The 144,179-nt window shown below is 31.4% G+C and overlaps 1 protein-coding gene and 1 long non-coding RNA gene across 3 annotated transcripts; one reads left to right on the forward strand and one right to left on the reverse strand.

Moving 5' to 3' along the window:
* Positions 1-27,096: 27,096 nt before the first annotated feature.
* swm (Zinc finger protein swm) lies at positions 27,097-112,555 on the reverse strand. Of its 2 annotated transcripts, XM_085822661.1 has the most exons (21): positions 112,181-112,554; positions 106,393-106,511; positions 103,642-103,850; positions 98,673-98,797; positions 93,985-94,301; positions 91,820-92,002; positions 84,038-84,151; positions 82,794-82,931; positions 80,757-81,014; positions 74,937-75,223; positions 72,272-72,568; positions 69,458-69,586; positions 61,694-61,768; positions 57,983-58,042; positions 54,768-54,887; positions 50,103-50,207; positions 44,195-44,386; positions 39,288-39,371; positions 29,999-30,118; positions 28,925-29,049; positions 27,097-27,357 (listed from the first exon to the last, which is right to left on the reverse strand). In XM_085822661.1, exons 1-20 carry the CDS (start codon positions 112,237-112,239, stop codon positions 28,966-28,968), a joined length of 3,075 nt encoding a protein of 1,024 aa, XP_085678787.1. In that variant the 5' UTR covers positions 112,240-112,554; the 3' UTR covers positions 27,097-27,357; positions 28,925-28,965. The 2 variants fall into 2 exon arrangements, with proteins under 2 accessions (XP_085678787.1, XP_085678788.1); XM_085822662.1 differs by lacking the exon at positions 50,103-50,207 and having other exon boundaries at positions 112,181-112,555.
* Positions 112,556-136,250: 23,695 nt separating this feature from the next.
* Positions 136,251-140,829, forward strand: LOC146996013 (uncharacterized). Its single transcript, XR_015042777.1, has 2 exons — positions 136,251-138,454; positions 138,542-140,829. It is a non-coding gene; the product is annotated as an uncharacterized LOC146996013 (long non-coding RNA).
* The last annotated feature ends 3,350 nt before the right edge of the window (positions 140,830-144,179 follow it).

The raw sequence follows: 144,179 nt of genomic DNA on the forward strand, positions 1-144,179 counted from the left end.
TATTTTCGGTTTTTTAATACTCAAGTCTCCTTTTTCAGTAAAAATTTAATACTAATTCAAAAATATGAAATACAAAGGTAAAATTATTTCTCATTCCGTCCTGTACTCCTAGATTTTTACGCGAATATGCATTTAAAATTTGTAAAGTCAGGAGGAAGCACATGTCTTCAGTGTTATTATCATGCAATGATTTGTAAGTGCTTTTCTTACCACAATATTTTTATAATTGTAATTTAAGACTGCAAAGCTTTCGCATCCGCGTTTATTCTCTACAATGATGTTTTATGCAACAATATTTTAGAATCGCAGTGTTTTCTCCTAGCTTTCTTTTCTCTCAAATTGTTATGTACGACAACATTTCTCGCTTGCGCTGTTTACACCGGACATTTTCACATGAGATGTTTCCGCCTGTAAGTGTAATATTTTGCTCTCCGAAAAAAATAAATTATTATTCATCTAATTTAAAGTACAAAAATGTAATTTTTTACAAAATACATTCCATATGTTGTAGAGACATCAGGTTATTTTTTTAAAGCAGGTGAGATGTAAAATGAGCAACACCCTCGCCGGGAATCGAACCACGGACCTCTGGAATACGCGCCCATCGTGCAGACCACTGCATTACGAAGGCATGCTAAGAAGGCGGGAGAAATACCTTATATACTTCCCCTTTTAAAAGGCGACTGGGGTTTCTAAGGGACCCAATCGCCAAATGGGTGTGGAGAATCATCATCCACCATCCGTTTTGTTCGAACTCCACTGTTCAGTCATTAGGTTAATAATCCATTAGGTTATTTCGAATCAGAAGAGATGAAAAATGAGCAACGCTCTCGCCGGGATTCGAACACCGGACCTCTGGAATACGCGCCCAGCGTGCGGACTACTACACTAGGAAAGCATGCTAAGAAGGCGGGAGAAATGCCTTATAATGTAAAAGAAATCTATTTTTAACTTCTATCTGCTATAGCATTTACGTACATATTCTATTCAAATGTTCTTTAGCATCTCTTTTTAATTCTTAAAATAAATTTTTTAAGAGTTTATAGTCAAGCTCATCAGTCATCTAACGCACATCTAACGCACATCTAACGCCATCTAACGCACATCTTCTGTTCTGTTAAAAATTAAAAACGAAGACCATAAAATGGAAGAAAAATAAACTGCGGAACAAAAAACGAAAGCTAGAAAACATTCTAGTGACTTTCATTTAAACAAAAATTCGTGTAGTAATGCGTCTTCCCTTTCCTTTAACTTTCCAAAGGAATGAACCATTTATTTCTTGAAAATTAAAAATAAAGTGTTTCTTTCATTTCTGACTTACTTCCTTTCCTAATAAATAAATTTGTTTCTTAAAATGTTTATTAAATTATTATGTAAAAGATACTACCTAATTTGCAAACAGCACAGCAAAAATTAAAAATACTGTGTTTAAGATTATAGATGAGATCTTTAATTTTAAAACTGTACAAAAATAAATAAAATCGTGATGTTACTTATAATGGTTGTTTGAAATCAAATCTAAGTAAGGAAATTCAATTGAATTTATAAGGTATGTTTTCCCTCCTTTCTGAATGCCTTCGTAATGTAATGGTAGCACACTTAGCGCGTATTCGAGAGATCCAAGTTCGAGTCCCGACGAGAGCAATGCTCATTTTTCATGTTACCTATTTCAAAAATCCTAATGCCTCCACAGTGGCGCAAGATCCAAAAGGTGGTGGATGATGATTATTCACCAATAGGATTTGGTGACTAAGCCCCCTAATCCCCAGTCACCCTTTAAAAAGGAGAGTATGTAAAGCATTTTTCCCTTGTTTCTGCATGCCTTCGTGGTGTAACGGTAACCCTCTTCAACGCGTATTTGCGAGGTCCAGGTTGGAACCCCAACGAGGGCATTGTTCATTTTTCATATACTCCTACTTTAAAAAATACCTAATATCTCTAGAAATTAAATGCGCAAGTAATTTCTATATTGTTGTTTATGTATAGTTCTTTTCTGCTTTTTGTGAATTTTGTAAATGATCTAGTGCAGTTACTTGTGAGCTTCGGGATTTCATTTTAATTGCATATGACGAAGATGATTATGATAGTTACCTTTTATAGTGTAATTTTAAAAAAGTATTTTTTACTTGTTAATAGAAGGCAGAAAAGTAATGAAGAAGGACAATTACTTCCTCTGAACGTAGAAAAAGTATTCCTAATAAGAGAAAAAAAGGGGAATGTATTGACGTCATTTTTGTTTTTCTTTTTCCTTCTCCGATCTATTCAAAGTCTTTCGATTCATCCGCTGACGTAAAACTTCATTTTAATTTCTATTTAATTATGAAGAATTTGATCCTTTCATCATTTCAAATAATGGAATTATTGGCAATGAACAATTAAATGTATTAGTTTTAAAAAATTTTCAACATAAGCAACTGCAAAGTATTTAAAAAAATAGTGTGCTTTTTAAAAATCGTCAAAAATTCGCCATATTGCATTAAAAATTTCGAAAACATTTATTTGAACAATAATGCATTGATATATCCGATGATATTATGACTAAATTTCTGTGACTGATGAGCTTGACTGCTAAAAAGAATATGCGGAAAGAAGTGCAGCACTAATAATAAAATTTCGTCAAATTTTGAAAACCATCCTACGAAATATCGTATTGTGGAGAGAATCGTGTCGGTAGTAGGGAGTCAAAAAATTTATTACAAGATTTGACGTAAATCAACCTCGAATTAAACAGCGTTCTCAACCTTAGGTCAGCGGTTCTCAACCTTTTGACTAACACGTACCATCTAAACAAAAATCGAAAAATATTACTACCACCACTACGCTTATCAATGATTATTTCTCTCTTTCTCAATAGAAATGTTAAAAATATATATTTTGCCATTTGCACAGCCTATTGGGTATTTGTAGGAAAATATACTCATATATTTGATTAAAAATTATTAATTATTAAATTAAAAAATATTTGATAATAAAAATTAAGTAAAAAATATTTGATTAAAAATTGTTGCCGTTTTAATTATAGAATTTTAAATTCTAATACTTTAATTCTAAAATGTAGTGTGAAATTTGGACGTGTTTAAGATGGATCAATTTCTTTATTTCTGGTCTTATTTAGTTTCAACCGTAAATTACGGTCCACTTTTAATTTTCTGCATTTATTTTTCAAATATAACATGGAAGAAAATCCTTGTTCATACAACTGGGTTGCGCAAAAAAGCAAGAAAACTTTCACATCTTTATTTGAAATGCCTTTAAATTCTTTTTTTCTGTTTAACCAAAAGTTAACCAATGTGTTATTTTTGAAATCTTCAGTTAGAGTTCGATCACAGGAAATTTCTAACAATTTTTCTTTTTATTCACAAGATTTTTAAATTTAATAATAAAAAAATAATTTGTTCCTATGCATACCACCTATTTTTCTCTTGCGTACCAACGGTTGATAATCCCTCGTTAGGTTAAGTTAATTGATTAAAGCAAAGCAACTCGAACGAGGAAAGCGCGAGGGTTATACGCCTACAGAAAGAGGTTCTTTCAGGTGGTGTGTGTGTGTGTGTGTGTGTGTGATTATGGCAAAGCCTCGAGGGCTATCTGCCTAAGGGGAGGGATGCCTTCGTGGAGGACTTTCTAAGGGAAACTGGCTCGTATACACGTTACACATGGGGAAAACCACGAAAACGCCCATGCAGCCAGCCCGTTCGCGGGACTCGAACCTCAGACCGAACTACCAGTGTTCAGCGACTTTACCGCTCGGCCGCTGATGGGCTGGTTCGTTCGATAGAGAGCTGTTTAAGAAAAAATGACGGTTAATCTTCAGATTATGATAACTTGGCGATTTTTTGACGAAAATTTGGCGACCAACGCTGCTACAGCAACCTGCTAGTTTTTGTTTGGACGCCATTTTGTTTTCACGAAGTAAAGGCATGTTTTTTTTTTTTTTTTTTTTTTTTTTACTCAACATTTTTTTTTCAACAATCTGTTAGCCGAATTACGCTTATGCTAGAACTTTTATGGAACAAAAGTGCTTAATCATGATGAAGATTAGGTGCGAAATTGGGAGAAAGTGCAGAACCGCCCACTGCTTGCCGCGTTTTTAAGAATTGCACATACACGGTATCCATGTACACGTCGACCTATTTTCACTTAAAAAAAACATCCCAGAATTTCACAAAAACGGCATTGCGCACATTCTTGACTTTATCCATGTACACTGCTAAAGTCCTAGCTAGTAACCTTTACCGCCTTACCAAAATGTCGCCAAACTACCTGTTACCATATTCCAGAGATTTGCCAAAATAACTTCCCTCCACGTTTCCACGTTACACGTGCGGAAAGCCACGAAACCCTCACGCTGCTAGCCCATTCTTCTTTACGTTCAACAACTCTACCGCTGGGCCTAACATACAGATAAATAAATCAAAAATCTGAAAGCTTTCAGATTTTATATTACGCCCAAAGGGGCATTTTTAACGTTTACTGGATTACCTTTGTTTATTAAATATAATGTTCTTCACACTTAAACCACATAAAATTCAATTCATCAACAATATCAAAATATTTAAAAATTGCATATCTTTAGAATTTCCGATAGACAGTCTCACGCGCTGGAGAAAATTTGTTCTTCCATACTGTATTGCCATTCCTCGCTTTCAAATCGTTTCGAGTTTGTTATTCAAAAATTCATTGAAGTTTTACAAAATATGAAACAGATAATAAAACTAATTAGGGCATCCAGGTGCCCATATTCGGGTGGAGGATTACGTTATTCGAAATTTGATGACTCTAACGTACCGTCGTTTTTCTACAATGCGAAAAACATACATTCTCGTTTATAATAATCATCAAGATAAGCGAAATCTCCACTTAAAGCTATGGGAAAAAAACATAAGTAGCATTTTTTTCTCAGAAGTCTAACATCATGTTAGCGAAAGGAAGAAAATTCTTAAGTACAGATTTTTAATTAGGGCTTTTATAACGAAGCTTTTCTCGTTTTTTTTAGGCAGAATGAATGAAAAAAAAAAAGAAATTTGGAGACCATTAAAAGAAACCACTAAAACTTTCTTCGGATTTTTCGTGACTTTTCTTACAAGCTTAAAGCATTAAATAAAAAGAAAAGTTGAAAAAAAAAAGCACCTGAATTAACTGAATTAAACAGAAGTTGAAAGAAAAGAAAGAAAATAATGGGCGATTTCTTTTGGTAAACGATGGCTAAAATGTAACAGAAAGAAACGAGAAATAACACAAAATGTGATAGGAAAGAAATTGTAAGACAAGGGGATTCAATGAATTTGGGAAGAAAAAAAAACTCAGAAAATAATGAATACGGCCCCAAGCAAAAAAAAAAGAAAGGAAACAGTAATTGCTTTGTTTTATTATCGCCTTATAAACTATTTACAAAAATTTCTAATGTGCCGTAACTGTCTAATTATTAACAAATCCGAAATGTTGTTTAAAACTATCCTCAGAGTCCTATTCCGATGAGCTTCATACAGAATAAAAGTACACTTTTTCCAAAAATAATACACAATTAAATTTTTTTTAGTCCCAAGGGGCTTTATCCCTGAAGGACTATTGTTTTCGCTTTGCGATTTTGCGTTCGTTCACTATAAATGTCCGTTTCACTTTTCAAAATGTTGCCTCCAAATGTTAGAGTCCTGGGTTATATTTGAAGAAATTAAATAATGAATAATCTGCATAAATGTATGTATATTTCTCGCATCGTGATAAAACAACGGTACATAGAACCATTGAATGACGTAATCCTACTGCGAATATGTGCATGTGGAAGACCAAATTTGAAATTTGGAATTTGTTTTATTATCGATTTCATATTTTGTAAAACTTTAACGAATTTTTGATTAACAAACTCAAGGATTTCAAAGCGAGCAATGGCAACGTTGTACAGAAAAAAACATTTTTAATTCCAACACGTGAGACTGCGTATCAGAAACTCTAAAGATATGCTCAATTTAAAACTATTTTGAGATACTGCTCTTTAAATGAATTTTATAACTTAAGGGTAATAAATAAAGGTAACAGACAAAATGTTAAAAAACGCCCCTTTGGAAGTAATTTAAAATCTGAAACCTTTCAAATTTTTTTAATTATTTATTTTTGATGGGTATTTCTTTTAATACGTACACCACCAGTACACATTAAATATTTGGATTACATGTGAAAATATCGCGATAAGGCGAAATCGTCTAGGAAAAAACAACGTAAAGGGAAACAATGCAGCGGACACCAAATGTTTTCAGTAAACGAACTTTATTCTGCTTAAAAATACAATAACTGAAAAAAATCTGATATTTGGCTAGATTGCTCAACTTTTTAAATAAAAACTATGATTTCTAAGCACTTTAAATAAAAGCTTAATTGAATTTGTTTGCATACATCTCCAAATGTTTAATTATATAATATTAAATTTTTATATAGAACTTGTTTTCGAATTAAAATTTCTGTCTCCAGTAATAATCTTAATTATATGATATCTTACTTAGTACCTATATAATTAAATGATTCAGTAGCTTTAATAATTTTATACAACTTATTATTTTCATGCTATTCTTCTCATTTTATGTGCAGGGATTTCTACTGAAACAAAATTGCTCCTTCAACATGCTCGTTACTTTCTAATGCCGGCTAATTCTTTATTTTTATTACATAGCAAAACTACGCTTATATTACTGGAATTAATGCTATTCGCAAAGTTAAGTTAAAAATATTCTTGCTTAGTATTCAAGTTTGACTTTTCTATCAATATCTGTGCTTTAGACAGATTCTGAATTTCATTCGACACGGCAGGCGACATAACAGGGATAACATTTAAAATTATTTTCATTATTAAACCACTTAACCACCACCGTTTAAATATTTAGTGAGGATGATGTGCGGATGAGGATAATGATGATGAGGAGGAGAAGGATCGCGAGGGTGACGAGAATGAGTACGATAATAATGAGGATAATGAGATTGATGATGAGGTGTCGATGAAGGATAACAAGGATGAGTAGAGGAGATGAAGAATGTATTACAGTACTGTAGCATTAGAAGTATGGATGAGGATTATAAGGAAAATGATGAGAATGAGTATGAGAGTGCGTGAAGATGAGGATATGAATGTGTAATGATGATGATGTAATGGATAAGAAGGATTATTAGGATGAACACGAGGATAAGGATTATGAAAACGAAGATTATATTAAAAATAAGGAGGAGGGAAGTAAGCATGATGAGGATTATGATTACAAATGATGATAATGGTGATGAGGAGCAGAAAGAGTATGGGGATGAAGATGAGGAGTATGAGGAGCATATGTTAAGAAGAAGAATGATAAAGATGGCCGAAGATGAGGAAATTGAGCATAAAACGTATGAGGATTAGAAGAATGAGAAATATCAAGATGAGGATCAGGAAGATGATGAGAACTAAAAGTTTGAGGAGGAGGATGAAAAATTTGAGGAAGTGAGTGCTACTCTGGAATATAAGGATAAGTTCAGAATGAGTATGAAGACGCACATGAGAAGGATAAGAATGATGAAAACGCGAAGGACTTTTAGGAAATTGGTAATGAGAAGGGTGCTTATGATGAGGACATGTATGATGAGGATGAGCGTGACTGTAAGGGGGTGGATGAGAATGATGAGAATGAGAAATATTTTAGGCATTGGATAACAAGCAAGACGATGGTGAGAATGAGGATGATGATGAAGAGGAAAAGGGGGAGAAACACGGAGCTGTAGAGCAGAGGTGAGCAGAAGCCACCCTGGGGGTAGAATGATGCCCTTTTTAATTGTTTAATTCTGACCGTTATGAAATTCTGTGCAACAATACTCATTTTTTTAATTTTTACTATTAATTTCATACATTTTTATTTTCCCTGATTCTGTAAGCAGCACGAGCCGATATCAGCAGCACGAGTGAACATTCATAGCTGCAGTGTATGTGCGCATATGTAAGCATAACCGATCAACCTGCACTGAAACACTAGACATGTTAGAAAGCATGGAGATCCATCGAAGAATACAGTTCTGTCATCTTAGCAGCTTTTATTTAGGAATTAGATAATGAAATATGAATATTTGTTAGACAGAAAGGCCAATCAGAAAAAGGCAGCTTAGAGAAAAAACCTTTTATCCCTTGTAGAGACATTAGGTTAACTTTTGAAGCAGAAGACACGAAAAAGCAATGTCTTCGCCGGGACTCGAACCTGAACCTCTCGAATACGCACCGAGTGTGCTAACCGTTACACCACGAAGGCATGCCGGAAAGAAGGGCAAAATACCTTATTATTATAATACCTTACATACTCCCCCTAGGATGTATTATTAGATACAGGCCATTAGCAAAATTTAAAAGATTTTAATGTTCCTTCTCAGATATTGAAAATTTCAATGTGCCAGCGTGGCTCATAGAATAGCTGAACTGCGACATATTTTATCTTGATGTTATGATGTAAGAAGAGTCAATTGATTAAATGAAGTCAAATTCAAAACACATGGGTACGCTAAAATTCGGCATTTTAAAAAATTCCAAAAGGATTCCAAAATATTCTTTTTGGATTGTTAAAGAACCACCATTATTGATTTTTTCCCTCTTCTCACCTAGTAGAAGCAGGTTTTAGTCAAGTCAGTACTTTACTACGGAAAATAAGGAAGAAGTTGACTGTTTTTGAACTAGGAAATTTAAAAATCAAATCCGGTAATTTTACGCCACATATTAAAAACATTGCACCAGTATGTAAAGCATAGCCATCCGGTTAATTTAAATCGATCGTATGTGCAATTAGCCTCTATGATTTTTGCTTTTAAAAACTCGCTTATATTTGTAAAATCAGAAATAATAATGCGAAAATATCTAAAGATAAATGTAATGAACATTTTTTCAAACTTTTGCTCACATTCTCAGTGTCATTGTTATATTCAATTTATTCATACTCAGATCTTTATATGATTTTATTATGTACTGTATGTTATAGAGAAAAATGGAAAGCAAATCCCTGAAGAAAACAAAACTGTTCTTTTAAAAGGGGTCGGTGTAAGATAAAGGTTGGGAATCCCTGCACTAAGACATTGTAACTGAGAGCACAATGTAGGAAGTTACAGATTAAGCAAAATAAATGGTGTTATTATGAAGACGATGATGATAAACAGAAGGAGCACTGAGTGGAAAATTAGTAAGAAATATACTGTATGATTGAGGATGAGATGATGAGGTTGAGAAGGAGATGGATGAGCATTATGAAATGCGATTGAGGAGGATGACATTAATGAAGACGCTCGTGTGAAGTGTGAAGAAAATGACATATAGGATGGTGACTTGTAGGATGGGGAATATGAGAATAAGGATGAAGAAGAGAACTATGAGGAGGATGATGAGCATGAATGTGTGTTTAGATCATAAGAGAAGGACGAGCATTTGGTGCGAATGAAAGTAAAGATGGTGAGAACTAAGATGAGTTTGAAAATAAGAATGACAATGCGTAGAATGGGGATGGTGACGATGAAGATGAATGTGAAGATGATGATGAGGATAAGGAAGAGCAGGATGAGAATGAGGACGGTCAGAGGACGGTCAGAAAGTTGAGGAAAACGAGTTTAAGGAAGATGAAAATTAGAATAATGAAAAATGGTGAGGAGGATAAATAAAATATGGATGAGGAGGCTGATGCTGAGGATGAAGAAGAAGATGAAAATGAGATAAAATAATTTTTTAAAAAGTTTCAATAACGAAGTAGAAAACCTTTTCTTGATATTCATGATATAATTTACAAAGCAAACAATCAATAACAACACCAAACTATTCTAAGCTCACAATGTCAAGACTTACAAATTTAGTAAAAAGAACAGTGCTGCAGATAAATATAAATGTGGGAAGGGATCTGATGTACAGATCAATGAATTTGATGACGCATATTCCATTTTGGATATTCTCATTAGTGATAAAAAATCTTTGAGTTCCACATGCAAGTGTTTTTCAAAGTATCAATGAATTAAAATGATCTATTATACGTTTTTTATTGAACATTAAATGCATTGTTAAACAATATTCTTCGCATTCTCTTTAACCCAAGAAAGCTGAGGATGAGGATGATCAAGATAAAGATAGGAAAGTCGAAGAGAATAAAAATAAGCAGAAAGGGGAATGTGATAATAAATATGATGAGGATTAGTCGGAATAGATTAGAGGGAAAATGAGGCTGATGGCGGATTAGGAAGAGGATGACAAAGAACAGAAGGGTGAAAATTATGAAGAAGGTGAGAATGAGCATGAAGAAGAGAATTAAGTTTTGAACTGGGAGGAGAATGCAAATCATAGCAAAGCCTTTAATACATAAAGCAGGATACGTTCCATGTCGGTCGAACATAAGGACGCACACCATGACTACACTCTTGGCTTCAACGACACCTTTTCTCGTGCTTCAAGAAACAGCAGGTAACGTTGACCTTATCAATCCCACTGCGTTTTGGCAAAACGATCCAAGAAACAACCACATGGTATTTTATATTAAGATAGACCAGCAGTGCTGATTGGTATATACGGGGTCTCCAAATCCAAATGTCGGCTCCAGCTCTAAACCTAAAACTCCTAAAACTCTTCGAAACCAAAGCCCTGAAATGACGCAGAGGTACACGAACGTCTCCTGTGATTCGCTAAAGATCTGGCGAGCAAGAGAGGCCGCAAACTTCAACTGACTGGCTGAGCTTAAATTAGGCTTAATGACGTCATTTTTCAACCCCGCGTAAATGGAGATGCAATGTAAATTTCTGGCAGTCTTCCCAGTTAAGTATATACAGTAATATATCGCAACATCTTGTCGTACCCAATAATGATTTTCATTCTCTTAGAGTAAGACACTGAACTCCTAGACAGTTCCTTGATAGTTCTCAGCGTCCACGGTTCTCTCAAATGACAGAGACCCGAATATTTGTCACCTTATATAGCGTGCCAAACGTCGATTTTTGCAAAATGCAAAGCGGCCTCAGTTAAAGGGTATAGATTGTAAGGATTATGTTAATTTTATTAACAGTTAAATTTTAAGTTCCTTTCCTATCGATTCTTAACTTCAACTTACACTTTCGCCCAGAACGTAGTTTTAGAATAACGTCTGAATACATAATGAGGAAGAGCGGTATTTAACCGCGAAGTTCTTCGGTCTTAGGAAGAGACATACCAGGTATTCTGGCTGCACGTGTCCGCCTTTTTAGGCTACTCTCTCGTAAGCTATTATGACGCTCGGCCGTACTTTAGGCCCTTGATAGTTTCGCAGTCTATTAACGTTAAAAGGCCAACTCTAACGTTAAAAGGGAACGCAGTTGACAAATCCAGGCAGTAATGAATTATCGTCCTTACGTTTTTAGTTCAGGCGGCACTTGTAGAGTCTTTGAGAATTTTTCGATGTCAGAAACCGGAAGAAATCCGCAGTGCCCTCGCCGGAATTCGAACTTCGCACTTCCCGAATACGTGTCAAGCGCACTTCCGGTGGCCCCACGAAGGATGCGGAAGGAGGGAGAAAATGCCTTATACAACTTTTTTCAGAAACGCTTACGATAAATTTTAATGGTTGTTAGTCTAAACTAAGCTGTTAGTCCGAGTCACGTTGACCGCAAAATCAGCTGGACGCTAAAGCCTATATGCATTTTCAGTTGCTTTCTCTGGAATTTAATTTCGATAGTATGTTTCAATATTTAGTCAGATATACATTTCATATATGAATACCCTATAATTATTATGCAGATGTCATACTCGATTTTTTTTTTTTTTTTTTTTTTTTTTTTTTTCAGAATGAAACGTCACCCCAGATGGTTAAATTTTTTTCTTGAAACTACAATTTTATTAATTTACGACTTCAGCATTGAGGGGACGACGTTGCTTTAATACAAATCAAAGTATGGTACCCTTAAGAATGTGATACACATTAAAGACCTCCCAGAGTGGAAATCTCATTTAAGGGCCCGTAAAAGACATAATATCTTGAGATTTCCATTAAAGACTACTATCGAAAATATTTTCATTTTATCTGATTTAAAAATAAAATTCTTCACCTATTATACTAAACTTTCATTTAACAGAAACTTATTGTTTTTAAAATTTTGAATGGGTACTAAAGCGTATTGTTATGTTCGTAATGGACTGAATGCACGCAGAACTGATGATAGCATGATAAAATTTGTTTCCCCGAAAGGAACAATTTACAGTTCTGGAACTTTTCACAAAAAAGGAACGCGTGCAGCTCGCACAGCCCTTCTCAATATCACAGAGCACAATCGGTAACTACACATTAAATTACTAAGAACGTTAAACACAATCCAGTGCATTTGATATCTAAAAGGCGAAGCTCACACCGAGATTGCTCAATACTCCAACCTCAACTGTGAGCCGAAAAGCTGAGAACTGATTCTTTTTCAGTTCTCATATAATTTTCCTCCGTTTGTCAAGAAATTCCCAGTACCTTGGATTTCTCAAAATTGCTGGAAGGCATATACAGTTGCAGTTTTATACAAGGGTGGATATATTCACAGTTACATAGGAATTAGGCGAATTACAGTTATACAGGGATAAAACCACAATGTCGCCAAATGGTCACCAAGTTTGCGACTTTTTTGGGGAAATAGCTATTTATCTTAATGTTAACTGAACCTGCCCCTGTAAATCTTATTTTTCTGGCAGATCTTCGGTTTATTGAGATATTTCATGTTACATTATACAAGAGATACTACGATTTTACGTGTGATTTCACTAAAATTATTTGCATATGTGCAAAATTCGTAATACTATGTAAAAAGGTTGAAAGTGTTATCGTCGCGTGTGGTACAGTGCTTGTCACATATTATTGTGATGTGTGTAATGTAATGTAAATAAGATAACAAGTATGTAAAATAAAATTCTAACTTTAATTAGCAATAGCCTCTTAACTCTTCATTTCAACTTGAATATTTACCTTTTCTGTTCTAAAAACAATAGTTTCTTATATTATTTGAATAACATTTTCTGTTCTTTCTGAAACTCATTTTTTCTTTATGTTCTAAAAATAATATCTGCTTATATTATTTGAATAGCATTTATTTCAAAAGAATACTTTGTCCTCCAGAATTTGGCACGATGCGTTTAAAAATTACATTCTGCATTAAAAGAGAAAATACCGTATACCACAAAACCACGGTGAATACATCTTTCAATGGACCATTCAGAAAATATATATAAATTTAATAGTATACATGACAGAGTTGTCTTATTTACAGTTTAATTTAGAATAATGTGCATACAAATAATTTCCCAAGTTTATCACTATGCTATTGCTTTACACAGTTTTATCAATTTACATTCATTTTGTTAAAATAATATCTCTATTTCTGATTAAGTTGAAATTTTTCATTTTTTAAATCGCAAAATCAAATAGCATAACACGAAAAAGACTAAATTTTATGTAAATAAATAAACATTTTATTTCCTTAATGTCTTAAATTCTTCTTAATGACTTATTGCCTCAACAAACCTTAATGCCTTAATGGTTTTCTTGAGACATTATAGAGATGTATCCATAGTTATATCCTAACTTTTTTATTCGCTAAATACCATACTCATTTCTGAAACAACTTGTTTCTTGTGGCATTCTTGATAGTTTAAAAACTAAGACGTTAACAAATCCCTGGGTGCCTTAGAATATTATAAAGCTTTAAATATGTGCATATAAAGTAGTTGTCAAATAGTAAATTAGAATCTGTAGGGATGATATTATAATTGGAAGCTGGAGTTAAAATCCTGCAGATCCTATTAGACAGATAGCGAATTATTCCTAGTTCATGACCAACTCACAAAATATAGAAGGTTAAAAAACATTTTTATTTTACTCTGAATTTTAACATAATGTCACAATGTGTACTAGAGATGAATTTCCAAACTTGTGAATATTTTGTCAATTAAATTCGAATGTTATGATGTAGTTTAAGACTGCACATTAAATATGGCTCATATATTTTACCGGCACGTATTTACAGCATCGGCTAACAAGAATGCTAAAGCCGAAATATGATTTTGAAACAGAGCTAGCTAAAATTGCTAACACCAAAACGCAATTGCCAGATGCTCCCTCAACTAAAGATTCAAAACCCTCAGCTTAAATACACATAAACCAAATTTGCATTCTAGTGAAGAAGACGAAAAGGAGAAGTTATAGTAAGGACTTGAATCATAATAACTGGTTAACTAACGTAAAATACATTACAAATCTAGTAATCTGGCTCTTTATTTAAGCTGTCCTACGGTTAAAGACTGCTGACAGTTTACCCCAAAACCCAATCCAGACAAAAGAGCTGGGTGCATGATTTCCATGAATTTCCCCGACTGCAACCCGAATACGAGCCATTTTTTCTTAGAAAAGTCCTCCATGAAGGCATTCGTTCCCTTAGGCAGACAATCTCCATGTGCTCTGTCATATTTAAATAACCAACCAATCTAATTTATGTTCGATTTCTAAACGCGGACTTCTAAACTAAGAAAATCAGAACTAGCCTAAGTGTAATGGAAATTTCCAGTCGGAAGGAATATGATAGATACAGTATCAATGGCTGAACTACCAGTGTCACTCCGCTTTCACAGAGTTGACAGAAAGAGTAGAATTTCAGGTGTCAAAATTTTAATTGCTATAAATTTATCAATATATCCACAAAGAAGAAGTTCTTAAATTTTTGATAAATTTTAATACAATAGAAAACGTTATTAGAAATAATAATGACTGTAAAATAAATGTAACAGAAAACATTTATTATATTATTAAAAGTTTTAAATGAAGTGGAATGTTTCCCAAAGTGTTCAATCCACCTATATGTATTTATTTACATTTGCACCGTGTTGAAGGATGCAAGCAAATAAAAGAACAGTTAAAAGCTGGTGATATTTACTATCATATTCCGCTGTTTGAGTTTACAAAATGCATATTAATTAATACTTTTCAGTCACATTTGATAGAAATGCAGTCTTTCCGAAGAAAAGTGGTATGAACGTATACCTTTATGAACGTATCTTTGCGCAAAATTCTTTTCAACAATTATTTTTATCCTCTTTAAAAAAAAAAACTACCCATTTTAAAGGAAGTAAATGTATTGTTCTTTTGTACATACTATAAAAATTTTAACATTTACGTAATCTTTTGTTCTTTCCAGTATTCTGGAAATGTATTCGAGTTAATCGAAAAAGAGTTAATTCGAGCGTGAAATAGAAACAACCTTTTCTGCTTGAAGCCAATCAAAAAGCCGTGTTCTGCAGACCGTCGAAGATCAAGCAGCTTAGTTTAAATTTTCTCGCTAGTCTCAGATTTCATGCTGAAAAGAAATACGTAAGATAAGTAAATCACTGACGCTGTCGGCTATTGGCTAGGAATTTACGCATAATTCCCTGCCAAAATCCTTCCACAAATGATGCTGTGCTTGACATCACATCTAAAAAAAAAATAATAATAATAATAATAATAGGCGGACCTTTCTTTTTTCCTCTTATCTTTGTATTCGTATCATTTCCATGTAAGTGTGCGGCATATGAATTCGCGATCGAGACAGACAAAAGGAAAAAATTTGACAGGATGGGAAAGTCTTTAACGCGTGCAAACAGCGCCATCTATACGTCTTGATTTATGTTACTAAAAGTGTGAATGGTATCAAATGAAATTAGATGTTTTTCTAACATGCTATTACTGTACAGAGTAGGCCATAATTTTTTGTAAACAGCTATTGTGTTTTTTGGCAAAAACCATTTGAAAGGAAGCTGCATAAGTGGAATTAGCGATATGTCAGTTGTGGAAATTTTAGTCACTATGGAATGTAAGTAATCAATAAATTAGATTAGTAAGCTTAATTTATACTGGCAACCCCGGCAGTCTTTCATTTTACTGGCTTTGATCTGTACCTTGGTCGTCTAGCCAGGGGATAAAAACACGAGTCTGACGTTTTCAATTGCCCAGATAACAGATACCTTGAGACGAAACTTCATTGGCCGAGTCTGGGTGGGTTGGTCCACTCTGTTAGTCCCAGTGCGAGCATCAGGCATCCCGTGTAGTACTGGCAGCAAAGGAGTAACTAGGGTTTTCAGCGCCTGGGGACAACTGAAGATTTCGCACCCCTTTCGCTGTGCCAAGAACGGAAAACATTTCATTCTAATATTTCGTAACATTAATTCGGCGCCCCCTGAATGCTGCGCCAGGGGACAAATGTTCCCCTTTGCCTCACCCTAGCTACGCCACTGACTGGCAGGTAGCATTTAGACAAGAAAGTTCTAACCTCCTCGCCCCGCCACTGTGGACCTTGGGAACCGGAAGTGGTGACACCGCGCGCTCGGGGAATACAGTGGTTATAAAGAAAAACTTTTAGTCTGCCATCTCGGACTGGGCACCCTTGGCGGTAGTATGATTAGCGTACTATTTACCTCTTTGGGAACTTTGACTGGTGATCCATCTCCTGGCCTAATGTGGGTTCTTCTCACCTGGGACCAGTCCGTGTGGTGCCGAATAGGCGAAGCACGTAAGAAAAACATATTAATTATTGATACAGGCGCCAAATTTCAACGGATCAAGCGTTGTATGAGGTTATAAGTGAAGTCTGGCAGAAACATAAAGGCATGTGGCCCTGGTCTCGTTTTATGTTCGGAGTGCCTTTGATTCAGTTAAATGGAGCTCCCTTCTTGGTGCATTGGAATATTTGATAATCTACTTGAGATAATAAGGAATTATTTTAAAAATAGATGGATCCTAGTTACGGATGAAAATGAATAAGTACTGACTAAACGTCAATTGTGCAAGGGATGACCACAGGGCTCTTGTTCTGAGGGTTCATCGCCAATATGTTAATATACAATATTGACTTGGAAAATGTAGATTTTGTTTTTATGCTGATGACTTTTTTTCTATGGTATGAAAAATCGCTTGAGAAATTGGAAAATTTATTTAGTGATTTGGTGGAGCTATTGGAAAATTGGAGCTCGCAAGAAGAGATAGAATTTAATTTAGAAAACACCTAATGCAATAAGGAGAGAATGTTTTTCCGGCAGGGTGGTATAGTTACTCGCCCTCCCCAAGGTTGAAATATAATGCTAAACGATTGTTTATTTTTAAAAATGTAGTAATTCCAATTGTTTTATGTTGTGTTGGCGCATGGGGTTGCAGAGCTTATGTGTGTCGGAATATCAAATAACTAATTAGATATTTTTAGTTTTATTTATATATGTGTACTAACTTTTATATATATATATACCTTTAACGTTCTTTTAGGCTATTAAAAGAATACCAGCAGAAATTAGAAATGTATTTTTTTGCTTTACTTTTGCGTTAAGACGACTTCCTGTTTATGAGTGGAATAAGCATATACACATCTCAGAAAACAGTAGACATCACTGTACGAACACCGGACATATTTGTCACCGAAATTTCTTAACAGATTTGAATCCTGCGTCGTAGATGGATTTGCCTATACATGATTATACTGCAACTGCTTTGACTGATTAAATTGCGATCAATAGAAAAACACAAAAACCATAAGCATTGTTTTCTTTCAGAAAGAAATAACGAAAACAAGAAGCGAAAGTTACCCTTACTTAGCCTGATTGGACTAGTTGCGCAGAAGTGCATTTTTTAACCTTTACGAAAACACATGTACTCGTACAGTATCTACTTAGAGTAACAATAGCAACTGATAAAGATAAATTACTGCAATTTAACATTTCGATGAAGGAAATTTGAAAAGCACGTTAAAAAATTACATATTAAAATACAGATAAACTTAAATTTTAGGCCAAAAAGATAAGTTTACTTAAATACACAAATAGGAAGAATTTAAAATCCATAACCCTTTTTTACTCAACAGCTTTTATCATGCAAATTTTCAGTGTACATAAAAAATGTCACTACTGATCTTAACAGTCCTGAATATTTTGCTGGTTTCTCAATGTGAATTATAAATATGAGCAGTTTCCTTCAAAAAGAATGTTACAAAAATGTTGTCCACCAAAGGCACAGCAGTTAAAAATCTCTGAACACTGATAGTTTGACATGAGTACAAAACCTGATGAACGGAATAAATGCATGAAGGTTTCTAGTTTCCCGGATGTGTAACTTCAAATATGAACCTGTTTCCCATAGAAAGTCCTCCCTCCATTTAAGACAGATAGCCTTCGCGTGTTCTGTCGTAGCTTAAATTATACAAACCCCGCAAAAATGACACTTTCACAGCAGATAGCCCTTGAGTGCTTTGTATTTGGATTAGTTAAGTTATAAACCACTCGCTAACTAAAATAAATACGAGGCAGTTGGCCGTAGGGAATCTTCCACAAAAGCATTTCTCACGATATGTGTCGTTATACCATAAATTACCTGTTTACTTTTTTCCCACATTAGTAAAAGTGGCAAACACGGTTTTCAATACAAAAGAAAGGTTTAGTCTGTTTCTAAAGTAACTTTTTACATTCAATTCAAATATGCATACAGAATTTATTCTACTACCCACAACGTTTGTAGAGTTACATTTTTTTATATATTGCTATTTTAGAAATTTAGGTATCTATACAAATACTGAAAACTCACTGTCGAATTTTTTTAACCAATACAATTACTTCCCTAACCTATGTTAGTAAGTTAGAATGAAGGTAAGAACAGAAAGATAGCTATTTAATATTTTAACGCAATAAAATTTGCTTTTTAAGCAACGAACATTTTGCACTTTTCACCTGTTTCTACCTTTTCTGCTAGCTTTCGCTTGTAGAGATACGGTACAATTTAGTTCAAGTTTTTACATGTTTAATATTGCGTTAAATATTACTATAAGAGTTAAATATGTTTTAAGATTTAATGAATTCCATCAATTTTGCATTACGAACCTACATATATAAATACCCTTTGCTAAGCCATCATTCAGAGCTGCAAATTCATTTGTTTTACATTAAATCCTATGGGAAAAATTGTTTCATTTACGAATACTTCAGGTCAATATTTAATATCAACTATTTTTAAGAATTTCAAGAATTCAACTATTTTGAAGAACGCCTTTAATTTGTAAACCAAGCTTTCCTTTAAAATGAAATATATATATTAATATAATGGTGAGTGTTAGAGGAATTGCAGTCTTCCAGTCATGTAACAGTGTCCCGCGAGTGTTTGTAAACACCTTCTCGAGATGTGAATTACAAGGACTGTGCAAATTATGATGTGAACTATTCGTTTACTATGCTACCTACTATAGGTTGCCGACAACCATATTAACCTTATATTTTACCAGCTTTCATATCATCATAGTAGTTTAGTAATAAAGTAGTGTAGTTTACACTTCACTTTCGTCTCGTGCTCAAGTCATCCATATAACTCCACATATACATACATGTGTGTGTGTTATAATAATAAATTGGCCCAAGGAGAGAATTTAGTAGAACCATTCCCTAATAATCATAGCTCGAAATTGCTGCATTGTAGATAAATGGAAATGGTGGACATACTGGTGGCATCTTACTAGATGAACTTTGAAAATCTTTGATAATTCGGATATATCTTTATTATTTGTTGATTAGTCTATTCACGTGCATCTTATGGCATGGCACATCACAATGGGAACAGTCACCCCACAGTTTTAATTACGATGCACTACATGTCTAATGGCGTTACATGAATTGAATGTACACAGAACATGATAGAATTTATTTCCTTAAAAGACACATTTTACAGTTCTGGAAGTTTACACAAAAGTACTCGTACTGCTCTTCTTCGCATGACAGAGCACAATCAGTAGTTACCACTTCAAGCTACTAAGAAAGCTAAACACGACGCACAGAAAAGCTCATGTAAAGGGCAAAGCTTGCACGAAGTTCTCTGAAGTCTACTCAGAACTGAAAAACTGCAAACTGATGCTCTCTTCGGGCTTATATAGTTTCCCCCAGAAGCCAGCAAATTTCCAGTAATTTTCATTCTTCGAAATTACTGGAAGGCATGTACGACTGCAGTTACATATAGAGATCAACTATATGTAACTGTACATATAGTTGATCTCTATATGTAATTGTAATGTACATATAGAGATTAACTATATGTAATTCAATTACAATACCAATTATTAGTTATAGAGGGTTCAGATCAAAATGGTCACTAAGTTTAGTGACTTTTGTCAATTTCTCGCTACATTTCCTGATTAAAAAAGAAGTAGACAAAACCATCCCCATCTTCGCGATATCTCGCCAATTTAGTAAGATAGCCTTTCACCTCAATATTAGGTTTATTGAGGCCTATCGCATGTTAGGTTCAGACCTTTTACCTCAATGTGAGGATTATTAGTTTATACATACCATGGCCATAGTAAGGTGCTACCCTGTGATAATGACGATTTTAGGCTAAGAATTTGATGATTTATGGATTCGAACTATGACATCGTTTAGAACTGTGTAAAGATCGTACCAGGATGACTGCAGTTTAACAAATTCTTTTCTATCGAATCAGATTCCATAACCACACCTTCTCATCTTCACTGAATTGATCTCTTATAGCTCTTGTGTCGTACTGCATATTCTATGACTTGCTTCCATAATGTTATTTTTCCTTTAGAGCTTCATTTTTCGAGGCGCTTCATGTTAAATTACAGAAGAGGTACTATAATTTTACATATGTACAAAAATTCATAACATTGCCCTCCTCCAAGGACTGCACGATCTGTGCAGTAAAATCTCTGTACAGGAAGCCATACTTCTAACGAAGGAAAAATCAATGCCATAATAATTTCATTCACAAGTGAGCATTCCACAAATCAAATAGTAAATCAACAATTAAATCCATGAATTTACAAATTCATATATAAATAGGACCATAGTCTTAGTTTATTACTTAAATTATGGGATTACATACCATGGCCATAGTACCATGCCCTGTGATAATGGCGATTTTAGGCTAAGAATTTGATGATTTACCGATTCGAAATATGTCATCGTTTAGAACTGTGTAAGGATCGTACCAGGATGACTGCAGTTTAACAGAAAGTCTTTTCTATCGAATCAAATTCCATAACCACACCTTCTCATCTTCACTGAATCAATCTCTTATAGCTCTCGTGTCGTACTGAGTTATCATATTCTATGCCGCCAAACTGACTCGCTCTTGGACAAATTTGTGCATCCCGATCCTCAAGATCATCCGTGCCTAAGATCTTTAATGCGTGCCTCTGGCAATAAAGGCGTATCCGAAGGGCGACAAAACAACAGATCAGAAGGCAGACAAAGGTCATGATCAAAGAACATCTCGGATAGGGAATAGTCGATAGTCTCATGGACAGCACTGCGTAAGGCTATAAGAATAACAGTTACTTCTGATCACAGTCCTGTTGGTTCCTGGAAACCATCAGCGAGAGGTTGTTAAGAATGGTTAGATTAAGCTTCTTTACCATGCCATCTAATTGTGGATGTAATGGTGTTGTTTATGTTTTGTCTATACTGAGTAGTTTGCAAAGTTCTTTAATTCCAGCCAAGCTAAAATTTTTTTCTTCATCGGAATGTAACTGAAGAGGCACTTCATCTCTGGAAATCTAAAGTTGAATCACCATGACAGCCTCGTGATCAAAGATAAGATTCAGCCCACTTTGTGATGTAATCAATGACAATGAAGATGTATTTGTTGCCATCAGCAGTTCGTAGCAGAGGTGTGAGCTTGCCAAAGGCATGCATTCAAAAAGCGCTCCTACATTATAACGTTGCAGCATCCCTTGGCTGCATTTCTTAGGCCCTTTCCGGCCCGTGCATACACTGCAAGATTGGCACAAATTTTGTACCACAACCCATCTATTATTCCATTAGAAGCGCCTCTGGAACACTCCATTATTCTGGCATGGCCTCTATCGGACTGGTACGTAGTTCTTTAAGGACGTCCTGGATCCGGGATTTTGGAATTACCAGATGTAATCGCAATGGCTTTGCATCATCCAATTCGAACTTCAGGTACAAAACGGCGTTTGGAATATGGAATGAGTCACAGAAAGACCAATAATGATTTGTCGTAGAAATATAGATCGAAATATCCTATCAGGTAGATTTCGTACTTGAAGATTCCTTTAAATCAAGCATGGGTCTAATGTTGCCGTCTTCCAACTGGGCTTTCCTACCTTCTTCAACACTCCATGGGTGTCGATCAGCCGATATTGACGTCGTAATTTAGTGTGACCGGGTTAATCAGCTTGTGTTTCACTTCGACTCTGGCATAATATCGGCAGCTTTCTGGGCATAGTCTTCTAGACAGGGCGTTCGTGTGATGATCCTTTCCTATGACAGACACTTGCTCTAGTATGTTACGACACGTTCTTGGCGGTTTATTTCTTGGAACAAAATGACACTCTCATTGCTCGCATTGCTCCTTGTCAAGAATATTGACAGGTTTTGCGAGCTAAGGATGCGTTACGTCTGTAGCAAATGTTAAAGCCTTCTTGGGTGTATTGAATGCATCCTCACATTCTTTTGTAAACAAGAACTTTTGCTTGCTCTCTGTCAGTTCGTGAAGGAGTCTTGCGATGGAGGTAAAGTCTTTCACAAATCTTCTTTATTACGTGTAAAATCCAGGAAACCTCTTAGCTGGTGGGCATTTTCGAGGCGTCTCCAATCTTTAATCTAAACCTTTTCTGGATTCGGCAAAGATGACATGTTCGAGGTAAGTCACTTTCTGTCGGAACAATTTACATTTGGCGGGACATAATTTTAGATTGGATTCCTTCAGTTTCTGAAGCAGCTTCCTGATATTTTCCAAATGTTCTTCAAAGCTTTTCCCAACGATGATGTCATCGAAGTATATCAGACAGGCTTCATAGGAAAGAGCATGATCTCCTAAGACATTTGAATCTTGCTGGTGTATACATTCTTAATTACATTCCTCATAATCAGTTTTACTGTAATTATGCAATTTCTAAAATTATTAATATTTTAATATTAATTATATTCATTACAATAATATTCAATGTCAAATATTAAATATTTTCTACAATAATACTCAAAAATCACTATTTTTTTAGCATAATCTATACCAATTTTTCAAATTTCTTCATTCATTTAAAAATTCTTATCAACAATTCAAAATTTCCAACTAGATTTAAAAATTTTCAACATAAATCCAAAAATGTAATTATTTATCTTAACCTTTCCTAAAAATAATTTAAATTTCTTAAAATTCATTATTTAAATTTATCAAACATAATTACAAAAAGTTAAATCTTTTATTCTGTAGCATTACGTATGATTATTTTTTCAATCACTGGTAAAATACTGCAGCAGAGTGATGAAAGATTCCTTTTTCCCCTTTTCATTACACCATCGAAGATCTGAAGATATGTTAGATTTTTTCCATTGGAGTTTAACACAGGAAAGGGGGCTGTAATTTATAATTGTGATATTTCAGTGTAGATGACTTGATGATAGTATAGATACAAGGATAACATTATCAGACAGTCATGGAGCAGTGAAGACAGCGATAGCATATACTGTCATACATGAAATGTTACAATAATAAATTGGTCACAGGAGAGAGTTAAGTAGAACTATTCACTAATAGTCATAGCTGGAAGTTGCTCTTCTAGATAAGTGGAAATGGCAGACATACTAGTGGCATCTTACTGGACGTAACATTTCAAGCATCACAAAATCTTGATAATCCAAACGTACCTTTATTACATAATAATTACTCTGTTCATGCACATCTTATGGCATGACACATAACAAAGGGAAAATCTGCACCCCATAGTTTTAGTTATGACGTATTACATTTTTAATACTGAATAGAAACAGCTAAGAAAGAGACATCCTTTAGTTTACGAGCGCAAGCAGCAAAAGAGAGTGCGTGCATCGTGAAAAGAGTATTTATAATCTCATAACGCTTTGTTTTAATCCTGTACAGTGAATGGGAAAGTTTTCGCATTACGATTACTGCAGTGAAATGGAATAATGGCATAGCTCAGAAAACTATAGCACTAACTCATCAAGAGATATTTAACTAAACATCTCACTTGATTGGAGTGCTTTCATGATTGAGCTGCATACATGCAGAATTTTGGCTATTACAGCCTATTAGAAAATAGGCAGTAAAAAATTATAAAAGCATAGTTATTAGAAATAAAAATATCTGCAACTGCTGACACTCTCTCATCCATACTATTATCCTTCAATGAATACAAGTATGAACACAAATTTTAACTGTTTCAGCAGGCTTCACATTAATTTCTTGAAACATGAATAACATAAAATTACATTCATGAATCAGATCTATTATACAGTGTTCTCTCAGTTAGCTGGGTTAATATCAAGGCAGCAGGTCATGGATAACTGATAAATGCAGATAATCCAAACTATCAATTTTTGCATATTATGTGTTTATTTCTTTAAAAAGTCAGCAATTTAAATTGTTTTTGAGAACATTTAAATATTTGTTAAATTTTATTGCATTTTTTGGAAGTGCTATTTTATTACTGTATTCGAGTCCCCGTGTAATGCAACTGGCAGTAGCTTTTTTCATTTGTATTACCAATATCACTCTCTGCCCTTTCTTTCTTACGACATTTGAAACACTACCCACATAACTCAAGTACTGATAGCTAGGCTCAGTCGAATCATCACTGAACCATTACTCAATCAACATTTTCAATTTTTTGGTATACAACCTCAACTATTGCTTTGACTTTTTCATAATTAAATAAATTTGTGATTTCTACAGTAGTAGGAAGCTTTCTCCATAACCGAGACAGTATTATTGGTTCTACTTTAGACAAAGTTTTATGTGGCCTCAAACACAGTCAACGTTTTCAACAAAGAACTTCATTAAAATTACAATCTTCCTCAGCAAAAACTATAAGAAGACAAGAATGGTAAAGTCATATGACTGATGATGTTGGCATGGGCCCACTGCTATTAACATTTAGCAGTAATCATTGAAACTAAACCTAAAGATACAAATCAGTTTTTAGAACATGCTCAGACTCTCATGTGTTTGTTTTTTTACATACTCTCGCACACAGTGTAAGTGAAATGTTAAAGTTTGCAGATTATTCATGCATGGGCATCACCATGCATGAATAATCTGCAAACCAGATAATCAACAGCATTCTGTACTTGACGACTTACTCCAAATGCCACACCTGATCTAAGAAGCAAAGGAAAACAATATCCACTCATAGTACAGACTGGAAAAGGTGAACCCTGCCCCATTGCTTCAGATGTAGAAGCAGTATCGATAACTACTTCTATCTATGCCTTCTAACAATAGATTCAACGCAGAATTTATGTGCTACTGCAAAAGATTTTTAGATTCTTATGCAAATATTTGAATCTTCTATGAGAAAACACCAATATTTGTTACTATTTAAACATCCAATTTTCATTTGTTGAGGTTTAATGCATATCCCTGTAACAGAGGTTGAAACTTATACCTAATGTAATACAATAGTTGTCTTTTATGAAGTACAGGAAGTTTTTAGAAGTAAAGTATTTCTAAAAGTCCTTTATTCGAGGTTTAGACTTGGTGCATGAAGGTGCAGGTGCCCCTCGCTCTCTATTTTTTACTTCACTAATTTTTTGGGGTTTTAGTCTATGTGCTATATGTTTGATCAGATAGCCTGGCTCAGTAAAAGTAGGCGGCCAGTGTAACTCTGATTCGAAATCCGGTTATGACCACGTGCAGTGCTGATAACGACCACGTGTTTCTGAGACTCCTTTGCCAATGCTTTATTTTTCTTCTTTTTTCCCTTTTCTAGTAATTTCATTCTCCTGATGAGGAGGGACCTTTAGCTGCCCTCAAAATCGATTGTTTTAATATATGTACACTAAATACAATGTTATTGCAATTTTGATTGTCATATTGGCGTGTTTCTCTTCTATTCTATTCCAAGTAAAGTATTTGTTTCTTGATTTTCAGCAGAAGTAGACACAAAATTTCATAATGATGATGGATTTTGGAATTGCCAGTCTGCAATCAGTGCACAGACACAGATTTAAAGCATAATAATATTGCTCTTGAGTATCATTCTAACTTCAGTATATGCGATTTCAACAGCGATAAAGTTAATATACTTATTCTACATCATCCAGACACTTATTAACATAACATAATTCAAATCTAATTTTTTGTAATAATCAGTGCGATTTACAAGGATTGAATAAAAAGTAATGGCCACAGGTAAATATTTCCGAAAAGAATTTATTACCATACATAAAACATTTATCCAATTGTCTGCAAAATTAGTGGAAGGCTTTGTACATCATTAGCATATCTGCTTCTATAGATGCTATGCACTGATTATCCTAAACCCTTGCAGTGGTTCTTCACAGTCACATGGACTCCTATATAGGTGAACATGGCAAGTGTTCCAGTACTTCCCATTGCTACTGTTGTAGATCCATGACAGCACTTATATTATGACACCTTGAACTGTTAAAGAATGCTATTCAACTCTTGCATATTTGCTTTCTATAATCAACTAATGCTTTCTATAATCAATGCTGCTTATTTCACAATGTGCACAGCAAAAATATTTGCTCCTGAATATCCAAAACGGAATGCTTTGGATGTTGTTAAGAACTGGAATTTATCAACCTCATAAGAATTATACATGTTTACATATATTATAACATAAAAAAATTATATACTACATAAATTTATAAATTATATTAGCATTACTTCAACAAATTAGCTTTTTTTTTTTTTCCTATAAATGCTGATGTCGTAGACAGAGAAACCTGAGAAACACGGTATAGTTTAATCTATTTATTTTATTAAAAAGCAAATGTGTGATATATCAATATTAAAACAGAAACATAAAAACAATAACAGCATTTTGTCACATAACATACTTTTGTTTTCAAAAAATAAAGTTGCTTATATAATGCTAAATTTGAAAAATATACTAGTTTAACTGATAATGGCAAAGGACAAAAGTGCTATGTATTTTGGAAAAGAAACCTTTCCATACACAGTCATCTTAAAGACTGTGTATGGAAAGGTTTTAGATACATTTCACATGATGAGGCCTAAGAATACCTCCATTTACAATCACCTTCTGTTCAGAAACAATTCAACATAAAACAAAAGTTGGCCTTTTTTTCCATAAATCAGTCATAAAACCACCAGAAAATGAGTTTATTTCAAACTTTACACTTAAAAATTTACAAATTTGGCAACTGATGGTAGTTACATGGATAAAATTAATTATCACCAGTGCACCATGCCTTAAAAGCAGATATGACAGTTTTTGTTTTATGAAGTGTTAGGTGAAGCACATGATTGATAGTTCTGCTCTTCACAGTCTTTTCTGAAGCTGGAACTTTGATCATAGGTGCAATAATTCACCCAATATTTATCACTGAATTATACACAGGTGCTCCTAAAAAGCAAAAATAATTTGTTAAAAAATAAAAGAAGATTCAAAATTAATAAGTGAAATTAAATTATTTTCACAGATAATTCAAAAATTTTTATATTATATCTGACACTCAGTTATTTGCTTATTCTCTTGGGCATTTATGTTCTTATTCATGATCATGTATAGTTGAATTGCTTATGTATTATTAAAAGTTCACTTTCCCATAAATTATTTTATGTAATTTAACTGCACAAGATAGCTTACAGTTTCATGTGTTAGCCGGATATACAGTATATTCAGGTGTATAACGCACAGTTATAATTTCAAACTATGTATATTAATTTTTATGTATATTCACCATACAGTGTGCACTCTTTTCTTTAAAAAGAAACCTAAAAAATAAATGCGTGTTGCTCTTATCTTCTGAAGTCATTCATTCGAAGACTTTTCCCAGGCATTTGAACAATGTATACTGAATTGACAAACAATATGGGGAACAATACATGTCGAGGAGAGGAAATGCCTGAGGGAGTAAATAATTCTGGCAAGATGGTGGGTTGTATTCAACGTAAGTGTGCACAAGAATGTTATTCTAGGGTTTTGAGAAAAAAGGGGACAGAATTTGAGGCAAAAATGCCCTTTCAACTCGAATGAGTTGGCTGAGTTAGGAGTCTAATGTTTTCTCTTTTTGAAGCCATTTGAAGCTGTGATTTTGAAGTGAACATACCTTTAATAAATCACCATTTGCTTTAGTTGAAATACAGTTGATATAGTGTTTCTTATAATAGTAAATGTGGTTTCTACCAAATGAAATAACACAGTGCTGCTTTCAAATGCAAACTCATTAGTAGTTCAAAGAAAATGGGAATCATGCTAGAGCAAAGATGTTTGGTGTTGATGAAACAGATAACGATTATTTATTTAGAATCAGAGGAACAATGAAGGTGAAGATAGAGCAAAATTCTATGATGTGTTTGAAGATATAATGGAAGATGAACAGGACAAACTTTTTGCGTTATCATGCTTATTTGTTTCTTATTTTTACTCTAACATTTTTATACCTGGCGTATAATGTGCACTCATAAATTTCGGTCTTATTTTTTGTATTAAACGTGTGTCGGAATATACGGTAATTAAAGTCTTCCAAATTTCAAAAAATGAAAAAGGAATTTAGACAATGACTTTAATTTCGTGACTCGCTCCTGACTTTCATATTTTAATATGCGAGTCAGGAGAAATATGTTGCATATCAGGTTGACAGGAGTATGGTCTGAAATCAGGAGTCTCTGCCTTTAAACCCAGAGAGATGGCAATTCTGTGATATGCTTTCACGGTTCAACATATGAAAAGGTCATTAAAATAAACATTGACATATAGTCCAATACTAAGCCATGCACAGGATATTTTGGTCAAGCAATATATAAATGCATGGAAAAACTTTTCCTATGTTTAGAATTTAAAGATGATGAAACTAATACAGTTAGTAAAGAGGCATACATTGCAATATTTCATTTTGTTCTTAGAAGTTCTTAACAACTAGGATTCTAATTGAAATATATTCAAAAGATATATGAATATTAAGAATTACCCTAATAGCTGTACAAAACATTTTTGAAATTTAGGTTTTTATCATCGTCGCCAAGAACGAGCTTCACTATCTTCCTCTTCATCATCTTCTTCATCCTCTTCAGCATCCATTAATTCTGAATGCTCCTAAAAAAAGTAAAGAAATTGTTCATTTATCTAACTATCACCCAACATTTAATAATGTAATGAAATTAAACAAATAATGTAAATAACCATAAGCATTTTAATGCTAAAGATGGACAATTACTGTAACCTGATCTTTGACCTAGCAACTTTTACAAATAACTCGATTACAATAAAAAAAGGTTACTTGAATGAATTCAATTATGATTGTAACTCATGATTTAGATGTTAATACTTATTAGAATTTGTTAAGTTTTCAATGTAAACTGACATTTAAAGCCTTACACTGACATATTCCCATTAATGTTTTAAAATTACTACCTAGGACTGATTAGTTCTTATTCAAAGCTTTAAATGAGATAATACAATTTCATTTATGCCTTGGAAAATTACTCACAGTAGCTTTTACAATAGTTGCATACCCGGAATTATTCTTTCTAGCGAGTTTACAAATACAAATGTAACTATATTAAAAAAAGAATCAAATATACTAAAAATTAATAAACTAATAATTAAATATAATTTACTTATTAAAGGTAGGTAATGGAAGATTAGAGGGCAAAAAAAAAAACACTATTCAGATGAACAGTTGGTTAAAAATTTTAACATACAAAGCGAAACCTCAAGAGATTAACACATAATTCTATATTAATGACTCAAATCCATTCAGATAACAAGTCAAAATTTTCAATGCATAAATCAAGGAATGAGAAACAACATTGCAATAGTAAAACTTTTCTTTTTTCAAAGCCACTCAAATATTACTGGACACGCTTGAGTTCCAAAGGGATATAACTATAACATAAAAATATACACAGAAAATATTCACTATAGGAATTTTTTCCACACCAGTTCCATTAGAATTTTCAAGCATTCAAAAAGGCTAAAAAAACTGAAAAATATCCAGAAAATGTTTTATGTTACATTAAAATTTCTAAAGTATAAAACTTACAGATTTTAAAGTAGCTGAATCAGAATGGCGACGTAAATTTTCCCCAGCCGCCATTTGTGAATCTTGCAGCCATGCAAGAGATAAATCTACATCTCCAAATTTTGTGCCATATAAGTAAGCCTAGAATATGAAATTTAATACTTTTAATTACTATACTACTAAAACAAAAAGGACAAGAACAAATTAAGGAAGGTATTATAATATATTTATAAAACTGACGAAAGGTACAAATCAAATTGATATACACTACAAAGTTTGCAATCCGCAACTGCCAGTTCAGTGATTCCGGATTTTACATCATCGGTTTAAATCTAGTAACATAACATGGAGAAATTATAAAATTAAAAATATATATAAAAAGATGAAGCATTTATGACCTTAATGGAATCAAAATTTACAAAAAGTTCAAGTTTTAGTAAACATTAAATTTCTTGTAAGTGGTTTCCTTTTTTGTATTAATATTTCCTCTTTAATTTGACACATAGGCATAATTTCTTAGTCAGTTACAAAGTTCAATCATTCAAGTCCTGCAATGTTGTGTTGAAAATTTTCACTAAACTGTCAATCGAAATTTTTTTATTTTGAAAACTCTCTTTGTCTCTTTTGTCACATTTTCTCCTTTTGTAACATTTTCTCCTTTTGTAACATTTTCTTTCACATCTCTTTTGTCATATTTTCATATTTGTCTTTTGTTACATTTGGAGCAATATTTTCTACATTTAAAACAATACTACAGATTTTGCCATCCATTAGCTAATTGCTGATAGGAGCACTGTTATTACAATGGAAAATTTCTGTTATATCATATTCACTTTTTATCACTTCTCCACATTTCTTCAAAAATTCCATTACCTTTAAATGTACCAATAAAAGTTAAGAATGTGGTCTTTTTTTAATCTTTATTTTAAATGAAAAGTGTAGTAGATGTATTCTCTTTTATTACTATCATGAAAAAAAAATTCTTTAATGTATTTATTCGCATGCATGGAAATAATTTAGTTAATTTAATTTAGCATACATGAGTTAACTCGGTTAAGTGCATTATGAGGATAACTGGAAAATTTTGCCTTCTATAGCACTCAAAATCTACAGCGAAATAAGGCTGCTGTTTTGCCTAATTTTGATATTGCACTTTCTAAACCTTTAATTGTACCAACATCATTTTCTCACACCAACTCGCTACAGAAGGCAAGAGCTAAATGTGCTTTCTCTTCAGAGATCCTGCTACAGCTCAAATTAGAAAGTTTTTTTTTACTTTTCAGTTTTTAATTTAGATAAGATAGATGTAATAGTGATAGTCTGCAAAAAATAATAAGCTGGATTAAATTAATTAAGGAAGAACACAATTTATGTTAGCTGAGCTTCATTTCTTTTGAATTTAATTCTTTCTCTCTTCCCGCTGTTATACCAATAAAAGGAAACCAATATTAGCAACAGCATACTCCAAATAAATATGTCTCAGGTCTTCATTTACTGTTTAGGTCAGATAATAGGAAACATATTATTCCCTTAGCCACTCAAGTGACAAAAGTGTAATCATCCTATAGTCAGTAGCAGTTTGTGTAATTCCCCTACAGTTTTTTAAAGAGGCACACAAAAATTTCTGTCTGTTAGTCTGGAGGAATGGCTCACCTGCTGTTTTTGCTTTGTTATATTCGCCATTCCTACATTTTGTGAAACAAAATAAAAAATTGGTATGTACAGCCCAAATGGGTCTTTACAGCAGTAAAATCACACTTTAATGAACAAGTTTTTCTGGAGGATGGTTTTCCAGCGAAGGCAGGTAGCTCTATCAACTGTTCAATTAAAGGTACCTTTATTCCAACAAGAATTTAATTACTTTAGCCTTTAATTCATTCCTGCAAGAAGCTTCTTGAATTCTTGGAAAAGATTCACAGATAGTTGGTAGTTCAAGAGCTTCTATTTGACATGAATAAGGGCTCTGCACATTTTTTAGTGCTTACTTCTAAATTATGATTATGTTTTTCTTTTGACATACCTTCTCCTAATATTATATGTGTTAAGTTTTCAGATACTATAGGTTTCAATTTTAATTGATCAACCTTTAAAGATAAACAAATGCTGAAATCATCAATAAGTGCCCTAGTGGTTCGCTTTCTTCCATTATCATTGACCATTAAACTTTGATGATACACTGTATCATTTGCTTCTGTACTATACAATCAGCTACAGAAACATTGTTTTTCATCACTTAATTTTACTTCCCCTTTCTTGATTTATAGTTAGTTCTCAACACATAACAACCTTATGACTTTTAGAACAGATTATATATTGGACACTTGCTTTGAAATGTTTCGCTTTTTCTCCCACTTTAAAATAAATGCAGCAAACTCTTTTGTTCTTTTTATTTTTGACTTAATGTATTTTTAGAGCCCTAAAACGATCTTTATTGTCACGCTATTTTCTGCAAAAAAAGAGAAATTTTATGTTCATTAAACTTTACGGGTCATTTTTTGAACAAAAATAAATTATTTGCTATAGGGATCAAATCTTCATTTTGATTTTTTCTGTCTCTTTGAGAAGCAGATTAAAAATTTTTAAAATCTGATTTTGAAAGTGAAATTCATTGCTTTCCTTCATTTCTTAAAAAATAACAATTGCTTTAACTTTTCACAATAGGAGCCCTCAGTGTTATTTACAGAAGAGTGATTCCTTAGCCAAACTCTTAAGATGTCTTTAGGAATACACAATTCAACCCAAAGGAACAACACAACAGCATATTCATTGCATCATTCCAACTGACTCTAAAGCTCAAGATTCCAATCCACTGTACAACACTGCAATATTAATTTTTCTCTCATTCTCAGTAGAATTTTTTATAACTAGGGTTAACAACTCATGAACATAAAATTCCATTTATAGTCCTTCCCTTCCAAACTCAGTCTTGAGATATTCTATGACCTTTTCATAATTTCCTGCGTGTATGAAACAACTCTTTACAGTGTCCTGAGCTCGGCCTTTTATCATTCCTTGAAATAAGTACTGAATTTATCTTCTTTTTTCATTAATTTTTCTTCAAGAATCCTTTTAAACTGATTCCAGAATGTGATCCAGTCATTCCAAAAAATTCTAAACCTCTTCTTTTAGAAGCAAAACATTCCATATGTGTTTCCAATTTGAGAACCTTAATACCAAAATTAAATTACTGACACAGGAAAATAAAAATACTGCATGTTTTATGCAACAGTCATAATTTGACCTCTACATATGCTCTTTAAATTTTAGATCCACCTGCTTTGCATGTACAGCAGAACCACTTTTCTTCCTATCTTACCATTAAGGAAAGGGGGGGAATCAATCATATAATATGAGAAGTATGTTTAAACTAAAAACAGCATATTTTTAGAATTTCCTATAGACAGTCTCACATGGTGGATATAAAATATTTTATTCCATACAGTGTTGCCACTGCTCGCTTTGAAAGCATAGAGTTTGTTAATCAAAAAATCAATAAACGTTTTCTAGAATATGAAATAGATAATAAAACAAATTCAAAATTCAAGCTTTCAGGTGAATCCACAAAATTTTGAGGATTACGTTATTCAAAATTTGATGGCTTTACATATCATTGTTTTCTCATAATGCAAGAGACATACATACATTCATGTGAATTCTTCATTATTTAATTTATTCAGTTTATTCAGAGCAATAATATTTGGTGGCAAGAATTTGAAAAGTGATGCATAGTTTATTTTGACTCAACCCAAAATACCATTTCAAGACTAATATCCCATTTGGGACTAATGTCTCTTTTTGGACTGAAAGTAATCTTACAGTGAAAGAATATAAATTGCATCATATTTTGGCTTTACATGTCATTGTTTTTCATAATGTGGGAGACATATATACATTCATGTGAATTCTTCATTATTTAATTTATTCAGTTTATTCAGAGCAATAATATTCGGTGGCAAGAATTTGAAAAGTGATGCATAGTTTATTGTGATTCAACCCAGAATACCATTTCAAGACTAATATCCCATTTGGGATTAATGTCTCTTTTGGGCTGAAAGCAATCTTACAGTGAAGAATATAAGTGCAATGCAAATTATTTAAAATTTTGTGTTAATAACATTAGAATTATAGAATACTATAAACATAAAAAGTCAACACCATGCCCAAATCTTGAACACGAATATTTTGCTGTAAAATGTTCTACATTGTTTTTTTCTATTCTAAAAATTCTACATTGTTTTTCAATTTTCTGTCACATCAAAAGAAGGGGAAAACATTTTTCAAGCATACAACAAACATATATAGACATACATAAGACTTCATATGTAAAACATAGGACTTGATTTCTTTAGTATCAAAATTTAATGCATTTTTTTAAACAAACATTTTTTTTTTTCCATAATGCAAATGAAAATTAATTAAAAACAATATTATGAATTAATTCAAAATACAAACAACAACAAAAATTTCAACTTTTTTAAATCTAGCAAAAATTACATCTTTCTGAAATACAGCAAAAATTACATCTTTCTGAAATACAGCGAAAATTACATCTTTCTGAAATACAGCAAAAATTATCTTCAGATCCAATCCTATACTTTGCTCATGGCTTTGAGCCACACAAACCTTAATTCTGTAGATTTAAAAATCTTTTTAAGTGAGATTCCTAAAAATCACTGCATACATAAATGCATGGATATTCACATATACACACACATAAAAGAATTTCACTGACCTATAACTAAGCCCATATTTTCTTAGTCCCCATGTAAATCTCACTAATTTCATAATCACTTTTAATAATTTAAAAAATAGATTATCTTGCTGACACTTATAAAACTGGTATATAACCTAACACAATTTGATTTAAAATCAATTGTAAATTTTAGACTTCAGAATCAAATTGCTGAATTACAAAATGAAAAACTGATTTAAGAAGAGAAATTTTCTGAAAAGGAAAACTTAAATTGACAAATTTCAATGAAAATACCTCTGGGATAATTGTATCCAAACTGCACAGAAAGCAAAAACAGAGAAATTTATGAAATAATTAAAAAATAAGGGATAAAATTAAAGGGTTCGTACACATTTCCTTACATGAAAATTAAGGACTTTTAAGGACCATCAAAGAAAAAATTAAGGACCTATCAGCAAACAAAAAAATGAATAGAATAAAGCAATTATCCATACAACCGACTTCATGCTTGTAATTTCACTTTAAGAAACTAACAGAAGTGTGTATTATGCACTATTATTAAATTCAATTTAACACTTACCATAAAACAATTTTGAAAATTAAACTAACTCCCTACAAGTTATGAAGTAGATAACATTATATTAGGAACATAATTTCTTGAAAAACATGTATAAGTGTATTTTACACTAATAACAGTCACTATTTTAGAGATTTACATGATTATTATTTAACTTATTTAATATTTATTTAAACACAGTCAACTACTATTATAATCACAATGTAAGAATATTTTGCAGATTAAAATAACTGATTTGTAAACATACAATTTATATCCTTGGTTTTTTGAAAGATACTAGAATAATAAACTGTACAATAAAAGATATAAAACATTTGTGCTTTTTTTAAATCTGAAATCTTTTTAGCTATTTTAACATCTAATTTATTTATGTCTATTTTCTTTTCTTTAACTATTCTTCTAAGTTCATTTGCTTTGATAAACAAATCAATGTTCCTGCTGGTCTCAGCTTCATCTGCTAAAGCATCTACTTCTTCATTAATATCTTTAATGTCCCTTTGAAGAAATTTCTTCTTCTGCTTCATATAATCAATTTCTTCCTCAATAATATTTCTTTTCCTCTTTGAATTTTCAGATTTAGTTAAAGATTTTCTTCTAATACTTCTTCTAAATACTGAACGTTCTTCTAAATACTGAACTTCTAAATAACGAACTCCACTTCTTGCAGAAGCTGCTGCTGATCTCATTTCTTTATTAATTTTGATATTAAGAAACACCTCCAGAAAATTTTATATAATCAAATACTGTGCGTTGAAAAATGTATGATGAGTCACTTAAATTTTCAATTGCTTTATTTACAGAGAAGCCCCTTTCCACAGAGGCCTGTTCATGTGACAAGATAAGAATACTTGTCACAGTGAATACTTGAATAGTGAAAATATACATTTTTTACTATATATATATATAATTTATTTCCTAAACAATATTGATTAATTGATTATATTATATCCTAAGTTTAATTAAAGTAGAATTATTTTAAAAGAGTGAATCCATACTGGTAAGTTATATTTTGAAAGATATATATATATATATATATATACAGTACAAAGTCCGAGATCCGGACATCCAATATCTGAAATGATATAAAATCCGGACCTCAAAGCCACCACCAACCAATTTTTTAAGCCTTTTTTGAAGGGAAGGGGTATGCTTTACACACGCGCATTAGATTTTTTTCCTCATCATAAAAAAACATGTTGGAAATCCCGATTCTTAATCTCAGTTTGGCGCTAAATAAAATATCTCATTATTGAAGAAATAATTATTTTAGCATAAATTTGTGTAATTAGTAACTTGACTCCATAGCTGCGTATCTGCTTGGCATAATCTCAAACCGAAACATTTGTTAATTTTACACCAACTAATATTTTATATCCTTGATGCCAAAATCGCGAATCATTATTTATTGTATTTTGCTTTCATCACCGCATGTTTATCAACGGATGACAACTTGAGTGATAAATCATGCAGCGACGCCAAATAACAGAGTATTATCCGATTACAGATTTAAGTTTAATGCGCTAAAATGTTGACAAGGGGAGATTTAGCAGAAATTTCTTTCCTTATGCTAAAAATAGATTTTGTTAATGATACTCATAGGACAAACGATTATATTTAGTGCTATTTGAATTAAGAATAACTGATTTGTTATTCACATAAAGCCAGAACCAGCACCAGAGCTCGCATGGCCGCACCAGGCGGCAGAATTTAGCGAAGTTAAACAGAAATTTTTCATTGTGATGACAATGCCCAATCATCAATCAATTAACGGAGGGTGAAATCCGTACTATGGTTCTAAATCCAGAAAATACAGCTACCGATAGTGAAGAAAGTAACAGAGAGGTTACTGAACGAGAAAAAATTTTGATTGACAAGTTATTCAGAATTCTCGACACAGCAATTACAGGACTTGAACAATATAACTTAATAACTGAACAAGAAATTATATGTCTATAGTATTAGTCTGAAGTATTAGCAGAGAAAACAAATCAGACAACTTACATTGAAAGAAATGTTTAATAAAGTAAACATATAAATATTAAGCTCTTTTCTTTTGTAAATTTTGATACCCTTTAAATCATAAATGCTTCATTATTTCATAAATCACGATTTCATATTTTCAATTTTATAATTTCTACGTGCTATCTTAGTAGATTTAAAATTATCTAATATCAGGAAAAATCTCAAATCTGGGATCGCCGAAGTACTGACCTCGGACTTTAAACTGTATAAATATATATATAATACAGAATGTATATTTTCAGTTAAGCTTCTACTCAATAACTTTAGTAATTCATGAAAGTTAATTTTGCGTCTAGTTAATTCAGGAAAATTAGTTTCAATTAGTTGTTTTCAGCTTTCAAAATATTAAAAAAATTTTAATTAGTTATTTTCAACTAATAATTGTATCGCTATTAGCAAAAATTATGCATTACTATCATCAACATAGGTTTAAACCAAATACTTAACTGTCTATTGAAGCTTCAAAACGTATTTCCGAACTTCACTTTTTCTCGGCTAGCATTACCGAATGTGCCCTTGGCGACCTAAAATCAAAATGGAGCCAACAGATTTCCCGCGAAATCGATAACAGACCCTCTGCAGAAATAAACTCATAATCCCGATATCCCATACATATAGTATGTGCAAAAGAGAATAAACTCCGTAGAAAGTGATAAAAAATTAATTTATGGCTTTAAAAAAACAAAGAAATTAAGCTAAAAAACACAGAAATTAAGCTAAGCAAAACCGTGTAAAAACAAATTGAAATGATAAAACGAAATTTAATTTTCATGTGAATTTTCAGCGCTGACTCTCCCATTCTAGAAATTTCAATTTGTTTCAGACAAAGACCACATTTAAGGATTGCCATCCATCAATATCCAGTCTTTGTAGTCAACTTGATGAAGCCACAATTTATTGAAGATGCACTTTCCAGGCATCTCGTTCCTATTGGCGTCGGAAGGGTTGTGGCCTTCCAGGTTGGGATTGCTCTAATTTTGGCAAATATTTTTAGAATCCCCCGCCCTTTTCTTTTCTCGAGCACCTTCATCATCAATTTCGCCTCTTAAAGAACTTCCGGCTTCGCAATTTCGTCACAATCTGCCTAAATTTATGGATAACACCTGTTTCGAAAGATTGGGTGAATAGCCAATCAGACACCGATACTTTCGTTCGAGTAGCTAATTGTTTTTTTTTTTATCGTTTGCAACGCAAATCCGCCAACAGATTGGTTAAGAGCCATGCAATTTTAATTCCATATTCATGAGAAATCGTAATTCACACTTAGAATGGCAATCATTAGAAATGTCAAATGAGCAAAATTAAGGACCATTTATTTATTTTGGACAAAATTAAGGACTTTTAAGGACCAAAAATCATTTTTGAAAAAATTAAGGACTTTTAAGGACCGTACGAACCCTGAATTATAAATGTTGCTAAATAGGAAACTTGTCAGTGATAATGATAAAGACTTTTCCTACAAATTTAAGTCGCTGCATTGCTTGCTTGAATGCAGATAAAAATAATAATAAAAACATAAGCTCATTTTTATATTAACTTTGCTAAGCAATTACAAGGGCCCACCAGTGCCAAGCAATAAAAAGTTGCTGAACATTGATAGTTTGGTCTGAGGTTTGAATCCTGCAAACGGGTGGCTGCATAGGCATTTTAATGATTTTCACAATGCGCAAAGTGAATACAAACCAGTTTCTCTTAGAAAATCATCCACAAAGGCATCTCTTCCCTTAGACAGCCCTCGAGTTTTTTGCCGTAATAACATAAACCAAAACAATCTAAGCAATTTACAAACAACCAATGTGGGGAACATACAATAAAAAAGGAAAGAAATACCTTATTACTTGATTTTAATAAAAATTTTCAAATTATTTTTAGACAACATTTTTCACATGATCAAATAAAAAGTATATAGCACAGAGTATTATTCTCACAAACAGTAAAAGTGCATTTATATTTTTTCATATTATGATCATAACTATTTGCCTCAATGCAGAAAAATATACAAGTAATTATCCACTAACCTTTTCTGCTGAAACTCTTGTTCGGAATTTCACGACAAAATACTTTCCTAATTCACCTTCCATCTTCTCAACTTCACCAAAATGCTGAAAAATATTATAAATTTTACGAAAATAATTTCCTCTTTACATAAGTAAGAATACATGATAAGAATACTGCATGATTTATGCAACAGTTACAATTTGACCTTAGCATATGCTCTTTAAATTTTAAATCCACCTGCTTGTTGTATACAGAAGAGCCACAGGCTTTTTAATTTACTTTTAATTACTTTATTTTGAATACATACACAGGGTTATTCAAAAAGAAAGTGCAGATTGCAAACATGTATTTCTTCCAAACTACAGAAGATAGAAACATCATTCTAACGTTAATGGATAAAGAAAAGTGTACAATTTAGTATGGGTAAAAGTTCCAATCATGGCCGCATTGGCGCTGTTCTGGTATTATTTGTCAGTTGGTAGTCTGCAGTGAAATGGCGGCGACATCACAGCAGAAGTCTTTTTGTGTTCTACAATTGGCAAAACTAGAGTCCATTGTTGCAGTTCAGCAAGCATTTCGCCGTCAATTTAATAAACAACCACTGCGTGCGTTATAAGCAAATTTACGAGTGGCATAGAAAATTCGTAGAAGATGGTTGCATCTGCAAAGGAAAAAACACAGGACGTCCACGCACATCGAATGAGAATGTCGACCGTATTCGTACACTTTACGAAAGGAGCCCAAAGAAATCCACATCGCGAGCAAGCAAAGAACTTAAAAAATTCCTCAACTAACTGCATGGCGAGTTCTGAAACATCATCTGCACATGAAGCCATACAAACTGCAGTTATTGAATGCATATATTGAATGCATACCATAATTGTAAACTTTTCTCTATCCATTAACTTTAGAATCATGTTTCTATCTTTTGTAGTTTGGAAGAAATAAATGTTTGAAATCTGCTCTTTCTTATTGAATAACCCTGTACATACTATATACACACATAAGAAACATAATGATAGACTAAAAATTAAAAACAAATTTTTTAAAACTGTCCTGCACTACATCTGCAGGAGTGAAGTAAAATACATTTAAAGCATCCAAAGGCTTAAAGCACCTATTAACTTTAGATACTTTAAGTCTCTCTCTCTATATATATATACATATATGTATATACTCAGTTATGTAACAGAAGTATGCTTACAAGGTACTTTTAAGAAGTTTACAAAAAATCATTTTTCATGCACTCAAATTCGATATTTACTTACTTCAATTATTAATATAAGAACCACCCTTTTTTATCATTTTGATACTGAAGTACCATTTTGACACTGAAGTTACCAATTTATCATGTTCAGGAACCAGGAAAATGAATAAAAAGAAGTCTTCCTTGAAACATTTTAGAATTTACGATTTTGTAATCTGTAAACGGCAACTGATTTAAAATATGTAAAATAAAATGTACTTTAAAATTTAAATTAACTTTTGCATTATATATTAAAATTCTGTATTATGTATATATATACAAGTTTTGTTAGTTGAACTGTATAATTTGTTGAATAATGTTAGTACAACATTATTTTATATGGTATCATGAGTGGGCATATGTAAAATAGAGTAAACTAACTGAATTACATATGAATTAACTGAAGACAGGTTAAAACTTGATCTCTGAAATGGAACTGCTGCTCTGACTAAAAGGTTTTAAAAAATTATGTTCAGACAGAAAAATAACTTTTAGTAACTGGACATTTTTTTAATGAATTGGATGTTCTAAATTTCATACATATATATATATTTATATATATATAATGATTTGGAAATGATTCAGATAGATGTTGAGTAAAATACAGATAGACAGAGTAAACCCAGAATGAAAAAGAAACTTGGAAGTCACATAGATGCAATAAGATGCAGTCATAGCAGATTTTTAGTTTTAGAAGTTTTGTTAGTTGAACTGTATAATTTGTTGAATAATGTTAGTACAACATTATTTTATATGGTATCATGAGTGGGCATATGTAAAATAGAGTAAACTAACTGAATTACATATGAATTAACTGAAGACAGGTTAAAACTTGATCTCTGAAATGGAACTGCTGCTCTGACTAAAAGTTTTTAAAAAATTATGTTCAGACAGAAAAATAACTTTTAGTAACTGGACATTTTTTTAATGAATTGGATGTTCTAAATTTCATACATATATATATATTTATATATATATAATGATTTGGAAATGATTCAGATAGATGTTGAGTAAAATACAGATAGACTGAGTAAACCCAGAATGAAAAAGAAACTTGGAAGTCACATAGATGGAATAAGATGCAGTCATAGCAGATTTAAATCACATTTCTTTCATCATAACTAAATACTTTGCAGCCACAGTTCACTAGGCACACTATTTGTGCCTATTTCTAAACAGTTACATTTTAGATATTGTTGCTATAGGGAAGAAAAGTATCAAGCAGCATCTTATCAAGAACAGAGGTAGAAGCAAAGAGTGCAGTTATCTAATATGGCAGTTTATTAAGAGGAACTTCTGGTTTAAGTTCTGAATTAGCTACATCAGCATTATTAAGTCATGTGCAAGGATTGATCTAGAAATTAAAAAGTCCTGAAAAAGTTATTACAATTTTTAGAATAGAGAGGGGATGTACCCATATTAGAAAGAGGAATTAAGGGCTATTGCTAATTTAAATTTATAGTTACATATTTCCCCATGAAAGAGAAAAATGCTTAACAATAGAAGCATTAAAGCAGAAGCAAATGAAGAGAAATATAATTTTAGAGTCCCCATAATCACCCATTAATTATTTTGAATAACCACAACAAATTTTCATTATTATAACTAGCATTTTAACATGATAGATTTTATAACAGTATTAATGAAATTAAAGTTTTTAGAGTTATTATTGCATTTTTAATTTTCTTATTTTACACAAAACTAGAAGACCCAACAGCTTTCTCTAAATATTAACATACCCATCTTATGGACAAATACACTTGAACTAATTGGTGTGTTTATTCTGCATCAGTGGCCAAGGGATGCTACAGTTACTTTTAAAAGACCTCCATTCCTTGTTTAAAGACAACTAGCCTTTTTTAACTGTGCTAAAACATTTCATTTTATATACATACAATAAATAAATAAAAAATAAATTTCACTCCATTATAAAAATAACTATATAAATAAACTCAAAATATTTTGGAAATAATGAATCATTTTTTGAACAATATTTTTTACTTTATTAAATCAAACAATCAAATTTTGGGAATGTTTCACAAAAATAAAATGCAGAATTTAAAATCCATAGCATCATTTTCATTCTTGCACCACTGAAAACAATGCAATTTAATTTAGCCGGTAAAATAGCTGAAGTGTAATAAAGATTAAAACAAAAATCAATAACCTTATTTCCTGTGTGTTGCAAACGAAAGTAGACAATACATCTACATAAGGACTTTGAATCACTAGTTAACATATTATGTTTTTTTTTTTTTTTTCTGACAACTTAAATTATCGCTAGTTTTAAAGCAGAGGTAGGTTGTAAATTTAAGTACTAGAATGCCACTGCAAATACTCCCCCCCTCCTTTCTTGATATCTTCTTCCATCTCACAAAGAGAAAATGCTGGTACACTTGAGATTAGAGTCTGCAGTTTTATATGAATTTTACAGTCCTTAATAAAAAATTGTGGAAATCTTTTTACAGTTTTTGATCTCAAATGGACCAGAAGAACGAAACATATTTTTGAAACATATTAATCGACTTTTATGAAGCTTTAATTCATTTTCCCCTGATGAGTTCTGAATTGGAGTTTCAATAAATGGTGATTAATTTTTATTTGTATAATTTTGTATATTTTCCCTTTTGCATTTTTATTTTTTGAGTTTGTTCCACTATGAATTTGGATTTGTTTTGATATTGTGTTAAACCTCTTATACACAGTTGCAAATATTATATTTTAAAGGAACAGCCTTGCTTTTATTCCAATTTAATAATAAATTTAGATGCTTTATATATATGTGTGTGTGTGTGTGTGTAAAATATAAAATAAATCTCTAATAAATTTAAGAAAATAGATCTCTGATAAATTACTACCTTAATTAGAAATAGCTCTTTAAATTTCTTCTTTATGTTTTTATATGTCCCATTCCTAGCATCTGCAATGCACTGAAATTTCTCTGTGTCATTTCTAAATCAGTCCATACATATGGCTTAATAATGTTGATCATGTAACTAATTTGGAACTTAAATTGAAACCTTCTCCAGACCAACCTTCCATACTGGATAATTGCATACTTTTGCTTCTACTTACATTCTTGTTAAGACCTTTCTCTCTTCCTATCGCAACAGTATCAAAAATATAAATGTTCAAATAGGCACAATTTGAATGACAAGTGAATTATAGCTGTGAATGCCAATTGAAATAGAGATGAATATTTAATATGCCTCGACTGCCAAGTTTATTGTTCATTATGGATTCAGCATTCCACATTCTAGACTTTCTACATTACTACATCACCAACTATTTCTACAATATCATTACTTTTTTTTTAAATTTATTTATTTATTTATTTATTTACTTTTTTACAATGAGTCAACAGGGGATCACTTTAGGGGAATGTGACGTTTCACTGCAAATTTGTGCCATAGCTATTAATATGTATTTCTGCATTCATAATCAAATCCCATAATCAATCCAAAATACATATATGTTTGCATACCTCAAATTTAGGAATAAAGAATTATCTTTATGGAAGTTTTCTTAAAAAGCCTTTGTTTATTTGTTAAAACACTTGGAATAAAAAGTGATTGTTTTTGTTCTGCTAGAAAATTAATAATGAAAATAATAAGTTACTATTATAGATTGGAATACTAATGCAGCACAACAGCAATATAAATTCAAGTAAATTTAACTAACCGAGAAATGCTTTAGTAGCCCATCTCTGTCAGAAGAACCTGTTACAATTATTGACCTTGGCCGATGATCAACACTGCGAGACAAAGGTACTGGAGGACAGCTTCTGTTTGGAAATCTAGAATTTTTCTGCCTTGATCCCTTTACAGAATCTCCGCGGAATGTATTATTGTCGAGAAGACCTAAGGCTTTTGCCTATAAGAAAGTAAACATTATCATAGGAGCCATAAATGTTCTAATTATTTTTAATGCATTTGACTTGAAAAAACAGACAATTAAAAATAAAACATACATTTTCATATGCCAAATGATAAATTTTTTTGAAGCTTCTCCATTCAATAATTGTTCATTTATGTAACCATTTTACTACAGTGTACAAATATAATAAAGCTTAACATAAAAAATGTATTACAAAAAAGAGATCTCAAACTGGCAGGCCCTAAATACATTTCTATCACATATTGTTGCAAAGATTTTAATTATTTAAAGTCAGAGTTCACATTATTTTTATTTCCATTAAAAACACAAACAACATATCAGAAAATTCATAAATTGACCCAACCAACACACAATTTATATATGATTAATACTGTTTCAAATTGCCTAGCTGCAATAAGATAGCTTCCCCACAAGACAGGTTTGGGGTTGCCAGAAAATGACAAGAGAAGGCTGAGTTGCCATATTTGCCATGAAACTACCCAATTGGTGATAAAATGGGCAATATGCCATGGACAGAGAGAGAACATTCTAGAACGAATTCTTATTGGTTTACCCCAGAATGTTCTTGAAGGCAGATCAAAAGCTATATAAACCCTGCATGTACACAGAGTAGTAATGTATCGCTGAGTTTCATCTTGAGTGTGTCCAGGTCGAAAAGTGATCGACCGAGTCGAAAGCTGCACTTTTGTGTTTTGCCGTGAAGCTGTCTTCACCGTTATAGCCTGATAGCCTGTGTTGCTGATTGTTTTAACGTGTTTGTCGTAGTTTTTCGATGACTGTAGATTTTTGGAACTTAATAGTAACCTGAGTAATATGGGTTACGCAAATTGTGTTTTGATTCTTCATCGAGTGTTCAAATCCACGTACCTGCAGAATCCCACAATATATAATATATAAGGATCAAAGATTTGATGACAGAAAATTGGTTTACTTTCTTTTGTACTAGTAAAAAAGTAAGCATGCTCAGTTATGAATTTTTGCACTAAAAATAATCGCTTTGTGCCCCCACCACAGATGGTGGGCTCTAGCTGATAATCCTTAGAATCACTTTGTTTGGAAATACAGTCAAATATCAAAAATCCGCCAACCTGAAATCCGCAATGCCTCTCAAAATATAAACATTTAGTTTATAGGTTCCAGAAATCGCAACATGGAGTATGAAATATCGAAGAAAAAATACTTACTGGATAATGACGTCATAATTACCAAATAAAAATGAGTCATAACAGAAATACCAAATTATTGATATCATGAAAAGAGTTTTTCCCCCTCCAATCTGCATCAAGGTAAGAAAGCAGACGATTAACTCAACTCTTCTTTCAAGTTCATGCTTCACGTTGTTGTACTTTCTGAGCTTTGTTATTTCACGAGATTGTTTAGTGATGTCATTTTACAGGGTTCACAGCCACATTTTAGTTAAAAAAGTAAGCACCTATAAGCACTTTTCAAGCACATTTTAAGAAAAAAAATAAGCACCTGTCTAATTACATCATACACAACTGCATAACCTTAAAAATTAGACTTGTAATTTAAAATATGAGAAATGAAGTACTTATTAAGAGAGAATAAGCATTACCTCAACCATGGAAAATAATTACTTTTTTTTTTTTGTTTTTAATTTTAAATAATAGTTCAATTTACAGAACTAGTTTACAATGAGAGAAAAAAAAACTATGAAGAACTAAACTATATTACAAGATTTAATGATGAAATTTCAGTTCAAAATAGAGAAAATAAATAATAATAAGGCATATTTATTGTATTCACATGGAACCTAATAATAAACACAATTTATTTTTCCACTCATATTGATATTTAAATAATTTAAATCTAAATTCTGAACATTTTCTAAATTTTCATTGTATATCAGTTTTCTCTTAAGAGATATTGCAAGCAAAGTAACTTAAGTAAAAAAGAGGAACATTTCTGAAATCAGAAGATAGAAGTTTGCTTCATCTTTAACAGTAAAAGCTTAACTAACCCGCATACTTGGAAACTGGCGAATATTCGGACAGTCGAGCGTAACTTGAAGAAGCGGGGGGGGGGGGTAGACTTTAGCCGCTCTTTAGATTTTTCCGCTAAATAAATGATTTTGGCATTTCAATATGTGCATCATATAAAAATAAACCAACGGAACTAAAAAATATTCTGCTTAGCAAGTACAGTAAAACTCTTTTAAGTGTTCATAAACAAATCTCGGACCGAACATCAAAATTAATTATCTCTGCAAAATATCGCAAACGTTATTGCGCAATACGTGGGCCGTAATTCTTCCCTACGTGATATTACGCAATCGGAATCAACAACTGCCGGTATTCGGAGAATAAAGAACTAAATAACTGTTTTTCATTCTAATTTTCAACAGACGGCGTTAAATTTCCGGAATAGAATCATTCTTCACTTGGGTTGGTAGACTGCAGAACTTTTAATCCTATTCAATCCAGATTGGAAAGTGACCCCCTCCCCCCCCCAAAAAAAGTCCGTTGCTTGTTTTGCAGCGAACTGTAACAGTTTCAATATTCAAGATTTTGCGGAGAAAGGGGAATCTTTCGCTTTTGCAATTCTTTGACCAATAGAACGACGGGCACCTGTCTGTACTCTTCGTGCACACCAAAGGTTATGTTAATGCAGAGAAAGGGGGAAAAGCTATTTCCGGGAGTATGACTCACCATCTCACATTCCATATTAGGAAGAAAAGTTGTTTATTTAGTTTCGGCTTTGGTACGGGGGAAAAATAGCGCGTTCATTAAAAAAAAAAAAAAAAAAGCACTAAAAGCAAAAAATAAGCACTAAAAACAAAAAAATAAGGGCTTTAAATAAAAAGTAAGCACCTATAAGGGCCTTTATATTTTATTTTCAAATATAAGGACTTATGAGCACTTATAAGGACCGCTACGAACCCTGTTTTATTTTATACAGCTATTTTTGGGATAAATTAAGTATATTTTAAATTTCAGCGTTTTTTAATACAATGACAGATAAGAAATGCACTCGTGATTTTACTGCTTGCAACGGTGAAAAACATAAACACGTTGCACTGACGGTAATGAAAAAAGTGGAAATTTTGCTAAAGATGGAAATAGGTGCTTCTGCTCAGTTTATAACAAAATCATATGAAATTGCCACATGGACTGTGCATAATATACGGAACAATACAGAAAAGCTGTTGAAATTTTATAGTAACAGTGATTCTAACACTGAAATCCGAAATCGGAAATCTTTACACGAGGCGAAATCGGCAAACCTCGATGCTGTCTCGTACGAGTGGTTATGGCAGTGGCAGAGTGATGGGTTACCTATTTCAGGACTACTCCTGAGAGAAAAGGGGAAGCAGATTCATGCTAATTTAAAAATAGAGAAGCCTAATGTCAATGAACAATATAATATAATCAGTTTATATATGTAATAATAATTTAATGCATATAATTAATTTGTATTAATGTATATAATAATTTAATTAAATGTATCTAATATGCCTTATTTACTAATTCAGAAGATCTGTGAAAATTTTGTAAATATAACGCTGATTTTTGTTGTTTGACTTCTGAATTAGTATTTATTCGGCGTGTTATTGTGTCTTAACTATGCCTTATTTATTTTGCACTTTTAGTCTGAATATTATTTTTCCTATCCTGAAATCCGCAAAATCCTAAAATCCGCACAACCTCTGGTCCCAAGCGTTGCGGATTTCTGGACTTCTACTGTATATGTAAAATATGAAAAAATACGATGACTGCTAAAATATCCCATTTATTTATATGCAAACAACTGTTTTTCACAGAAAATTAACAGGAGAAAAACCTAATTGACCAATGAGCATTTACTATCCATGATGAAGAGAATTTCTAATAAGTTTTTTTCACTGCATGGACACTATAAATAAATTTTGTATCTGCATATAAAATTTATAATAATTTACATACAAACATATCTTTTTATGTATCAATGAAAAATTTAATAAATAAGAGGAAAAGATTAGGGTTTCATTAAATATTCTTAAGTTTTGTCCCACTCAGAAAGCTTTATCTTAGTAAGTTCCCATAATTTGTTTATTTTTGTTTAAATGAAAGTCACTTAATGTTTAATTAAAGATATTAGAACTATTTGAAATAAATGTCAGTCTAAAATATTAATATATTTAACTGCCATGTATGTTTGAATTCCAAGTGTAACTAACAATTTCTTGCGGGTATCAAACTTTAGATTTCAGTTAGAAAATAAATATAAATTTGAATTTTTTATTTTGCATTATCATTATTATTGTTTATGTATTTAGCAAGCAGCATCTAAAATTTAGTTAACCCACGAGCAACTGGGTCCAAAAGACCTAGTTCTTGTTTTTTGAAGAAAATGTTGTGAATATTCAGAAACAATGTGACATTTATGTCAATAATAAATTTTATGATAAAATTTTTAAAAATATGCAAGTTAACATTTTTAATTTCTCCAAATGCTTTTACGAAACAAAATTTCTTAAAGGAATAGAAAATCTAATTAATTATTAGCACAGGAAAAAAAAATAGTACTGTATCGATACTCTTTACTCTTTGTCAATTCTCATTTTCTTTATTAGCACTATAGAAATAGATGAAAATGCAACAACAAACGTGAGCAGTATATTGAAGAAAGTGTTTTCATGTGTTCCAAATACAAATATTTTTCATATTCAGCGAAACCCGTTTTCGTTTTTTTGTACTTTTTTGCTGGACAAACAATGCAATCTCTTTTTTTTTTCCCCCTTCCGGTAATTTTTTCCCCTCAAAAAAATTTGTGTCTTTCTCACACTCGTTTTCAGAATCTATATCACTGTCTGAATCAGAATCAAGTCAAATAAAAATTCATGATCACATCCATCCTCATTTTCTTCAATACATTCTTTGCCAATTGATACCTCTGATAACTTTTGCAACATTTCTTCGTTGTATAATAAATAACGTGACATTTTTGCTGCTTTTTATACTATCACAAATCAACTATGAAATAGTAACACGAATAGGCACGCTGGGTCTAAAAGACTTGTTCGCATCAAAATCAGGACTCCGAATAAAATCCCAATGAAAAATCTTCGAAAACATAAAGAGGTTGACCTAAGACATGACTACACTGGACCTCAACAACTTGCGTAAAATACGTGCACTTTGAGAAAGGTTTATTTAATCGCGCAAGTCCTTTGGACCCAGTGCACGCGCTCGTGGGTTTTTTTATTTGTTTGTTTGTTAACTAAAAAAATTTATTTTGTTAAGATACAAAAAAAATCTGGCCTGTCACAGCTGTTTACAGATTGTGCATTCGGCCCGTGTGCAATTTCAGTTTGAGATTACTGTGCTAAAGCATTGAAATCTAATTACCACACATACTAAAATTAAAAAGGAGTTAAAATGAATGTTCCTCACAATAAAAACCTGTACATTCAGTACCTCCAAAAATTAGTAATATTCTTATTCAGAAACTTTACTAAATATAACTGACACTCATATTTTTTAAAGCAATTACTCCCAAATAAAATCAAATTGTTTGGAAGCATGGATAGTCCTATGGACTTTCATGCATTTGCAAAATTACAAAGAGAAACATAACTAAATCAACAGAACAAACAATCTAAAATTCATGGACAGCTGCATTTCATACCACTCATCAAGGAGATGAAATAAGAATAAAAACACAACAAAGGAAATGTGAACTTATGTTTTACCTTTTGCTTTAATTCATTAACTCTAGATAGTAATTCAGCTGTGTCGTCGCCCCGTAGTTGCTTATTGTACAAATCCATTTCAGCATCAAGTAACTCTTTCTTAGTCTGAAAATGTGATACAATTAAGAAACTGATATTATGTTTCAAAAGGAAAAATAAAAATTTAGTTCCTTTGCAAAAGTTTCAAAGAAAGGAAAGAACCAGAAAATAACTATATTAAGTCATTTGCTAGCAGTGCCAAGTTTACGTGCTTCTCTCATAAAAATACTTCAAACAGTATAATTTGATAAAGTAATACATCTTAAAAATAGAATAGGATTAAATGAAATTTAAACCTTTTTTATTAACTTTTATGAAGTAAAAGCGTCCGATTCTTAATTTCACTTCGACAGTAAACAAAATACCTTGTTATTGAAGAAACAATCATTTTAGCATAAATTTGTATGATCAGTAATTTGGCTCCGTTGCTGCGCATCTGTTTGGCATACATCTCAAACTGAAACACTCCAAACAGATACATCATTGATCTGATACCAACCTGGCGAACAATTATTTATTATAGTTTCCTTTCATCACCGCATGTTTGCCAAAACATGACAAATTGAGGAATGACTTGTGTAGCAATGCCTAAACAATTTTTTTTACGTTAGTAATTGAATAAAAGAGTGTGATAACCTTTTATGTTGACATTAAGCTTGGCAATGATTACAGATTAAACATTTTGTTTTGATTTAGCATTGCGTTGTGATATAAATCACAACGCAATGCTAAAAGTTAGGTTAGATTTTAGGTAAATTTAATTTGTTAATAAGTTAAATGCCCTAAAAAATGTTGAGGAGGAAAAATTTACCAAGCATTTCTTTCCATATGCTAAAAATAGATTTTGTTGATGATACTCATGGACCCAAAGATTACATTTAGGGCTATTTGAATTAAGAATAACTGATTTGTTATTCACATACACCCAGAACCAGCGCCAAGGCTTTGTATGGCCACGTCGAGTCGCAGAATTTAGGACCCACAGAGGCCATAAGATATCTAGCACTGGCCCTCAATAAGGCTTAAGAATATGGTGGGAATTTATTTATTCAGGACTCTGATAAGCCTTAAGCATATGCAAGAAATAGACATTAATAAATAACTAATACAATTCAAGCTTAATTGTCTCAGTGTGCGATAGAAGCAAGATGAAATTTAATGGAACAACTTGTCGTTAGTCGCCAAGCTCATCATGCAAAGCCAAATATGTATAGTGAAGAAGAGCTAAATTTGATGATGATAGCCGCTAATTGAAATCGAATTTTCCAATTAATGGATTTTGTAAAAAAATGTGGAGAAGCGGTAATAAATGAAGATGATATAAAAGAAGTTTTTCATTGTGATTGCAATGCTTCTTAATCATCAATCAATTAATGAATCGCGAAATCTGTAGTATGGTTCTAGATCCATAAAATACCACTACCGATAGTGAAGAAATGACAGAGAAGTTACTGAAAACGAGAAAATTTCGATTGACAAGTTAGTTGGAATTCTCGAAATAGCAGATGCTGGACTTCAACAATGTAACTAAACAAGAGATTATGGTCTGTCTACAGAATTAGAGAGAAAGTATTAGCACAAAAAACGAAGCAACTTACACAACTTACATTAAAAGAAATGTTTAATAAGGTAAACAAATAGATGTTAAGCTTTTTTTTGTAAATTTTAATACCCTTTAGATCATAAATACTTCATTATTCAGGGTTGCCACTCAAACAGGAGAATGAAATTCCCGGACTTTTCCAGGTTTTCCAGGTATGTTTCGAGAAAATTCCAGTCTATCCGCGTAATGTATGTTAGCTGTGCTAAGAGGTAAATTAATTATGGTATTACTTGTACTGTGTAGCAAATTCACTTAATTATTCAATAAATCCCAGAGGACATTTATTCTTAATTATTCTTGGTACACTTTGTTTGATAATTTTGTTTACTTTTCCGCTTAAAAAACTTAATAAAATTTAAGATATATACATTGGATAATCAACTGTACATTTTATTTAATTATTACTCATGATCATCTCCAGTTCAACACGAGGCTAATCCGGTTCTTATAAATCACAACGCAATGCTAAAAGTTAGGTTAGATTTTAGGTAAATTTAATTTGTGTGAGGTGTATTTTACACAAATTACACTTATCACACTTAAAATCACACACAAATCACACTTATCACACAATCACACAAATCACACTTAAAAGGCACCTTAACACTTGAAAACACAAATATAATTATAATAGGAGTTGTTTTCTCTACTGAAGATTGAGATTAGAATCTGCCCAATCTGGAATAAAATAAGGCATTTTTTTAAAACATTCTGCAGCTAAACAAAAGAAAGAAATCTATTTAATGATATTTTTTTACTAAATTAGGGTATTTTATATTTATTTCGCAGCACACATAAGGAAAAAATATGTGCATTAAATTTCGTGATGTTATCATACTGCTAGAATTAATTTCAGGATTATGCCAGAGAAAATTTCCTGAAATTTGGAAATATTATTTACTAATGATACATAAATTTAGAGGGAAGAAGCAACATTAAATGATATGAATAACATAAAAATAAAGATAATTACTTAAAAATTTAATTAGAATAATCAACGATATTTTAGCGAATATAGTTATATTACATGATTATCCTAGATGATTGATTACTATTTTTTTATTTTACTGCAAAACGACAAGGTATTTATTAAAAAGAAAAGAAAAGAAAAAAAAAAAAGATTTTGCGGTAAAATCCTAGTATACGATATGGCCTTCACATGATTTTGAAAATTGTCACCAAAGAAACGTTCTTTGACAAAAAAGAAAACCGCGAAAATCCGTTTTTAAATTATTGCGGAAAATCCAAGAAGAAACGTTTTATCAAAGAATGTTTTTTCTTGGATTTTTCACAATAATATTAAAAACAGATTTTCGTAGATTCCCCCCCTCAAAATAACTAATCCATGAATTAATTTACTTGCGCCAAAAAAATATTTTCTTTTCCATGAGAGTTTAAAGACATTTTAAACGATATTCATTTTATGAACTCTTGATAATGTGACCTTCGAACTTCGACACCGGTTTCGAGCTTTGGCGACACATATATCGCGCATGCACAGCTGTTTCCCGCTATGATGGAACCGAGCCACGTCTGTTGCAGAGAGGTTTTCCTTCTTTACAATACATATTTCTTTAATTCTAACCTTCATGGTACCGTATACTAGGATTAAACCCATTTTGTTTAAATAAACAGCATTTAGTCATATGCAGAAACCTAGAAATCTAATTTCTCTACACTCTTCTTTTCCTAATTTTTAAATGCATCTTTTTTAATCTGGTGTATAATGTGCACCCATAAATTTCAATTTTATTTTTTGTATTAAAAGTGTGCATTATACACCAGTATATATATATATATATATATATTTATACATATATAATTTAATCATTATAAGAGATTATCCCCTTGGAAAAAGAAGTAACTATTGTAGTTATAGTATTACTGAATTAATATGAATAAATCAATTATATGGAAATATTTATTTAGTTATACTGGATTGAATTTCATTCAAATATGCAAGAAGGACGGAACACAATCAGATCTCAACAACTGGTGATTCTATCAAGAAGGACTAATTCTCTTTGAACAAGTAGCCTGTTTCTGTAGAATCAGCAATAATTAAAATGTTTTTATAATTTTTCTTAAATAAAGTGTTAAATGAGTTAAATGACAATTAATACTGAGTTTTATAAATACAATAGTTTAAACCCACAATTTTCTAGGAATTTATTCTTCGTTAAATTTTATTATACAATAAATTACATTCTTCTTTTCCCAAAGGGAAAATCTCTTTTTGAATAATTCAATTAAAAATTAATAATCTTAAGTGCTAAACTTGGGCTTTGAAAGTTTATTTTAACCTTTTTTTTACTTAATATGATATAAATACACAATTTTCATACTGAATGGACTTTTTTATATGAGATTCTTTACACTTGAAATGGTTATAAAATTATGCATCCTGTTTGGATAGCTCCTTATAACTTTTTCGTTCATGTAACAGCAAAGCTTTGTGGCTTTGTGTTTACTATGAATATTACTATTTATTTTGTATCTGAAAATATAAGTTCCATTAATTTATTTATTATTATTATTGCATAAAAGTTTTCTTAGAAAGAGAAAACACATTTACATATGCGATTTTAAAGCAGATAACATTTAACTATTTTGGAAAATATTTCAAAATACTATTTTTCATCAAACTATTCTAACAGTATAAAACAAGATCTAGTTACTGAACTATTTATTTGGATTATACAGAATATACTTTACATTATACAGTAAAGTATATTCTTTTTCCAAAGGATAATCTCTTTCAATTTCATCCAAGTTTTGTGCTTAAATTATAGCTTTTCAGCTCAAAACATGGATGGAAGTCAATGTATCAAAACAAAAAAAAAAAAAAAAAAACTTCAACATAACATTTAAGCATATGTAAAATACATGTACATTTCCCATATTGCATCTTTTCCTATTTCTGAAAATAAATGCACAACTAAATGTACATATAATTCAACACATTTAATATGGAAAGTATGTACAACTAGAATAAAAGTTAAAAACAGATGCATATAGCTCACCTCAGTTTTGTTGACATGAACTTGAACATTAACTGTCTTAAAAAGATTCTTCAAGTCTTCGGAATCTTTCTTAACATCTGCTTGTAAACTTGCTATCTTTGTAGTCATATTCTTAATAGTCTGTAAAATAATATAGTTCTATAAATCACTAGAAAATTTTATGAATCCTTTTCAATATGTCAAGTAGATCTTTACAGTATGCCATGTTATCAGAGATTGATACATCAAGTATTTGTGAAATACTGAGAAAAAATTTAAGGAGTCTCTCTTTCAGTAAAATAAAATTGCATGGTTTACTTGTGATGAATTTTTAAATATTTCATCAAACTATTAAAATCTCGATGTAATAAAATCATACATTTCTAAATAAGTTATACAATTTAGAAATTAATCATTTTGGAGTTAATATCAAATTAATAAAAATATGGACTGACTATATAAAATTCTTTAGCTTATTCTTTCGTTAATCAACAGCATCATTTCATTTTAGTAAACAAGATTGAAATTGCTCTAATAACAGCTCATCTTCAAGAAGATTTCATTATTATAATTACAATAGTAAAAAATAAATTTTATAATTATTGAGAAAAAGATAAATTAAATTTCTGTAAGCTGTTGTTATTTCAAATGGGAATTGGCAACTTAATGTATTCGTCAGGAATAGCCAATACTTATCGGTCATTTAACTCTCAAATGTGCTCCAATTCAGGATGTCCAGTTTTATACCTATGATAATGAGGAAGTCCCATCCCAATTTTGATAGAAAACACATCCAAGGGTCTTCCACCCTTTTTCCCTTACCACTAAATTTCTCAAAAGACCAGTATTTTAAATGCCCTATGCATACACATACATCTAAGCCTTCTCTGGAATTTGAACGCTGGCCCAACAATAGCCAGCAGCACTAAATACAGAGGAGCTGTAAGTTAATCTTATTGTAAAACTCTGACTTTCATTAATTTGAAGAATATTTCTGGAACTGACAGAAGACATGTTTATTACTACGATGCACACTACATATACTATAAAGCACACTACTATAAAACACTATATAGACTACTGGGTAAAACAATAATTTTATTCATAACGATTAGCCTGTATTTTTAAATTTAGAGACAAAATTGAGTTTTAAGCTGACACAGTGTATAATATTCTTGCAGAAATTAAATTAAAGTTGAGTTCAACAATTAATTAAAGTTGAGTTCAACAAATTTTTTTTAAAGTTATATATATTCAATTTAATTTTACAAAACATTGTTTCTCATTCAGACTTTACATGTCAGCTCTACCCTTAGAGTGTGCCTTCTTTAAAAAAATAATGGATACTAGAGACAAAATCATTGATGTATATAAGGTGATTTCATCAATTGTTAGCATACACAAAATGGTTTGTGATGCATCTTTTTAAAAATTTCTTACCCTTTTCTTTTTACCCTACAAATTATTAACAACCACTAATTACCCCATTTAACATGATTAATTCTGCAAAAGGAGAAAAATTTCCCCTTTTTAAAATCAAAATCTTTTCAAATAAATGAATAACATTTTAGACAAAATTATGTATAAAATAACATAATGTACTTTTTAATTAAATTATTTTTTTTCAATCTCAGCACTTTTTTTTTTAATAATGCTTAGTATGAATTCAGTTACTGGATTTATTTATAAGCTAAATTATAATCATATTTATCAAAGAAAGCATGTTCTAATCTATTAGCATAAAAATCTTTGGAATTTTTACACAAGAGGGGGAAAAAAACCTTACAAAATTTTTTAAATACTGTTTACATAAATAAATACAAGTATAGTATTGTTGCATGCATATAGGTTCAAAATGGACTGAATGCAATTACATTTAAGCCTTAGAACTTTCCACAAAAGAACATTAGAACTTTCTACGAAAGTATTCATACAGCTTTTGCCAGTACAGCAAAGCACAATTCAGTAGTTACCACTTCAAACTACTAAGAATGCTTAACACAACATAATACAAATTGCATCCAAAGGGCGAAGCTTGTACGAAGCTGAACAGAAAAACTGCAAATTGAGGCTCTCTCTAAATTTATACAGTTTTCCACTGGCAACGGGGAAATTTCCAGTACTTTGGTTTTCTCAAAATTACTGGATGGCATATATGGTTAGAGTTACATATATGGATCAACTACAGTTATTCAGTTACAGTTGCAAATACTGTTATAGAGAAACCGGAGCAAAAGATTGCAAAATTGTCTCCAGATTTGTCGACAAAATCATCCCCTTAGCTATATCTTGCCAATTTAGGGAGATAGCCTTTTACCTCAATGTTACACTTGCCCTTGTAATCTTATTTTCCTCGCACAGCTTCACTCTCTTCAGACTTTTTATGTTCCATTATATAATAGATACTACAATTTCACACATAATTTCGTTAAAATTATTTAACTATATACAAAATTTATAACACCTTTTGTGGTGTAGTGGTCGAAACCAGTACACAAACCCTGAGTTGTAATACAGGGTTGAAATGAACTTCTAATTCAAGTTATAACAATAACACAAATTTTAATAAACTAAAAACATTAACAGTTGCAATTTTTGACAGTATGGGACATGGATATATTTAATCCCATAATTTCAGAATATTTTTAACAGAACAAAATGTTCTATTGCATTATTGAGGATAGTTCTAATGGGCCAACATGCCCTTAGTTCCAGCATGAAAAGTTAGTCCCCTATTCTCAGGAAATCACCTTTTATATCTCACGTGTTTAATTGAGCTGAATTTCCAGAGAGGGAAGATTCCTTCACTCGTACATAACAAAAGGTCTATCTCCTGACCCTGATGAAAAGACTTCTTTTATCTCTTTTATCCCTTGGAGTGACCTTCGAGGCTGCAACCGGAATCATTAACAAAGGTATCCCATTACAAAAAGGTTTTCACCTATGAACTGAAAACTATTGCACTCTGAAAACATTCATCCCAGACAAAGAACCTCTATGCGACCTTATCACATCTTTTTATAACACTTAGTTTGAATTCAATTAGAGGATTCATTTATAAGCCTAAATTATAATTTTCAGATAATATTTATATTTGTCAGAGAAAACCTAATTTAATCTATTACCATAAAAATCTGTACAATTTTTTTAACACAAATACACATACTCTTAAAATTTTTGCAAAACACTATATTAATATGAGAACATCATGTAGAAACAAAAGTGTTATTAATTACCTCTTTCAAAAATTCCCTTTCCTTTTCAATCTTGGATTTACTAAGTTTATCTAAGATCATCTGGAAAAATATGAAAATTACATCATTTATAACTATTTGGAGGGGGAAACTAAGCTAGCATTAGTGAGAAGGCACAAAGGGGGCACAGATGTAAATTTAGCAAACATTTAAATACACATTACATGCAACAAAATATTTTGAACAAATAAAATACATAGGTGTATCACTTTTTATTCAATTTTATGAAAAATCTATAGTTAATCGTTAATGTAAATACTCATTAATAATTTATCCACCCAAAGAATGAGCAAAATACTTAAGAACTGAACACAAAGAAAATTAAATTCATTTATATATTAAACAGTTCATAATAATTAAGGTTAAGACACTGAATTTAATGAGTTAAATATAACTAGGAAACATTCAAAAAACATAAACAAAAATTTTGCGTTAATAAATAAATAATTTTATGAAAATTACAGCTGGCAAATGCCTGTTTCAATTCTGATTTATGAAAAAATAGGCAAAATTCCCCCATCATTACAGCACAAAGGACTAAAATATCTTACACCTTCTTACTGATATCCTTTGAAAGTTAAGAGCTTTAGTATATTTATCAATCCTTATTTTATAGATTTATGACTATGCAAGATAACATTCAAAAAGAAATACACAACTCTCAAATGAATTGAAAATGACATACATACTTCAAGTTAAAAATATCTATATAACAACCAAATTTTCTACATAGAAAGATTTAAAAATATGTTCAAGTATTAAAAATTTCTATAAAGACCTTTTTTTTTTTACTTCATCTAATGAAAAATTTCATATAACTACTCAATAACATAGCCTCTTACTTTCACAAATCTCTATGGCTAGTACTTGCTATCAAAGAGCACTTAAATATTTAATCATCATTAATATTTAAATTTTAGAGCTTTTTAAAACATGAAAAATTCAAGGACATTGTTACTTTCCTGTTATTTTATACTGTCATAGTGAACCTCCAAGTGTATGAGACCTGGATAACAAGAACTTTCTTTCACAGAAACTTTTTTATATTTTTCCTAGAATTTCTCCAAGTTTTAATGAAAAAACTCCTAACCCTTAAAGTCAGTTACGTTTAGGAGGTTACAATTTTTATCCCATCCACACTCCACATCCCTTCCCTAAAGGAAAACACCTTGGCATTACTTTTCTTGTATTTTCTTCCCACTTTTCTTGAAGTCCTAAACAAAGGCTACGAAAGACAGGTGTGAAAGCCAACTCTATGAACATATCTTGGGAACCATATGGTGTACATGACCACTAAACCGAAAAACATTAATGGATTCTCTGATTCCATTCAAATTTTTTGAACGAACTTCAGACAGACCTTTATTCACAGCTGAGGTGATAATAGAAAAGAGAAGATGGTGAATGACAGTTTGCAGTTTTACAATTGATTCTTCTTTTAGGAAATATTTTTTTTTTTTTTTAATCCTTATTGGTTTTGTTTGAATATAAATGTTCTTCAAGTTCTATCCTCTGAAAAGTAGATTTGCATTCTTTCATTCTTTTGCAAAACATAACATTTTTTTGTAATGATTATAAATTTTGAAAGTTTGACTTGCACTAATTGCACAAACTGGCATCAAATTCCTTACAGAGTTGGAGAGAATTACCACTTTGCCTGAATAACACTACAGAGTATGGAAAAAGTTTTAAAACAACCTTTTTATAAAATCAAAACTTGAACATAAAACGCATTTCTTGTGCTTGACAAGCTCAACCACCAATTGTGGTAAGGTAACTTGAAATAACAGTCGGATTCAGAATTTAAACTAAGGCAAATAATCAAAGACTACACGAATTATTTAACATGAAGTTGGCTAAAACCTCTCACCACCTTTAAAATTTTAAACTAAGGCAGCTATAACACAAAGTTGAATATTATAATCTTATCTGAGCCAGTGGAAACCTAGCGATAGGTGATAATGGAAAAGAGAAAATGGTGAATGACATTTTGTAGTTTTACAATTGATTCTTCTTTTAGGAATTTTTTTTTTTTTTTTTTTTTTTTTTTTTTTTTTTTAATCCTTATTGGTTTGTTTTGTTTGAGTACAAATGTTCTTCAAGTTCTATCCTCTGAAAAGTAGATTTGCTTGAGAGGCAAAAACATGCTGTCTTACATTCCAAAAAGCTCAGCTTAAATACTCTCAAACTAATTTGCATTCTGGTAAGAAAAAGGAAAAGAGAAGAAACTAAATACTAAATAATACATGTAGGTGATGAAATAAATATCACATGTAAATGGTTCCAGGACTTATTTTCTAAAAGTAGAAGTGCCAGAGCCCTATGGAAGACCGCCAGGAAAGAGGAACAAGTGTAAATAAATGAATAAAATCATTATTAAAATCATTAATAATTTTAAAAGTGAATATTTAATGATTATAAAATTAATAATTTATTTAATTATTATGGATATTTGATTGTTTAATTAATGTTAATAATTAGTATTTATTTATTATTATTTAATTGATAATTAATTTATAATTGTTTATTAAAATAATTGAATAATTAAAGTAATTAAATGATTCAAATTAAATAAAAAGCAAAAAGAAAAAATGCAAAGAGAGAGAAATTAAAATTTGCTAAGCGATTTGTTAAAAATAAAATTTTCGAGATCAAATTTCTACCGGGATTGTTCACTTACATATAAGAAGTGCCGAAGCTTTCTTATTTAGGGCTCCGGAGTGCTCCGGCTAGAAATGAAACTTATCCCAAAAACTAAGAAGTACAGGGGCCAGGCTCCGGTAGGCTCTGGTGCAATTTAAGCTCTGGGTGGTTCTCTTTTCATTTTCACAAAAGAGCAAAACTCTCACCTATTCTTTGATCACACTTTTTCTGTGCAAAAACTTCATCCATACAGCGAGGTGAACATTACTTGAAAAATTTTAATGAACGCAGCCAAATCAATATCTGCCAGAAATACAGTTTATCCAAATATCATTTACTACTACTTAAAAAAATATGAAACCCTATAATGAACATGGGAAAAAATCTGAATAAAAGGAAAAAATTTAGAAAGATAGAGTTTAAGGGTGTTGAAGAAACATTGCTGAAATGGTTTGCCATTCAACGAAGTCTCTTGTACCAATATCTGAACAAATGCTTCAAACAAAGACCAACGAATTTGCCAAACACTTTGAACAGAATATAAAAGAAGAAAATCAAATTTAATATCTGCTCATGATAATAATAGTAATTAAATCTTAAGATTTTTTATTTGATTTATTATTCACTACTATTGGTAGATATGGCAATATTAATTCAGTTTTTTCCTTTATTCATCATTCAAATTTTTATGTGTTTTTGTGAGATAATCCATTTTTCCTATCAAATCAGATATAGTGAACCAAACTCCCAGTTTATTACAGTGAGATTATCACACATTTATTGTGACACAGCCAAATCAATTTCCAGGGATATTTAAAGATAACTTTAATACTGAAATAATCTTACAAATGGCACCCATTTTCTTCAAAGCATTTGCATCCATCATGCATATGTAGCATGATAAAAGGTTAAGTACAGCTATATTTCAAACATTTACTTCTACATAAGAACTCAATTAATTATCAGATCACTTTTAATATTGAAATAGTCTTACAAAGAAATAGTCTCACAAAGAAAAATTTAAAAAATTAAAAAAAAAGTAAAAAATACCTTTTGATGCTGAATCTGGGATTTTAAAAATTCTTGTTTCTTTTTGTGGAGTTCTAACCTTTTGTGCAGTGCATCCTATAAAGGAAATACATATATATTTAAAATATTAATAAATTTGCTTTGCTGATTTAATATATAGTGCAAGGCACTTAAAGAAGATTTTATTAATACTGATTACTATACAGAAAAAACTAAGAATTTTAAAGTAAAAGCTTGAAATATATATATAACTACAAATGCCACATGCAGAAGAGTCAAAATAAGTCTTGTTAAATCTGAAAAGACTCCTAAAAATTTATTTCTTGATATATACAGGGTGTCCAAATCAAATGTACCTGTTTTGAACAGTCAATTAAAAACAAAGTTTTAGTGCTATGAGGGTGATATTGGCCACATGTGGGAGGTGAGTTCGTAGAGTTTGGTGATACTACTTTTTCTCATCTGATGCACCTGTGCTTTTGCTGAGTCGACAAACGGGAAAATGGCATCGCCGCAAGATAAGGCACAAATTGTTCACTGGTATGCAGAACACAAATCTGTAGTAAAAGTGGCAAAGAATGTTTCAGGCAGTTTATAAAAGAAATCCACCACAAGCTAACAGCATAAAAAAGTGGCACAAATCGTTTCTTGAAACGGGAAGTGTACGGAAAAAATCCGAAGGTGATCGCCGTTCAGATTTTGATTTATGTGTGGAAGATGCTCGACAAGCTTTCGCTCGGAGCCCATGTCAGTCAATCGGGCAGTCAGATTCAGAATTGTCTATGCCATGATCAACTATTCATGATAAAGATCCATGCATATATAGGTACATTTGATTCGAACAGCCCGCATCTTTGTGTTATTCTACGAATTGAACATACAGTTATTGATACCTTAAAAAAAGATTAATGGGATTAACAGTGGTTTGATAAATGGTTAAAATGCTAGTGTGACTCTTTTCCTGTGCATATTTCTGTGTGAATATTAACATTACTTATGCATATTCTAAGCAATAAATTATAAAAATTATGTACTTGTATGAATTCAAATAATTCCGTATTTTTAAAACATTGGAACTTTCAAAATTTCTCTAATATTAATTTTCTTTTAGCAACACAAAAGCTTTATAGTACATAATCAGAGCGATTCAAAGAGCTTTACTATAATTTCCCTCAAACATGCATTTCTCATCTTTTACCATAAGCATTTCCCCTCCAAAATATAAGCTCTTATTTTTTATATTCATTGGAATCAGTCTCATAAGGTTTGTACACATTTTTGTACACGAAAACTAACAACTTTTAGGAACAATAAATAAATAATTTAAGTAATTATTTATGCAAGAAACTTCACTCTTGTAATGATATTATAATAATAAAACAGAAGAGTATGTGGGATGTATTATTATTGTTGTTATTTAATGAAATCTGATGTTAAACATAATTGTAAAACAAATTTGATAATGAAATTAACTCCATAAGAGTTTTCGTGTAACTAATATTACTTTTTTTTAAAAAATTAAGAGTTATCAAGAAATTGGTACTTAATACTAAAAGTTAGGAAATATTTTATGCTTATAATAGTCACACATATTTTAAAGAAGATTTATGTGATTACTATTACTGGTATTTTAATAGCACTGTTAAAACAGTGCTATTAAAATACGAAACTAAGGAAATTTTAGAGTTTAAAAATGGCACAATTAATGCATATAACTTAATTAAACATTGATTTTTAAAAAGGATTAAAATAACTGTAAAATTTACAAATGCAACAAAGTATTTATGCATGTTTTTAATTAGAAATTTGTTTTCAGATATTTCAGCCAATTTACATCCATTTCCTTCCCTTTAACATCTTTTCTAAATTCATTTGCTTTAACAAATGTCCCAAATGCTAATTTATTAATATTTTCAATAATATCTATTTTCACTTAATGTTATAGATTCCTTCCTCATAAAGTCTTATCTTTGAATCTTCTAACTTAGTTAAAAATTTTTGCTGTTAATAAAATGTACATATTTAACACTAGCATTACAGCATTTTTAATTTACCTCTAATAAGAGAATAAGGCCATTTTGATTGCAACTTGAGAAAAATGTAGCATTTTTAAGTCCCCCCCCCAGTAAAATGAGATATTGCATAATTTACTTAACTTATTTTGGCTGCATGTTTAAAAGTCTATTTAACCAAATTGCACAGTAACAATTTCTTTTTTACAACATAAACCATTAATATTATACCATACATCTTTTTTTTCTTGTATAATTGATTGCACCAATGTAACTAATTCTTTCACTCCTTAAGTTTTTATTAATACAAGGAGATAAAGAAATTGTTTGTAGCAACATTCTAGTGTTAAAAAGGGCTCTATCAAAGAATAAACACCATGCTCTCCAACGATTTCATCAGCCGATTTGCTTTCTTCTTTTCCCAAATAAAGGTAGGTGTTTACAAAGCATTTTGTTTGTTTGATTCAGCATAAAAGCTAAACTTTTATGCTGAATCTATTGAGTTTATTATTCTTATGAGTTAATTATATCTATTGAGTTTATTATTCAGCATAAAAGCTAAACTTTTACTGAATCTATTGAGTTATCTGCATATTTTGAATAAATCAGTATTTTGCTTTCATAGGAATAAATGCAGTAGTTCCATCTGCTTTGTAACAAAAAAAAAAAAAAAAAAAAAAAAAAAAAAATTCGCTATAAAGATATTTCTCTGAAGCAACAGCAAATGGATCAGTTTATAATTTTTGTGATTTAGTTGAAATTTAAGTCAACCCACAAATATTTCATTATTTCCCAGGCTATCCCTAGACACTCTTTCACTAAGTTTTGGGACCAGGATTTGGGTCATAAACTCAAAAGAGAAAGTCCTTTGCCAGCCAAAGCACTACTAGCACATAATTCAGCAATAAAAGCATCTAACTCGTCAAGTAACAAATTGCAATTCAGATTTCTATATTTTTCATGTGCCTCAATTTCATTGCACTGCTGTACATGATACAACATTTTTTCATTGACTGAAAGTCTCCATTTCATTAAATATTGTTTTCCCACACTGCATCATCATTTACTATTTCTTCCTCTTTTGATTGATTTTCTTATTTCAAATCATCTGATTTGCCTTCACTTCCTTATTGGACTATGGCTTGTGCTACACCTTTCTCATCTATTTTTGGACCACTACTACTTCCTTGTTCTTGACTACGTTTTCATTCAAGGCTAAATCTTGAACTCCGCAACTTCCTTTTGCAATGATTTTATTTTTAGAATCAAAACAATATGAAAATAACAAAGAAATGTCTTGTTCTTCAAGACGAGATGGTGATATATTATGGCAATATTTTTTTAAAGGAATAATGGAACCATCATTTGATGAATCAGATTCACTTGCTGTAGTTGGAATAATCCAATCTTTATTAGATGGAATAAAATAAATTTCTGTATAAAATTCTTCGTGGAAATTAATTCCTGAACCAGAAATGTCATTGAATAATTCTTATAATGCATCTGCACTGTCTTCTAATAGATATTTTCTTTCAACGGTTCTACACGATATGATTAATAGAAGAAAAAAAAAAAATTACAGATGCTTCAGACAACTGCAATCAAAATAAAGGTGTGGCACAGAAGAAGGAACAAAATTTACTAAAATATTCAGACAAGAAACATGAAACACATTTGAGACTTCAAATGACTGCCATCCATAATTCTATGTGATATATAATTAAATTTTAAAAATTAACCATTTAAAACAAGCCAAAAAATGATTTTTCCTAGGTATACATTTAGAAAAGTAAAAAAACATCATTAATAAAATGAGCAATTTCATTTGTGATCAAAATGACTGCTTTGTAATTCTGTAGCATTAAGGATTTACAGAAGAAACTGCACATTTTATTTCTTTAATAACATTGGTATTATAAATAACACCAGAAAACTTCATAAAATAATATGATGCACTAAGATATACAAGAAGTATCTTTTAAATGGTAAATGTTCAATAACATTTTAATATAGTTCTTTTCTACAGATGATTGCTCATAAGACAGGATTCAAATCATTTTTGCATTTCCATGCTTTTGAACACTGAAAAGTATGAAAATAAAAGAGAAAATAAAGGAAATATAGATGTGTTTAATCTAACACTGCTGAAATGAAAAGTAGAAATTTCAAATAACTTCTCACTGGTTTTCCAGAAATTCTCAGAAAATTTATCACAATTTTCCTACAAAACACATCCATTGCCTGTTAATTCAATTAAAACATTTTTTTTTTTTTTTTCCTTTGTCACAGGACTTTTCTGAACTTTTAGACATTAATCAGAGGTTTCTAAATCTTGCTAAAATCTCTCAAGGTACAAGACCTAGAATCTGTACCTTGGAAGGCACAGGCAAAAGCACAAGATCTAACATAAGAATGAAATTAACTGAACAGCTAATTCATTTCAAAAGGATTAATATAACTATACAATAAAATTTACAAAACATACATAATGCACAAATACTTGTGTCTTTTTAATAAGAATTTTTTTCAGATAATTTAGATCCAATCATTCTCTTTAACATCTTTTCTAAATTCATTTGCTTTAATAAATGTCCCAACTGCTAATTTGTTACTCTTGTGTAATGAATTTCTTCCTCAAGAACAACTCTGTACGAGAACAGCATCAGAAGACTGTTTAAAACAATGCAGGGAAAAAAGTGTAAAGTTCATTTTACAGAAAAAACTGATATAAATCAGAATACGTTGGAAAATTTATATGAGAAAAAAAAAAAACTCGTCATAAATAAGTGTAAATGAAGACAAATTATATTAATTTTTAAATTACAGTAGTTTTTTAGCTTTTGCTAAAAAATCATTTGGAAATTGTGCTTTATACCATTCTCTTGTTAATATAAGCAAAATATGCATTATTCACCAAAATAAAAGGTAAAACATGACAGGAGAAAAGCAAAATGTTATTTTCATGAGTTTTAATATATTATCATTGATATGGTGCCAAATTTAGAGATACGTAACAAAAGAATTCATATTGCAAAAAGGGAAAAACTTTTTTTAGGTAATACAGAAAGGAATGAATTCGAACAATAATCCAAATGTCTGCCAAGAATATGTTAACCAAACCCTTGCTTACATGAATGACGAAACACGAATTGAATGATTGAAGAGTTAGGTTTGGAGGCAACTTCCCCTTGATAAGTCTGCCTCCTGCATGCTCAACAGTCATTCACTTATGCATTTTTAAAAAAATTTTAGATTAATTTTAATTTGCTTAATTGGTAATTTATTTTCATGGTTTGGTTTTGCACTTGATTTACTTATGTTATCTGAATTTAAATGATATTGTAAATTAGTTCAAGAATTAAATCTTTTATATGTTTGCACATTTTAACTTTAAATTTGCTTTTTTACGTTTTTACATGTTTGTTAAAATTTATGTTTAAATTTATTAATTTATTTATTTATTTATTTAAATTAATTTATTTATTTATTTAATATTTATTTATTTAATTAAATTTATTTATTTATTTAATTAAATTTATTAATTTATTTAAAATAAAAACCATGTTTTGAACCCATAATTTAAGCTAAAAATCCTAAACAAAAACAAAAAATTTAGATAGCAAAAACGTAAAGTTTCTAACCAAAAATATTTGAGAAGAATCCATGTACACAGCATTCTGTTTCAACTTTAAAAAACATCTACGAATTGCACAATCTAGGCAGCAAAAAAATCTACGAACTACGCACACCTCACTTTAATAAATTAACATAACAACAATAAATTTCAAAGAATACCATGTACACAGGTATCCTTTGAAATCACGGACACTGTTTCAACTTTAAAAAACATCTAAGAATTGCACAATCTAGGCACTATGCATTAATCAACAAAATAAACTAAAATAACTAAAATAAATTTCAAACAATTCAAAAAACAACAATAATGACAGAAATTCATACTAAAAAAACAATTAACATAACATTCTACAAAATAAGAACAAGAATAAAATAAAATGCACTTACCATGAATGAACGCTTTTTCGTACAGCAGAAATACCAGTTTCATGCCGCCACATAATCACTATCATATTTATATGACAGCCAGACACACTATACAGAAAATTCATACTATGGTTCACAAATAAACGTTCAAAACCTTCTTTTCCTAAATCCTTGTAAGATTTCCAGCCATCCAAAAAAATAGTTGTACAAGGCTTAAGCCACTCTTTAATACACTGCATTAGCGTTTCCTAACTTCTATCATGCACAGCCACTAAAAATAATCTCCCAGACCCTCATTGCAACATAGGCCATTTCAAAAAACGCACGACACGAACCAACGAGCAATTAAAACACTCCAGCAAAAGAGTATTCAACGTCAAAAGGGTTGCCATACAACACACAATCGTGCCAAAAACCAGCCCAGAACACATATCACCACATTTGGTGATCTTAGGGTGCATATAAGAGTAGAACCGATTTAAATTCCATATTTATCTAAAACAAGAACTCCAACTCAGAATAGCAGTCATAAAAGAGAACCAGCAATCTCAGATAAGCACTATTAAAGATCTTCACCAAAGATAAACTGTTTCAGAAAAACCTAGAACTTTTTAAGGAATGTACAAATACTGTCTTAACAATCACTTAATAGTTAAAAAGTTGCAGGTATTTCTTTAATATCAGTTGTACCTCTAGTATGAATATTGTATCTATTGAATTTGTCTCTAAATTAAAAAAGCTATTGTATGAATAACATTTCTGTCATTATTAACTTATACAGGTAGTCACCATTCTACATAAAATACTTATGAAATTCAAATTCGTCAGATTTTCCTGATCAAGCACAGTACACTAATTATCAAATGAAACAGGAGTAACTGAAAATGTGTATTTGAGAAAATAGACTTAATTCTTTCATTTATTATAATGAACAACTACACAGTGACGTCTAAATTACATTATTCATTTTTGAAAGTATCGTTCTACAGAGATAAGTGACAGACTTTTCTTAAGGTGGGCAATTTTTCCTTTATAAGTTATCATTTAAAGTATTTTATCACCTGAGAAGACTAATTTTATACTTTCTTTTTTACATCTTCCAACTCTTTGGAAAAAATTCCCGATTCTACCAGAGTTTTCAAAGAAATTTTATATTTCCATTGACTTTTTCCTGGTAATTTTTTATTTCTCAGATTTTTCAAGATTTTCCAAGTGAGTAGGGAGTCTTGTTATAATTTAGCTAATTATTTAATTACACCTTTTTGTTCAATTTGGAGTTAATCAGGTCAAAATTCTTTATGAACCTTAAATTCATTATTTAAATAAAAAGTTAAATATTATCCTTAAATAGTTGTAAATAAACAAATTTATTAACTGAATGCTGCATACTAATTTAAGAATAATATATAAAAAAAATCTTAACATACCTTTCTCACAGCCAGGTTTATGCTACATATACCTTTTTCTAACTCAGCAACCAGCTTTATGCAACATTTTAAATTAATTTTAAACCCTTCTTGTTATGACAGGCATTTCTTTTACTGAATTTATCATATTATAATATAATAAATTCAGTAAATGGAATGTCTGATTTAATTACACCTTTTTGTTCAATTTGGAGTTAATCACGTCAAAATTCTTTATGAACCTTAAATTCATTATTTAAATAAAAAGTTAAATATTATCCTTAAATAGTTGTAAATAAACAAATTTATTAACTGAATGCTGCATACTAATTTAAGAATAATATATAAAAAAAATCTTAACATACCTTTCTTTGTTCTTCTTTTTGCCTGCGAGCAACAGTAGATGAATCAACACTTAAATTTATTTTTTTCAAAATTGCTGGATTAAAAACTGTCCGAGAAAGGTTGCCCTTTTTAGATGAGTAAACAACAGACTGAGGGAAAAAAAAAATTGTATTTTGAAAGACTTTAAGCATAATACTCAGATTTTAATACATAAAATTTTTCATTAATTTAAAATTATATAAATCTTCTAGGGCAGGAGAACATAGTAAATATATAACATAATTAAGAATAGATCATGTGGCATTATATTAGTCTAAAGGAGTTTAAATTCAGAAGCAAAATTTTTATCTTATTTCATTACAGTAATTTTGAAGACACTTTCTTGGTCTTCAACAATTCAGAAACTTGATGAAATTTGCATCGGCAAATAATATCTCCAAAGTTTTTAAAACTGCTATAGTGCAATATGATAAGTTTAATACTCAGACCACTATGAGCATATAATTTCCTCTCACTTTTTAGTATACATAGTAATACTTCACAAAATAGTAATAATTAGTTAAAAATGAGCAACAATAATTATTTAAACAATGTGTTCAATTATAAAATTATGATAACATCCTACTATTTAGTTTTTAATAGCAGTGCTAGGATCAAAACAGAAATAAATAAGTAAAGCATTTATTACATGAAAAGTATTACTTTACTAATAAGTATTAAAAAAGGGAATATGAAAAGGAATATGAAATATTGATTTTATCCACTGAATTGAAAAACTAATAGAGGAGAAATTTTTCATGTTACAACAGCATATGCAATTCGCTATCAGATCACATACAAATGATGAATGTTTTCTGTAATGTAATAAAATAGAATAACAAAATTTAAATAATAATAAAATATAATAAAATTTAAATGTCGAAAAAGCATAGCAAAGTAAAATTTTAGGAAACATCTTTCAAACATGCTGAAAATTGCTGTTTATAAGAAAGAATTCGAAAAAAATAAAATTTATGTTGCAGAGAGAAGCTAGTTATATTCTTTTTCGATAAAAAACTGTTAAAACCATCTCTTAATTTTTTCCCCCTAACTTCACTTACAATTTTTATGACACAGAGATTGTTATTTTATATAACTGCTAGCTTACCTTTAGGTTACTATACCACAAACTGAAGTCAATCAACAATGACAGTCCAACTTACAACACATACTGCTGATTTGAGTAATTAGTATCAACACCATTGACTACTACTCAAATGCTGCCCTCCCTCTAAAAAAATTGCGAGTTTTAGTATGCAAGGAGAAAATGATGAATCCGTTTTTTGGTAATCTGATGGAAGAAATGTGGACTGCAGATTACACTAAATGCTTAAAATACATTAAATCTAAAATTTCTCAGATTTCCGGATACATCTCTTATTCAGAGGCAAGGAGCAAGCACTGCTCAATTCCCAACACTATTCTTGGTTTTCAATCCTACAGTGTCAATAAAAGCTGCGGTGTGAAAATCTTTTCCAATTGTCAACCATAAAATATTTCTACATAAGTCATTTTACTAGGAACTTATCTCATTTTCTCATATAATAAGATGACTTTTTAAGAATTTTTCTGGGCTTGACATAAATTTTGGTTTCATTCACACTCCTTCTAATCCAAAATTCTGAGAGTGTCTGTCAATTGCTAGGATAATATATATTACAAAAATGAATACATCATACAAAAGACTGCTTTAGCAGCTAAAAGTACACCAAATTGGATTTCACTACTTCTTCACTAAAATAAGGTGTTGGGGGGGAAACTACCCTCACTATCAGCATTTCTGCCAACAAGCAACTGAACAGAAAGTTGAAAGAGTAAAAGAATAATTGAAAATAAAAATCAACTTCGAAGGAATACCAAAAAATAACATTAATCAACTACTAAAATTGGTAATTTTAGTGATTGGTGTCAATTCACGTAATCCTGCTGACATAGAGTATAAACAGCACCTTTTCCTTCCATATAATTTTAATGTCTTAGTAAAAACAATCCCATAATCCCTTTAAAAGAACTATGAATGCATTTAGTTTTATTCAGTAATACATTAAATTTCATTCGCAGATAAATTCCCGTGTGTCTGTTTTCTTTGATTTTAAATTTTAAAGTAAATAATCTGATTGACGTTTTTGAACAGTAAGGGAGGAACATGCATCTGATATCCAATTTCAACCAGATGCTCATTTCTAAAGATACTGCAACAGCTAGGAATCTACTGCGGAACATTTTCATTAAACATCCAGAAAACTTAACTTTGTAAGAATGGATCAGAGAACTAGCACTTAAACCAGAAGAGCTATAGCACCTGTAAAATACATATTATACTCAAGGATAGTTGTAATGGGCTAAATTTCCATCTAGACATTTTTACAACAATACAATAAAAATGTTTGCCATTAAGTTTCGCAGGCAAGAAAAATATTACATTTTGATCTAAATTTAGATTAAAAAACATTTTACTTACAACCAAGAACAGGTATTTTATATGAATCAGTACTCTATAAAATCACAAAACGTATGCTTAAAAATACAACTAAAATTAATGATCTTCCAAAAAAAGAAATTAATACACTTCAAAAACTTTTAAAAAAATCAATACCGTAAACACCGTTTCCCTTATTTTTACCCCCTCCAATTTCAACTATGAAATGGTGAATTCCTTTAGTCAATCCTTTATTCAAACAGATTATTCCTAAACACTTTTTGAGAAAAAACACTGATTATAATTAATATAAATGACACAGATGATAAATTTTCACTTCTCTGTCAATGCAATAAATGTCAGAAAAAATAATTACCCTTTCTGGCAGACAGACTTTTTCAGATATTTGCTGAGTATCACTCCGATGACTGTCATTCATGTTAACATCAGTAACACGATTATCCACAGTCTTTACGATTGGTTTAACATCAGCTGGCGTTGATGCATTAAACTTTTCAGGAGGAACATTATTAGTTCTATCATCTTTATTGTGCCAAAATACTTTGATGAACCTGTTATTAAATACAGCATCTGTGCTTCTGTATGCTGCAGTTGCTTCAGCATGAGTCATAAACTGAATTAATGCAGCTTCTGGATCACCATCATAATTTACCTAAAAGATTTTTAACATACACTGAATTAATGCAGCTTCTGGATCACCATCATAATTTACCTAAAAGAAAGCTGATTCTGTACTTAGGAAACACAATATACTTCATAATTTATATATATAAATATATATAGACCGATAAAAAATTAAATCCCAACACCAAAAAGAAATCATTTTAGAGCAGGGGTTCTCAACCTTTTTTGTTCCATGCACCCATTTCGCCATTACTACACCATCATTCCCCTCCTTTCCTTTACAAAACTCAAAAAACATATACATATATATATTTAATTTAGATTATTTTTAATGTGTTTGATAAAATAAACAAGAAAAAATTAAAATGTTGATAAATACCAAAATTTGAACAAGAGTAGTTTTCTATACTAATAAACTAAAACTAAATCTTTTTTATTTCCAATGGCAGATTGTGAACAATTACAGCAAAAATCAAGAACACAGAACACAGCAACAGAATTAAAACAATTAAAAAAAAGAGCTGCAACAGAGTCCATTAATCTAACATATCTCTTACCTCCCAGTAATGCTTGGCGAGAAAAATCAGTAAAAATATATTTACGGGTACCCCTTGGCGAAAGTTGGTGGTACATGGATGAGTTTGTGCAATTCTTTCACTTGTTATTTTGGCTTGTGTAGCAGTGCAAAAATCAATGCTGCACAAAGCCAAAATAACAAGACAAAGAATTGCACGAACTTGGTATAAAACAATGACCTATTTTCACTTAAAAAAAAATCGGAGAATTACACAAACTTGGCATTGCACAATCCCTTGGCTTTAACCATGTACACATCGACCTATTTTCACTTAAAAAAACAGAGAATTGCACAAACTAGGCCCTTTGTCCATGTACACATCGAACTATATTCGCTTAAAAAGTCAAAGAAGCAGCCAAGAAAAAAATATATAATCTCAACAAACTACATTTTAATTCAAACAATGAAATAACATAAAAAAGAAAGTTCATCTTTGCACTACACCAAGGAAATATCCACTTTACCTTATTTACGGTTTAGCATGTCTTCAGTCAAACAAAATTCCTTAACAGAATCCAAAAACTTCTAAAATTATCTGAACTAGAATCTGTATACTGGCGTCACCACATAAATTCACAGAATAAGAGTAAAAAATATCCCTCTGTAGCACAGTTTATTGTCCGACGTTCGACCATACGCATTTCCTTCCAACAAACAGGACACTTAATAATGGTTACTAAGTAAACCTTCATTTACACACCAGTCAAGTAATGCTCTTTTCCCCTTTCTTTTCAAATTGTACAGAAACTTCAAATTAATCTTACCACATTCAGCCATTTTATCATCTAAACCACAAAAGAAGCAATTCCTAACCAACACACACAAGCCCTCACGAATTTACCGCAATCATGCAACTGATTATGTCATAATAGGGTTTCCATAAAATTCAACTACTCAGGCTACCATAGATGAAACAACTTGGCGATAAATGAAATGACGACTTCACGATAACACAAGGGATACCCTTCTATCTACTCTAACTGAAAAGTCTTGTGCAGAGAATATGTGCAGCGTGCATCACCTGTCCAGAGCTGCACAGAGTGCAAATAACCTGCTACACCTTTAGCCATTACACAAATTCAGGATAGCATTCTTCCACGACTTATGAGAAGCACGATGATAGAGATCTTCCTGAGCATGTACTCTAAAAGATCTTTTAATAAGATATTTTAATATTATTAATCTCTCCTTTATTATTAGGCATTATTTAGGAAACGATAAAAGAATTATGATACAACATTATGTGCCTATGAATTTATTACGGGTATATTCACAATGCAATAAAATTTTTAAAAAATTAGCCTCTTTATTTTTATATAAAAATATATATTGTAAAAAATGAACATTTATCAAATTTTTATATGCTCAGTTAAAATTTATGTGTTGAAACCAAATTTAAATTTTTAAGAAAATTACTAAATGGAATATCTACTTGCAACAAATTTAAATGCTCATAAAATTTCCTTAATGAAAAAAATGATAATAAATTAAATTTTTTTTTAAAATTCAATTTTAGCACAAATCACCATTAATATTCCATCATGAAGGCAAACAATTGAAACTTAAAATATAGCAAGAAAGCCTCTATAAGCAGATGAAATTACATTATTCGCATTCAGCACAAAAAGTGTAAACTATCACTATAAAAAAATACATAATGCAAACAATAATACCAACTGAAATACTTTCTAAATTTAAGAGTAAAAAATAAAAACAGAAAAATAAGTACAAAAATTATAAAGCAAATAATGCCAATCTAAAATTTAGTAAATGTCAGAATAGTCAAATACGCATTTTAACTTAAATAAATAAGAATTACCTGAAGATTTACAATCCTACCAAATTTACTGAAATGACTATTTAAGAGAGCAATTGTGTTTAGATGAGTCGGAATTTTTCGCACTTCCAATGTACTACGATTGTTGCCTTGTTTAAATGGTTTCTTAGGAGTTGGACCTAGTCTGTTATAATCGAAACCTTTCTTTGGTACTTCAACAGAAGATCCAGAGGAAGACTTTTCACCCATGGTAGAAATATGAGATTTTTGCACTGAATTCTGAATGTGCTCTTCTGCAGATCCTTTTTTTAGTGATCCTTTGTTCTTCCCTTTTAAAACATTTATATATTAAAAATTACTCAACAACATAAACTGCACACATTAAAATTAATGATACTTATTAAACATGTATATACATAAAAATTTAACTAAGAAACCTACATAAAATTTATAACACTTATTTTTATATACACACATAATGCAATACTGATGTATTATTCTTCATCTAATTCATCTTAATATCATCTTTTTTACGTTTTGAAAAGAAATTTTGAAAAACAAAGAAAAGGATCAAAGTGAGTTTAATTTCTTTTCCTTTGTATCAAAGTATAAGTTTTCCGGAAAAAGAAATTCTGCGGTAAAAATCTAGGTATACACCTGAATAATTAAAAAAAAAAAAACTATTTTATACATTGCACAATATATAAATAAATAGCTGCCAAATTCAAAAGGAAAAAAAAAGGATTTTAAATAAAAATTCAGGGGGGAGGGACATAAAGCTACTCCTGCAGAAAATAATGTTATATATCTAAACATTTAAAAAAAAAAAAAAATATGTGGGAGAAATGGCATACAAAATGAAATATTAAACAAATAAAATAAACTGGAAAAATAATTACAAAAGTGGGTCCCTTTTTTGTGTGTGTGTGTCTGCTGGGACATAATTCTTTTTTAAATTTTAGTATCAAAGTACTTAAAAGTTGCCAAAATGAAGGATTAATTTTGCGATGAAAACATAAGACTATTTTCACCTACTCAGGGTCACATGATATGTAATAAATCATTACAATTTACCAACAGAAACTTTGGCACATGCTATGGTTCACTAATCAAATGTAAAATTAAGTTACATTACATGAAAACATAGCAGCAAGTTAATTACTTTTACACTTGTGTGCATAGTTTTCATAGAAATGAGTTCATTATGCTTTATATCTTCAATATGGCTCCAACATGTCTTTTCTCTTAATTTTATGACAAGACGACAGTTATAAAAGGTAATTTTAACAGATTACAGTGAGAAATAAAAGTGCTTTATTTCAATATTACGTTTCTAAAAAAATGTAATTTTAATATACCACTTTTGTTTTAAAATTCTATAACAATATTAGTCACAAAAGTTGTCATGAATTTGAAAAACCCTTTGAATAAAAATATCTGTAAACAAACTGATCTGAAAATTGCAAACTTAGCAAATTGTAACAAAAGAATTCATAATCCCAGAAGAAAACTTACTTTTGATGTAACAAAGAAGATTGATTCAAACAATAACCTTAATGTCTGCCAAAACTATACACATTAAATACAACTTTGGTAATAAAGTGCCAAACTGGCATGATTTTTGATGCAAACTTAGCAATTGATTCAAACAATAACCTTAATGTCTGCCAAAACTATACACTTAAAACACAACTATGGTAATAAAGTGCCAAACTGGCATGATTTTTCATGCAAACTTAGCAATTCATAACAAAAAAATTCATAATCCCAGAAGAAAACTTAATTTTGATGTAACAAAGAAGATTGATTCAAACCATAACCTCAATGTCTGCTAAAACTATACACTTTAAACACAACTTTGGTAATAAATTGCCAAACTGGCATGATTTTTTATGCTTTAAAAAAGTGCATAAAAATTAACAATCATTTGTAAAAACTGGCAAATGGAATACACATATGGAATTTTACATTTTACAACAAAATATATGATGCTGAAAATACCATTTCAAAAATTTACAGTGCAAGAAAAAATGGAATGAAAATTTTAAACTTCTAAATGAAAACTAAATGAAAACTTTAAACTAAATTAAAACTTTAAAAAGGTCAATTATATATCAGTGATGATAGAAAGGTACTACTGCAGTCGAAGAAAAAAGATAAAAAAGGAAAGAAACACAGCAGTAAGAAATCAGCCATTTTTGTTTTAAAATCTATAGTGTGATAAACTACAGAGTCTAATCATTGGATTTTGCTCAAATTCTTGAAATATTAAAAAAATCTTAAGACATAATTGATATTCATATTTAAAGGCATTCGCTTCCAAGCAAATAAAACTTACTAATGTCATATCTAAATTGAGAGAAAAAGATAATCTTATATAAAACTGGATTAAAATTTTGGTATTTATTTCAAACAAAAATTGATGTTTAGCAATAATATAAAAATCTATAAATATTTGAAAATAAATATTTAAAATTAAGCAAAACATTATGAAACATCACTTACACTAAGCTCATTGCTAAGAGTTATAAATAGATAAGAAATGAGGAAAGGAAAGGGCAGCATGAGTTGCACAAATGGTTCTATGAGATTTATAAAAAACATTGGTGAAAAATTATTATAAAAATTTTCAAAAAACAACAACGTATTATGGGTTTCAACTAATAAAAAAATTAATTTTCAATATAATTAGAGTTCTTTGCAGCAGAACTGTGTTAAAATCCCAAAGTGATGCCAGAATGGAGCATACAAAAAAGAAATAAGTTTTGTTAAAGTACAAAGATAAAAACATAAATAATTGTTTCTCATGAGACAAACTTAAGAGTAACTAACTGACAAATGTTTCCCTTGCTGAGTAATTATTATTTATTTATTTTGAAACTTCTGCATAAACTTTATGCTAATTTTTTTGTTATTTTTGTAAGAACTGCCCATAAATTTACTCATAACTGAAGAAGTTACTTTATTTTTTGACATTTATTTTTAATGATGAAAGCAGAAGCCACTCTGTTTTTACTTTAGGTATTTCATATCTTTCAATAAAACCATTTATCTTAACTCTAGAAGCATTTGCTTCTTCCTTAAAAAACATAAAAAGTGGGTTCCATTGGTGGAGGATTATATGTAAACATTTCTCTAAAGATACCCAATATGTATGTACATGTTTAAAATTTTTTCTTATTTCAGTATCATGCACCTGTTGTAACTGTTTCCAGTTTTCTTTCCTTTGAGAACACTTTCGAAGATAGTAATATATATCAACAATGAACTGATTTACATTTATTAATAAAGAAGCTGCACCTTTTTCAGCTCCTAAATTTAAAAGGTGCCAGGTACATTTTATAATCTGGAAATCTAAATTTTGCTTTTTTTTTCACAAGATGCCTGCAACAGCAATCTTCAAAACCTATTATTACTGGTGCATAGTTACCCAGAGGAACTCCCATTTCCCTTTTACATTTTAACCCTTTCAGGACAGGTGTCCCATATGCACATTCTCTAAGAACATCTCTTACAGCCGGGCATCTAATCCACACATCGCTAGAGATTGTATTCAGAGGACGGGCAATGCATATACGCATTTAAAGCTGGAACATTTTTCTGAAGGCCACTAGATAGCAATTTATGTTCATTACTTTTGAAATGAACACAGTTTTAGGTTTCTGACCTTGAGTTTGATATATTCTGCTTGACTTCGGTATTTTACTCATCAGCTGTTGGCGAGGGGGGGGGGGAAAGCACGAACAGAGGTGGGCTCTTTAAATCGCTGTGTGCTAATGAAAATATTCTCGTGTCTGATTTATATCCAATTCCTTTTTTCTATTCTATTTTTCCCCTCTACTATGTATGGTCTTTTAGGGTTGCTCTGTGGAGTTCTTTTATGTTTTGTATTGTCTTCAGATATATTTCTTGATATATTATTATGCTTTTTATTTACGAAAGCCTCACCTCCAGTCTATTATGGCAGGAAGGCACTATTTATCAGAGGAAGAATACCCTTATATGGTTAGTGAACCATTTTACTAATGCAAATAAGAGTGATGATTCATTTTCTAAAGAGTTAGAAAGTGATACTTTTTCTAAGAGTTAGAAAGTAATACTTCTCTGTGCTTCGAGAATTACCACACTCAATCTTCATTTAAAATTTTGTTACTTCTTACTGTAAATAGTCTTTATTGTGTTGTTTTATCAATTTTAAATTTTATTGATGGATTTCATCAATTAAAACTTTGGAATAGTTTGAATACCACTTCCGAAAATTATTTTACAAGATAAGCACTTTTTTAAGTATATTTTCATGTAAAATAAAGAAAAAAAGTTATTAAGTGCTAATTTTAACATATATAAGAGCTCAAGTAATAATCTAAAATGATGCCAAAAATTACAATGGTAGAAGTGAAACTTTTTTCCCCCCCCTGATTTAAAAAAAAAAAAAAAAATTAGGCTTAGCGATGCAAAACCTCCATCCTGTAGGGTGACAGCCTTTGATTCCTTTCTGTCCCGCACAAGTGTCTTAAACAAAGGTGCGCCGTTGCGAAAGGGTTAATACCTACATTTGTGACAATAAAACCAGTACAATATCTTTCCAAAGTAGAAACACACTTCTTCAAATTACAAACAACTTTACAAACAAATTACAACAAATTACAAACAACAAACAAAAGGTTTTGCATCGGAATTATTGCTTCCATTTGTATAAAGGATGAAAGGAACTATTTTACAGCAATCAACTGCTTAAGATTTATTTTTCACACCCATTAATTGCAGTCATTCTGTTACTGTACATGAACATTTATTAGTGATTTCACTATCGGGAAACATTTTTAAAACAGCAACATGATGGCAGGCATTCAGCAGGAGATTTTGTTCCAAGTAAAAAGGCAAAAAATAAATATTCTGCATTAACAAAACATTTTTGGGTTCTCTGTTTCCATAGGTTTTTTTGGATTGGCAGGGGGTAGGGTCCCAAAACAACTGAATTGTCATGTGCATATGTTCATTTGTCTTTCCACCATGCAAATACTAAAAAAATTGCAATGACTATTATATTATATTTCCTTGATAAAATAATGCAAGAAAAGTTCTGATATACATTTTTTTGAAAAGTATGTGCCTATTTTACTTTTTTCATAGTCGGAATTAAGATAAAGAAGTGCAAACTCTTAAACAAATTCGACAAGAACTCACATCCTTAATGACTCCAGAAATATTTCAAGCTTGATTTGTGCTCATTACCTGATAAATGCTAGATAACCAGCAGCAGCGCTTGATGCTCACTGGCGAATTAGATCATGATGTTTTCAGACACATCTACCCCCCCCCACACACACACACACACAAAGAAACACAAACATAGCTTCAGTGGTTCACAAAATGTTTTCTCTTTTAAAAAGAAATGGGTAATCAAAAGAAAACGCTACTAATTTCAGACATCATATTTTGTTTGGGTGAAAATAACAAAATATTAAGCCAAAGTCATAAAAATCATGAGAAATTTTAGGAAGAAGCAAAAATCGAGAGAAATATGTTGTGAATCAAGTTGGCAGGAATACAATCAAAAATCGGGAATTTCCCACTTAAATTTTGTGGGTACGTGCACATTTGTGTTTATGTGCATATGCACATATATATTAACTAAAGCTCTAAATACAGTATACTAAAACAAAAGGATTTTGATATTTTTTGCCATGTTCAGTTTGTACATGTTACTACAGATCTCAGAAATGTTTTCAGGGATATGATGCTAAACAAAAATATACTAAATATCACATTTAAAGAAAAAAAAATTAAATACTTAATGCCCGACACTTAATCATGCATTATTCAATGTAGAATGATGCAGATAATTAGCAATTTTCTTACATGATGGGTCAATATTTTGTACAGTTGGAACTCCAATAAGTTCCCGTGCTCGTTGAGGTTTCGAATTATGATAGGGTGGAGGTTCGCTAAGGTTACACAATACACTAGGAATGCCAGAGTTTGGTGGCGGACCAGGTGAATGATGTGGAGGTGGTATGTGAAGCACAATATTTGGAGGTACCCAATAATTCATGTGATCACGTGGAGGTATGTTCATTGCAGGGGCTTCTGGATTATATGGTTCTGGCATGTATGAACCTAAAAATAATATAGTATATTAACTGTAGGAAAAAATTCTATCTAAATAATAGGTTTCATATTCTGTGTTACATTAGGAACTATTAAAACATATACGAATATTAAATAGCAGACAAATCCTGAAAATTACTACATAGTTTACCTTTGTATACAAATGCAAAAAGCTGATTGTAAAGCATACATGCAAATTTTAATTAACATTCATATAACATATTTAAATAAAAAAAATAAAAATATTTTGAAGAAACAACAATCAAAAATTCATGTTGAATTTTAACTGTATTTACCAGAGGAAATAACAGATAAAATTTTTCCCCCTTTTGTGAACTTCTGTTTATACTCAGTTGCCATACAACAATATTTTTTTTTTCATAACTATAAAATTTCTAAGAGAAAATACTTCAAAATTTAATTAAATTAAATGAACAAAAAAAGTGACTCATAAGGGCATAGAAATAAAAAAAAAAGCCATTAATTTTGCTTACGTAAGAAATTTGAAATACCATGTAGCTATTTATAAGACTGAGCTTTTGGCACAGTTTCTCATTTTTCTTACAACATCAACCACATAGGGCTTTCGGAATAGTTTCTCATTTTTCTTACAACATAAACATAACAGGTGATACCTTTCAATTTATTAATATCTTGTAAATCATAACATGAGTGCAGTGCAAGAAACTAAATGTTGATTAAGAATTATAAAAAGTAATAAAAGGTTCAGAATACATCCTTCTCATTATTGGATACCCAGATTTTGGACTTCGGAACTGAATTTTCAAAAATTTCAATAATAATATAAAAATACTTAAAATAATAACATGAAAAAAATTAGAGCTTCACCAAGTTTTCCTTATGCACTATAAATGTTATCTGCCTCACTGGTCACACAACATAAATACATATTTCATACCATATACCTTTGCAACATTTTCCTGACAATAATCATCACAGCAAAATTTATGCATTCCCCGAGCTACTTATCTACTGTTGGCAGTGAAGGTATGTAAAAACAGTCTTTCACATAACCCCAAGCAGAAAAATCATGTAGTGTTTGATCAGGAGACTTCAGGGTCATGAAAACAGATCTAAGTCATCCTTACCAGAGTTTCAGGTTTGCATCTTGTTTAATTTTTTTGACTACTCATGAAATTCTACTTTACTCTTTTCACCACTTCACCAGGCACACTTGATCACCCATGCTCTTTTGCGCTGACTCAGGCATTCATTGTCCTTAGAATGAAAATGCCACAATAGAATACTCTGGTAAACTCTTTTCTTTTCAATATTTTCTTTTGTATGCACTTTGTAGTAACAGATGACTATCTGATATATCCAAACAAATGCATGCACCCCCAAAAAAAAAATTTAAGTACCGTTGCTATTTTATAACGGTATTATACTTATGCTGTTACCTAGTATTTCACAATGGACATTTCCAGGCTGCATGAAAACTTGCTGAATTTCTGATTCTTTTTCATGCATTAATCATTATCATCAGTATGATACTTTGGAACATACACTATTTTGAAATCTTATAAATCATTTATATATATTATGCCATTTTAAGTTCCTATTAGTGTCAAATAATAGACTACTAAGTAACTTTAAATAAAGCTTGCACTAGCATGTACAATTTAAATTACTGATATGCTTTATGTGTATGTAACTGATACAATTTATGTTACTTATATGCATTAGTTAATCAGATGATTGATTACAAATATAGTGATGATGAAAATCATGACTAGAATGTTTCATAAAATTCTTAAAAATTATTACCAGGAGGTGGAAGAGGTGGAAGTGGAGGAGGTGGAGGTGGTAGAGGTGGCGGAGAAGATGGTGGAGGAGGAGGCAATGGAGACTTCGAGCCATCTCTTCGACTTGAAATGACAGCAGTTGAATTCACACCATCATTTGCTGAAAGAAAATTTTTAATTAGAATTTTTAACTTTTACTACAAATTAATTTTTATCATGCATATTATCTAATTATGAAAAATAATGTAAAATATCCATAGAAAAGTGAAAATGCATAAATTAAGATAAATGATGAAAAGCATTTTGTAACAATGACATTCCTTTTAAAAAAATGATATGTAATTTATCACACAGTCTAGTGAAATAAAAGTCACAAACCTAGTTCTAATGCACACAGTTAGAGAATTACAATAAGAAAACAAGACCACTAAATGAAGGAATTAAATTTATTAAGAATGAATCTCAATTTTTCGAAGAAAAAGAATGAGGTAAAGATTAAAAAGAAGAAAAAGAAAAAAGAAAAAGAGAGAGTCCCAAGCAGCCAGCCTCTTTGGCAGGGTCTGAAATACGTCGAACTACCACTGTTTAGCAATTTCATTCACTCAACCACAAGTGAATGGGAAATTAAAGTAAAGATACTGTTTATTTCATTTCACTCTAATTCTATGAAGAAATAATGAAATTCCTCCTTTACCATAAAAAATACCAAAACAAAAACTTTTAAATGTTGAATCTTCTTAATCTTAAATAAAAGAGTGTATTAATAATAATATAAATAAAATTTCAACACTTTCATTGAACCAGATCAAAAAAATCATCTGCTGTTTAGAAACCAACAAAACATAAAGCTATCCAGAGAAAAATAAAGCTTATTATTTTGCTTTTGTACATATTTGATACTAACAATATTTGAATTAAAAAAAAATAGAGATATTCAGATGCACATACTAAAAAATTATAGAAAAGATGACTGCAAGAAATTAAAAAAGTATTTTGTTTCAATATTTTTGCATATAACATGTTCAGAAATATTAGAAAGCATTAGAAGTTGATGTTAGTTAATATATCATATTATGAATAAAAAAATTAAATTATTATTAAGCAGTATTTTATTATAAAATATTTCAAAAGTTATTAAGAAATTTCAATAGGCATAAATACAACAAAATGATATTCTTGAAAAATATTATAAAAGAAACGAAAAAACACACTAAAGCATTTATATAATTAAAAGTTATGCAAAAGAAATACTATCTTAAATAATACCTTGTGTAGGGGGAACTGAGACACTGAAATTCAATACTGAAACATCTTCAACCACAAGAGGATCAGCACCATGGTCAAACACACATAAATCTCCTCTCATACAATAACCTTTTTCTAGAAGATACAACACAATATGAAATAAACATATTTTAAAGTTTTACAAATTCAAATCAACTATATAACATATAATTAATATTTACAAAAAAAAAAAGGAATGTTTTACTGAAATAAAATTTTCACATATTTATAATGAATACAGAAGCTAGTTGCACATTTTTTTAGATGATTTTGCTTTGCTATTAAAAAAAAATCTGCTTGGAATTTTTTTAACTGCAATTATATTTTTAAAAGTATAAATTATCGTCTGCTACTTGACAGTTTTGTTTTCATGCCAAATGTCACTTTTAAAGAAGGAATGGATAGAGGGCTATATCTGTGTTCTTTCCAAAGAAAATTATTCATATCTGGTTATTAAAAAATGTTGTGAAAGCCATTGTTTTTTCAATAAATAAAGCTAGAATATGTAATGCTGTCAATATGTAAGGATAAAAACATCAAAATACAGCTTCAAGTGAAAAAATTGTTCCAAATACATATCCAAGGTAAGATCTTTAATGTTAAAAGAAAGTCAAAGGACAGCTGCAAAATAGTTAAAATACTTAGTGTCAGCTGAAAACAAAGTGATTAATACTGATTTGAATCTTAAAAAAGAGAAAAAACATAATATGCATTGTCTTTCTCCATAACATATCACCGAACACAAAACACACTGTAAAATTCTTTATGAGAAACATTTATCTGGACAAAAATGGAAAAATATTGTCACACTAGATGAATCTTGGGTGTACTTAAATGACTGCAATAAAAAGAGATCCCTGTGATGAAAGAAGAAGAAAAAAATCTTAAAACATGGTTCAAGGGATCTAAAGAAAGTCCATTTATTCTTATCAAAGAGGAGAACAAAATCTTAGAACATGTTTCAAGTAATCTAAGGAGAGTTTTTCTACTGACTTTATAACTATTGCTGGCTTTTCATATAACAACAAATTAAAAATAAAGAAAGTGGAGAAAAATGTTAAGATCAACACATGAAGTGTGATCAATCAGTAGAAGTACATCAAGAGAAAGAAGGCAGCAACATGTCAAAATCTACTGTTAATTTCCTGGAAAAAAATGGAATAAGAAACAGATATCAAGGCCATACCCTTCACTCATATCCCTACTAAATCTCCTGATCTATCACCAATGTATTTTCGTGTTTTTGTACTTTTAGAAAGGAAGTTCTCCAAATGTCGACCTACAGATTCCAGAGCAATTGGGATAAAATACCTCTTATGATACCAAAAAAGGCTTTTTTATTGTCTTGGAAAATATTTTGTACAAAAATAACAAAGATTATGAGTTATCAAATAAAACAAAAATTTTAGATAAAATATTAACTTATTTAATAATGCCTCTGTTTACACATTTTACTTACTGAAAACAGCAAATCATTTAAAACATAGATAACAGAAGGAAAAATTAATAACAAACAAATGAACATAATTTGTGGCAACTGAATGATCAGAAAGATGAAAAGTGTGATCATTAAATGTTTTTAAATGTTAAAAAGAGGGGAAATGTTAAAATTGAATTTACATTAAAACAGTGAGGAAGAAGACTCAGCATTTGAAATGAAATGGGAAAGGCAGATATTGTAAAGATACTTTTTATTTAATCAACTATATAGCTTCTAGTATAGCAATAATCAGCCTCACACTATCAGCAGTATACAATACTCAATAGCTAAATTTACAAATACTTTAAAAAAAAAAAAAAAAACTGAAAATCAAAAGATAAATATGAATTTTAGCAAAATACAGATGAATAATTAAAATTTTGTAGCCATGTTATGAATTTCTGCTTGTATGCACTGCAGTAAATGTTCATTTTCAAAAACAGATCCACCCATTCTTTAAATAAGACCAGTAAACTTTTTCGATTAAAATTTAATTTGCTTAACCAGTTCATAATAAAAATTCATGTTTTTAATTCAGTTATTTACAATATTGAATGCTGGAATGATGTAAACAGAATTAGTTGCACAACCATCCTTAAATGCATATTTCCTCCGTGGCATATTATGATGGATAATATTCCACATTCATCTATGAGAAGAAACAGCAAGGAATAATTAACACATTTTGTAGTAAAATATGACCTCTGAAAAAATAAAACCAATTTTGTCAACATAATCAGCACTCACAGTTCAAAGGAGTGAAAATACAAAATTTTGAATTCAAGTTGAACTTATGAAACTTTCTATGATTCTCGAAACTTTTACATTCACAAAATAGATGTATTTAATATTGTCAAAACATGAGATTTTTTTAGCAATGTTGCAGCACCAACCTGTATGCAATTAGCAGCGCATTAAAATATCATTAAGTTAGAATGTGCTGCTAAAAAGCAACAAATCAAACCTAAATTTTCAAAACAATTTCATGCTGCCATACACATTAAGATTAGCAAATAACTGCAAATATGGCTTTCAAATTTAAAAAATGATGATATCTTCAATAAACTCAAGCTTTTCCTTTGATGTTAACCACTGTAAATAACAGGGTTCGTACACATTTCTGCACATAGAAAGTAAGTACTTTTAAGGAATTTTAAGGACTAATAATGATAAAAAATTAAAGACCTATCAGCAAATGGGAATTGAATAAATTAAGCTATTTTTATGCCTGAACTTCACATTGGTGATACAATTTTAAGAATAAAACAGATATGCAAATAGGATGCATACTCTAATATTTTGTTTAATTATAAAAAAAAATTGAGAATAAAATCAACTACTTGTCAAATTTATTAAGTAATCAGCATTCAATTACAAAATTCCTTGAAACAATAATATTTTACAATTATAATAGTCCAACATACTTTAAAGAAGAATAGTACCTTTTCTGTTCCTAAGTTTTATAGTACAGTTTTCAGTACAGAGGTTTATGCAGATTTTATATCAAGTAAGCACAGGTAAAATAAAATCATAAATGAGCATGATTTGTAATAGAAGGTAAGCTATTGCCACTGCTGCTGTTTACCTAGAGAGACAAAAACCACTGATTGGAACACACATGAATGCCTGACATTGGTACAATTGGTATGTGTGGAAAATTATGTGCTTCATCTGTTTGAGTCAGTTAGAGTTATATATTTGCACAGAGTTGTAATGTAGTTAATATATTGTTAAATTCTAACAAGCCACTAAGCACCAAAAAGAATAAGATATTTTGTTTTAAGTCTAATTAGTTGCAAGGAATAAAGATTTACATTATTTTTAACATTTCTATGTTGTACGTCCACAGTAAGGATTAAGGAAAGGCAATAACTTCCCTTAAAACACACAGATAATTTTTAAGGGTTGGTTATAAATAAGTTACAAATTACATTTAGTTACAAATAATTTAATTAGGTAGTTAGATATCCTCAATCATAACAGATTTACATTATCATTGTTATTTATTTATTCTAGAAAATAGTCATTAAAAAGTATTATTAAAATCACAAAAGAACATTTTGCAATTAAAAATAACAGAAAATTACACACTTAATTCATGACACTGATTTGTATAACAATATTAGGATAATTATACATAAAAAAACTACAAAACATGTATGCTTTATAGCAACAACTCACAACAAAATATTTATGCATCTTTTTAATTTGAAAAATTTAGAGATATTTTACATTAATTTCTTTCTCTTTAGGCTTCCCACCCCCCAAGTTTATGTGGTTTCAGAAATATAAAAATATTCTCACTGTCTCAGCTTCATCTCGTAATTTGTTAATATTTCAACCAAAACAATTTTCTTCCTTTTTATGAAATTAGTTTCTTGAATTTCAATCATCATTTTAGAATTTTCATATTTAATTAAAAATTTCTGTTATTCTAAAAAACTGCATATATTGAAAATGTATAGAAGAAACTGCTTCTTTTATTTCTTGAGAATAACTATAAAATGATATAGCATCGGAGACAATGTGAGAAATGCTGTGGCAAATTTTTAGAATTTAGTGAAACACCAAGCAACAAAATTTAAGGATGGCAAAATTTTTAGAATTCAGGGCAGACACTGTGTGGCAAAACTTTGAAATTTAGAAAGGCACGGGCAGCAGAATTTTCATATTTAATTAAAGATTTCTGTTATTCTAAAAAACTGCATATATTGAAAATGTATAGAAGAAACTGCTTCTTTTATTTCTTGAGAATAACTATAAAATGATATAGCATCGGAGACAATGTGAGAAATGCTGAGGCAAATTTTTAGAATTTAGTGAAACACCAAGCAACAAAATTTAAGGATGGCAAAATTTTTAGAATTCAGGGCAGACACTGTGTGGCAAAATTTTGAAATTTAGAAAGGCACGGGCAGCAGAATTTAGCCCCCATACAGATTGCACCAGGCAGAAAATGCCTATGTGTGGTGGCCAGTTTTCAGTTTCTTTAACAATAGAAAAATTCCTTTACACCTGCCCATGTGACAAAATTAGAACCATTTTTGGAATTTTCCATGCTTGTGTCTAGTAAGAAGACAAATAATGGTAAGATAAACATGCTAAGAAAAAAACTTCTAGGATCAAAAGTAGAAAATTAAGTAATTTTGTTTTCACTGTTCTTTTAAAAGTTTCTCATAAAAATAAGAAATTTATCATAAACTTTCTGTAAAACACATCCATTATGTATCAGTTACTTTTTTTTATTATTATTATTATTAAAAGAAACACAAGGAATGCTCCATGTACTATACATAGCATCACATGGGGCTTACAGAAGAAAGTATGAAACAATATAAAATAAACAGTAAGAGAAAATTAAAACAAAATTAAGGATTAAAAAATTTTACAATGAATTGACAATTTTCTCAGAAATAAACGGGTGAAATTCTGGAGACCAGTTAACACTAAAATTTTTCAATGTCAGTTTCAAGATTTTTCTTTCGCTTTCATATTTAGGACATAGAAGAAGAACATGTTCAATATTTTCCTCACCATCGATGCTACAATCACAGACAGACTTTAGGCTTAACTTAAATCTGCTCAGATAACTTTTGAAATTTCTGTGGTCAGTAAGAAATTGGGTCAATTTATAATTTGTGTAAAAGTGATGACATGACAATCTCATTTTGATGGAAGGGAAAAATCTCTTAGTTAAGTTCCCTTTATTTGAGCTAATGAATTTTTGATTCCATGACTCCACAATACTTTCATATAAAAAGATTTAGGGATATTGACAAAAGTGTCAATTTCATGCTTGGTGGCAGTCTTAGCAAGAAAATCAGCCTGTCCGTTCCTAACAACACTTGTATGACCACGAACAAATGCAAATGCAACCAAAATATTTTTTATCTTTTAGGTTTTTAAGTTATTTTTTAATCTTGATGATATTATTAGAGGAAGAAATATGTTTTAGGGTCTCCAAGGATGATATGGAATCGGTACAAATGAGATAGTCTGGACACAGCATCATTTTGTTCAGATCCATTTGATGGCTAAGTTTAAGCACAAAAGTTCAGCTATAAAAACAGTACAATCATCTCTATTTCTAAGTTGAAATTGCTCAAATTCAAGACCATTTTTGAAGACAACAAATGCAAGACCAACCTTGCCATCAATTTTGCTGCCATCGGTATAACAAGTTACAGGTGAATCATCTACGATTTTATTGCTAAACTGAATAAAAAAGTAACAGCACTTTTTTCTGAAGGATGAGGGAGGTCAGATGGAGGTAAAACACAATCATACAGAAAGCAGAAGCAGATATATTTTCCTTACAGGCAACATAATGAAGAATGGCAATGTCAATTGGAAGAAAGCCAGGAACTGTATAAACACTCATAGCTAATGGTACAATATCCACATATGACCGACAGAAGTATTCACCTTTGAATGCGCCACAGATATTTATAATCTATCTTCTTCTTAAGCGACATACCCCAGACTCTAGAGCCATACATAGTGAAGAGCTTAATTACTTGTTTATAGATAAGTGAACAAACATTGTAATTAATACTGTATGTGTTGCATGTAATACGGCTTAATCCACGCTGTAATTTATTACATTTCTCAGATACATAAGTTAAATGTTGCTTCCAAGAAAATTTACAGTCAAGGAAAACCCCAAGATATTTAATTTCCTTTACCACAGCCAAAGGGGTTCCATCGAGAAATAACTGAAATGCATCATAACAAATATTTCACTTTTCAATAATCATAACTCTAGTTTTATCAGTATTAAAGTCCAATTTAAAACTTTTGACCAATCATAGGTGAGATTTAAAGTATCTTGTGCCTGGAAAAAAAGTAGCAGGAAAGTCCCTACTCTGAAAACAAAACAAGATATCATCCGCAAAAGCTATAGTATCACAATAATCGAAGATTTTTCAGCTTTGATAAGAGATGCCAGTTTTCATTTCGTCACATTTTTCTGGAATCTTGAAATTGTAGGTTTATAAATCTTGCCTTTATATCCTTCAAAAAAAAAGTTATCTCTACCAACTCTATAATAGTAAAATGGCAGAACTATTTTTTGAAAATTCAGAAATGTGAAAAGTAAATTTTTCAAAGAAAACCGATGTGCATTTGAATAATTCTGAAACAATTATGTAGAAAAAAAACTTATCATGTAAAAATATATAAAATGAACGACTAATGAAATTATTTTTAAAATAATTATGATAGCTTTTTTTTTTTTTTTTTTTTAGCTGAGAAGTGTTTCAGAAACTGTGCTGTAGAGCATTTATTACCTTGTTTATTTTTCTGAATAGAAATATTCTCAAGTCACCAAAATGGAAAGTAATGTCACTTTAAATATGATAGGGAAAAATAATGTTTTATTTTAATGCTACTTCTTAAATATAATTTTGATATATTATTATTATTTTAATGATATTTATACATGTTATGTTTGTAAAAAAATTACTGAAAAAAATCACAAATATCCGAATAAAAAATCTTGTATACAAACTGATCTAAATCACCAAAAATGTTAAGTGCATAACAAAAGAATCATACACCAGAAAGAGAAAAGCTGTTAATAATTTCAAAATATTTATATTTCAATCGAGATTGAACTTCATATCTGGAAACTTGAGTATCACACCATTAATATTAAAAGTAGGAATGAAGTCAAACAATAACTCATCAAATACCTAAACACATTGACAAAAAACATTTTTCTAAATTAACAATTAATTCACTCTCAAAACTATAGTCATAAAAATCAAATAGAAATGTCAGATGAGTAAAATTAAGCACCTTTTGCCAATTTCAGCTAAAATTAAGAACTTTAAAGAACCAAAACTTGTTTAGTGACTAGTAATACTTTGAAACACATCTATTGACATGAAAAATCATTTGAAAAACCACAAAATTACTATACCCAATTACAAAGAATCAAGGTATTTAACTAAAGAAAATATATATATATATATATTTCTATTAACTTCAGTAGCAGTTAGAGGGTTTTCAAAGTGTGAAAATATTTTTTTTTTAATATTTATTTCTGCAATTGTTATCTAAATTTTATACAAACATTTAAATATAAATGGAAATAATTACTTAACCAACAAATACACTTCTTTACGCAATATAACAAACATTAAATTAATCAAAATAAAATGTTCAAAGTACAAAATTTTGGTATAAGGAAATAAAATCAACTACAAATAAAATTAGATGTTACAAAGAGAATAAAACTATTGTAATAATTTAATAATAATATATCATAAACAGCATCTTACCATCATAGTCTTGACATCTTTTTGCTCCCTTACTAGAATATGTATTAGATGTTTGATGATGTACACTAGGAGCACTAGAAATTGGTTTTTGTCTATAGTCAGTATCACCATGGTCAGAAACAAGAGGATTTTGAGCTTCAGATTTAGACAGAGCATTTCTTGAATTTGACCTAGAGCCTTGCTCTAAAAGGAAAAGGAAAATGTTGCAAAAGAAAAAACAAACCTTTTTCAATGCTGCCTGTTAATCCAACTTTAAAATTAGAGTATGAATGCAAATATCTATAGGAAATTTTGATTTCAACGTACTAGCCCCCCCCCTTAAAAAATTATTTCTATTGTCATCCTCAGTCAATTTTAAATATGAACTGATAATGGAGCAGAATACTCTTAAGTAAATATTTTATATATGATACTCTTTTTGATGGTTATCTTTGAAATTCTGAGTCACAATTGTTCAATTATCAGTACTATCTGAACTTATCACAAATTTCCATTTGAGATTTAACACTTGAATTTTCTCTTGTGCACTAATACTAACAATTTTTAAAAGCTTTATCTTTAAAGTACTTTCACAGAACTTTTATGCAAACAAATGAGTCTAGATGTAACAATAAGTCAGATGCCCAGAATACAGAAATAATTTTTCACAATATTTTACATTCCTAATCATATTCATGTAAATTTAATCATGAACATACAATTTCCGAGCCTGAGCGTATAAATTTTAAAAGGATATAAATTTAAAATATTACCTTTTTAACTATTGTAATACAATAAAGGACAGCAGAGTTCTCTGCCTAAATGAAGGAATGCCTTCATGATAGATTTCCTAAAAGAAACTGGGTCATATAGATGTTACACAAGGAGGAAATCATCCATTTACCAGGATCTAAATTTAGGTTTAACTACAAGAGCTGTTTTATCCATTCATCCACTGGTGAACACAATAAAAAGTTGAACAAATTGCTTTTCATTTGCAGATTTCCAATAAATACAGACTACTGAAATAAGAATATTAGCATATTCTAAAGAAAAAAATATTTAAGGAGTTAAAACTAATGAAAGAATTTTAATAGTTTAATTAGTTTAGATCATTAATGGCCTTGACAAAAGGATGGCAATTTTTTATTTCTGAAACCTCATGTTATCAAAATAAGCAAACAATTTCTAATTTATTCTATAGTTTTGTTCACAAAGTAGAAAAACAGAAAATTCTTCCTAAGGAATTTCATATTCTGCTTCAAAAAATCAATTACACTGACAGCTTGTACAACATGTAAGTTACAGTATTTTAGCTTTTGTGATGTTTCTATATGTACTAAAACTTTGTTAATAAATTCTGATCTTGTTCAATCAGATCTAAGACATAATTTCTCTTCTAAATACAAGAGAGAAGTGATGAATGATTACCATAATGGGTTCTCAACAAGGTTAATTTTAACATTTCAAGACCTAGAGAAATTTTCAAACATTAAGTGGATTACGTAATTCAATATTTCTTTAAAAAAACATTTTTTTTTTTTTACCAAAAGGGGCATGCAAAAGAAATTCAGCATTTAATCAAATTTAATCAAGTAACATTACATTTTAAGATATGATTTGTTTTTAATATTACCACTTAAATTATTTTCAGAAGTTGTTTTAAATGAAATCAAGATGGAAAAGCTTTAAAAGAAAAGATAAGATATGAAACAATTACAAAATGTATATAAATATTTATAAACATGATATATAAAATATCAACAAAAATTTTAAAAAAAATGCAAAAAATATCAGATTTCACTGTAAAAAGCATAATGTAGTAAAGAAAAGTAAACATCATCAGATATTTGTATAGCTCAAATTTTAAAAAAATCCATAACACCAGTTGAGTGTGTGTGCACAATATTCTACCAGACAAATGGTAGAGCATCACACAAAACTGTGGCAAATGTGTAAAATGCTATAAACTTTACTTTTTAAAAAATTTACCTTTTTTAACTATTAAAAAAAATGTAGGCAGAATTTTTGCATTCATCCAATATAACTACAGGAATGAATAATAAAAATTTTAGTTCTCATATTTTTAATATTACCATTCAAACTTATACTATTATTAAAATATACACTGCAAATGATTATACGCCTGTTTTAAAATAAATAATACAAAATACAGCACAACATACCTCTAGATTTTTCTTTTGGCTGAGAGCGTGATGAATTTGAAGACCAAGAGCAAGACCTGGAGCGATTTCTTTCCCAGCTATTACTTCTTGATCTAGAGTCACGCAATAAATCTTTATCGAGTATTCCATCTTGGCTTTGTTCTCTAGAGTTTCTAAATTTATAGTTCCGTTTTTCACTTTTGCCTTCTTCATCACCTGAACACTTACTCAAACGATCACTTCGGCTATGCCGTCTCGTTTTTAATTTTTTGGACGGAAAGTCTCTTTTGCAATTTCCTTCATCGGGAAAACTACGTTTACGTCCATCTTCAAGCTCCCTGTTAAAAAAAAAAAAAAAAAAAGTCTTTGTTATGATTTTTTTTTATTAAAATAATTAACTATAATTTAGGTTTGTCAGAACCACACTAAAAAATCACTAGTAGCAGTATAACACTTATTTATAACAAGCATTAACTAATAAATGCTATAAATTGTGTTGTAATTTCTAGATAATACAGTTATTTCGAATATTTTGTCATTTTTTGCTCTCACAATTCGATAAAAAGATTTTAAAATGAAATAATAAAAATAAAATTAATAAAATTATCACATATTGAAAACTTCTGGCGCATCTGTTTTTAGCATCACCTACTGGCCTACTCTTAGTGTCATTAGACTCTGAAAGAGTAAACACCATCTTGGAGAACACATTGAATATCATAGACGTGATTAAACTACAAGTTCTGTAAAATACAGTACATAAAATTAAAAAAACATTTTACTTAAAGGTTAACTGGGTTCATCATTTCAGTATGCTGTATCCACCAATTTTAGTTTTAAATCAACATTAGTGCTTTTAGAATGACAAGATACAACATAAGAAACTTTGTAGCTGGAGATATTTGAATTAGAAGACGTGAAATTTTACTTGATTATTTTAAGAATATTTAAGAATTGTTTACACAACAATATTTTTAGTAGCATTTCTGCCAGGATGGTGAGTTTAGCATATTGAAAGAATAAGAAACAGAATTAATATGTGAGTGGAAATGTTAGGATTCAGTGCAATAGTAATAAGAAATATTGATTAATTATTGCATTTGATATAGTAATTAAATATTTTGTAAGTAGAAACTATGTCTGAAGAGGACTACTAAGGAAAAACTGCAGCACTCTAACAGCATCAATCACTAAATCGCTTAAACGATTACACGAGGAAATACCGAAAGCAGATGAATCAAATGTTAGCAATTGGTAAGAATTACTAAAAACACTGATACACAATTGTATTCTGAGCACTGTACACAGAAATGGAAAAACTTTTTAAAGGTGAAGAATTTGAAGTAGAATTCTTAAAAATCTTAATACCATGAAAGGTGGTTCGAAAAAAATTTTCTGCCACCAGAAGAATTAATGAGCTAAAATTGAACACACGATAGCTCAAAACAAAATTCAACCTAATTAGTGGATATGTAACTTGATATTGAGAACAGAAAGAAAATGAAATCTAACAGTAATGTTCAGATTAAACTTCAAAAACTGACCCTAGCTAAATTCTATGGAAACATAAACTGTCTTACATTTTAGAATAGCTTTGAATCTACTATTGATAACAATGAAGCACTAGATAAAGTAGACAAATCCACTCATTTTAATGCATATTAATGTGGATCTGCTTTGAGTATTGTAAAAGGTTTACATATATCAGCTTCAACATATGACTTTACAACCTACTAAAAAAAATGTTTGCTAAGATCAATTTACTCGTATACACCCATACAAAGAACATTCTTAATATTACACCCTTATACAGTTCTAATAATGTTTATATATTTAGAAAATTTTATGATAAAATTTCTATTGAAATGAGAAGCTTGGAAAGAGCTAGGGAGTTTTTAAACTGTCAAACTTTATGTACCATCATTTTAAAAGATCTAACAAAATAAATCTTAATAAAAATTGATAAAAATCTACAAGTAAAGATGCACATTCTAATATTGAGAAATTATTAACTATAATTGCAAAGTCTTTTAATTCACATGAAAGAGTAGAAATAATCGAAATATGTGCCAACCTTTAGGCTAGATAGAATGGTACGTCTGAACATCTGAAAATAAACTATCACAATGCAAAAAATTATTTAAAAAAATCTGACATGTACACCACATGACTTCCTTGCACTGAATATTAAATTATATGCATTTTTTCTTACATTTCATTTAAACATATTGGGCTGAATTAAATCTACACCGACGATAGCACATAAACCACAATAGAATAAATGCATTTTTTAAAATTCACCATATTTGTTTACCAAAACGACACTCTGGCGCTGCTAAGTTCACTTTCCAACATTACATTTCGTCCATATTATAACACAGAATGCATATAAATTTATATCATTTGAAGAATTATCTATTTGACAGACAATTCAGTATTTCTCATTCAATTAATTCAGTTCTCACTTCCCGACAAGGCAAAACTACATAAAAACTCAAATATCTATATTAAAAATTATGAAGTAAAACTGAACACTTATTTCCTCGAAAGAATTCCAGAGGGAATTAAGGATGATTTAATTCGCAATAATAAAAGAAGGCGTTATCTTTGTTGTTGCCAAGTTTAGTTTCTCTAGATTGACAACAAATCCACTATTTTAACAAGTTTGAAACGTAAACAAACATGTCTGCCATCACAAAATTCATTAGGCTTAGCTGCATTTAAACAACTTTTAAATTGTTGATTAACTCCAGAAACATTGCATGCAGATTTACTAAAGGCATAAAAACCTTAACTGGAAGATAAGAACAACATAATTCAATCATTTTTAAACCAAAAAATGCACAACTTATAAACATATAAGAGTAAAGAAACTGAGATCACTGAGCCAGTTAACAGAGTGGATATGTATGTAATATTTTGGCAGTCGGGCACATGAATGAAGCTTGGCAGAAATGATGACACAGAAGTTAATTGTTTTGATTCCACATCTTTATTCAATTGAAAGGCATATCATCACTCTTTACTAAATAAAATTAAATTCACTGTGTTATAATTCGAACAAAGAGAGGCAGAAGAGCAGCAGCACAGGTCTTAGCAACAGAGGAAGAAAGCGGTCTCTCTGACGCAAAATGGCCCCGCGCGTTCTCTATTTATTGAAGCGATTACATAATAGGCTAGAATGTTCTCGAAATTACTGGTCTAAGGGGAAGATCCTGAAATTGTGGAAAGTTAATTAGAGGTTGCTTGTTCACATAGAGCAAAGCCATTGTGCTTTTTTTATATTTTACATATATATACATATATTTATATACATTTGGTGCAGCCAATTGCAACCAACAGAGATGTACATGTACATGTTATAGCAGTCCTATATATAAAATTTCAACATTCTGAGGCTACTCATTTTTTAATTATGTGAGATATGTATATAGGTATGTATATACAGACGCCACGAAAAATTCTCTTCAGAATTCATTTTAAATCAGTTTTATAATTTTTGGGGGAAGAGAGTCTTTATGCTGTCCTTACGTACAAATGTTATGCGAAAACATGGTTAAATTGCATTCAATAGCGGTCAAAACGGATATTTTCGTTGAAATATGATGCCTGAAAATTTTCATGATTACTATACTTTCTTTTTACTTCATGCAAGGAAGTAAAAAAACACTTTTTCTGCTTCAGAATTAGTATCAAAGCTGTTATTAAGAAAAAAAGAAGGAAAAAAGAAGGAAAAAATAAGCATTTTGGGTTGAATCATCACATAGCAGTGAATCTTGTAGCTTTGTGCAGAAATTAAATTACGATAAAAAAAATAAGAATACTAGATAAAAAAGAAGGGTTTTTCAATGCTTATTAAGCTGCCACATGAGTAAGGCCCATAAGTCAAAAGTGATCTATTTTCAATGTGGATACAGGCATGTTGATATTATGTGTAGCATTAAGTAAGCTTTCCTACAAAAAAAGACAGCAGTAGTTAAACTTGAAAATAAAATACTTTTATATTAGAATAATTGTTCTGAAGTGCATATGTTAATTGCAGGTGTATTGGGAATTGGTTAAAACCATTACTTGAATATAATATTGATAGCTTCTGGAAGGCAAAATTCATATATTACCAAGTATGCCATTAAAAAGTTAAAATTAGAAAAGCTCAGAACAAAAAATGTTTAAACATGGTCTTTTCAGCGAGTAGAAAAATTGGAAAATCATAACTGTTACCAATTCACTCTGAGCAGTTTAAACGGGAAATATAATTACAAAACTGAAGCCTTAGATCAAACAAAAATTTGCTCCTCAGTAACATAATTTTTAATGTGTGACAAATTTACTGAAGTGATTACAATGCGATAAATTTACTAAAGAAAAACGGAATATGTATCAGCAATGTTTGTAAGAATGGAAATTGTTTGTAATTTTCTCAGCAGTATAAGTAAAGTGAGGAATCTATTATTGAAAAGATCAAGATTTTGGAGTTCCACATACGTAATTATATTTTTCTCAATCAAAGGTAAGATACTTTTTTAATGGATCTTACATTCTTAGAAACTAATTTCACTAAAGCACTTCATAAATAAATTAACACTTTCACTAAAGCAATTCAGAACATAAATAAATTAATCAAACTTAAGTGTTAAAAGTAAATTTTTAAAAAAAGCACTGAAGTATTATGGAAGAGGGTCAAAACATAAAAATTTCTCTTAACTTACCTACTTCTGCTCCGCTGCCGATTTGGCCTTCTTATGGGGCTGATACTTCTTGATCTTGTTTTCCTTGTAGATCTATGCCTTACATTACATGCCTTAGATTTACCACCTAAGCGTTCAGATATTCCCTGGAAAAAATGAAAAGGAAAAAAAGTTATATTAAGTCTAAATTTTTTAACCTATCCAGCATCATTTCAATAGGACACATTTTCATGAACATTTCTTTTCAAAACAAAATTCCCATTGTCACTTCTAGCAAAATGTATAGTATGCACTGTAGTGAAACAAAACATTTTTTCTTCCAGAAAGTAAAGCGAAGTATTACTAAAACAATTATAGTTTTAAATGTTTCCAAGTTTATGCTTCAAACAGTACTTAATATACAGCGGTTCACCCCTTTAAACTAAAGCTACTCAGAGCCATCTGTAGCTAGCAGCTGGAATGCCACGAAGTTTGATAACAGGACTAATGACAACACGAAATAAAAGATTCCATGGGGAAAAAAATTAGTTCTAAAAGTTGCTGATAGGAGAAAATGTGGCATTGTTCTAGTCCGAACAACTGAAAATGCGCATAAAATTCAAGTAAAACATGAAAATGCAAATGCTTCATTATGTAAATGACAAGCAGTGTTAGTAACTCAGTCTCTCATTTTTCCTCAGCACACATTTCTTGTGAAATTTTTTATCTTCATCAATCAAATGCAACTCCCACTCTTCGGGAGTTCAGAAGTCGTAACAATCTATGTAAAAGGCCTCTATCAATTAATGCAATCAAATGTATGATTCAGAAGTCTGAAGAAACAAGATCCTTAGTAGTTTGGTTTGGTAGAGGGCAGAAATAAATGTCCGAACAGACAGTTAGCGATGTGGTTACTACAAACACTGATGGTGTGCCAGGGGAGCAGAACAATTAGATTTGAATCTGTCAAAGTTATGGCAAATTTTGCACTTTTACCCATATAAGCTAAGCCATGTGCAGGAATTAAAACACAGCAATTATGTTAATAAGTAGCATTTGCTCTAATATTTCTTGCAAGGATGGAGGTCAAAAATGATTGGCCCTCGAGAATTCTGCAGAAAGATGGCGCCTATTTTCACATAAATGGTACTGTTAACACTCACAATTCTTGAATTTAGGCATCTGAGTAAGTGGAGAATCTCACTGAATTTACCAAAAGTCACTGTTTGGTGTGGCGTTACAGCAAATTTTCTCTAACAGGTCCACAGACCTATGCTATTACCAGGCAAAGGTATTATGATATGTTAACTAGTTTTGGCAACACATAACTTCAGCAGAGGGAGTTGCTATATCAAGTAATTTTTATGCAGGATGGTACACAACTGCAGATTAGACTATCGGTTAAGTGGCTGCTGTGCCATCACTTTACAGAATAAGTCATAACTCACTTTTTTCCACTTGCATGGTTGCTTCACTCCTGAGATTTAATCCCATGTGACCTTTTTTTGGCTGTCAAGAATGTGTAAAGGATGCAATGTGTGATCCATGAAAAGGTGGTCACCTTTTTGTGACTCAAAGAATGAGCCATGAAGGTCACCTTCCTCAGTGAGGTCTATATCCCTGCTTAAGAAGCACTTTTACTAAATAAAGTGCTGCGATGTACTGAAAAATCATTCTGTAACCTGTGGCCAGTCCATTTTATTGCATTAAAGCAGTATTGCACTAAAATATCTTCTTAATCATTGATTTGTCTAGTTCTCAAGTGTGTTGAGTAGGAATAGTGATATATTTTACCCTACTGGCTTCTTTTAAGGAATTTCTCCCCCCCCCCATGTTATCAGCTACCCAACTGGGATATTGGTTAGCAAAGCAGAGTGCCATACCGAAGTGCCCAGGTTCGAATCCCTGAAAAGGCACGGATAATTGTAAATGTACAATACCTGTGTAGCATGGAGAAACTCTAAATATGTGGTGAACCAAAAGTCCTCTTAAAAGGTTGGTGGTAGGAGAAAAGGGTTGGGAGACCCTCAGAACCACCTCCAACCCCAGGCTCTCCATCAAAATTGGGGCAGAACTGAGCAAAATCGTACTGCCACATGTATAAAGAGTGCTCAAGAATCTTGCCAACAGCAGGTGCAATCTTGCAGTCCTTGCCACGAAAGAATTCTTATTCTCATGTTACTGTCAGACAAGTGAGATAAGTCACAATAACAACAAAATCATCATCATCATTAGCGCCCTTCCGAATTTGGTGGCATTCCAGCTGATTGAACAAGCTGCAGATGGCTCTGAGTAGTGCTAGTTTAAAAACAAACTCCCTGCGTACTGCTTTTCAAATGTTTAGCTAATCAAGCAAATTCCGGGCTTTGAAATACATATTTTAATTTCACCGGATAAACTCACAGCTATTACTTATGTCATATATGACCAAGAAGAAAATTTATTCACAAGTATGCATAGATCGAAAACAAAGTTTCCAAAGTCTTTGGATAGATGAGCTTAACTGCCGACAAAAAATTTTCAGAAGACAGTTCTGATTTTTTTTATCAGATATGATAAATTGTGACTCAAAAAAGACAACTGAATGATTGTTAACCAGCTCTTACATAGGACAACCTGATAATCTATTAAATATGTGACTATTGTGTTTAGTAGGTTTTTTTTTAAGCTATTATTATTTAAGTACAAAATTACTGAAATTTGTATGCATATTATTATATTGCTCCCCCATACACACAGAGGTCTTTTTTTCACTGCAAAAACATCAGAGATATACATATATATATATTATATATTACTGTTGTTTTTCCCATGTACATAGGCAGCCTGTATTCACTGCAAAAACATCAAAGCTATACATATTATACATTACTGTTGTTTTTACCATATACATCAAAGAACTGCATAAAGTTGGCATCATGCAATCTTGCCATTGCACACATTAAATATTATATATACAGTCAAAAGTCTTTAATCCGGACGTCCATAATCTGGAATGATCTATAATCCAGACCTCAAAGCTACAAACTTTCTGCGCATGCGTAAATGCATAATGCGTCTACGCATGCGCATAATACGTTTACGCATGAGTGCTTAATGTATAACAGACAGCATAAGCTAAGCTAAAACTATCTAATTATCTATTTCAGTTAATGTTCCAGATTGCATTGTTCCTTAATCTTCTAATTGGACCTGGCTTATTATTTTTTGCAGACTGTTACAGCAATTTTATAAAAGTAAACTTGAACTTTCGATTATGTCAAAAAGAATTTCCGATTCTGGAGCTGCCAAAGGATCTACAAAGCGAAAGCATGTTTTGATGCCCATCAAACAAAAAGTGGAATTGCTGCAAAAAATGGATAAAGGCATATCCTTTGTTTCTCTAACTATTCCGAAATCTGTTTATAAATTTCACACTGCTGTGCTGGGGGGGAGACGTTGCGGCGCACAATGAACTGGAAGTTGATCTGTCAGCGCTATCCTTATCTTCAGGGCAGATGTTTTTATTTTATTCGGCTTATAATTCCTTACTAAATGTAGTATTTCATCTCGATGTACTCTGTCTTTGATATGATTTAAATCAAATTCCTCATCATTATAAATATCACGAATACAAATCAAACAGTTTTCTGGTTGCAATTTTCTAATTTCGACTATGCGTAATGTATGCTTTACGCATGCGCGTGTTGAAAGAAATGTTTAATAAAGTAAACAAATAAATATTAAGCTCTTTTCTGTAAATTTTGATACCCTTTAGATCATAATTGCTCTTTATTTCATAAATTACGGTTTCATATTTTTAATTTTATAATTTCTGCATGCCATCTTACCAGATTTAAACTGATGATCTATAATCTGGAAAAACCGATAATCCGGACTCGTCGAAGTGCCGACGAGTCCGGATTAAAGACTTTTGACTGTACTATATACATTCATTTTTTCCCCTATGTACACAATAATTTGTTTTCACTAAAAAAAATCATAAAATTGCATGAATTTGGCACTGTTTGCAGTCTTGACACTGTGCACATTGAAAATTATATGATACAATTACTGTTATTCTTCCCATGCACATCAAGAGTTAGTTACACTTAAAAAAATTGGAAATTTGTACAGACTCAGCGGCATGCATGATCTCAGCTTTATGCACATTAAATAATATAGTTGCATTACTGATGATACATTACTGTTACAGAACATTAATTTTGGTTATCAAAAATATAACATTGCAATAATAAAATGATTATGAAGTAATGAAAAAGTAGAATTTCTAGAAAAAGTAGAATTTCTAAGGTAAAATCTTTATCTAATGCAGAAATTGTAAAATTTGTATGTCCCTTATTTTACACTTTAGCCAATTTAAATTTCATTTGTTTCACAATTTAATAATAATAGCTTCATAAAATTCAACAGCTTTTATATTTGAATGTGCAATTAACTAATGGCAAAAAGAAATTATAAAAATCACAGATTACGTTTTAATCTTTATTTATAACATATAAATGCTGTTTTCTAAAGTTTTGCAGATTAAATAACCTTTTATTTATGTAGGCTAAGGTCCAATTCCATAAGAGGTCTGCTAATCAAGATACTGCAACATTTAAAAATTTTTTAATGGCACAGCATAACGAAACTCTACAGTTATTTCAATGTTTTTACAGTTATTGTGAAGTCATCTGACAGAAGAAACATATTACACGCTTGTATTACTAATAACTATCAAATTGCATTAAAAATTATAACATTCATGTTCTTTAAGCTTCAGTACACGCTGAAAAACCAAAGTTTATAAAAATGCATGTGAAAATGATTTAAATAATTTAAACCTATTTAAGATTATATACACACATAACAGATTTAAATCATTTAAAATTTTCTTTTTACATTAAAAACATAAAACATTCTTTATAACAATGTTCTATGCAGAACTATTCTTGCATACTCATAGATTAAAAAACTGGCAAATATAAAGGAACTAATAAAAATTAGATATGAAAACACAGAAACTTACAATATCTTTTAGTTTACTTTCATTTTCTGTATTTCGATATTTTTTGGTAGCTTCATTTAAATTTCCACTATTATACTGAGGACTTGAATTACTAATATATTGAGGACTAGAATTAATATTTGTATCACTTGCAGATAACTCTGAAGGTTTAGCAAGGTAAGACTTTGATTTCAATGTTTCAAAAAGAAGATCAACAAATACCTTTGTATCTAAAAATAGAAATAAAAAATTAATACTAACATAGAAATTTTAAATACATACATATATAAAAATGAAAGAACAGCTTTTTAAACAATATTCAGATGAACTAAAATAAATTTTCCAAAATTTTGAAACATAAAATTACATAACCATGCAGAACCATTTTAGGTACCCAAAAATTATCTAATTTTTATTGTGACTGAATCGTAATAAAAATTATATACTTTTTGGTTAATTGGGCAATAAATGTACATGTTAGTGCAAAAATGAACTAAAGAATAGGAGTGGGAGTCTTAACAAAATAAACAGCTTTACAAATTAATAGTTACTTTATTAAATCCAAATAAATAAATAAATTTACAAATAAAAATGTCTAATTGTTTTTATTCACAGTTTAACAATAGCACATTTTTAGTTAAAATTGACAGAATTCTACCAGTATCAGATTACTGAAAATAATGCACTAGAGCAGGGGTCCCAACGTTTTGTCCCTACATTCTAGAATAACTGTTGGATGGTGGGCACCATTTACTTTTTCAAGGTGAATTTATAGTTGGATAGAGTTAATAATACAAACACATAAAAAAAGAGATTAGTTGCATTTTGCTTTGTGCTGTTGGACACAATTTCTATTTCATTAAAAATGAGAAATCTTTTACATAGAAATTTATTGAAAACTAAAACATTTTTATTGTGATCGCACAGCAGCAGACACACATTAAATAATCAGCAGGCGACATGGTGCCCACGGGCATAGGGTTGGGAACCCCTGTACTAGAGATAGACTAGAAATAATTAACAGAATAGTGGTCAGAAAAGGCATGTACAAACATTTAAAACAGCATCCACTCTGTAAACCATTCTTCACCTTCTACTAAAGCACCATTTTGGTACTTTAATAACAATAAAATACAACTGAATTTAGTGGTTTCTCAGTCTTTCAGCATGGATAATCTGTTTGTCATCTGTCTATGATATATTTAATCTGACTGTGCATCAGTCAGCAATTGCCAAATTTGTATTATCCACATTAATTTTTTTCTCCTCTACCTCCCTTTAAAAGACTTTAACAAAAATGAAATTGAAAGTTTCGGAGAGAAAATTAATAAGATCTATGTCTATTCTTCCTTATTCACACTAATGTCACTGCACAGCTATTCATGAAGTGAAATAAAAAGTTTACGAAATTTGGTACTTGGATGCACAGTTAGAACTCGCATCCCGTTACAGTACCAAATATTAAATTACAATAATTATCAAATTAATAAAGAAAATATAAAAAAAAAATTGGAATGCAAAATTTGTCAAAAAAAGATTAGATCAAACTGAAACAGATTAAATAAAAGCTAAGTAAAGTATAACTATAGCTCAAGAAAAGCCAACATGAGAATTTAGAAAATGTGGAATAATAAAATACAATAGAAATTTTGATTACTTAACTTGTTAGGGCCAAACACCAACTGAGATAAGCAGCGGTTATCATAACAAAAATATGCCATATAAAATTTATTTCACACTAATCACTGAAATATCTCAGGAGCCATACAGGACAATAACAACAATTATCATCTTACCGATTTAAAAAAATTTTGATCACAGAGGATATTCTTTCATGAGAGACCAAAATGGAAATACAGTTTAATGTACAGAAATTGATCAGCAACAGTCTTTTTCTCAATTCAATTGCCTCATAGCTCACAGTTATTTCTAAACATTCATGATCTTCACTATTTGGTAAGCCTGAATCATTCAGCTAATAAATGATTATACTTTCAATTTTTGTTCATTTGCAAACTATAACATCCTGTAACCTCTCAATTTTGATACTCAGAATCACTTTCATTAAAATTAACTGTTTGCTAATCTTGCAGGGTATTTCACATTGAATGGAACAAAAAGAAAGCATACCTGTAAATGCTATAAATTACTTTATTTTGATAATGGTAACTGTTCTGAGCAATGATTGCGGGTTCTTTTCTTTTTATTATTCGGCGTCAAACATCAAATAAATTATTGTTTTTTAAATGTCTTTAATTCAGAGAATCCAGTATAACTATATCATCCATGTAACCTACAAAACTGTTCTAAAAATTTTAGCTTTATTTTTAAACCATTCCACATGTGATTTACATCCCCAAATGGGAAATGTTGTTTATGAGCTCTTCATTAGAAAATAAGAAATTATTTCAAAATGTTTATGTTTCACTTCTTGTCCAGAAACTCAAGTATTACACTTTTTATATTAAAAGCAGGAACAGATTAAATGATAACTCATCAAATAAATATTTGTCAGTGAATTGCCAAAAAACTTTTCTCAAAATGCTAATTCACACTACCAAAGCAGCTGTTAAAAAAAATTTCAGATGATTTAAGTTAAGGAATTTCTGCCAATTTTGATCAAAATCAAGGACTTTTAAAGACCAAATATTGTTTCCAAAAACCTAAGGACTGTATGAACCTGTCAGTAGTTCAGTGAATACAAAAATTATTTTTATACTGAATTTTAAAATTAATTTTGATGTTTAAATGAAAGTTATTGAAAATATTTACCTTTTAATAGGAAAACATCTAGTTGGTCTACACAAAGCTCTCTTAACTCATTTTCTGATTTATCCTTCTTCACAAGTGCAAGAACGTATTTTGCCAAAGCAGCAGGGTCAGCGTCACACCTTTAAGATAAGCAAATAAATTAATATCCCATATAATACTAATGATGCAAATGGTTATGAAAATTAACTTATATATATATATTATATAAATTAGATGTATTATGAATGACAGAGAAGAGATTAGGAAGATTAAAAAATGCATTATGCTCTGTCAGATATATAATGTACGATAAAAGAAATTGTTTTACTAATTATTAAATTTATAACAAAAGCTAAAAAAAATTATCAGTTGGATATGCTATAATTATATCAGTTAAATGTATCATGATTTTACAAAATAAAAATATAATTCAATAAATACAATTATTGTAGTTTATTGTTTTTAAATCATTTCATTTGTTAAGCAATTCCAGTCATAATTTGAAACATAAAGATCATATATATCACATGTAAAGGTCATTTGCAAGGTTATATAAAAGTTTTATAGTAAAAAATCTTATGTCTTTTATAATAACAGGGGCATAACATGTAACAACAATACAAAATCCTAAAGGAAACGTCATCACTGAGCAAAGAAAAAAAGAAAAGGGGACAGATCTATATCTCCCATTCTACTATGCCAGTTGATGAAATTCAACTCGTGTTTTCCATGTCTTGAAAGCACGATTTAGGATATGTATTAGATTTATACATAGTATTTTTCTAACATAGGTATTTTGACACAAAATTGGCCTTTTTCTGAAGCGACATCCCGATTTTTTCCATCTTACGATTCTACGAGTCAAATTATGCGAAACTGCCGAGTTTTGTAAAAAATCATATACAAGCAGTTTTTAAAAAAATTACTCTCAAAATTTTAGCTCCTCAATGGTTATAGAATTTGGTATATATTTGTTAATATCTTTTTTTTTTATTAAACTTATTTGGTTCTTCCTTTCAGATATAGAAATTTAGGTTAATTCAAAATGAAATTCACCCCTTTTTTATGATTTATTTTTAAAATTTGTACTTGTAAATTTTTATAAATTTTTCTAAAAAATTTTGAATTATACAAAATTTTTAACACCATCTTAAAGTAGATGTATTTCTAGGCACACTTTTAAAAAATTAGTTTTGCATTTAAAATTTTCTAAAATATACCTGAATTTATATATTGACACGTTTTGAAATTTGGTATATTTGTTATAAGTAATAATATTGCCAAATTTGGTTTACACACTTTGTTAAAATTATTTGAAAGCATGAACGATGACTTTTTCTGCTCGTTTACAATGAAAAAAAGGAAATGAAAATAAGTTGCTATAAATTAAGAAGTTTGCCAAGTAAATTATTCTTTACGTAAACTGAAAAAAAAAAAAAAAAAAAAATGCGCCAAGGTAAATTTTTTAATTTCTCCATAAATTTTGCACCAAATTTTACAAAATTTAATATTTAGGCATAATTTGAATTAGAGAATAGAAATATGGAAACAAATTGGTATGTCATTTAAGAAAAAGTATAATTTTGTGTCAAAATATCTACATTGGAAAAATGCTATATATAAATCTTAATACATATCCCAAGTCGCACTTTCGAGACATGAAAAGCGCAATTTGAATTTCGTCAATTGGCCCAGTAAAACAGAAGATATGAAGCTGTCCCTTCTTTTTATTATTATTTGCAGTGTACATGTTTTTAATGCTGAATTAGATTTGACCGGTAGTTGAACTTCTCATTGGCCAACAACGATACTGGATTGGATTATTTAATTAAACATCGAAAAAGCCCATACAATACCAAAATAACAATACCATTATAACATAAGATCTAATTTTTCAGGCATTAATTCACTCCATTCTTTTTAGAAACTAATTTCACATCTATCTACCCCTGAAACAGAATATAACCATTGGCCAACAATTAACTCTAAATAACAGGAAGGCAGATATCCTCCCTTATTTGTACTGTTTAATAATGTGATACACACTTTCTGCATAACATATGCTAAATAAATGGAATATTTCAATTACAGGACTTGGAAGAGAAGGGCTACCTTAAAGAGCTTTTCCTCCCGAAACAGGAAGTGAAAAGTGATGATGTAGTCACATTGACACTGATCGTGGAGATGCAATTCGCAAAACAAAAATTCGCATTTTTAATTTGAAGATCCAGTATTTAAAATGAACTGTGTATGAAAGATAGCTATTATTTGGAACAGATGATGTTACTGCTGTACGCATTTTACACTGAACATTTAAAAAGTTAATACTTACTCAATTTTAAAATAATAGATAAAATGTGCTACTCTTTCAACCTATAGTTCTGTTTTTCTAAAACTTGCCAAGTTCCTCCCCCCTTTTTCTTAAATACACATTTATTTATAATTATTTCTTTATCTGCATACTAACTGAGAGAATTCTACCACTGCTTCTAAAATAACTATGATAACAGCTATTTAAAGTTAGACAAATATAACCCTACGATGACATACTTTTAAACATGTATGGCAATTCTATTTTTCCTGCTGCTAAAGAACTCATGTTTTGATTGCCCTTGAAATCGATAGATTTATTCAAAATTTCTGCTAATCTAAGGCTGATTTTTGGCCTAATTGTAAATTTTACATTACCATATTTATCTTCCAATTCAATATAACAGATATTTTTTAAATAATTTTCTAACTTATACTCAGATCTATATTATATACATTACCTTTAAATAAATACAATATGCAAGATTGTTGTCTTAATTTGGACAACACAGCTTCACTCCCTTGAAATAACATCTTAAGTTCCAAAATGAAACTTAAAAAGATATGCAGTTCTTATTTATTAAGCTTCCCAAGAGAAGTATAATTCCACAATACCAAGAGTATTTATTTTTATTAGATATTACTAGCTTGTAAATTTTTAAAATAGATGACACAAAATTTTTTATTTAAAGCTCCACTTCCTTTAGAGATTTTAAAGTCTCTTAAATTTCAATAAACTGACTGAGCTTTTGCTGCCTGACTATCAAGCTATTGATATATGTCGCAGTGAGAAAGTTTCCTCTCATTTCTGTGTTGATATACTTTAGATAATTCATGCACAACTTATATCAATTAATTATACAATTAAATAAATATATATACATTAATGCCTACATCTGCTGATTGCTTAATTCTACATTTCTGAAAACTGGTATACCTGTGGCAAGTTACAAGCATTAGGTTAAAGAAATTCCTTTTGCAATAAATGATTTCAACCAAAATCAAAAACATAGTATATTACAAAAATATCATATCTGAAAGTTTTTACTTTTGATTCTTTTTGAGGATTGGAAGTTGTTCAGATATGTATTCTATTGCTTTGAATAAAGATTTGCTCTTAGTAAGTCTTCCTGATTACAAAGATTAAAAAATAAACTGAAAAACTCGGTCAGCAATTTCATTATTAAACAATTATTTTATTCTGGTTCTTACTTTCATTTTTCTGATCATGCCATTACACATTAAGTTAATGTAATAGTTGTGCACAATATTGAAATGCTGAGTTACTGCTGTTTCTTTCTCTCTCTCTCTTTTTTTTTTTTTTTTAACCAGGCGGTTGTGTATATGGAAAGAAAAACAGCACTAAAAAATTACAGGATTTCTCAAAAAATGTAAATATGAAATGTTGAAGTTGCACAATTCTAATTTTCTTTAGTAAATAAAGACCACTGTGCATATTGTGAGAACAAACTATTTTACTTTTTTAATATATAATATAATCTTTTTTTAATAATTTAAATTTATATTGTAAATTGCCTAAGTTTATTTTCTTTTTATATACTGATAATATGTTGCCTTTTTCAAACAGTTTTCAAACAGTTTAACAGATCTTTTTTTAAAAAGTTGCCAAAATTAACAAATTGCAACCAATAAATAAGTTTGTACACATTTAATGGCTTAAATTCATGTGGATTGTCTGAAAACTGTTTGAAAAATCATTTAACTACTTTTCATTTGACACAACTAGTGTAACATTTGCAAGAAAATCAGAAACTGCAAATAAATTTCTACAAAAAATTCCTAATATTTTTTGCATAAGTCACCATTTACATATAGCACAAGATAATTTGATAAAAAAAAAGTCAATAAAATTAATAATTTTCAAATATAAATTTCTCAACACTAATCCTCCTAAATCAGTAGAAACTAAATAAGATTAGTAAAGATATAGATATATGTTAAAATTTAGCTGTGTACTTGGATGGGCAGCATGGAATTTATAAATGGCTCAAGTGGAAAAATTATTAAACTAATAAATTTTTTAAACCACCTCTTAAATTTGAAATTTTTGAAAGATCTGGCGTTGACGATCAATGTGAAAGCTATCTTTCTAAGGCAAGAGATGCTTTCAAGAAAGGACTTTTTAGAAGAAACTGGCTCAAATCTGTTATATAGGGTAAAACATTGTAAAAGTATATTTATTGGTACCCTTTTGGCAAAAATTAGTGATTTTTGGCGGTACATGAATACTGAGTTTGTGCAATTCTTTGACTAGGCAATTGCACACTCTCTTGACTTTAGTAGTGTAGACATCGGCCTATTTACACTTAAAAAAACATAAAAACTTGGCACTGCGCACTCCCTTGACTTTGTCCATGTACACATTGATATATTTTCACTTAAAAACTCAAAGGAGCACCCAATTCTAGGTGAAAGTATATTTACGAAACATTCAACTACTCAGGTTACTATAAATGAAACAACTCAGCGATAAATAAAACAACAACTTGGCGATAAATGAAACAAAACCTCGCGATAATACAAGGGGTACCCTTCAGTCTACTCTAACCTAAAACATTAATATAGCAATGCAGCCACTTAAAACCTAGGACGAATTGCCAGCATTTAATAGGCATGTTCACTTAATTACTAGTGGGATTTCTGGCTGATGAAACTAACCTATTTTGGAAAGTGCTTAACAAAGTTCTCCAGAATTGAGAGTTCTCATGTGTAACGTATATACAAGTCAGTTCCCTTAGAAAGTCCTCCACGAAAGATTCCCTTCCCTTAAATAGATAGCTCTCAAATGCTTTGTCATAATTAAATAAATCACACCAAACCAGAATTACAGAAGACAAAACACTGTTGCAGTTTAATAGCATTTAATGAAAACTTAAAACAAAACTAAGACACTATTTTAAAATACTACACTGATGCTATTTAGGCATAATAAGTGCTCGACAAAATATCACGGCAACTTTTATTTACATCATTATTTATAGAAGAAAGCATTAATGCTCTATTTTTTTTTTTTTTTTTTTTTTTTTTCATAACACCTCCACTCTGTTCTATAAACAGATTTTCCTATAGAAAAGTATGAGTGGTTCTACATCCTACAGCAAATAAATTTTAAATTTCTGAAATTAAAGTTTCAGAATACACATATCATATTCTTTCCAACTGCACATAAAATTATGTAAGCATTTAGTTTGTTCAAAAATTAATAGAGATTAAATACACTTTTCGGCGTTTGCCTATTCTTTGTTACTTATTATATTATGTAAGATAAAATATTTATATGCACAGCAACGTACGACTGAAAATTTTAAAGCCGACAAATTCGACGGATGTTAATTAAAAGTTCTTTAATTATCGGACTCTCATATTTTTAACTATTAAACTTAAGTGCGACGTGAACAGTACTAAAACTGGGATTTTACAATTGGCAAAGAAAAATATATACAGCTATATAAAAATATGTGTATTGCATTCCACTTACATTCGACCAAGGCAACTAGTCAGCCACCCTTTAAGTGCTTCTGAATTTTCTATGAGCATTTCTAGAAGAGGAGTCTGTATTTCCACTTTTTAGCAAAGCTGTTAGACTTATCCTTTTGCAGTGTACGAAGTTTCCCTTACTACTACAACCTTTCCTTACACGCGTTCCCGATTCAAGTGAATGACATACTGCAAAATTATGTATTGCACATTAAAGCAGCCAAAAACACTGTGATGCTTATCCTTATGAAACTTTGTCATTTGCATTATTTTGTTAAATCCAAATGTTTTTAAAGTTGACTCATTAAATTTATTCACATACTAGATCACTCACTAGTGCAGTTAATCAACAACTCGCGATTACGATACGGTCAAGTTGAAGTATCAGTAGTAGTACATGGTTCGTCACAGGGAGGTTAGAAGCGGATATTCTAACCTCTTTGGTTCGTCAGATTTCTTTAAGACCTCCATATTGTTAGGCTTACAATTCGTTTCTTTTACGTAAATTATTAAATCAAGATGGAGAGGCTAAACAATCAAATTGGTAAATCAAAGTTAATTATTAAACATTTCATAATGTAAATGAAGAGTATAGACATTTTTAGTAGCGTGGCTACAGGAAGCAAACGGGAACATTTGCCCCCGAACGAAGTATCCAGGAACGAAGAACCCAATACATTTTATGAAATTCTAGAATGAAATGTTTTTCGTTCTTGGCGAACAGGACAGGGGTCAGGGACGGATTTAGACTTGATAAGACCTTAGCTATTTGAGATATGGCGCCATTTATAAGTCCAAATATTATATGTCAGTGCCAAATATAATTTTTGGATTGGGTTTGGAGGCCCGCCAAGAAAGCGGGAGCTCTAAGATATAGTTTGTGTAGCTTATACGTAAATCCTGCGCTGGAGGGCGTAAAATTTTCATTTGATCCCGAGAGCTGAAAATCTTATCAGTAGCTCTGGACTAGGCACGTCCTAAACCTAGCGGTATAGTCTGGACACCGGTCGAGATCGATATCGGAAAACCAGTCAGGATTATCTTTCCACTTGACAGCAGAAGGGAGAGTGAGTCTGGTCCCTTCAAATTCCGTCGGCGAAAAATGATGTGGAAATTCCGTGCGGAAGTGACGTTTATTGCATAGCAACATGGACCTTATAAGAAATAGACTAACCGAAATGGGTTTTCTCCCTCGTCTGAGGCGTTCCCGGCTGTCACTTTGATCACATCCAGAGGAGTAGGGACGACCTGCAGAAATTTAACAGTGGTTGCCTATTGCAGCGTGTATAATTGTCAAGGAAAAGCTGGTTGTAGCGCCTCATTTCACAAATTAGAATTTATACATATTTTTATTTTTGAAATTGAGATTTATTTTTAAAAATTTAGCATATTTATCAAGCATAATTAACGTTCCAAATAATTATAAAGCTATTGCATGCTTTCAGGGCTGGATATTTTTTTTAGCTTTTCCTATGCTGTAAGGAAATTTGTAACTACTTCTTTTAGAAAATAATATTTTAAATCTGAACTAATAGAAAATTTCAAACAAGCAATTTTCTCTTGCAATTTTTATGCTTTTCATTGGTGTAAATAAGTAAAAAATACTAAAATATTTAAAAACGAATTTTTGAAAGTTTTGTTTAAAATTCTAAATTGTGCTGCTTTTTTAAAATTATAGATGAGTATTATAGCACAATTTCTATAAAGGAATTTTATTTCAATTATATTTCATAATACATCATAGTGATAAACACTTTTGACTCCTTAAAAATTTTTTATACATTTAATTCTAATATTAAAATTGTATTTAACCGTAATAATTCATTTTGCTTGCATTTTATAGTGATTATTTTTTAATTTATTTTTAGTTCTGCATAAGATTTTTTTTATTTACTGTTAATTTAATTTATTAGCCCAAAGCGGCGGTAGCCTAGAAAAGCTGTTAGTTTCGAAGCGGCATTTTGCGCTGTTTTCATGTCTCCTTGCAAATAGTTGTTGAAAATATTATCGCCCTGTATTATATTTAAAGGAATTAAATAATGAAGAATCTGCATTAATACATGTATGGTTCTCGAACTATGACAAAAACGACAGTATCATGAGCCATCAAATTTTGAATAATGTAAATCCTCCACCCTAACATGGGCATCTGGACGGCCGAATTTCGGATTTGTTTTAATCTATTTCATATTTTGTAAAACTTTAAAGAATTTTTGATTAACAAACTCAACGAGTTCAAAGCGAGTACTGTACGGAAAATAGCAGTTTTACCTCCAGCGCGGAAATTCTAAAGATATGCCGTTTTCAAGTATATGTGGTTTACGGTCAAAGAACATGATATTCAATAAATATAGTTGTAAGCACGATTGTAAATTATTTGTTGTTATTAGACAAAATATCTATTGAGAAATGGCAAAAGCTAATTTCTGGATGTCGTTCTATTTATAATTTTTAAAAGATATTCAGATGATGTATGCTTGAAATGTTTAAGGGTACGATGCAGTAAGTACGTTTGTTATGTTATGTACGTTTACGAATACGTTACGTGTAAGTTATTAAGATTTATCTTTAAATAAATGTTTGTTTGTCTTTTACAACCATTTTATGAGTGATTAATTTAACTACAAAAGGAAGCTAACATAGGTAACACACAAAACGTTAAAAAAAAGGTTCCTTTTGGATGTAATATACGAGGGTTGGAACTTTAATAGTGGCAACACAGCTGAAAAAACGCTACGCAACAAAACCAAAGAATATCGCGTATACCACACGTGAACTACATACCTACCTTACCTCTCAGCTGTAGGGTTTATATTTATTTTAACTAACATTTATTTTAAGTTTAAACTATCTTTCCTGTCAAGCCTTACTTTCCCCTGGAACTGCCAATGCCAGAATATGTAAATTTGAGTAGAACGCGCAAGAATTCAAATTATCAGCGGAAGTATTCTGATTTAAATAGAAGGAAACGAGTTCGGTGTGATATTCTTACTACACGAGCGCGGAGGTAGTTAGCGAGAATTGAAGAACCCCGTGTTGCGGCCTAGGTGCTTGGCGGGAAGTAGTGGTAATCGTTCCAGTGAGCTTCACGTCTGCTGAATTAGCAGCGGTATTGTAAAACGCGGTGAGTTAGTTATTTTAGAGAGCCTCGTAGTTAGAATCTTGTCTTTACTTTCTTTTCAGGTTATTATTTTTATTTGACTGCCAAGTTGGCACAGTCTGTAAGCGTCAAGAGGAGGCAATTGTAATTTATTACGTTGAATAAAAAGGGACTTAAACCCTTCACTAGGATCTATCTTTTATACAAGTTTTCACAGTCACCTCTTGGTTGCGTGCAAGTTGGAGGCGCGCAACGTTATATTGGCGCCCGAACAATTATCGAACTGAAATGGCCGAAAACTGGATGGAAGCTGCTGGACAACACCAAGAAATGACAAGTCAGTTAGAAGGATTTGGATACCTGGTCCAGACTTTGAGAGCGTCAATCAAGCCAAACGTCTATTTCGACGGAAAAAATTCGGTGTCGGTATTTTTAGAAGGTCTAGAAAACCACTTTCAGCTCTACCCGGTGCCTGAAAGACAAAAAGTTGCCATCGCCACATCAGCACTAAGAGGACAGGCCGCGCTATGGTGGAAAAACATAGGAAAATTTCTACTAGGTGAATTTGGAAGCACGACATATATATTTGACAATTTCAAAAAATCCTTAGTAAAGGCCTTCCCCATAGTGAAAGATCGCGCACGGCTGGAAGCCGAACTATATAGTTTCTATCAACGGGATACAGCACAATTGACGGACTTTATTTTACGAAAAATCAAGCTAACGGATATGCTGTATGGAAAAAAACCCGATGCGGAGATTATTGAAATAATATTACCAAGATTGTTACCCGCTGTCCAAGACTACTTTGAAATTAGAAACCCAAGCACATTGCAGGAACTTTTCGAATTGGCGGTGAAGTTTCAAAATCGCAGAATAGCGGAAAAAGCGAGAGGGGAAACATATTCTCAACATACCCTAAGGAAGGAGGAAACCAGAAATGGAAATCGCTCATATGGGGGAAAGAACTATCAAGCTAACACATTGAAACTCGAAGGTCAAGGCCCAAAAAGAAAATTTGAAAATAAGCATCCGCGTACCCAGAAGACACAGATTGAAAGGAAAGCTTTAAACGACTAGAGGGGCCTGTGAAAGGGAGGGTCCAGACCCCGGAAGTTTTAAAAAAAACCCTCAAATAGACATTTAAACACGGTCATCGTAAAAAACTCACAGCTACCAATTATACAAGTCCTGGTTGGCGATGTACCAGTAGAAGCCCTCATAGATACAGGAGCAGAAGGAAATATTATGAGTGAAAAATTCTTCAAAAAGAATTTTTATAGGATACGACTATTTAAAACCAGAAATACGGAAATTATAGCAGCGCAAGGAAAAACATGTCACTGCATCGGGAAATTATCATTAAACTTACAGGTAAAAGAGGAAAATCTCAAAGTATTAATTTTTGTGGTGAAAGACCTACAACACTCTCTTATTTTAGGTATGGACTTTTTAAGGGCCGCGAGGGCCAAATTAAATTTTCAAGATAGTTCCGTGGTGTTGAAGATGGACCAGAGGGTGGTGGAACCTGTGGAGACACCTGAAGTGGACCTTAGCCATCTGAATGACCATGAAAGTAAAGCAATACAGCAAGTGGTGAGTAATTTTTCTCTTTTGTTTTCAGAAAAACCAGGAAACTGCCAAATCGTGACTCACAAGATTCAATTAAATGCCGGAAAACCTTGTAGGACTAAACCGTATCGTTATGATAAACAAAAAGACCTAATCACCGAAGAACATATTCAGGAGATGTTAAAGAATAAAATAATAACGCCCATAAATAGTGAGTACGCGAGTCCAGTCGTACTATGTAGGAAAAAGAACGAGTTTCCTCCTTCGGATAAAAGGGCTTGGAGGTTTGCTATTGATTACAGAAAACTAAATAGTATTACTAAATTTCCAGTTTACCCTTTGCCGGTTATAGACGAGATCATAAGACAGATCAAATCGACAAGATATATGTCTACTTTGGACTTAACGTCTGGCTACTATCAAATAGCTATGAGACCCGAAGATATACACAAAACCGCGTTTATAACAAAATCGGGCACTTATGCATTTTTACGCATGCCCTTTGGGTTGTGTGGGGCCCCATCAACAATCCAGAGAGCTATGGACATTGTTCTAAAGCCTGTCCTAGGAAAATCAACTTTAATTTATCTAGATGATATAATTATAACGAGTAGTACGTTGGAACAACACATTAATGACCTCGAACAAGTTTTTAAATTATTAAAAGAGGCCGGTCTTACAATTAACGCCTCAAAATGCAAGTTCGCAACTAAAGAACTTAAATATCTCGGTTATAAAATTTCGCAAAAGGGTATAGAAACGCAAGATTCAAAAATAAAAGCTATTAAGAATTTCCCACCGCCCAACACCGCCAAGAAACTTTCATCTTTCCTTGGGTTATGTTCTTACTATCGATCTTTCATAAAAGATTTCGCTAATATTGTTGAACCACTCTTAGTAATCAAAAGAAAAAAGAGTAAATTTACGTGGACAGCGGAAGCTAACACAGCTTTTGAAAGATTAAAAGAAGCGCTTATTAATGCCCCTGTTTTAAAATTCCCGGAGGGGGACGAAAACCAGGAAATTGCGGCAGATGCGTCAGACTATGCGGTGGGCGCGGTTCTTATGCAAAATAACCATCCGCTGGCATTTTTTAGTAAAACATTGAATCAGACACAAAGGAATTATACAGCTACAGAAAGAGAAACATTAGCCGTATTAATGGCTGTACACAAATTTCGAGTTTATTTCGGCAAATCGCCAGTAACAGTCTTTTCGGATCATGCGGCTGTTGGTAGACTTTACTCGGGGAAAAATCTAACGCCCAGGTTAATAAGATGGGCTTTAAAACTCCAAGAATATAATATCACAATAAAATATAAACCGGGTAAGGAAAACAATGTAGCTGACGCACTTTCTCGTATAAAACTGGACGATGAAGGAAATGAACTTAAATGCGCTGTGTTGACTTCAAAAATTTTAGATTCTAGAGATACGGTTATACGGTTATTACTGAACTGAAAGCTGATCCTGAATTTGGAAATATCTATGCTTATTTGAAAGACCCCGAAAGCTTTGAGCATACAGATATCGATGCGATAAGAAATAGAGCAAAAAACTATGAAATAATAGATAATTTATTATTCTATACAAAAACAACAAACGAAAATCTTGAGTATAAGCCAGTCATCCCAGCCTCGCTTCGATTAAGCATTTTGAAGGAGTTGCACGAAGAAACAACAGCGGGCCACCTCGGGGTCAGAAAGACTATAAAAAGGGTACGCGAGGCGGTATATTTCCCGCAATTATACAAAATAGTAACGGCGTATGTCAGGTCCTGCAATCAATGTCAGTTAGTAAATGATATTAATTACAGCCCGGCCGGGTACTTAAATAGCATTCGCGCTACATTTCCGAATGAAATTTTAGGCATAGATCTCCTTGGTCCCTTCCCCCAGAGCGAGTTAAATAAAAATCGTTTTCTTTTAGTAATAGTAGATCATTTTTCAAAATGGATAGAAATTGTTCCACTTAAACGCGCGTCAGCCAAAACAGTCGCAGATGCATTCTTACACAGATACATTTTAAAATACGGTGCACCGATAAAAGTCATTAGCGATAACGGAAAACAATTCATTAGTCAAATATTTGAAAACATATGCAATGGACTTGGCATACGCCATATCAAAATGGTTCCGTATAGACCACAGGCTAACATAGCAGAAAGAGTTAATAAAAACATAGTAAAAATAATTCGCAGTTACGTGAGCACACATCACAAGCGCTGGGATGGCTACATAAATGAATTAGCTTATGCTTTAAGAACGGCACATCATGATACTACGGGAAAAACACCAGCAGAATTATTTTTAGGCAGAAAGTTAATTACGCCTTCAGATAAATTATTCTTTGTGCAACAAAGAGAGCAGGAGTTTAAACAAAAAGATGTGCGAAAGCTCATTGATCAGGCGCTTAAAACCTCGGGTACGGCAAGAAATAGACAGAAAATATATTACGATAGAAAACGCCGTGAAGCAGATTTTAAAGTTGGGGATAAAGTATTGAAGCGGAAATTTTCTTTATCAAGTGCCCCAGACAATTTTATGGCAAAGCTAGCTCCAAAGATTGAAGGCCCCTATGTAATTCAGGAAATCAAAGGAGTAGTCTTATATCTTAAGAACGAGAGAGGGAAAATCTGTAAAGCAAGTCCCGACCAGGTGAAAAAATACTATAACCCAAATGATTTTGAAATCCTTAAAAGTTTCTTGCAGGACTCAAGTCTAAACGAAGTAGAAGAATCAGAGACTACAACAACTATTCCACCACCCAAGAAACAGAGAACTGAAGAGAGACCTAGCACTTCTACAACCCGGACGTCGGTATCAAAAAGAAAAAATAATTTTCAAACTCCAGCGTTTAAGAAAAACAAAAATACAGATGAACCGGGTAAAGAAACCGTGGTAAAGAGAAAAACACCACCTACAAAGGATAGCAGGAGAAATTACACATCAAGGAGAACGCGCACACGGCCACAGAGTCAGATGCCAGCAAGGCCGCCGTTCCGGAAACTGAAACGCCAGCAGGAGGCACAAAAATACGAGGAACAGAAGAAATTCAAGAAGGACTCCAGACCGGAGGACGTCAAGACCAGCCGTCCCAGGCAGAAACGGAAAGGCCAACAACCAGACGATTACTCCGTCAAGAGGCCAGCATGTAGAGGACGCAAAAGAAAAAGCAACGTGGACGACACTCGGAGATCAATAAGGAGAAGATTGACATCCATGAAACCTCTAACTTGGGATCAATTTTGCCAAAAACGGATGACGGAGTTTCAAGCATCGAAAACTCAAAGATAAGTTAAAACCTTCTATATTTTTTTTTCTCTTTTGTTCCGAAATGTTATGCATAAGTACGAAATTCTATGTTTTGACGAAAGTCAATATGTCTCGGTTGAGACTTAGTTTTGTTTTACTTTATTTAGCTAAGGCAAAAGTATTATTTTCTTTAAGTGTAAAAGCTAAAAACAAGCATTTTCTGTTGGTCGAAAGACTAATTCTGTTATGTTAAAGCCAAAATTTGGTCGAAGATAAAAATAACTTCGTATTCTTGTATTAATAAGAATTTTACTTTCAGTGCCGCCAGCTTGGCGAAGAATGAGTAAAGTAAAAATTTATTTTCTCTTATTCATTTTATGGTAAATTGTAAAAGGCATATGTATTAAAAATTTGTAAATGTATGTAAATACTTGAATGTTATGTAAAAGTAGAATTTAGTCTAGAAGCATAAAATTTTAGATGCTAAAAGTAAAATGCTCAAAAGCAATGAATTCAAAATTTAAGTATTAAACTGTAGATAAAATCATGCTTTAGAGCGAAAGCCTGCATGTCTAAAGATGAATGAGGGGGAAGTTAGAATGAATGTGTTTTGTAGGGTTCTCCACCTACACTTGAATTTTTAAGAATGTTAAAGTAGCTCATCGAGTTGTAGAATGTCGAGTAAGGTGTGTCTATTTGGTCGTTGAATTCTAACAATACATGGTGGTTAGGGGAAGTATTGTAAGACTAAAACACGAATATTCCCGTTTGACACCACACATGGTGGAGAGCCAGGGTAAAGTTAAATTAATGTTTGAAAAATTGAATGAATGTGAAGTAAGCAATAACTAAGAAAAACGAATCGTTTAAAAACAAAAATTTATTGTGTCAAGAAAGTGTAAATTATAATGTATTTAGAAAGATACTGATACTTATTCCTTCCAGATGCTGGAAGGAAAGACCAAGATTGATTGATGAAGTCCAGGAAAAGTTGCTGTAAGAAGAAAGCTTTGTAATGATCAACAGAATTTTAGTATACAAATGGTTACATAAGATATTTTTTTGTGTAAACGAGGTTCTCGCCAATTAGTTCAGAATTAGAGAAACTTACAACAGGTCGCTTGTAGGACCTGCTTCCAAGTTTTCCAAATTCTGGCAGCGGCAAATGTAGGGTTTATATTTATTTTAACTAACATTTATTTTAAGTTTAAACTATCTTTCCTGTCAAGCCTTACTTTCCCCTGGAATTGCCAATGCCAGAATATGTAAATTTGAGTAGAACGCGCAAGGATTCAAATTATCAGCGGAAGTATTCTGATTTAAATAGAAGGAAACGAGTTCGGTGTGATATTCTTACTACACGAGCGCGGAAGTAGTTAGCGAGAATTGAAGAACCCCGCGTTGCGGCCTAGGTGCTTGGCGGGAAGTAGTGGTAATCGTTCCAGTGAGCTTTAAGTCTGCTGAATTAGCAGCGGTATTGTAAAACGCGGTGAGTTAGTTATTTTAGAGAGCCTCGTAGTTAGAATCTTGTCTTTACTTTCTTTTCAGGTTATTATTTTTATTTGACTGCCAAATTGGCACAGTCTGTAAGCGTCAAGAGGACGCAATTGTAATTTATTACGCTGAATAAAAAGGGACTTAAACCCTTCACTAGGCTCTATCTTTTATACAAGTTTTCACAGTCACCTCTTGGTTGCGTGCAAGTTGGAGGCGCGCAACGTTATACAGCAAAAGGACTCGTCCTGTCTACGTCACGCGCATGTGGAGTGACGCAAAGAACGGATCCTTGTATTAGCTCGCGGTCTAAAGTAAGTGCTGTGAGGATGTTTTCAAAACAAGAACAACGATGTTGGATAAAAATTGAATGTGCCAGAAGCCGTACAGCACGACAGTGTCATCAAGGGCTTCAAGAAGCTTGCGGGGAATCTGCATTGCCTTACAGAACCGTAGCAAGATGGGTGAAAGCATTCAATGAAGGACGCCAAAATGTGGCAGACATGCTGCGGGCAGGTCGTCCGAGTGTCAGCGATGCAGACGTGCAAGCTGTTGCCACACTAATGGACAGTGATCGCCGCCAAACGATTCGTCAGCTGGCCGGACAAACAAGATTAGCGCATACGACTGTGCTGCACATTCTGAAGGAACGCCTGTCCTGTTCCGTCAATTGATGGGTTCCACATCAATTGACGGAAATGCAGAAATGGCTACGATACGATGCTGCCCGAACCCACCTGGAGCGCTATGAGCGCGAAGGAGATGCTTTTTTACGCCGTATCATTACGCTGGATGAGACTTGGGCCCGATCGTACCAGCCAGAACTGAAACGCCAATCAAACGAATGGCGTCATCACGGGTCACCACGACGTTCGAAATTTCGTCAGAACCCCAGCAGTGTGAAAGTCATGGTGATTCTCGTGTACGACTGTGATGGTGTCATCCTAACGCATACCGTTCCCCCACAGCAGACCGTCACTGGGCAGTATTACTGCTCATTTTTGGAGCACAATCTCCGACCAGCTTTGAGAAAAAAACGGCAACACTTTCTGCAGAACGCTCCTCTCATTTTGCATGACAATGCTCGGCCGCATGCAGCGCAAGCTGTGACTGATTTGTTCAAGCGATGGGGCTGGGAATTGCTTTACCATCCACCATACTCCCCAGATCTAAGCCCTTGTGACTATGACTTAATTCCTAAGATGAAGGAACCACTTCGTGGCACTCACTTCCAAACTGTTCCTGAGATTCTTGCGGCAGTAGACCGGTCCATTCAAACTATCAACAGTACAGGCGCTGCTACAGGTATTCTGCGACTTCCACATCGTTGGAAACGGATTGTACACAATGCTGGCGACTGTATTGAAGGACTGTAAAATATGGTGACATGAATCACTTTTGTATTCCTTGTAAATAAATAGTTGCCACTATTAAAGTTCCAACCCCCGTAAAATGTGAGTGCTATTAGATTTTATTTTAACTTTTTTCCCCCTTCATTACACTCAGAAAATTTTATACTCCGAATTTTATAAATTACTAAAATAAATATTCCGCTTTAATGTTAATAAGTTAATGATGATATAATCAAATAAATGATTGTTTTTTAATGTTATTATAGTTTTGAAAATCACTGCTTGAAAATGGTCATTAAAATAATTATCAGATATTTTTTAATTATAAATTATTTATTTCAAAGCATCACGTACTATCAATCTTATTTAATTTTACGTTATTTTTACCCAAAATTAAGTTCATAGTTCATAAATTTTGTGCTTAGAGTTTTTACCATTTTACCAAAGTTATCAGGTTCAATGTTCCGTCTTACTTTCTTCGGGAACATGCAAGGACCTGACTCGGAACAGAGAGCTTACTAAAGCTATGTTCAATAACTGTGGGAAGTGGACAGGATACACAAGAAGGGTATACAAAATCCTATATTTTTCTCTATTTACAATAACTTCCGTACTTCGGAATACAAAGACCCACTACTTGTGGTCTAAACGTAAAAATATAAAAATAAAACTAAACTCTAATATTTAACTTTAAAATAATAAACGTGGAAGATTGGCCTTATATTAACAGGAAGCCGTATGTAGTACAGAGAACTGTGAACACTACAATACGTTTAAAAATTATCAAGAGGATTAAACCTCTGGCCTGGAAGGCAACCAGCAACTGAGTAAAACTTCTAAGGTAAGCGGCCTGCTTCGACTAACTGCTTCCTCTCTCTCGCTTGGCAAAAAGCCACAAATTAAATACTTGGCGTTCGCCAGACAAACTTTGCATAAATACGTTCACGCTTATAATTCTGGCCGGAAGTAGAAAATAAGAAGTGATAGTAAAGATTTAAAATAAAATAAACGTTAGTAAAACTTAAGATCCTTACAAAGTAAAGATGTTTGTACAAGAATTACGGGTAAAAAAAATGCGCGAAATGTTTTTAATGAGATATATTAAATCCTATTTGGAAAAAACTGTGGCTTTCATAATCTCATCACTATACAACGTATCACATTTAATAATTAAGAAGGATTATGTGATACAAACGCCATAGGTTTCAGTGTTAAAGTAAACCAGATCGTCCCTACTCTTTCTTGCCGACATGTCGGTGACGCGCGCCATGCCCACTGAGTTGGTCTATCTCTTATAAGGTCCATGTATAGCAACCATGGAGGTAGGAAAGTATAGCATCTTCACCAATGTTGAAAACAAGATATCACGTTAGCGTTAGGTTCATTGATGTATTTAGCAACAGACAAAAGGCCAGACTTAGCTTTCGTCGTCTAATTTGTCAAGATATAATAATGATTCCACAGAAAAACGCTGGAAAGCAGTGAAGAGGTTATTTAGATACATTAAAAGCACACCAAATGCATGTTTAATACATACTTCAACCAACGGAAGATTAAACGCTCCTTCAGATTCCACTCGGTGTACCTCTGAAGATGAAAAATCATTTGGAAGTTGTATTGTTAAATTAGGCAAAAATTTCTTAAATTGGAAGTGCAACAAACATAGAATAATTGCTCTGTCTACAATGGAAGCTGTACTTTTGGCATTCAGTGAACGTACATGTGAAATTAAATGGTACATCTATTTACTTGCAGATGTTTGAGAAACCAACAGAAATTAGAACCGAAATAAAGCAGTGGTTCAAGGCACATTAACCGAAAATATTCCTTTGTAAAGATGAATATAAAATTATTTCGATTTTTGCAAGTCTAATATCCAAGCTCCAATGGGTTCCAGCCCATACAGGGATTAAAGGAAATGAAGCAGTAGATATGATTGCGAAAGGCGCAGCCAATGAACTCCACGTGAGTAGCATCAGTGTGCCCCTTCCACACTTATATCTAAAAACCACTCTAAAAGATGACTACTGGGAGACGAGCTCTACAGGAAGAAGACTGTATGATTTCCAATCAAAGGTTAACCAGAATTTAAATAGCAGCTCTTCGCACCTTACAAAGTATCTGACAGGACATGACCCATTTATGTCCTATCTTCACATATTTCGTATAAGAGACAGTGACCAATGTATTTGTGGCAGCACTGGTGATCCAGATCACTATCTGTTTGACTGCCCGCACAGAGCGAATTCACATTTAAAAAGACCATCTGCAATCAATATGCTGGTATGGTTCAAAATTGAGGGTGCAAGACTATTTATTAAACAACAAAAAGGAAAGAAACTTATAAAACTAACTAAAAATAAAGCCATATTAACAAAAACCAACAACTAAGAAAAAGACGAACACAACACACAAACGGCAAAGCACCACCAGGAGAGAAACAATCTGAAAACTTGTATACCAACCATTAGATGGTCGGGTTGATATATTTCATAACAGTTTCATATAACTGACTAAAATATTTAAAAGAAATAAATGAATTGTTAAAATTTATTTTTAGATAGATCTAATATCCTTAAAATTTCTACATTTTTTAAGGAAGTGCTGGGCATTCCCTACCTTTCCACATGTAGTACATGAAGGAAAATTCTGGGTATTTTAAATCCTCCTTGAGTTTTAATTGTTTTCATACTAATACTGTTTTTATATTTTAAATGTTCGTCGACGGTGCCTTTGTGGTATTTTTTATGGTGTAGAAATTGATTCTAAAACAGTGAATATGAAAACTATTAATTCTGTATATCAGGTAGAAATTTATTCTGTAAATGAAGCCTTCCAATGAATTGACTCACATCTGGGAGAATTATATTCAATTAATCTATATTAAGACGCATTGTCTGCCCTCCAGGAAATTCCACCTCAAGGAGAACTGCTATGCAAAATACGAGTATGTAATTCTTATGGAGATGCAGCTCACTTATCATTCAGTATGCAAGATCTGAATAAGAAAAATGGAAAGGCGAGAAGATATGCTAGGGAAATAATGAACATTATTAATATGAATAAGAAGACTATTGGAATTGAGAACTAGATCTACTTTTATTTTTGTTTTTATTTGGAGTGAGGTATGTATGTGTTTGAGGTCTGTGAAGAGTCTCATTTAATTTTAACAACTCTATTATATTTTAATTCTTTAGGCTTGTTTTGCGTGAATGTTGATTTAATTGATTGGCTGTGCAAAACTTTTGATAATAGTAATTTTGAGTTTGCTATGTCTTTTTTTTTTAATCTGTGTGTAACTTCTTCCCCCTCCCCCCCATTACTCGAGGCCCTGACCTAGTTTCTCTGGAGCTAGTTTAATTTTGTTGATTTGGTTGTTGCTGACTCCCTCGTTTTTGGTTGGATTGGCCGGTCCTTCTTTTAGTCATATGGTCCGGCTTATGCCGGCTAGGTGGACTGGGGGCTGCGCCCTTTTACTAATACTAATAACTTTATATGATCCTGATAATATTCTTAAGAGAACTGTACGTGCATTGATAACGTTTTGCAGAAATTGTAAGGCTCTTCATAAAAAAATTACCCCAAAATTTAAAAAAAAATTGTGAGAAGTTAAATAAAAAATTTATTTTTCAAGGATTCTCCTCCTATTTTAAAATCCAAGGATACGATTGTTTACCATTTAATGTAGCCTAATTATGCAAAATATTCCAGATTTCTGATTAAATATGATGGACAATGGACTTTTATGTGCATAAGTATAGGAACGTAAAAATATGTACCATTAATTTTTATTCTTTTCGAAAAGTAGTAGATCTGTTATTTTAAAATATAAATAATATACCTCTATAGAAGATTTTAAAGTTTAAACAAAAAAATAAGAATTTTGTACTCCTGAGCATTAACATCCCGTGTACTCCTGAGCAGTCTACCTGTAAAATAAACGAATACTGGTAGTTCGATTCGGATACATATCTCATAAAGCAGCACGATACATGTGCGGTTTCATAGGTTTCCTATGTATAACGTGAATACGATTATTTTTTCATTGAAACGCAATCCATGAAGAACCTCTTTTCCTAAAAGTCATATAGACTGCATGTTTTGTAACTATTCCAATAAACTCATACAATACCCACTGTGACTTTAGACTTCCAAATAGCAGATCAAATGGTAACATAATTCATTTTTGAACAATAGAAAGACAAAAAAAAAAAAAAAAAAAAAAAAAAAATCAGAGTTGAAATGAACGTTAGAAAGATTAATATACCCAGATCTAAACTCTTAAATTAACACAACGGCACCTAGAGTCATCAAAGTTTGAATAACATAGTCCTGCATTCGAACATGGGCACCTGGAAGACCGAATTTCGAATTTGTTTTATTGGTCTATTTCATATTGTGTAAAACTTTAACAAATTTTTGATTAAAAGCTCAGCAATTTCAAAGCGAGCAGTGGCAACACAGTAGGGAACAGAACCTTTTTATTTCCAGCCCGGGATATTATCTATTGGAAATTCTAAAGATATGCTGTTTTTAAATATTTTTAGCCCCGTGTGGTGTTAGCCCAAATGCTGTCAAAACGTGTATATGTCTGTAAATGAAAAAAATCTGATGCGTACACCACATAACTTCTTTGTAAGGAATATTAAATTATACGCATTTTTTCTTGAATTTCATTTAAAGTTATTGGATTGAATTAAATTTATTTCGTCGATAGCGCATAAATCACAATAGAATAAATGCACTCTTTAAAATTCTCTGTATTTGTTTACCATAGCGACACTCTAGCCCTAGGTTCACTTAACAGCGTTACATTTCATTCATTTTTTAACTTAGAATGCACAAAATTTATATCATCTTAAGAATTAGCGAATCGTTGCTACATATTCTATTCAAATACATAATAAATCTAAAGCGATGTATAAAAGATATTAAGGAAACAACAACAACAGCAAAATAAATAAATAAATAAGTAAATAAAATAAAAAAACAGTTTTTCACAGACAATTTAGTATTTCTCATTCAATTAATTCCGTTTTCACTTCGCGACAAGGCAAAAATACACAAAAACTCAAAATATCTGTATTGAAAACTACGAAGTAAATCTTAGACACTTATTTCGTCGAAAAAATACCAGAAAAGATTAAGCATGATTTAATTCGCAATAATAAATGAAGGCGTTATCTTTGTTGTTGCGAAGCTACGTTTCTCTAGATTGGCATCAAATCCACTACTCTGCAGTTTCAAATGTAAACAAGCAATGGCCGCTATCAAAAAAATTATTAGGCTTAGTGGCACTTAAACAACTTTAAAATTGTTGATAATTCTAAAAATATTGCATACAAATTTACTAAAGGCATAAAAACCTTAACTGGAAGATAAGAACAACATAATTCAATCACTTTCAAAGCAAAAAGTGCACAATTTACAAACATATAAGAATAAAGAAACTGAGATTACTGAGCCGAGTAACAGAGTGGATATATATAGACTAGAACGTGGTCATACGAAGGACCGCTGTTCTAGATACTATAAATTGTAATTAAAATGATTTGTGCAAAGGTTGCTAATTTAAACTGAATTACCCAGGACAGGCGGCGAGGACCACCTTTGCTTACTGCCCCACGGGGTATCCCTTCTACTTGCTTGCTTAAAGTAGAGTGCAATGAAGGAAACCACTGGCGGTACATTTCTTAAGAGCCACCGCTAGCTCAATCAGTAAAGTTGATTTAAATAATGAAATGTTAATTCACATGTCAAAGATCTCTTTGTACACAACATTTCTTGTGTAGATCTTTCCATAATTTTTAAACTCGCCTTGCAGAGAACCATCCATTATTTTTAATTTTACGTACGTTCTTTCACGAACTCTTAAACAGACAACATAAAGTTGACGTGTTCAAATGCAGGTTCAGGTAAAAATATGCCAACATGCTTAAGCGTTTGGCCCTGAAACTTATGGACGGTCATAGCAAAGGCGAGTTTTACAGGAAATTGTCTACGTCTCAATTGAAACGGCAACCCTGTGCCTGGCAACTTCAGCCCATTGGCTAGTACAGTTACGCAAGCAACCAATAAACTATCGGCGACAAACAGACACTTAAGCCGCATATATATATATGGGGTGAAGTAACATCATCTCCTCCGAAACGGCTGGCTCCCGGGCTTAGCGAAGCACAGCGTTGGATTTCGCAGGTCCCTGTCACGCCATTTTGACCGTTTGCGTCTTCTTGGGACTTTAATTAGCCGAGATATTAATTAAAAACTAATTTTCCCCTACGTTTTCCCTACATTCTCCACTTTCCTTCTTGGGTTTTCCCTATTAGAGGGATTTGGCTACGTGCCAAATTCTTTTTTCTCGCATATCTACGGAACGGCGCCGAACTGAAATTCGAAACGCCTATCCTCGGAGATTCTATAAAATTCTTCGAACCCATCGATACGGTTCTCATCTTCGTACGACTTTAATCGGCCGAGATATTAATTAAAAACTGCGGAAACGTTAATTTCCGCGCTCATTTTTCCGAGTGGCAACAATAAACTATCGGCGATACACACTTTAGCCGCTTATATATAAAGATATATCCTTTTCGTGTGGCCGATTGCAACCAAAATACGAGGTGCATATCTGCATGCTTTAGCAATCCTGTATACAAAACTTCAACGTTCTGAGGCTACTCGTTGTAGAGTTATGCGAGATACGTACGTGCGTACGCACAGACGCCACGAAAATTTCTCTTCATAATCCATTTCCAATCAGTTTTATATTTTTTTTCGGGGGAAAGAGTCCTTTATTCTGTCCTTACGTACGGATGTCACGCAAAAATATCTTTAAATTGCATTCGATAGCGGTCAGAATGGATATTTTCGTTGAAATATGATGCATGAATATTTTCACCATTCCAATGTTTCCTTTTTACTTCGTAACAAAGAAGTAACAAACCCGTTTGGGTGTAATATAAAATCTGAAAGCTTTGAGATTTTTGATTTTTTACTTTTTAACTTTTATTTATTTTTCTGGTTATTTATGTCTTTGTTATTTAACAGATTGACCATAAATTGAAGAAAATTAATTCTTTTCAATTATGTCATCTCAATTCTGTGCATTGTTTTATATTAATTTTCATTTTACAATGATTTACATGCTCTTTTATAAATAAGTTTTATGTTTGATTTTTTATTCGAGACAGAATCTTCATTTTGACTGGCACTTACTTTTTACTAATCCTGAAGAATCATAAAAATCATTACCGATCATAAATAAATGACTTAGAAATGAAATCATCTTATGTCGCTCTCTATCAAAATGTTCTTTCAATGCAAGTCATTTTTCGATTTTTCTTTGTGCCTGAAGTCTCAGCAGCTCTGGCGAAAACTGCGGAGAAATGCAGCTATCTAAACTCAGATAAGCGTAATACGGAATACATGAATATTTAGCCAAACTTCAAGCGTTTACCGGCAGCTTCGAAACTAAAACATAAAAAACTATTTGAAAATAATTAAGAATTGACTGTGATAATCGATTTCAACATTTATCGCTTACGAATATCTTACTAAACACATGCAAGTGTTCAAATATTTTAAAATTGTTTGCAAATTTAAAGTTTGTTTGTACTGAAGATCCTCATACAACGCTAAAGCTATTTCGACAGCTTTAAGAAGCAGTGGTAGAGAACTTTTTTAACTAAAATGTATGCAGAGTGTCTAAAAGATGGATTTCAGCTTTTATTTTCTTAAATACAAATCCCTGGCTTCTTCACAGGAAATGTTTTAAAAGATGGATATCAGCTTTATTTTCTTAAATATAAATCTCTGGCTTCTTCTCAGGAAATGTTTTAGACTACAATGCAGAATTTTATTATAACAGATTCCGATTGTTGAGAATGCTAAAGATAACTACTGTTACCATAGTTTTAAAATTTATAATGAATCAATTTGTTAGCAAAAAACAATGCCTGATATGTGCTTGCTCTTACCTATCTACCAAAGTCGCCTCTTTGCCCTTAACTGTAATCAACTCCTGATTATCCGCGGGCCTTTTGGAAAAAAAAAAAGAAAAAAAGAAAAGAAGAAGAAAAAAACTTGAAATTGTTTAATAAGGAATTATGAAAAAACACAATAGCGTAAAACAAAACTGTCTATTCGAAATGTAATGTCGCATGAGTGTAATTATACACCCGGAAAACCTGGCTTTTATTTTCACACTTACAACTTCCAGTTTTACTCTGACAAACTGGAATGTTTGACTCTGATAAACTGGTCATAATATTTACTTTCAAAACTTGCGATTTTTGATGTCATTTTTAACTTGCCCTGACGAGTCGCTTCATAAGTAAACTAGAACAATTTGAGGCTGATGTTTGCCCCTTAAATGTCTTTCAATGACATTCTTCTGCAATTTACTACCGCTTTTAATTTATATTTTTTGTATAATTTGTGTCTCGAAAGAATTTTCACACAAGTTATTTATAAGATTTTAAAGTCTAAAAATACGTAACTAATATTCTCACGATCTTTAATTACATTAGAATCATAATGTGTAAGTCGGGAATCATTTAGGGGTCATACAAAAATTGAAGAGTGAAATGTTTTCATGTGTACATGACTAAAAGTAAAATGTCAATTTAGAAAAAGGTTACTGATGTTAAGAGATCATGTAGCGAGCATTTTTATGCAGACAGTAGTAAACTTGGAAAAAAAAAAAAAAAAAAAAAAAAAAAGGAAAACTCGAAAGTAAACATACGACATGTTTAGGGTTACCAGAAATCTGGGACTGTCCCATGTGTTCAGATTATCGGAATCAATTTTAATCCCTATTTGTATTCATTAAATACTTATAGAAAAATAAGAATGGATTTTACCTCCAATTAAATTAAAATGTAAATAAATATACACTATTAGTCTAAATTACGTAAAATTTGACCTTATACTGATGACATTTTCGCAGAAAAAATTTCTACATTGTGAAAGAAAACAACACAGAGTCCTAAATCTTCCAGAACATTGTTAATATTTCAATTTTTATTAATTACTTAGTAATTTTTGAAGGAGACATACTATTCCTTGAACTGGTTTCCTTATTACTATAACGCACGAAATCATCGCTTTATTCGAATTCCACATTATGAGTCGATTTTTGTGAACTCAAATAATGATTATATATTTCTTATTCGGAATTAATTCTATCATCACATCTAATTAAGCATATCATATTGCTCGATGTCTTATTAAGTTGCTTACTTTTAAGTTTGCTTTATGTTTTTTTCCTGAAACATTTTGTTAAATTTAATTAATTTATTTCACCTCTCACAGAGTAGTTGTAAAGTTTTTCTGGTATTTTCCTATAAAAAATGAAATGTTCTTTTCACGTACTATGTTGAGAAAGTAATTGATTGGTACTGTTCTGTTATCGGGACCGGAGTCGTCGCCAAATGTTTTGCTAAACTCGCCAAGAGATTGGTTCATATGAAGTCGCCAATGTTTACTTATAAAGTCGTTACAATTTTAACTTAACGTTGGCGATTTTGGCGATTAAGAAAACGTGAAAGAATGCCTTTTCAAAATTAGTAATGAGAATGCAAATTCCAAAGATTGCAACGGTCACTTGATTTCTTGTTATTATTGTATTTACCATGGATTTGAAAATTTGGACTTGCTTAATGATGAAATATTTCATGCAATTTCTCCAGATAGGGGAATTATTCAGTCTGAAAAAGTGCACGAAAAACCATAAAATGATTTTTCCCCCTCTTTCTTTGGCAAGTTGTTTAATTTACATTAAAAATTTCTAATTTTACGAATATCATGTTATTTTTCCCCTTGAATTTTTCTTCAACTTAACCATATCGTATTTTATTTACCGTAATTTAAATATTTTGGCGATATTTTACGCTTCGAATTTTTCACCAGATTGTCAGCTCTTGGTGATATCCGAGTCCGGCACTGATAACAGAACAGTACCAATTTATTAATTTAAATCACCTCTCACAGAGCAGCTGTTAATTTTTTAAATTTTTTTCATAGAAAATAATTAAACATTCTTTTAACGTATGCTGAGCAAGCAACAGAAACGTATCAGAAAACTTATTTTGGTGTGAGATTGAAATGTTATGGGAATAAAATTCGGTATTTTTTTAAACCCATACCACACATTTTCGATGCCAGTTTGGCGCATTTGGCTTATTTCTCTCCCCATGCTTTTAGCTCGATACTAGACTTTTTTACCCCCTCAAACTTTTTTGTAGGTGCGTGTGTTCTCGTCACCAGTTTTCTCTGCATTTTATTAAATATCTATTGGCCATTTTTTACTTTGATTTCTGTTACTTTCATTCTTGAAATTCTCTTAAAAAAGAAGCGAAATGTGAAATAAAAATGAGTACAGAAGGAAGTTATATTTTTTGCTTCTTTGATGACTAAATGGAAATTTTAAGAGCTATTTGGATTTCCATCAAGTGCTTTGTGCCAGCTGCGGTAGCGGCGATAAAAATGTTAAACGTATTCTTGAGTGCTTTCATCATGCCCAGCGAAAGGAAGATGCTTCAAGCAACTTTGAAGCACCTGTCTATATCTTGGCCACCAATTTTTTTCTGCAATTTTACGTTCTAAAGCAGGGGTCTTCAAACTGTTTCAGCTCGTGGGCCATATTGGCTCTTTCACGAAGTTTCAAAGGCCAAGATACAGTTAATTCATCAGACTGTGGCGATGCAATTATGATGAACAGAGTTCACGCAGTGAGATTTTTGTGATTGGATCTATATGCTTTGATCTTACGAAGAGCCTTGTTTTTTAGACATTCCTGAAATTTCACCTAAAATAAATTTATTAAAGCTATTTTTAAACATTTGCAAAAAATATATTTTTGGCCTAGAATATTAGAGATCTCTTCGTTTAGTATGTACTTTACTTTTCAATAGATTTACCTACCCTTTGTCACAATTTATCAGCACATTTTATTTGCGTTTTAATCAGGAGCAAACTTTGGCTCATAAGTATTTCACATTTTGGGCAAGTTTTGAGTGAAAAAAAAAAACACCAAAATTTAAATAAATTACAACATATGCAGAATAAAAATTAAGATTTAAATAAAATCACTACTGAAAATCTCTATGAACCAACCTAGAATACAACTAGGGCAGTAGGAAAAATAACACACAAAACTTTTATTCTTTTAAAAAATGCAATGAGAATTTTCTATTTCCTTACACGAAATAAAGGAATTATTGTAATCGCGAAAAATTTTTGATACCATATTTCAACAAAAATATCTATTTTGACCACTCTCGAATCGATTTGAACCTTTTTCCCCATGATATCTGTACGTATGAACAATGTTGTTATTTTTCTTTGAATTTTATGTTGCGCAAGAATAAAGGACTTTTTCCCAAAACGGACTGTAAAATGGATTTAAAATGCATTCAGGAGAAATTTTTTCAGACGTCTGTACGTACGTATCTCGCATAACTCAAAATTGAGTAGCTTCAAAACGTTGTAATTTTGTATATGAGACTGCTAGAACATGTAACATTGCATCTCCCTCTTTGGTTGTAATCGGCAGTATGAATATATGTATAATACATATGCTGTTACCCATTCGGGAAGCTCAGTTTTTTTTTTTTTATTATTATTCTTATATGTTGGTAAATTGTGATTTTTTGCTTTAAATGTGACTGAATTATGTTGTTCTTATATTCCGGATAAGCTCATCTGCATGCAATAGTTGCAAAATTAGCAACAATTTAAAAGTTGTTTGATTGTTACTAAGGCTAACGAAGCCGCCATTTGTTTACATTTTAAACTTTTGTTTGTTTTGAAAATGTTTTGTGTTTTTATACATTTGTTTCTTGCCGTGAAGTGAGAACTAAATTGATTGAATAAGAAATATATCTCTAATGAAATTCGAGGAAATAAGTTTAAATGAAGTGTGGCAAATATGTGTGTAATTTAATAGGACGTATGAGGAAGTAATGTGTATCCATATGAGATTTTTTATATACAGCGTTACTGTATTTCACTCATTGTAAATTTAGAAACGATTGTATGTTTGTAATATGTTTTATAAAGAACGTGCATGATAGGCAACGCATTTCTAGGTTGGCTGTTATATAAAATAGTTAATGTGTATGTTATTTGTTGCTTTAAATTTTATAAAATTATTTTAAAAAAACCCCTGGCGGCCGAATCCTTAGTGCTCGCGGGTCAGATTCAGCCCTCGAGCCGTAGTTTAAAAACCGCTGGTCTAAGGAGACTATTTCTGGTTTTCAGAATTTCATTCTCAATTTAGATTATTTTTTATTTTTAGCTGAAATGGGCGTTAGCCCAGAAGGGCTATTAGTGCCGAAACGGCATTTTGCATCGATTCACTATAAATGTCCGTTTCACTTTTCAAACTGTTGCCACAAAATATTATCTCTCTGTGCTATATTTAAAGAAATTAAATAATGAAGAATCTTCATGAATGTATGTATGCTTCTCGCATTGTGAAAAACAAACGGTATCTAGAGCCATCAAACTTTGAATAACGCAGACCTCCACCCGAACATGGATACCTGGAAGCCTGAATTTAGAGTTTCAAATTTGTTGTATTCTCTGTTTCGTATTTTGTAAAACTTTAACGAATTTTTGATTAACAAACTCAACGAATTCAAAGTGAGCAATTTCAATGTACAGAAAAAAACAAAATTATCTCCATCGCGCGAGACTGTATATTACAAATTCTGAAGATATGTTCTTAAATAATTTTAGCCCAAAGGCACATTAGCCCAAATGATTTCGAAGTGTAAACTCGAAAGAATTTCATATTTTTGTTTTCTTTTTAACTTTTTTATTATTTTCTTTCACATTTGCTTTTTTCATCATTTTCCCGCCTTTACAATGCTATTGTACATTTGTTTATTTATTTTATTAGTGCTATAACTTACTTTTACAAGTCTCTTACGAGAAATTAGAATTAGAGTTAACAAAAAAAGAAAAATACTATAATACGGCAAAAATAAAATAAAAAATGACTGTAATTAATAAAACATTTCAAAAAAAAAAAAAAAAAAAAAGAATCGTATATGATAGACTTGCAGAAAATTAAAAATGGCATTTAATATAATACAGAAAATTTCTCCCTTGGAATGTGTGTGGGTTTGTCTTGTTATTAAGTATTGAATAGCAGAGAGTTATTTTCAGATCTCTTTACATTTCGAAAATGTTCCTTCGTCATCATCGAGAGAGGGACGACATTCATTTCCATAAGTTTTAATTAAATTCTACAGTCGTTAGGATATCAGAAGGAAATACCCAATAAAACTCTGTTCTTCTGGATCACAACGTCACGTATCTGGATATATTCACCAATCACAGAATCACATGGAATGACGGAAGGTTTTGCTAGAAAGTTCTGCGTCTCACCAACAGGTTAAATAGATAAGAACTTTAAGCACTGATGTATCGTTTGCATTCGAATCCTAGAGAACAAGGTTGCTGCATGGCCGTTTTCGCCTATTTTCGCAAATGTACCGTGACACGTTTTCCTTTGAAAGACTCTCCAGGAAGCCTCCGCTTCGTTAACGCATGGTCTTCGTGTAGTTTGCCTGAATTAAAATCAAGTAACCTTCTAACCTATTGCACCATTTTGGATGCAGCTTCAAGTGCGTTTTGTAAAGAAGTTGTCTTCCAAGGTAAGATGTTTCGGAAAATTTGTTGATTTCTTTAGTTTCTCGTATTGGACAGGTATTGTGTTGCATGCAAATTCTCTGCATTAAATTTTAACCCAGTAATGTTAAGAGTGGCTAAAACTGTTAAATACGAACATCTTTTTCCTGTGAACGGTTTACTTTGACAAGCAGACTGGTTGGTTGAATTTTCACCGCTTACCTGGAAAACATTAATAGGAACCATATTACTGTGGACAGTCTTCCATGACTATATTCTTAAGATGACTGAAACAATGTTTATTGAACATATAAAATGATTGACTGTATAAAATAATTCTTGATTTAAAGGATAGAAAATAATCAGGCTCTTACCATGTTTTCGATATCTCGATACAAAAAGAAAAACAAAATTTTGTGCTGCAGTTGCTCTGGTTGATTTCGTTTGAAAGCCACCGCCGTATCAGAACTTCCGGGTCTTTGACATCTCTTATAGAATTATAGAACAATAAACTATTTAAAACAAATTTTTAAAATATATGCAATGGGCAAGTGCATAGAAAAGAAGCTATTGTGATATATTTGCTAACAGGCTATTGTGCAATTTTTGTCTACCTTATTCAACAAATCTCCATTTGCATAAAAAAAAATTTCCTATATATATGTAACTTACAAGTGATCAGACTTTAAGCATATTTAAAAGTATTCTAAATTTGACATATAATGAACGCTAGTAAAATGAAAGCATAGTATTAGTAATTTATAAATAGCTTAATACATGACTTTAATCAGAAAAATTATGAAATGCGACATTGCAAGAATAAGTTTGCTAACAACAATCGCGACAGTCTGTTTGCTATTCCAAACTGCAAGCACCAAATTTTCGAATAGACTACTAGGTTTCCATCAACGTCACTTAAAATCGAAGTTATATAGAATGGCTTCAATCCTTCAAAACAATTTCAGGACTCGTACAATGCATTAATCACATCTTTCTTCTCGAGAGGTCAACAGAGTCTGGACAACGTACTTCTACAAGAAATTAAGGTTCCCCGAATCGAAAAGTCCGTCAGGTCGTTGGTGGAGTACCGTTCTCTCTCAAACTTGACTTCATAATGAGAGATTGAGAATTCCACGTTCGTCCGTTAAAACGAAATATACTACCAGCATATCTAACCGGACAATCCTTGAACATTTTCCATAATTAAGTGATCTCTTTGAGCCTTGTGAAGTCATAATGTTGCGATTTATTTTTTCTGGGAACAGGTAACAAATATTAGGTAATAGGAACGTTTAAAACATTATAAGCCATTTTTAATTGTGGAATGTTTCTAATTACAATTAATAAATGCTTGGTATTTGTTCTCAATATTTCTTATTCTTAGAAGTTTAACAATACAACTAATTTAAAACTCCAGGGATACCAAATAATCAAATATGCCGGCCAATAGAACTTATGAAGACAACTCGAGCAATTTTATAAACGTAATTAAATCTATTGTGAGAATAGACTTTTAAACGAAACTTTGCATAATGATATCAGTCCGAAGAAAACTCTTCCAATTACATTTGAGTAGCAATGCTTGTTGCCTTGTCAGACAGCATTTGTATTGGATATATGCATGCTAAATTAAATCTACCAAACATTAAGGGCCGGACTACAGGATATTTATTGCATTTTGCGGTTTTCTTTAGCACACACATAACCCGCATACGTTATGTACCATGAATTCTCGAGTGTATGGTGGTTATGCGGTTTAATTCCTATAGGTTGATTCCAGAGGGATGACAGACCGCACTGGTTTATCTCGTGTGAATACAATCTAGGTTTCTTCCAAACTTCTTCCTGAAGGCATTCCTCCTGCGGTAAGTAGCTTGTGGATTGTTAGCTTTAATTAAACCAACTAACCAAAGGGATTTCTTTGTGAGAATCCTTTTTGTTTGAATTTTCAGCTTTAAGACATCGCCAGCGAATGTCTTAAAAGGTCTGTGGTTGGAGCTTCTGTGTAAGCAAGAAAAAAGGCTTCTGAAAATAATGAAGATTAATCGACTGTTAAAACCTTTTTACATAGTTTACAAGGAAATGGCATTTAAATTAAGTTTTAGACCAATATTTTTCTGAACAATCATCTTTTGCTTAGCGGTTGAACGGTAGAAATAGCTGGAAGCTGGTAGTTCAACCCGCGTTCAAACCCTGGAATAAATTTGCTGCATATTCATTCTCGTAGTTTTTCTTGGTAAGTACGAGCCAGTTACTCCTTAGTCCTCCAAGATAGCAGTCTTTGCCGTAGGCAGGTAGCATCGAATGCTTTGCCTTAATCTAAATAATCCAAACGTTCTCGGTTTGTATTTTATCAGATAAATCCGCGGCTTTTTATTTTACTTTCCGTTTCATTTCCATTATTTTTTGTATACGTTAGTCAAAAATTTCTAATTCAACAGAAGGAATTCTTTAGTCTGTTTGGAAGTATGATTACAGAATTCTGATACTGAAATAAAGTAAAATTTTAGAATATAACATATCTAAAAAAGGTTAATGTAATACAATTTGTCTTAACTCAGTTAATATGGAGTTTAAATATTTTTTTAGCTCGATGAAGCATTAAATCCGATTTTCATTCAATATTCAAATAAAGTGGAGTCGGATTTAACCAGTTTCACCATCGCAGTCATTAATTAAAAGAAATGGTTTTTCATTTCAAAGGCAATTTTTATTTCATCGTAATTTTTTTCATTATACCGAGAAGATGGCTTTTGGATCCAAAGGTGTTAAGTCGTACAGAATAGGGTATTATACATCATATTTTTGTTAAGGAAGCTTTAATTTTAAATAAATTCGTAATTTTTGTGTTTAATAATCTGTTGCTCTGAGTAGAATTATATGGAGAATAATCTGTATGCATATTGCATAATATGCATTTAAGAATCTGTAGCTCCAAAAGTGGCTGAATAGTTGAATACTAATAATTCGACATGGATTCGAACCCTGTCGAACGGGGGCTAGATGAATGCTTGATTTTAGTGGTTTCTCCAAGTGTAACATAAATACAAACCAGTTTCCCTTGGGAAATCCTCCACGAAGGAATGTCTGTTCCCTTGTATGCTTTATCGCACTAAAATGCCTTAAGAATTGGTATGGAACAAGTAATTTTAAAGAGCGACTTAATAACCCGCTAAAGTTTTATCTGAAGGGGCCGGTTTATCGAGAATATGAGTGCCATTTTACCAAGCCGTGTTTTGTTATGTGCGTTTTTCTGTTGAATATTTTAAAATACTTTGAACTTGAAATATTAATGCTTCAGATTTAATGGAAATTAATTGTTCAGTTATGGAGACGCGCGCTGAACAGTTTTCTTTAGGAATTTTAAACAATTTTAAGTTAACTTGGTAGTTAGCATTTTCTTTAATTCACTTCGATTGTGATAGTTTTCTCACGTTTAGAAAATTTATCTTTCGGAATATTTATTCTAATAAACTTTAAGAAATAGCTCAAGATATTTTCAAAATATTTCGACTTAACTGACTGTATTTACTTTATAAACAAGGCCATTTTCGCCAGAATTAAGAACGCATTTAATTTAACGGTGGGCGAAAGTTAATATTGGCGCAAATAACTTTTTGTCGAAAATTGATTAGCGCTTGTTAATCTAAGATTTTTAATTTAATCAGCTTGATATGTGCTTAGGTTATATATGATAATCTGTAAATACCTGAAATGTTCTGTCTCCGCGCGCAGTATGTAGGGGGTCATTTTCCCCATTGCGTTTTGGTAGACAGGAGAGGGTGCGATATCTTCAGTTTTTCTCGGACGCTAAAAACCCTTGCTACGCCTCTACAGAAAAGGTTCATTATTCTTACACGCAGATTCCTCTATTGCTGCAGGAGCATTTGACCAACTTAATTGTTACTCCGCGTAAATACTCTCGCCTATTTCATGTAGTGTATGTGGTGCCACCCCTTTTTTCTTTTTTCACAGAAGACTCTTATTTCTAGGAAGTAATTTCATTAATCGTTACTTATGTTTGCGGATAATTCCAATTATTCTCAAAAATTTACCGAAGTATACTTCTTTACCGAACAATAAAGTCGACAGCTGTTAAGAAAATGGCACAAATTTTCAAACCTCCGTTCTAAATTTTGGGTTCCAGTTTTACACATTGCATTTCCATACACTTTAGTGGTTTGAGAAATTGAATTTCTTCAGTGTCAATTTTCGTTTTCTAGTTTATTGGGGAAAATGTCATACTTCTGAAGAAATCGAACGCTTTTTCATAAACTGGCAAACTCCACAGTTCCATTACAATTTGTTTCCACAAAATTCTCAGTGTGAGGAAAAATACTCTTTAGAAAATAGAATGGTTAAATTTAAAATGTGTAAATATACGTGTGCTCAAACATGCGTGCGTGATACGCGCATATAAGGGTTCTCTATTTTCAAATGTATGCGCGAAAATGTTGAAATCGGGATGCTGATGGTCAGAAAGTACTTACTGACGTTAGGTACTGTTCGCATAGTTTCGCTTAATGACATAGCATCTAATCTTTTGAATATATTTTACATATAATACTATTGCCTTTAATTTCTTTTATGGAATTGGCAGAAAAAACGCCAATTAGAATCGGAAAACTACTGTAAGTGGTCGGTCATTTAAGCAGCTTCATAATGCGGTACATAATAAAATATGCATTTCCTCAGTTCAAACAAGGTTGCTTGAAAACATTTTTCAGTGTTTGTTTCATCATTTCAATGAGATGTTCTCACTAACCTTACCGAAGAGCAGCACCACGGCAAATGAGTTTCCATGTTACATGCTCCACAAATTCATTACATGCTCACATGTACTCGTCGATTAAACTGTTCCAAATCGATCAGTTTAAATATATTGGAAGCTCTAAATGTTCTCATCACTGCACACTGCTGGGAGCTAAACTCTTTCTCGACATAACTATTATCGATAAGATACTATAAGCATCTGTTGACAAAGACTTAACTAATTCTAAGTGAACTGCTCTATAAACGGTCCACATAAAAATGACAAGTCCGTGTCTTTTCTTTATTTCTGGCCATTAAAAGGTCGCAAAAAATAGGATGTTCACAAACTAATATTTCAGGTGTTCTAAATATTAAGGCTCATTCCTTTGATACGCGCCAGTTTTGATTCTTAAATTTCCTCATAAAACAGACGGAGTTCGTAAATTTGCATTATTTAGAACTTGAAGATTTCAGCTGAATTAGAACCTTTACTGTAAGATTAAGTTCATCGAACGGTGAGTTTCTATGCTTATTTTTACAGTTAAAGAAAATAGTTTCATTTATTCAACAACTCTCACCTTCTGTATGTACATAACTGGAAAATGCGTAGCTCAGCTAAGCACTTTAGTAGAAACTGATGAAATGACAAATCGTTTTTTCACCGAGTATTTCCACTTCATTCACTGTACCTTGCACTACAGAGTTGAAAGAGCCATACTCTTAAACGGCTCTTTCCTATATGGCTTAATTCACTTCTGACACTAGTTACACAATTATCAACATAAAGCTGTTGATTGATTTATGATTAGAATGTTTTAAATTTTATAATTTTTCTCTGAAATGGATTACAAATAATTACTGCTGCAAGCAAAAAAGGACCACTTAATTACGCCAAATTAAATTCGATGTCTGTATTGCTTCAGGGATGTCTTTAGTTGTTCATCTACAGAAATCTGAAAAAGTTCCTATCCTTCGAGAAGATAGAATGCCAGAAATTACGCCCATTTTTCTCTTGACGAAATAATTTTGAAGTTGTAGGAATTGATTCTTTTTCAACACAATCCTTAAGACCTGTATAACGCTTTTCCTTCATCAAAAGCGTCACAAACTAACCTTAATATTTTATAATTTATTCAAAACGTACACCTTGCACAAAAAATGGACAGTTCTATTTCTCCTGTTCTAGGCCCACTGAGGAAATTTAACTTGCGTTTCTCACGTCTCGAAAGCGCGAATTGGGATGTAAGCTAGATTTATATCCCCTTCCATGAGGGCCAGCCCCGCCCTTCTCAGACGGCACAAGCCGGCCATATGACCAAGTGGGACTGGCCAGTCTAATAACAAACGTACAGCAAGCGGTCCAACCATGCTCTTCTTTTAAATAAAATATATAAAGTCCAAAATTTGAGTCTCAGGGCCGAATTAAAATTCTATCTCTTTGGAAATTTACACTCATTGTTGTCTCTGAAAAATTTTTCAAATTTGAATAGGTCCTCTTAAAATCTTCCTTAAAGTTCTTTCTACATTTCTCTTGCCGTCCGGGTAAGTGTACATTCATCGATGACATACCTGGCGTTCCCAAACGTATCACATATTAGGCATTTATCATTACTCTGTATATGGAGCAGATTAAAATAATCCGGGAAACTCCCATGATTAGTCGGTAAGAAAACAGGAGAAGATCACCCTCCTGGCTCACGAAACTTCCTCCGTCGAACCACAAACGACGGCGACCAGCAACCCGGCTGTGCTCTCAGGGCCAAAAAATAATTCAATGTTTTTAAATCGCCTCAAGAAACCAAAGAATGAGTCCGATTAGAAGAAGGAAACTAAAAACAAACACAAAAAATACAACTCTTTCGGTTACAAACCTAATAGTTCAATCTTCAAAAGGATAGAGAAACATAAAATAACTAAATCAGAGAAAGGTGGTTAGTATAACAAATTAATATAAGGAAAAATGCACAAATTGCAACGATCACACAGTCATAAAACCTACACAAACTAACGGCCATACAACAAGAAACGCAAAACTAATTGCACACGGACATCTGGAAGGGCAAAAACAGCACCAAAGAGGAATTCCCAATTTCACCAATGATTTTAAACTCTAATCACTAACACTAAATTTCGAACCAACGAAAGGATCATCCGATCTAACCACTGAGATACTAGTTCTCAATGGTTCTTTGTAATAATAAACAAATTTCAATACATCTCGAATATCACAAAGTATACAGAGTCGGTTTCAAACATTAGTTTCTAATCTCAATGTGCTATTAACATTAAATATGTTGTAAGATTATCAATAGTGAGCCTACCTTGTGTATACATGAACATCAATAGAAGACAACCCATTACTAAAATTCTTTCGGGTTTACAATAATAAAACATTTCTTCAAAACATCAAGAGATAATTAAACACAAATAAAATTTTAACAATTTCAATTAATCAGACAAAATTAAAACTTTACAAATCGTTCACTTCATTATCGTGTCAACCACAAAATACATAAAATACTTTTAAATATAAGATTAAAAACATTTTCTGAAAACATTCAGTACATCCATTATATATAATAAAATATATTAAAAGCATATTAAATATTATATAAAAATAAAAATTCCAATAAAGTCGGTGTTTCACTAAAACTCGTTAAATTTCTCCATATCACAAATACAAAACATAACCATTAAATCACAACATTTAAAATTCATCAAACGCTATACATTACAAATATTTAAAATATTCAAAAGTTAAAGGATTGCTATATAAAAATTCCACATTCCACTTTATTTGTATTTATATAGCCCAGGACGGCCTCCACATATTTTACA

This window comes from Stegodyphus dumicola, chromosome 8, assembly GCF_044657685.1.
Source record: "Stegodyphus dumicola isolate Sdum_Otavi_A_Nest chromosome 8, ASM4465768v1".
Classification (NCBI taxonomy): domain Eukaryota; kingdom Metazoa; phylum Arthropoda; class Arachnida; order Araneae; family Eresidae; genus Stegodyphus; species Stegodyphus dumicola.

Excerpts from the sequence above, each read along its gene's own strand:
- swm (XM_085822661.1), bottom strand. The coding sequence starts at position 112,239 with ATGCTCATAGAAAATTCAGAAGCACTTAAAGGGTGGCTGACTAGTTGC. Across the intron at positions 58,043-61,693 it reads CCCAGATTCAGCATCAAAAG|ATGATCTTAGATAAACTTAG; the intron begins GTATTTTTTACT and ends ATATTTTTCCAG. Across the intron at positions 30,119-39,287 it reads CAAGAGTTTCAGCAGAAAAG|GCTTACTTATATGGCACAAA; the intron begins GTTAGTGGATAA and ends TTCATATTCTAG.